General features: G+C 35.7%; 1 long non-coding RNA gene across 1 annotated transcript; it reads right to left on the bottom strand.

Annotated features, from left to right (window-relative positions):
- Positions 1-29,073: 29,073 nt before the first annotated feature.
- On the bottom strand, positions 29,074-127,907 carry LOC109254673 (uncharacterized). The gene is made up of 3 exons (XR_008423801.1): positions 127,726-127,907; positions 99,491-99,554; positions 29,074-32,021 (listed from the first exon to the last, which is right to left on the bottom strand). It is a non-coding gene; the product is annotated as an uncharacterized LOC109254673 (long non-coding RNA).
- Positions 127,908-144,179: the final 16,272 nt, after the last annotated feature.

Genomic DNA, 144,179 nt, shown 5'->3' with positions numbered 1-144,179 from the left:
GGTGAACCAGCTGATAAGGGGATGTGAACAAAACAGTAAAATCCATGTTAAGAGAAGTTTTTCCCTACTTGAAGTCTTTCCAAAGCACCCAGATAAAGATCCGGAGCTATATATTACCTGTGTCCTAGAAAAGATCTCTGATTTTGAGTATTATCAGGATGTTTGAAGTAAATGTATCTCTAGAAGGCATCAAAACAAATCCAATTCTGATGTTTCTATCAATTACGGAGGGACACGGAATCTTCCTGAGGACTTCTTCACATGCAGGCAGAAGGGCCAAAATGAACCAATAGGGCTTTGAAGTGTCACCTAGCAGATTTCATCTTCTTATAACCTGAATTTTACTGTTAGGTATGTAGCCAAATGGCAAATGGGACTACTTTACCTCATTTTCAGGTGAGACAATGAAGATCAAGAACAACAGTGAAGGGAAAAAACAAACAAACAAACAGTGCTATTTCCCCTATATTCTAAAGACGTTTGCCTGTGGTGGGGTGAACCCTTCATCTAACATTCACAGGCAAATAATGAAAAATTGGTATCAAAGAACAATAAGTAAGAGAAATAGTTGTTGTTTTTTTTTTTTTTTTTTTTTTTTCAGAATAAAATGACAAAGTTGTAGTTTTCCGACCCCGTCTTTGAAATTGTTAGCGAAGCCCTCCCCTGGGGAAATGGGTAGAGGCTGTATCCTCCACAATTCAGCACCACAGAGAAGGCTTTCAGGGGATTACTCAGAGTGCCGATAATGTGACCACTAGAACAGGGGCCATGGTGGACTAGTATCTGAATCGTATTTCAGAAATCTAAATGTGGGGTGCAGTGTGGCTCTGAGTCACAAGAGCAGAGAAAGGGACTGGAAGCAAACTGTCCCAGCACTGCTTGCACAGAAAATCTAGGTGGTTCCGGAAACTTAAATGTGAACCAAAGAGAAAAGCCTAAAGCTATCTGAAATGAAACTCAAGACAGCCATGAACCATGGAGGGCCAATGGCCTCAAACAAAACAAGACCGTGTAGAGACCATGCAAGAACTGAGTAGTGGTGTCCTAAAAGAAGAAGACATCCAATTTCCCTCCATTTTGAAACCTGTAGTTAGAATTTTTCAAAAGGGATTATTTACGTATTTATAATAATAAATATATGTATGTATATATTATATATTAAATATATACATGTATTAAATATACAAAAGTAGCCCAGGAGATCAAATGCCAGCTTTAAATATTTCCCTAGCCTGTTACATAGTTTTGTCTTCTTGTAAGTCCCTTTGCCCTAAATCACTCTTCTTACCTGGGTAAAACACTCAAGAAATCCCAAAGCAGCCCCTCGAATGGGGCACATAGGAAATGCAGCTAGGGGAGAAAGAGTACTCTGCCCATACCTTCTCCCTATAGGTGTCCTCACTTAAAGACATAATAAAAAGGAAGAATCTTTACACTGCATATATTAAAGAGTTATATATATATATATAACTGTGCTACCAGACTGGACATTTTACTTTTTGAAATAATGCTATTCTTGACACTAAAATTAAAAAAAAAAAAAAAAAAAAGGAAAGAAAACATAGGTGAAAATTTCATCTGAAAGGTAAGGAAGAAATTTTTACACAGTGGATTTAAAGGATGGTTAAGACAGGAAATTTTTTTTTTTCTATTTGTATCTTAACAGTTCCAACTTGTTAACAACATATTGTTATGAACTGAATTGTGTGTCCCTCAAACTCATGTATGGAAGCCCTAATCCTCAGTGTCTCAGTATTTTATCTGGAAACAGAGTTGCTGCAGATGTAATTAGTTAAAATGAGGACATTCTGGAGCGGATTGAGTCCCTAAACCAGTATGACTGGTGCTCTTATAAAAATGGGGGTTTGGGACACAGGCACACATTCAAGGTGAACACTGCATGAAAACAAACACGTCGTCTACAAACCAAGGACAAAGACCTGAGCCAGATGTTCCCTCGCAGCCCTCACAAGGAACCACCCCTGCCCCCACCTCACTTTCAGACATCTACTCCCTGAACTGTGAGATAATAAATTTCTGTTGTGACGCCATCCAGTTTGTAGTACTTTGCTATGGGGGCCCTGGTAAACTAACACAGCTGTTCATTACTACAGGTGGTTCTTTGAGTTTTAATTATTACTTCGGTGGTTTTGGTCATTTTTGATTTAAGGACTGGAAGCTTTCCGTCTGTAATTTTCATCATTTTGCTCAACATTAAAAGGCGTATGTATTACTTAACCATTATGAGCTTCAGGTTTTCATCTAAAAGTAAATTCACATTGTTTTACTCCCATGTTTCAAATCCTATAGTAGCTTGCTTTTGCAACAACAACATTAAGAGTTCAAGCTCCTTACCATGGTCCCCGTGTCCCATATGATCTGGAGATTGCTTATGTCTCTAATAACTCAAATCCTCCCTTTTGTTCCTTTCTTTACCCCATTTAGCCACACTGCCCAAATAATCCAAATTTATTCTGTTCACAGGACCTTGGGACATAACTTTCTTCCATCTTTTGGTTGCAACCACTGTAGTTCATGAAATTCCAATTTCCACCTTTGGTGGTTCTCCCTCATTACCTTGTTTCATCTTTTTTTTTTTCACATTTATTTATTCCTGATATAATCTTACTTATTGATGTGTTTATTGTCTCTTCTCTCTCCCCTAGAATTTAATCTCCATGAGGAGAGAGACTGTCATTATTATTTATCCCTGCATGCCAGTGGTGAGAGACAGAAAAAGTGCCCAATCAATATTTTTTGACTGACTGACTCTAAAATGAGCAGGATGGCCTAATTTCTCCCTACTTATAGGACTAATTATCTATAATGTTCATGTTTTGCCTATTAATGTAAGTATAGTGGCTAGACCTTCCTTCAAAGCAACATTATCATTCCTTTTCCTCCCTCCCCCCACCCTCCACTACACTGACTAATAGGTCAGGCTGGGCTAGATGAAAGTCTACAACAATGAAGTCATCATAACATGTATTATCCAGGCAATTTCTAGCATGCAGTCTCTTCTGAGATTAAAATTATAGAATTTAGAAAAATTGAATTCTGAATATTTCATGATTTTCTTGCATCATTCCCAAGAAAGTCTAGAAATGTTTGATTAGTTCACATATTTCTTAACCTTGGATATTGTTTAAAATTTGCTCACAATAGCATTACTATTGCCTCCAAAGTTTTTTTTTTTTTATTACTGTGGGTACCAGTGTCTTAGTAATGCTTTCTTTCTTATATTCACATGTTCATAACCACCCTATCTTCATGTTTGTCTTTCCTCAAGTTACTTTAATTTTCACTATTGCAAGTATTTTTCCCCTAATCTATCCTGCTTTCAGCCTCTATGGTGAACACAAAGCTATAGCCTATGTTATTATTGTATGTTATTTCAACATATGTTTAGGCGCATGAATATTATGTGAAGACATAAAAGTAAAGGGGCAAGAGTGTGGGAAATAATTTTATTACTAACAGTGTCCTTCATGCTTATAAATAGGGCAAAAGAAGAAAATGAGTGGTGCCATTATAATGGTATATCAAACTTCAAAAATTTAGACGAAGAGTCACATTAATATTTAAAGCTTGAAAAAAGTAAATTTATTTCTTCCTTTCACTCTCGTGTTCTCATGGAACCCAGATAAATTCACTTGCAAATTATTAATCAAAACGGTGTGGTACAAATTTCTGGACCACAGTGTACAAGATCATTTATTGAGCTCTTGCTGTATTCATAGCACAGAATCCATAGTTCTGAAATTGTATTCAAATTTAATAATAGTATACTTATTCTGCAATGTTCTCTGTGTTAAATACTTTACAAGTCACAAGTGCTTGGGCCAAAGTCCTAACCTAGTTGTGAAGACAAAGCTAGTATTGATAAAATACTTAAGATATCATATATATTAATGTAGAATACTATACATAAATAAATTCAAAAGAAATAAAATAAGAGACAGCAGACTTAAGTATAAATAGTTGGAAAAGTCATCTTTTCTAATATTTTAAGGTTTTAAAATTTTCATAACCAACTCTCCACTTATTGCAAAAAGATTTCTAATCACCAACCTTGAAGAAATGCTGTTGGCTACAGTTTTATTTAGCAACATTTATTTACCAACAAAGACAAATAATCAGAATGCTAATGTGTGTTGTGTTGATGAAGGTATGTGCAAAATACATGATGATACAGAAAAGGAGCACAGATTTCTTCAATTATAAACCACCATAAACAAATGTTAGTTCTGCAAAGATTGAACGCAGTGCTACCGGAAAGACATCTTGTGCAAAGGATTCCACCCCATACTTGAATGATCAAGGCTCTCTGAGAAGTCCTCACTGCCCTTCCTGGCACCTTGATGACCTGATGCCTTTGTGAGCATAGGTGTTATATAGACCGCATTCCCTTCCACCTGCTGGGAAAAATAACTGGGTATCTCAGATCATCCCACTTGAAACAGGGATTCTCAAATTTGATCCATTAGCATTCCAAAGCTAGGGCCTGAACCGGAAGTTCCCAAACACCACATTCTTGGGCTATGGTTCTGAATTAAATTCCATGCCTAACTTCCTGTTGCAATCTGTTTTCCAAAGTAAAGTTATTACAAATAGCCAAGGGGCTCTAGTTAAGCACATGGTGACTTGGAAAATGTATCTGTGTCTGTACTGTATCTGTGCTGGTTTTCATGAATATTTGAACAGAAAGCAGGAAACAGTAAAGGAATCCATCCTAAGATCAGGCTTAATGTCCAACTTTACATTGCCAGTCTCAAGGTGGCATTTTGGCATGAAACTCAATTTTCTCTTAGAATAATTTGCATTGGGATTATGGGCTAAATGTTCTAAAAGTGTCTAAGCTATAATTCTTTATGAGACTGCACTTTGGCATTTAACTACAGCATATGCAAGCCTAACTTGCAGGCTTAGTCTTTACATTTGTCCAAATTCTCCACACAATGCCAGCCAACTTTTAATGAAAAGCATTGCTTCGTGACATGATTTACTTGCTCTGTGCATTTTTTTTTTTCTAGAGGATTTTGGCTTTACGTTAAATATAAACTGAACTTATTACTAAGACTTCTGCCTTTGAGTAAAACCTCTTTTTAAATCTCCCATCTTCCAAACACCCAACCCTATGCAAAGATAAAATGGTAATAAACCTAACGTGTGGTGTTTCCATGCTATAATAATTGTTTAGACTATACAGAATTACCTTCTGTTGTATGAAGCTTATATTTCAAAATCCACTGGATTTGTGCTCCTTATGGTGAACCACACGATACTGAAACAAAGCACAAGACAAAGAGAAAAGGAAAAAAAATGAGAAAAAAAGAGAAATGTTAAAAAGAAACAAGAATAATTGGAGAAAACGAGTAGAGGAAGGGAGAAAAGTAAAGTTACTAGAAACTGCAGAAGCTGCATTATCTGTATATAATGTGGCTATAATACTCCATTGGTCAGCAACTATAATGTAAAAGGTAATGTGTAAGAGTTTTATATGCTTTTCAGAACTATAAAGGGAGTGTGAGTGGATTTTAAACATTTTGATTAGCACCACAAAGATTTTAATGCTTTATTTAAACAGTTTGCTATAGGGCAAACACATTTGGTAGACAAGTAAAATGAAAGCCCGGGCATCAGTTTCTCTGTTTTCTATTAAGTAATGTTGCGAAGTAAGCAGAAGTTGGATTCAGATATCAGATAATTATCTCCACACTGTGTGTCACAGTAAATAATTTTAATTGGTTTAACTTCAGGGACCATTACTGGCCTAATTAGAAACATGAAAAGGCTACAAGTATTAGGAAATATCCTGAAGGAATGAGAACATTAGCAATTCTGTCAAGCCATTTTTAAAATAAGTACACAGTAGCAGCCACATTTCAGTGAAAGGCAGGGTACTTGAAAGGTGCTTTTAGGAAAACAGTGCTTGTGAGTGTGTAATAAGAGATCTGTGATAGGAAGCATAGAAATTGGGTAACAGGCTGACACGTATGCCATTACTGTGTTAAAAACATACTAATCTTGTTCTGATTGCTGTTTTTAAGAGATGCAGGTTAATGTTTTCAAAGTAAAGGAATAGTAATTGAGGTTGGGTAAATCCTTATCGAGAATATGTTGACTTACTGAAAGAGAAACGGAGCTTTGAGTAAAATAGCTGTACGCAAACACCTTCAGCTTGCAGGGAGTAGTACTGAGTGAAAGGTTGCTTGCTCTGTGTGTTTCCTATCCTCTCTTCTTCACCTCGCTTTCCCAAGACTCATGACAAACAAATAGGTATTATTCTTTGAAGCATTCATATACGTTATACATACCACAATGTGTGTAGACACAGTTCCCATTTACAGAATGGCTGCATTCTGAATGAAAAATGAGATACTGTGTCCATTCGGTCAGAATTATCCTTAACAAATATTCCTCAGTTGGGGCACGGGGGTGGCTCAGTCAGTTAAGCATCCGACTGGTTTCTTTTCTTTTTTAATGTTTACTTGTTTTTGACAGAGAGAGAGAGAGACAGAGCATGAGCAGGGGAGGGGCAGAGAGAGAGGGAGACACAGAATCCAAAGCAGGCTCCAGGCTCTGAGTGGTCAGCGTAGAGCCTGGCGCGGGGCTTGAACTCTCACAAGACCCCGAGATCATGACCTGAGCTGAAGTCGGACACTCAACCAACTGAGCCACCCAGGCGCCCCAGCATCAGACTCTTGATTTCAGTTCACATCATAATCTCCCAGTTTACCAGATCAGGCTCAACACTGGGCTCTGCAGTGACAGTGTGGAACCTGCTTACGATTCTCTATCTCCCTCTCTCTCTGCCCCTCCACCGCAAGCGCGTGCAGGCTCTCTCTGTCTCTGTCTCTCTCTCTGAAAGTAAATGAATAAACTTTGAAAAAAAATAATTCCTTGGAACTTTCAACTGACCAGAAGTAAGATTATTACATCAGATGAAATAACTAGAATACCATATTATGTTTAAATGCACAAACAGCATCAAGAGCTTCTAATCAGTAATTATTTGGTACAATTTTCTTTTTTATTTGTAATCTTGGTTTTAGCTTTCCGTTTTCTGAAACTGATGATGGTAATATTTGACCAACTATCCTGTTTGGGATATGCAGATTTTAATGGACTATCCGAGCCTAAAGTTAGCATAAATCAACCATATTTTTAGTCATTTTTCTTTAGTTGTTTTAGATGGAAAGGATAGAGAAACTAAACAGAAAAAGGAAGGCATGGTGAATCATGGATCATTATAAGAAAGAATACATTACTAGGGAAGACTGTACAATTTTATACCTTTGGTATTTGGCACACTGTCAAATATAACATATTATTAATATAATTGAGCACTTAAAAGATTTTTAAAAAATCAGTGTTCCACCAAAATTTGTCAAACAGAAAGTACAAGCATGAGTAAGGACCCAGATCACAGATCCTCCCCATGCGTATGCTCACAGAACCATTTATCTCATGGACACACGTTTATTCACGCATGCACAAAGCCCCATTTCTATAGGCTGTGCTTTTATACCGAATGCCCTAAAATAATGCCACAAGCCATTATCTGTTTAAGATTTGTGTGTTTTAAAATTTTAGCAAATTCCTATTTGACTGGTGTGTATACAATAATTCAGGATAAAATTTTCTCTCACAAGATTAGAACAAATTATCTGTGCCTTCATGAAGAGTATACATTGTATGCACCCAAAAAATGGGAATCATTCCTATAGAATAATTTTTAGCGACAGAATAGATTAATTGCTTGTAGGTTTGTTAAGGAAGATACATGTACGCAAACAACACACACACACACACACACACACACACACACGATAGTTTGATCATTATAAAATAATACTGCCTGCTCACCAAGCACATGTTCCATATTTCAAATATCTTCCAAATGTAGAAGAGGGTGGGAGAATGAGGGGGAGAATAAAAACGTGGTTGCTTATACAAATATACATGCTCATATACGTACACAAACATACATACATATGTTCATATATTTCAGCTTTGCCCATATGTTCCGAAAATAGCAGCCTGGAAAGTTTGTACCCACACATCCCGCTCTCAGAGTAAGGATACAAATGAAGACAAATTTTGTTAGTACCCAAGTAACTCAAGAAGACAAAGTACTTCAGGACACTGCATTCTTTTAGGCCACTAAACATTGCAAAGCAGCCTTGACATACAAATCTTCTCAAAATACCAGATTTATCCCTGAAAGAAGTCTCTGATTACTTACTCTTGTATCCTCTTCCACAAAATAAACTATCTTCCCTTACACTCAGGGAACTAGCTAAAGGAGTAAATGTGCAGATTGTGGTATGGGCCTTAGTTTAAGTTTTCCTCCGAAACATTGAGAGGATTTCTGGATAATGACAATGATGATGCCATCCTGGTTCACCCTATTCTCTGATCATCCTTCTTTTAGGTATAGTGGCCAATAATGTTCATTATTAAAATAATGTTATAATTATTCAGAATATGTCCTTGCCTCCAGAAAATATGAATTATGTAGTGAAATCAGCATGGCTTTTTAGTTTTGACAGACCTGGTTTAGATATCTGGATTAATATTTTACTACTTGTTAGTGGACAACAGGTTTTTTAATCTGTAAAATGGAAGTAATGATTGAGTTGCAGGGGAAAAAAAGAAATAATGTACATAAAGCCCCTGGCTTATAGCAGTTTGAACAAAAGATTCCTTTTAATACTGTACTGCTTTGTTACCCCTTTAAGGATCAGTTTCGGTAATTTAGACACAATAGCTACTTTCAAGTCACTAGGATTTTCTATAAAAAATCAAGTCTGTGATAGGAAGCTTCCAGTAATTCCATCTCTTTGGTCATTGCCCTCCTTGCAATCTGCATGAGATCCTGTAATCATATTCATACAATGTGTTCCCCATTCCCCTTTTCCATCCTCTTTCAGTGTCCTGCCTATACCCCCAATCACAGATATGGAAGTGGATACTAGGTCCAAGAGTGACAAATCAGAGTCCCTTTCCCAAACCCTAATACCTGGACAAAGTTAACTAGCCCAGGGGCAGAGCTGTCACTTACGAAGATGGTAGGACTCAGAAAAAAAAAGTGATCAATTTCTCTCAGAAGCTGTTAGTAACTAAATTCTCTATGACATAAATTGGGATGAGTAAAAGAAGCCAGTGTGCAAAAGAAGAGAAGTAGATGTCCATAGAGGAGCAAAAATATCAGAGTGCTGGCTTAGGTTCTCTTAAGTCTTCCTGTTCAACTATGTTCTTGCATGTGTCCCCTTACTGCAAGCTCCAAGCACCTGCCACCCTGACCCACTTTTTTTTTTTTTTTGCTTCTATTTGGTTCTTGCAAACAAAAGAATTTCTGCTTATATAGTACTATACTAAATGATAGCATTAGTATGGATGCAATGATTGTATAAGATAAAATTAATCTACAAATAACTTCTTACTTGTAGACATTATCTGTACTACTTTTACGTACAGTTGTTTGTTTTCTAATTTGCAGACAAGAACATATTGAATTAGAATTCTTGGGCTAAAGCAATAAACCAATTGCCTTTGAAAGGAATCTGAAGTTATCACTGGCTCTTGCCCATCACTTAAGGTTTGAAAACTCAGGGATCCCAGCAGGCCCTTTAGACTTAGGCTGCTAATAATCTGGTAAATCTTTAGGGCAGAGGTAACTAGTAGCAAAGTTTACTGTATTAAGCAACAAACCTTAATTAAAAATTGTACTTGAATAACTTTATAAATGCATTGATGTGGGAGTCCACAAACTGTTCTGCTTCCACTATTCCCTGGAACAAAATGAAGGCAAGAAGTAATGAGGGGACTACCTGTTGGAAGCCTATGTCTTGTAAGTTATTTTATTCAGGAACAGAATTTTTCCTCTAAACTCTCCTTTTTTTTTAAACTCATAATTATCTATTCCAGATTTTACAACTAGCCTCTGAGTTTCTGATTAGATATCCTGTTAGAACATTTTCTTAGAGTACTGACTCTCAGATTTAATTGTAGATCAAAGGTTATTTGGGAAGCTTATGCAGCAGAGAGAGAAATTAAGGAATCAATCCCATTTATAACTGTACCAAAAACATTAAGATACCTAGGAATAAACCTAACCAAAGAGGTGAAAGACACGTATTCTGTAAATTATAAACTACTGATGAAAGAAATTGAAGAGGACACAAAGAAATAGAAAGACATTTCATTCTCATAGGTTGGAAGAACAATTATTATCAAAATGTCTAAACTACCCAAAGCAATTTACACCTTCAGTTCAATCCCTATCAAAATACCAACAGCATTTTTCACAGAGCTAGAACAAACAATCCTAAAATATGTATGGAACCACAACAGACCCTGAGTAGCCAAAGCAATCTTGGAATGGGAGATGGTATTTGTAAATGACATATCTGATAAAGGGTTAGTATTCAAAATATATAAAGAACTTATGAAACTCAACACCCACAATAAGAACAGTCCAATTAAAAAAATGGCAGAAAACATGAATAGATATTTTCCCAAAGAAGACATCCACATGGCCAAAAAATACATGAAAAAAAGGCTCAGCATCATTGAGCATCAGAGAAATACAAATCAAAACCACAATGAGATATCACCTCAAACCTGTCAGAATGGCTAAAATCAACACAAGAAACAAGAGGTGTTGGCATGGATGTGGAGAGAAAGCGGAACCCTTTTGCACGGTTGGAGGAAATGTAAATTGATGCAACCACTATAGAAAAGACTATGGAGGTTTTTCAAAGGTTACAAATAGAACTACCCTACAATCCAGCAATCACCTTACTAGGTATTTCTTCAATGACTACAAAAACACTAATTCAAAGGGATACATGCACCTCCATGTTTATAGCAGCATTATATACAATAGCCAAATTACAGAAACAACTCAAGTGTCCATCAACTGATGAACGGACAAAGAAAAAGTGAGATATATATTTAATGGAATATTACTCAGACATAAAAAATTGAAATCTTGCCATTTGTAATCATGTGGATGTAGCTAGAAAGTATATGCTAAGCGGAATAAGCCAGTCACAGAAAGACAAATACCATATGATTTCAATCATATGTGGAATTTAAGAAACAAAACAAATGAGCCTAGGGAGAGAGAGAGAGAGAGAGAGAGAGAGAGAGAGAGAGAGAGAAACAAAGAAACAGTCTCTTAACTATGGAAAACAAACTGATGATTACCAGGAGGGAGGTGAGGGGGGGGATGGGTGATATAGATGATGGGGATTAAGGAGTACATTTGTGATGAGCACAGACTGTTGTATGGAAATGTTGAATCACTATGTTGTACACCCGAAAATAATATTACACTGCATCTTAACTAACTGGAAGTTAAATAAAAACTTCAGGGGCACCTGGGTGGCTCAGACGGTTAAGCATCCAACTTTGGCTCAGGTCATGATCTCCTGGTTCGTGGGTTCGAGTCCCATGTTGGGCTCTGTGCTGACAGTTCAGAGCCTGGAGCCTGCTTCAGATTCTGTGTCTCCCTCTCTTTCTGCCCCACCCCTGTTCGTGTTCTGTGTGTCTTTCTCTCAAAAATAAATAAACATTAAAAAAAAACAACCTTTAATAAAATGTAGCACCTGGGCTTTACAACATAGATCATCTTCCAAAACTTAGAATGTCACCAAAGAATCTACAAATATTTAACAAATACCTAGGTGATTGTGATGCAGTTGATTCATGAACAAATCTTTGCACAAAAATTCTATTTTTTTTTTTGCTTTTTCTTATCAGATTTTTAAATGTAAAGAACCTAACATAATGTGGCAAATGCTTGAAAACATTTTTAACATTAACTTGCCCAAATTACAGCTGACCGTATCTAAAATCTTCAGTAGTAAAAAGAATAAAATTGTTTGGTTACAAAAAAAACATTTCAAGCCTTATAAATATTTTTATTTGACAACAATCACAAACCTGGACAGAAACAATTTGAAGATTGCGCTTTGGTTTTTAATTTAATTTTTAAGATTGTGTATAAAAAATTATAAAATGATTGTATTGCAGATAACTATATAAAGGCACTACTTATCTATGTTACCTTCAACTGAGTTCATCATAAATTATATTAATTTTTAAAATGAGATATTTCTATTTGGTCTAAAACTTTGAAAGATAATAGTTCCACTGTAGTAAGTGCAAGATACGGTTGCTACTATTACCATAACCATGATAAGAAGTAACAATTATATTTGTGTATATAACTTACAAAATTAATTATTATGAAATAATACTTTTTATTTGTTTTATCAACGGATGATTCCTATTCAAAAGTAGTTTATTTAAATCACCTTTTTGGTAGAGTCTGTCTTGTTATAATGAATTGATCTGGGTTATACACAATAAAATTATTTAAACCCTAATCCCATGATCCCTAAATGAGATTTAATATAGAAGTCAATGTGGTACACCTGTATTATGTTCTCTAAGGAGAAATAGAATTCTAATTGAAAACATTTATGTTGTCTTTTATACATTAACCTGATTTTTAGAACTTCATGGCTATTCAGCAAAGTATAAGTTCATAAATTTATTTAATAGTTTATATAGATAATAAATAAAATTAATCCTGATATGTGGGTCAATATTAAAATAAAAATGATAAAAAATTGTTACTTCTTTTCTTCACTTACACCTGCAACCTCCAAAGTATGACATGACATAAATCATTTTCCTTATCTCAATAGTACATGGAGTTGATATTTTAAATTGTACAAGTAATACATGATCAAAATAGAATATCTTAGAAATTTAATATGTTCTGTGACCACATTTCATTACATCTAATATCTACATGTACCTTAATTTATTTAATCCATTTTCTATCATCACGTTAGGGCATTTCTTGTTTTGAGTCATTATAAATAGGTTTGTAGTGAACATCCTTATACATACACTCATGCAAAAATTACCTCATTATTTCTTTATTTTATACTAAGATAATCACTGCTTTAAAATATACCTGTATTTTAAAAGCTTTTGATTGATAATAAAAAAAAAAGCTTTTGATTGATAATTTAAAAGTTTTTTATTGATTTTCATCTTCCTGGGCAATGTTTTAACTGAGACTAATGTATTCCTTAACAATGTATATTTTGGGGATGCCTGAGTGGCCCAGTTGGTTAAATGTCCAACTTCAGTTAAGGTCATGATCTCACAGTTCATGAGTTTGAGCCCCACGTGGGGCTCTGTGGTGACAGCTCAAAGCCTGGGGCCTGCTGCGGATTCTGCGTCTCCTTCTCTCTCTCTGCCTCTCCCCTGCATGTGCTCTCTCTCTCCCTCAAAAATAAATACACATTTTAAAAAATAAATAAAAATGTATATTTTTGTCCTGTGTCTTTGCTAAAGTTCTGTTTTTTTTTTTTTTTTTTCTGTTCATAAGACTGGGGCATTTTTCTTCATGAAACTGAAATTCACTTTGTTAGTATAGAAATTTGTTGGATGGTAACTATAGAAGAGATGAGGAAATATGAACCCCACATCAGCCCGGAGTTTGTTCTCGAATGAGTACCCTAATAAACTGAATTACTATGTTATACATGGATTATCATGCTTCATACAATTATAATTTATTAAAATATCACTCATACTAAATAGTCCTGAATGACTTTTGTATTTGAAGTTTCAGAAGTCCTTTGTGATTTGGTTTAAGGGTCTTGGATGGTAAACATCATTTATTCATTTAAGTGGCCTTTATTTTATGCCTAACGTGCTAGAAGATTTGGTGAATACATAATAATAAAAAAGGTCTTATATACCCAAAGTAAAATGAAATAACCATACAAAGTCACATGTATTTAGGGTCACACCAGTGGTACAAGCCATGAGTATTTTAGAATTCAGAGGAACTAGAGTCGACTGTGGCCCAGAGAGGTCATAGAAGGTTTATGAAAAGTTTGAATCTCGGGCTGCATATTTAAGAAAGGAGAGGATTAGGCTATTGAGTGAGGGTAGTGAGGAGGAAAGGCATAGTAAGATAAAAATGAGCAAGGCAGACTTGAAGGACAGTAAATAAATGGAATTAGCTGAAAGGAAGCTTATGGGTTAAGGAACAATGAAGGGTACATTTGAAAACATGGGACAAACAAATAAGGGATTAGGCCAATTCACTATTAACCATCATCATAAAAGTACTTTCTGAGACATGATACTAAACAAACTCATCAAGACAAAGAGGGAGAAGAGTTCTAAGATTGGGCCCAGAACTGGGAAAAACACCCTGGTAGTAAATGGGGAGGAGTGAGGTACAAATGGGAGTATAGAAGATGCAAACATTGGCAGTTTCTGTCAGGTAGCCCCCAAACATCCAGGAGATGATTTTTTCTATAGCATGTGGGTGGAGTCACTAGCAAAAATAATTCTATCAGAATTATAGGTTAGCTGAAGTTCCCTTTGATTGCTTTCATTTCTGAGACAGATTTCTTTTACTCTCCAGGAGGCTAATTTTGTAGATACTGCTGACTACCCAAATCACTCTCTAGAACTTCACAGATTCCTGAGTTGCTTCTATCCTTCAGACTCTAAAATGTTACCTCTCTTTTTTTTTTTTTTCTCTTTCCTCATTCTAGTCCAAGAATTGAGGAAGGAAATAATCTGATTTTCAAATTAAATCACCAAAAAGTGAGAGAAATGGTAATGTAAATAATTTCAAGAAGGTAAGGGGGTACTTTTACTTAGGTAGATGGGTCTCTATCCATGAACTCTGATGGATCTATCTTTGAGTTGTATGTTTCTTCTCCAAAATCGTTACTTATTCAAGCAAACTATGGCCAACCCTAGAATATTTAAGTACCTAATGGTGTGCTCACTGCTGTGGAGTTACTATCTAGTAATACTTAGTTCAGTCATGTTAAAGTCGACCACTATCTGGAAGACTCTTTCAGTTTTTCTAGAACAAATTTGGGACAGAAGCAAAGAAATAAATGACAGATGAAAGAAGAGTTGGGTCAATGATTAGCCAGGAAAGATTAAGGAAACAATGGCATCCCTGAGAGAGCTTGGGCAGCCCTGAAATAACTAGTCATGAACCTCAAGGTGGGCAGCATAGAGCAGAAACACTGAAGGATTGGGCTAAATGAAAGGGGTAACATGACCAGAGTGTTTAAAGTAGCTAAAACTGAGAAGGGGTGCGTCAGACAAAGAAGTTGCAGTTGTGGATAGAAAGATTTAGAATTTAAAGTCCTGTTTTGAGGTAAAGAAATAAAGGGTATGGTCATGTTGAGAAGGTTGAGGTAGAATACAAAAAAGTTGAATAAGGGAAAATGGTGAACTATGAGGCTTGGTTTTAGATGGGCAATTTGAATATATTTGGAAATCACTGAGGATGATGCGATAACACAGAGTAAAGATAAAAGCATGATGTATTTCCTAAAGTTACTTCTTAAACAAAACATTGAGTATCCAAGACAGTAATATCAATAATTTTAAAATCTATTTCCCAAAATTTTCTGAAATATTATATGAAAGTAAAGATGGTTGTGTTCAAATGGATTGAAAAATACTCGGTTAAAAAAGAAACCCAAAATGGGTGATGGGCATTGAGGAGGGCACTTGTTGGGATGAGCACTGGGTGTTGTATGTAAGCCAATTTGAACAGTAAATTATATTCATAAAAAATAAATTAAAAAAAAATAAATTTAAAAACAGAAACCCAAGTTTCTTTTCTACTCTGTTTTCGGCATTTTTAATCAATTAACATTGGGAAACGCTAAGAGGAAAGGTATATCATGTTTTACAAAAGTAATCTCTTTTCTCCCCTCTCAGGACCTCTCAAGAAACTGGTAAATTGTTGCTTTTGTTGCCTTGGAGAGGTGGACTCCACCCTCTGTTAGAGGGAAGAGAGTTAATGACTTAGTGCCTTGGGCCACCAGGAGCTCAACACTCAGCCAAAGGGAGATACATAGAAAAGGGTGAAGGAACGGTGGAGATTTTGCACTGGAATCATGATTTTTTTTGTCACTAGGCAGATTAGAAAGAGGTAATGGAAGTCCTGCCTGTAGGAGGCACTGAGGGTTACAGAGGTGGAGGTGGGTTTGTAAAGGAGCAGGCAACAGACATGGACATTAGGTACAGTCCATCAATAGTGAAGCAGAGGGATGAGAAGATGCTATATGAAAATCAATAGGACTGAAAACGATTTCACTGAGAGTATGACTATTTGGTTAGACATATATAAGACACTATAGGAAATTGAGTCAGTAGAGTTAACTTCTCCTGTAAGAATTCAACAAACTGGCAGATACGTCTATTTCTAATCACCCAAAACTCACTGTTTGGAATAGTAGTCAGAAAACAGGGCTGCAACAATTATCATGGATGGAGATATAACATAACTTGGGTCAATCTTCTTCTACATATCTATGTTAAGAAAAAGATGTTTTCTACTTTTGCAATCCATTTTTAAATGGAAAAAAAGCAAACTCAAATATCTTCACTATTTTATTTTACTTGATTTTCCATTTAAACAGGAAAGAAAAAAAAAAAAAACCAAATTAACCTGGCTCCATTTGGGTTTCTATTGTTTGCCTCTGTAAAGTGACTCACATTTTCATGCAAGATCTTTCTAAATGCTCTAGCAGTGTGAATTGGGGTTTATATCTGTGACTATCTCCAAGTTTCTTTATCTGTTCTAGGCAGCAGCTTTCTTATCTGATAGCCTTATAATTACAGGAGAAACTGCATATTAATGATTCATTGCTTACATAAACAACTGGCCTTGGAGAAATCTAATGAACCAACTTTGTGAGATTTGATTTTACCTACTTAAATGTAAATAATGTTAAATGTTGTATATGCCAGGATTTCCACAGAATCTTATGAATTTTTTTATGTACACAAAGCATTATGAATTCAGAGGTTTTAACTGTTATCTTCTAATTCAGCTATTAAGATAATATGGTTTGACATCAGATATGCTCTATGAATGTGAGGTACCAGCACACATGTGCACACTAAGTGTTTATGTATGCAAGGTACAATTCTCAATTTTTTTTAATTTTTTTTTTTTTTTTTAGTTTTTAATGCTTCTCCTTTGAAGCCGGCAGCTTGTACATTTTTATCTGAAGGTTTGAATCAGCATCATGCTTTGAAGGAACAAATGGCTTCCATGTGGTATTTGGCTTTCTCTTGCCTGTCTCTATTACCCTCTATCAATATGAAATTCATTCTGACAAAGTTTTTTACTTAAGCATATGCACCTGATCCTTTCCATTGGTCCTATGCTAACACATGCCTCCATTTAGGGATATGTACAATGATTGCCATTTGTAAAAAGAGGGTAATGTCATTCGGGGGGGGGAAAGTAATTAAGTTTCCATATTAGAAGAAGATGGTAATTCCACATTTGTGGGGATGGAGGGATGGGAAGATTATTCCATTTTTTTAGTGTGTGCTAATTTTGAAAACAACATAAACAAAAAAGTGCCTACCTTCCAAAGTGGTACTCAGCACATAGACTTTAAAAGCATTTTGCAATAAATGAAGGTAATAACCTGTCTTAAAAATAAGTATCTCTGGGACATCCACCATTTCTTACCCAATGTATATTTTTTTGAGCATTGCCTGTATTGATGACATGGTTATATAAATAAAGCAGGCCCTAAGTGAAACTGAGGAAATGTGCTGTGTAAAGTAATAATAAATGAGAAATTTTGCTTTTCTTATAACTGGAGTCTCTAATCTACACAGTCATCCTGGTCTTTGTGGTCCCTTATTGGTTCTACTTTTTAAAAATGTGAACCAGTGAGAAATCTCATCAAATGATTTAATAAAAATTTGTATTGGCCTTTAGAGGGTACCTCTTTATTTCTTGGTGAATGAGTGAAAAAAGGGGAGAGAAACCAACCAGCGAAACAAAACAAAACAATAAAAATGTCATAAGAAGAGAAGACTGAGTAAAGACAACCTATCTCTAAGCATGTAGAGCAATATCCATCTAACATTTTGTCTCACCACAAAACCACATAGGTTTTGTGGATTAATAGAAATTTCCCAGGGAAAACTCAGGTCTGACCAACCCCAAACTGATCTAGGTATGCTTCTCTGTTTTAATTGGTAAGTTAACTTTCCTTACCAAGATTCAATTTCTTCATATGCACAATACAAAGGGAAATGCTCATAGTTGTCTTTTTGAGTAAATGGAATAGCATATGTAAGGCAACTAGCATGTACACCCATGTCTACACCCAGGATAGAGTTATTCTGACTGAAAGTACATCTGGAGCCCACTATTCCTATCCCACCATTGCCGTCAAACAACCAGGGAGAATTACAATGCCATCACATTATCTGATACCACAGAGGCAAGTCATAACTGTTTCCCTGTATTCCAGAAAATTAATTATTTTTAGAAAAGTTTCAAGACAGGAGGCAAAAGCTCTTTAAAAACAAACTAATACTTTAAAACAGCTCACGTTTAAGTATGCTACCCACTAATATAAAATAGATAACTTGTGGATTCATTTCATAGCAATCAATACATGTCTGTTATATGTTAAGTGTTTACTATCTCTAAAACACTGTTCTAGATGATAAATACAAACAAGATAGTGACGTCTCTCTTCTCATGAAACTCGCCATCTAACAGGAGGGCCAAAAATAAACAAATGAGTAGACAGTGACAGAGCTCTGAAGAAAATAATATAGTGAGAGGATATGAAGTGATTGGGGTGGTTGTAGTGGAGTTTTTCATTTTGTTATTAATTGGAGTGTGGTTCGCACATAATATTACATTAGTTTCAGGTGAACAGCATAGTGATTCAACAAGTTTATTCATTTCATTAAGCTCACAGTGTAGCTACCATATGTCACCATACAAAGCTATTACAATACCATTAACTATAGTCCCTACAGTCTGTACTCTCGTGACTTATCCATCCCACAACTGAAGGCTTGCATTTCCCACTCCTCTTCACCATTTTGCTCATCTTCCCACCCTCCTTCCCTCTGGCAACCATCAGTCTGTTCTCCGTGTTTATGGGTCTGTTTCTGCTTTTTGTTTGTTTGTTTTTTTTTAGGTTCTACATATGAGTAAAACCTTATGGCATTTGTCTTTCTCTGTGTGACTTATTTCACTTGGCATAATTCCCTCTAGTTTCATCATATTGTTTCAAATGTCAAGATCTTATTTTTTTATAACTGAGTAATATTCCATTGTGTGGGGTGTGTGTGTGGGGGGGGGGTGTGCTGTATCTTCTTTATCCATTCATCTACCAATGGGCACTTGGTTTGCTTCCATATCTTAGCTATTTTAAATAAGGGTTTGGTAAACATATATCTTTTTGGGGGGTACATATATCTTTTTAAATTAGTTTTTTTTTTTTTTCATTTCCTTTGTGTAAATACAAGTAGTAGAATTACTGGATCATATGGTATTTCTATTTTTAATTTTTGAGGAACTCCATACTGTTTTCCACAGTGGCTGTACCAGTCTATATTCCCATCAACAGTGCTTGAAGGTTCCAAGGTGGTGGCTATTCAGATAGGATGGTCAGAGATGATTTGTCAGTGGAAGTGATATATCTTCAGAGATCTTGATACTTCGATGAGTTATCCATGAGCATAGGGAACAGAGAAGTGCTTCTGACAGAACAAAGAAAGTATACAATTTCTAAAGCCATCATAAACTTCGTATTTTGAGAAATAGGGAATAACTCAGTGTGGCTAGAGCACATTGAACGAGGTTTAGCATGAAGGATGAGGACTATTTAAAATGTATTTTCCTAATTTAAATTTTTGATTATTCATTGCTAGGATATATAAATGTAATTAATTTTGTATATTTATTTCCATATCCTGCAATCCTACCAAACTTTCTTATTAGTCCTTACAGCTTTTTTCCAGTTTTCACTGAATTTTCTACTTAGGTGTTCATGTCACTTAAAAATAAAGATAGTTATATTTCTTCTTTTCCTATCTGGATGCTTTTTATATTTGCCAGCTTTTACCATCTAGAACCATAGAACAATACTGAGTAGAAATGAGCATGTGAGATCCGTGTCTTGTTGTTCTTAGGGGGAAAACATTAAATGTTCACCATTAAATGTGTTATTTTCTGTAGGTGTTTTGTAGATGACCTATATAAGGTTGATGAAGTTCCCTTTGAAACCTAGTTTGCTGAGTTTTTATCATAAATGGATATCATATTTTGCCAAGTACTTGTCTTCACTTATTGAGATGATTTTTTTCTTTTTTGTTAATACAGTAGTGTGCAAATTTAATATTGTTAATTAAAATTAATCCCATATTACTAGGACAAAACCTATTTGATCATCATGTATTATTTTTCTATGTACTGTTGGACATATGTTAAAATTATGTTTAGAACTTTACATCTATGCTTATAAGAAATCTGATTTGCCACTAATCTCATCCAGTGTATTTTTCTTTTTTTAAAAGTTTATTTATTAATTTTTGAGAGAGAGAGTGGAGGTGGGGAAAAGAGAAAGGGAGAGAGAGGATCCCAAGCTTGAACTTGAGGGCTTGAACTCATGAACTGTGAAATCATGACCTGAGCTAAAATCAAGAGTTGGACCCTTATTTGACTAAGCCACCCAGGTGCCCTCAAGTGTATTTTTCATCTCAGATATTGCTTTTCTGTCTAGAAGTATGATAAAGGGGTTTGTTTTGTCACTTGTTATTCCATATCTTTCATGTCTCTTTTTAACTTTTTTTTACACATAGAATAAAATTATAATAACTTTTAATTCTGTCTGCTCATTCTAATATCTGTTTGATCGCTTATTAATTATGTATCTTTTCTTCCTGCTTCTTTGTATGTCTGGTACTCTTTGATTGGATGCCACACATTGTTGATTTTACCTTGTTGAAAACTGGGTATTTTGTATTCCTATAAATATTCTTGAGTTTTGCTTTGAAACGTAATTAAATTACTTAAAAACATTTTGATCCTTTTAGATATTTGATTATGATTTTTCAAAGTCAAATATGGAATAGTGCTTAGCCTAGAGCTAATTATTTCCCACTGCTGAGGCACAACCTTCTTTGAATATGCTACCTACCATACCATAAATTATGAAATTTTCCTATCTCGTTGGTGAGAATAAGCATTATTCTGGATCCTGTGCGAGCCTTAGCACTGTTGCCTTTAACTCTACTAAATTATTCTTTGTCTGGCCTTGGGTGGTTTCTTCATTCACATAGAGGCTCTGACTGCTCCTCTAGTATTTTCTGCAGGTCTCTGGGGCTCTCTTTTCATGCAGATGTCTTTTCTCTGCTAGTCCGCTCTGGGACATCTACCTAGCTTCATCTACCCAGACTTTCAGCTCTTGTCTCCTCCGTGCAGGAAGTGTGCTGGGTCCCCTCGTGTTTTCTCTCCCTATCCCACAACCTGGAATCTCTCTTAAGGCAGTAAACTGTGGCAGTAATAGAGCTTACCTGATTGATTTCCCATCTCTCAGGGGTCATTGTACTTAGCTGCTTGATTTCCATTGTCCTGAAAACTTTTATTTTTTATATTTTGTCTGCTGTTTGATGCCTTGGGTCTAGAGGGTAAACCTGATCCCTATTTTCCCATCTTGGCCAGAGGTAGAAGTCATTTATTTGTTTGTTTTTGTTTTGTTTTTGTCAGTGGAATAAAAGCAAATCATGAACTGAGAATGAGAATGAGTGTAGGGATTTGAGTTCTGAGAGAAGTAAAGGCATGAAATAGTTCTCTTAAAGAATAGTAATGCAAATCTCCTCTTGAAAGTGTGTAAAAATGATTAGGCATTATATGTAAAATGAGATAGTTCTAAACTAAGGAGTTATATGAAAACTGTTGAAACATAAATGTGCATAAATTAAAATATCGTTAATTGCTCATGTTAAACCTGTCTTTATTTTTTTTTAATTTTTTTTTTAACAGTTATTTATTTTTGAGACAGAGAGAGACAGAGCACGAACGGGGGAGGGGCAGAGAGAGAGGGAGACACAGAATCGGAAGCAGGCTCCGAGCCATCAGCCCAGAGCCCGAGGCGGGGCTCGAACTCACGGACCGTGAGATCGTGACCTGAGCCGAAGTCGGACGCTTAACCGACTGAGCCACCCAGGAGCCCCAAAACCTGTCTTTATTTTTAACGTGAAACCCAGTTACTAGGTCTTGGATGTCCAATTCTACTTGCAGTTTAATGACTTCAGTTAATTGAAAAGGAAATGCTTTCTGATGTCAAGCTTTAAAAAAAAAAAAAAGTAGAGTGGGCTGATAGTTTTAACAAATATTTAATTATAAAGACATAATCTTAGCAATCTGGGCTTAGTAAAGAAAATGTCAAATGTATATTTGGGTACCCTTAAATGACTGCTTGCTCAGTTGATTGAGGAAAACTGATACATTGTTTTCTATACAGATTATTTGCCTTTTCTGTAATATTGGCTGAATCCCAAAAGGAACATATTGGCTCTAAATGTTGCACATAATGTTAATTTTAATCTTTTTCCCCTAAGATTTATCTCTCTTTTACATTTTTTATATCTTTTGATAAATTTATTTTGTGATTTCCTCAAGAATGCTTACTTTTATTTTTTTTTTCTATTTTTCCAGATACTGAATATGTAGCACAGTGACCAGTGGTAGCTTTTTTTTTAATGTTTATTTAATTTTTTTGAGACAGAGAGAGAGCATGAATGGGGGACGGTCAGAGAGAGAGAGAGAGAGAGAGACAGAATCCGAAGCAGGCTCCAGGCTCCAAGCTGTCAGCACAGAGCCGGACGAGGGGCTCAAACTCACAGACTGACCGTGAGATCATGACCTGAGCCAAAGTCAGATGCTTAACCGACTGAGCCACCCAGGTGCCCCCTGGTAGCTTTGATTTACATCTTCCTGACTTGATGTCATTTTTTGTATTCGTAGACTGTTTTCACTGTGAGTTATTCATGTTACGCCACTGGATCAAATGAGAATAAGGTGATGCTTTTGAATCATGGATGGATTTAATACAAAAATTTGAAGAACTGTTTGGATCTAGGAATCTAGCATTTGACTTTTTCTTAATCATTTTCACCATATGTAAGTCATAGTTACTAATTTTATATAGATACTGATACCTTCATATCTTTCCCACATTTCCCTAATATTTTTAGCAAATTAATTTATTCAATAATTTAAAAAATTACTTATGTGCATATTATAGCACACCAGTGGTAAAAAAAAATGACAAGTAGTATGTGATCTCTGCCATTCATAAGAACTTATTTTTAATATTAAAACAAGATTGATGCAAATAAGAGGAGGGAAACTAAAAAACCCTCTAAAAACCATCTAATTGGTGGATTATTTCATCAGATGATAAAATTTTTAGATACTCAGAAGAGAAAGATACAATTGTGAAATGGACAAGGGGCAAAACATCATGGACATACTACTGAGATAGACAGCGTAATATCAATCTTATTTAGGGCAGTAATAGACAGCAGGGAAGGTGACACAGAGGTGGAGAAGCACCAAGGTGGAGAGACCTGTGGTTACATGGGTGGGGGTGGGGGTGTTGGAGGGTGAGTTTGCATTAGGAAAAGGTGAGAATAAGGGTGAGTTTGGGTAAACTGTCAAAGGCCTTATATTCTGGGCAACTGCAAGTTTTGACTATTTCAGAGGCCTTGTTAGCCTGCCAAGGGCTCTTCCAAGTATTATTAGGCGGGGAAAAAAAAAAATCACTCTCTCTCAAAGTGATAGCAAGTCATTAATTTATGCCATTCACGAGCAGCTGAAAGTTCCAGTTTGGTCAGTCATGCCAATTTAAAAGTGTTAGCCTAAGTAAGTCCTACCAAGCTCACCCTGTGAGATTTACTTCCCTGAATTCTACAAATTATCCATTAAATATATTAGCAGGCATCTTGATTTAATCTGGAACAAGATGAACTCAAAAAGCAATTTTTTTTCTCTTTCTTCCCAAATGTTCACATCTATTTAAAATCTTTTTCTGACCATTTTGCTTATTTTTTAAACATTCCTCTGGCCTTATTTTTTTTTTTTTTTTTACGTTGTGAAATGATCTGAGTTATAAATGACATTGAAGAGGAACAAAGCAACTCAGCAGTTGGGGAGAAAGCTCAGTATGTGCCATAATTTTCTGCTCTGAAGAGATAAACTGATCAGTGATACGCTACAGTGATTTTACCAGAAAGCCTGTTTATTGTTTTGGCTTTAGCACATTAAAACTAGCAATGGTTCAATAAGAAGGGGTTGTGTTAAGAATTTTCTTGCCAACTATAAAGTTCCTTGTTGGTTTCATAGATAGTTTTCCCCCCAGGAAATCTGTGCTCAAAAGGGAGAATTTTGAACTCAAGAGAACATGCTTTCATTTGAAAAAATATGAAGAAGCCCACAACACAGTGAATGAAACATCAAGAAAACGTAAACATCTTTATGGTGGTAGAATTCCCCAAATACAGTGTAAGGCTCTTCTGATACAAAACAGCTGTTTTTCATGTGTATCTACAACCAGGCACACGGAGAAATGCTGCTTAGACACCTTAAGTCATTTCAAATCAGCTTAAAGCATCCTTGGCACCCTTAAATATTAATGAAAGTCAACAAGCAGTGAAGTCTTTGCCCTACAGGGACTGTCACTGGTCAGCTCCTTGCTGTTTGTTTCTGAGTTAATCAAATTACTATATCATTGGTGCATTTGTACCTTCCGCCATTAATGGTGAGTGTCTTTGAAAAAAAGAGGATGTCTTGGCATAATGGCTCATTAATCCTGTGGGAGATGGGGGAGGGGGACTCGTTTACCTAGATTGCCCTTGTATGTGAGGTAGAGGGGTAGATGAAGATCATTGGCAGCAATCAACCTCTAATAAGTCCGTCTAAAAGCTACTCCCCTTCACATCATCCCAGCCAGATAGGAAGTACACAGGCAAAAAAGAGAGAGAAGCTATGAAAGGAAGCCTTAATGATGCTAATTTCTTAATTAGGTTCCTCTGATGTAGGATATAGACATAGATATTAGTACCGTTCTTAATATACGTGGAAGTCACTTCAGAAAAATCACTCCTGCAGGAGAACTAATTGTTACCAAAATGAAAAATACGCTCTGCACGGTACTGATATGACTTATTTGTACTAGGCAAAACATACCTTTCCTTCCAGCATCAAAATGGTTAAAATGAAGAAGCCAGGTTATTACACATTTCAATTCCAGAGTCAAATATAAAAATTTCTATTATAGGGACAATTAATTACATCTGAAAATGGCAAATGTGCATCCTTGTCAGGTAGAGTGTACTCTGATGGCCTTTCCTCAAACACTGAATGTGGAGATTTGATCTCTTCTAATGGTGCTGAGAAAAGGGTAATTACGCTATGGTCAAAGCTAATTTGCTTTCTGCCAGATGAACTGTTGTATTTTATTGTACGCTGACATTTTAAAGTAATTACGGCACTGTTGACCTTAGACAATTCCAGTTGTATCGCTGTCTACAGCTGCAGCGCTCGGTCTACCTTTGGCTGGCAGACAGTGGCTGTAACGAGGTAATGACACGGACAAAGAGCACCATATGGGGCTCCTTTGAGATACACAAAGCCCAGTGAAAGGAAACAAGAAAATTTTAACATCATCATTACAGTCACACATCTTTACAGCTATAAAGGATCCTGTCCACACATGCTTGTGCGCATGCACATACACACAGACACACAAATAATCTAAACACTTTGCCTGCTTGTATCTTAGGTGTGTGCCTGGGTGTGTATGAGCATGTGTGAGTGCGTGCATGCGCGCGCGCGTGAGTGCGTGCGTGCGTGTGTGTGTGTGTGTTTCTTTTGTAAATGGCAGCATGCATCAAGAAGAAAAAGAGATCAGGTAGAACTGAATGTGACGGACTGGTCTTCCACTGACAGGAGTTCAAAGGCTAAAGACTATTGATTGAGATAAAAGCCCAGGTTCTTATCTAATGTTAAAGACACTCCTTGTTGTCTGAAAACGGTGCACATAATTAGGCAGAAAGAAGAGCACTTCAGCCAGAAAATTACTATAAACTGAGCTTCATTAAACTTAGATATTAGTTAATTTAAAGGAAGAAGGTATTATTCATTGATATATTTTAATGAGCTATCTGGCTGTCTTTTCTATGGTAAGAAATAAAAACGTGTTCAGAGTTCGGCCTGGTTAATGTATCCCTGCTAAGACAGCAAAATAGATTAATATCATCCAAAAACAAAAATACTTCATCCTCTTCAGGCACAAATGTACAGGATACCGAGCTATGGAATTATCGTCAAGGGGAAGTGAAAGAAAACTGAGCTTTACCATCATGTTAAATATTTTATTCCGTTTATTAGGGTATGTGAAGCTGGACTATGGGAATGTGAGCTCTCTTACAATAAGCCGTGGGTGTTGCCTACATCATAGCTTATGGCCTACTTAAGTGACAGTTACATGGAGCAAAGGCAAATCAATTTATTTTGTTTTGAATTACACTTATATCATTCGGGGTTTTTTCCCCTAGTAATGATTGGAAGGATGCAGGTGTCATTATCTTACCAAGGAAAAAAATATATAATTTACAAATTATACAGAGATGTTAGAGATGGCTCCAGTGTCCTCAATTGAGGTTTAACTGTGAGGTTTATTTTTCCCCTAATGTGTGTTTGTTTGTTTTGTTTCTAATTTTCGTCACTTTCGTTACTATTTGGAGATCTCTATGCCAACAGAGGGTTTTTGTTTGTTTTTAGGACAGACTTCATCTGACAGAGTTACTAGAGAATTCCCGCTCAAAATTGGAATGAAATGGAATTAAATTATTACAATGGTTATTTGTGAGGTGCTTACTTTTGGTGGCATGTGATGGAAAATTGCCTCGTTTGTAACCCCGGCAAAAAAGAAGTTCTAGAATAGATGCAGTAATCTCTTTTTAGTGGCGTTTTTGTTTTGTCTTTAAACTTAGGCAAAACTGATTGATTATATACTATATTCATTGTGGTGGGCTTAGGGATGTATTAATGCTATTTAAAACTCGTGTAACTATCGAATTACATATGAAATTCCTGTTATTGTTAGAATGACTTAATTATTCTGGCTCTGTTATCGTGACATCAACACATCCACTTAAGATCATATGTTAAGAAGAATGCATGACCAGCCCATTTTAGAACATGAAGAAGTAACAACAGCAAAGCAATCTAAGTGAGTGAAGTGATACACTAAAAAATGTAAAATCCGAGTGTTTTTGGTCTTTGCAGATTCAGACCCTAGTCCAACATTAAGAGACACAACTGGAAATATGCACACGTCATCTATTTGTACCCTAATTCTTTGTTGTTATTAGAGACAATACCCCACACCTGAGAGCTAATTCTTTCATCTCCAAAAGTCCTTGATTGAAAACCTTCACTATATTTATTAATGAGTAATACTGCAGGAGTCTACCATTTCATATTTGTGGATACTTTCAGAAAATATTTATCCCTTCAGAAGTGCCCAGAGTGATGTGACCTTGAGATTTTACTGTCTAAATTTGTCTACCCTCCAAATCCTAAATGGTAGTAAAGACAAAGAAGGAAAATAAAAGTTTCTGAAAGCTGCATTTAAAAAAAAAGGTAAAGAAAGAATTTCGATCATATTTCTGGAAGAGGAACGGAGTGAGGGAGATACATGAGCCCAGAGTAGTCGGAATCAGGAAATGAGTTCTGATAGATTGAGAGTGAGTGGTAGAAAGAAAGAGAATGACAAGAAGTAAGAAATCACTTTCTTGAATTAAGAGTGAGTGATGCAGCCGGAGAAGCAGAGAGAAAGAGAGATGGAGTTGGAAGCAGAGATGAGAAGAGAGCTACATCACAGAAGCAGGGAGACTGTAAAAGGCCATTGCATAATAAAGCAGGTGCATTGCACGCACACTGGAACATTAGAGGTGATATCTGTAACCAGACGCTATAAAAATTCCACTTATTATTAGAAGCTGACAGAATGCAAATAAAAGTAAATGAATAAAAGAAACAAAGCACAGGCAAAATAGGACAGAAGACCTCCAATGGCTCTGAGTTCTAATCCTTCCTGGCTCTTTTTTGTTTTGTTTTGTTTTGTTTTGTTTTGTTGTTTTGTCTTACTGCTACTTTTACACTGATCTCTCAATATGACACGCCAGCATCAATTCTTCTACTCTGTCCTAAGAAATGCGCTAGGCAAGGAAGATCTGCAAAATTCCTAAATAACTGCAAGACCAGGGCTTTCATACAATACTTCAGTAATTCTGCTGATTATTTGAAAAACCCAAATTTTTCATACCTTTAAAATGTGGCAGAAGAGCACATCTTTTCTATGCAATGAAGGTTGTAAACAAAACCAAAATTGGCAAGGAGAAGGGTAGCTTTCTGGGAAGCAAAAATTTTAAAGCAAGCACTCAAAAGTCTTTGGAAAAGTTTCAGAGATTCGTTGGAAGCAAAATAATTCTCTCAACTCTACTTAAAATGAGCTAGTTTTCCATGCAAAGCTATTTGGAGCCATAAAAAGACAGTAACTCTAATCAAGTATATAGATTCATTAAGGACCATACTAGATCGAGGTCAAATATGTGACCCTCCAATCTGGGTGCACTTAGCTGAGGCAATACTATCTCATCATTACTATCTTGAATTTATTGTCCATGAAATAGGCTGTTGCCTGCTTTTCTATCAAAACAAATATAAAGACTAATCCAGCACGTAAAAGTGTAGTCAGACTATTGAATTTTTAGCTGGTGTGGATACACTGCAAAGCAAGAGAAGTCTGCATAACATTTAAAAAAAATATCTTCCATAAAATAATGCATTTTCTCTACTAAATATCCATTGCATACAGTGGCTTTCATTAATTTCAGGAAAGGAAAACCAATCTTTGTATCTGCCTTCTTTAAATGTCTTCTGTGCAGGAAAGTTTTAAGCAGCATCAGTATTTTACCTATCCAGATCAAAACTAGTCAGGGAAACAAGGACACAGGGTTCCGAGGAAAATGTAAGAGACTGAAACACCAATACTGTTAGGGGAACCGAGCGCAATGATAAATATTAAAGGTTTGTGAAGATTTCAGCGTACTTGAAAAGAAAAAACACATATGCAGATATTAATTTTCACATATTTATATGTTTTTCATCACTTTATACAGCCTTGAGATGAACAATCCTGTTATCACGAAGACTTCTCTCAACAAGTAATAGCTAGAAATTAGCTTGGCACTGATTTAATTAAAATACTAGGTTTACATATTATTTTAGCATTTTCATATTCAATGTCTTCACTGGGCATTTATATAAGGATAAAAAAGAGAAGTAATTTAAGATTATTACAAAGTTAATTAAATTAAATCAAATCTTCAATTACTCTTAATTTCCTTTATTACACAGTTTGGCCTTTGGTAAAAACTTTTTTCCCTTTTCTATCACAAGGTAAAATATTTCTTGCTTTAATTCAGACCAGCTGCAATTTGCAAATGTGCCAGAAAACTGTTCCTGTGCTGGTTGCTATTAGATAATGTATTTTACATAGATTAGCCTAAATTAAGAGTCAGGAGGAAAATCTTTCTTTCGTTTCATTTTTTTTTTCCTCTGGTTCTGAATGATGAGTAACTGTCAGTGTGTGGACGCCTCTTTTCAAGGAATGTGTGAAGCTGTCACCCTGCTACATGTGCAGGACCATCCAGATGTTACACAATATGAAATCTGGGTCTCAGCATTGTAATGATTGTCAAATGAGGGCCACCTAATTGTATGCCCGAGTCTCAGTAAAATGACGATTTCTGGAGAGTTGGAGAAGGCCAATATCTTTCCGTTATTTTAAGCCAGTATCTTTTCTCCGTTCAGTGTGCATTATCTTCTTGTGGGATAGAGCTAAAAATATTTAAAAATCTGTTTTGCAAGGTACTGCACCGTAGTTCGTGATCAGATTTCATTGGTATTTACAGAGGAAAAAAAAGAAAATATTCTTCCATTACGGAGGTTTTGTCTAATCACAGCTATCAAGGATGAGGAATTCTGATCTGAGGACAGTGAACGTGCCACGCTGGCATCAGAGCCTGTTTATGCAGGTAATGGCTGGTTTAGGACACCTCTGAACTGTCACGCACCATGTGAATTAATGAGGCCATACAGGTCTAAGGTCCCTAAAAAGGCCTCTCTAGATTAGGGTCTATTAAACCTGCCACAAGCTGCTTAGTGTTATAAAAGTAACAACAGAGGCTTAACATTTTGTTCTTTTCTCTTTTCCCTTGCTTTTTAAAATACTGAAAAAAAAATTCTCTCAATCCTTAGCAAATGCTCTAACTTATAATGAAGAAAGTCCTATAGATTTATGAGACACTCAATGATTATTTAAAGAACACTAATGCTCAACAAAAACCTCCAATACAAAAATATAAATTAGGTAGAAAAGTAGGTTTTAGGAACTGCATGGTGAGTTAATAAATGAAGCAGCTCTATTTCCTTGTTTTGTTTCAAGATTATTAAGGGCAGTTACATTTCAACAAAGTAAAATAACAGAAATTGCACACAAAAAAAGCGGCCAATATAATCAGGGATAAGTAGAAAATATTAGCTCTGTTTAGGCTTAATCCAATATTTAGTTGAGGGAATAAAATATCATGATAGGTTCCCATGAAAAGGACAAACATCAACAGATAAAGAAATGATAATTAGCGTTTTTTAAGGATCACAGTTAATATCGCTCAGAGAATAATTTTATCCTCACGATATTGGCTTCACATTTGGTTGCGTGTCCTTTGTTCGCGTCCTGTATTATTTCAAAACTCTCTCTCAAATGGCTATAGTTTTTCTGGGTTGTGAATATTATTGCATTAATGGACTTTCGTTTTTGCTTAGAAAGATTTGAGTGCAAAATCACTTTCACATCTTCAAATCTATTAGGTGCTTAGCCTTTAATTTTTTGCGCATTAACATGAAATGGTCGAAATATGAGGTTATTTTTGGAGTGATTATTATGATTGTAATAAGGCCTGACACTTGCGCGACTTCAAACACACAACCACCAACAGTTCCATTACAACAAAAGAGCTCCCAGGATAACACATTTTAATAGTCAGAAGAGTTGTGAATTCACAGCTTTGCACAGCAGGTGTGGCTGCACATCTTTGCACCCCTAAATACACTTGCTCATCTAATCTGACAGATTAGACAATGGCACAAAACCCTCATCACCGATGTCTAAACAAAGACTTCATTTCAGAAGAGACAAAGCTTCGTGCAGACCGTGTTGCCACTAATAACTTTTCCGAGCGGAAAACAATGTATATTTTATTAATGAAAAACAAATTGCGGCAGGGAAGATGAATGTCTTGGCTTTTCTGACATTTTAAATAATTTGCCTTCCCTTCCCTTTTGTGCCTTTAATATTTACCTTCATATCAATCTTTATGCAATTTTGTTAATTAGCTATGGTGCTGGCAGCAAAACACGGAAGGCGTCCCAGTGTAGGACCTTAAAACCCGTGTTGCCAGGGGAAAACAATCTTGCTATTTTTGCGAGAGTAAACTATATTGGAAAGTATCTCCTTAATTAGAGCCAGAGGTTAAGTTGGACTCTGGGGCGCCCACGTTCTGGTGACAAGGCACTTGGCAAAGGGTTTCGAACAGGAAAAGGCAACCTGATTTTCTATTCAACTTTGTCGCCGCTGAACATTCAAAAGTGAGGCTGGGGATGTGCGTATTTACCAGAAGGGAATGGACTGAGCATTAATGGGCTCGGGAGGCTTATTTGGAGGCAGCTGCACTTATCATGAATCAGGAAAGGGAAATAGCAGCCCTGGTGTGCTGTAGGTCAGTCACAAATGTCGACTTGAGAGAGCCATAAATCTCTCGCAGGACTCCAGCCAGTGACTTGCAGAACACCCTTCTAGCGTTTCCCTATAATTTAAAGATTATGTAAGGTGTATCGTGAGCGTGTTCGATGAAAATATTAATTTAGAGGTAAATCCCGTAAGCGCTTGGAGGCAGCGGCTTCTGCCGCAGTAGCTCTTCAAACAGGACACAGGCTGCTAGTTTGGTCAACAGTAGGAGGTCATGGAAGGCTGCCAAAGAAAACAAACCTTTTTCAATAAAATGCTTTCAGATCTAAGTAGTCACAGAATATCTCCTGTACTGTTTTATTACTGATATTTAAACTTTGATATATCGTCTTTTGCTCGAGTCAGAAATCTTCATCATAAAATGAACTGTGGCGCACACACACACACACACACACACACACACACACCAAGAAAGGCAATTAATCACAGCCAACTCTTTCCAGCGAGTTCAAATAATTTTCTGTTGTTTTTGCTGGGGGGGGGGGGGGGGGGAGGGGCGGGGGCAGGGAAGAGAGGAGGGAGGAAATGGTAAAAGTTGAAGTGTCAACTGTTTCGCTTTTTAAATGTATTTGTTGTTTCCGGAAAGACAGATGATATATATTGGTAAGAAAAATCTTGAGACTTTGAGAGAAATGATACAAGTTTCCCAATGAATGGTTTATTAATGATAATGCTAAGGGACGATGTCATTTTCATTTAGCAATATGGCATAATTGATCCTAAAATAAAAGTATTCTACCTCTGTCTCTTTGGGTAATTGGATAATGTTAAAATATGAGGTACAGTGTACAATGGATATTCAAATTTGTCATATACTTAATAACCTAAATTAGAAATTAATGCAGTTGAAAATATTGCCAAGGTAAGGATGCGAAAGTTGATATAAATGATTTCCAAAAAATCACCTTTCGCTTGTAAGGTAAGCATTGCGCTGGAGAACTGTTTACCGCAATTTGCATTTGCATTTTCTAAGACGCCCCTTTAGAGACCAGGAATCCATTAACGGCCTTCTCTCTTGTGGTTGGAAAGTAAAACACTTGGTGACCACAGTAAGCACCAGATTCTACTAAATGGGTACCAAGTACTACCAAGGCCATATTCGTGTTCATCACTGTGGTTCACAAGGAGATTTCCAACGTTTTGAGTTTTTACCTCCCATAATTATTTAAGCCCTAAAGATATATAAGAATAAATGCAAATTGAAAACAATATAAATGAGGATTTTACATATTGTTAATGATATTCTGGAGTTGTAAGATGTAATTAACATTATAGTGTGCCTGGACAATCCAGGCAGAAACCAAATGAGAATTTGCGTCTCAATATCGGAAGTGTTGATGCAAAACTCACAGGTATCTCTCGCCCACTCCCTATGTTCTCAGAGGATGGTTCAAGTGTTTTAATACTTCTCTTCGTATCTTGACTGGTTTTAAAAGTAACGTGTGCGTGGAGAACTCTGACACTTTCGGTGCAGGCATTATCAGCACAGCGATATCTGTAAGCTATGCATGGCCACCTTTATTGTTTTACTGTTTTAAAAGCTATGTTCCACTCTGAAATTACATTAAGAATATAAATTTCAACCTCAAATTATGATTCTGTACAACAGAGGCAGAATGTGTGCTTTGTAGCCCAAGATCCCTTTCATTTAATATTAAGCATTCATCCTCTCACATTTTTCTATTTTTGAAAACTATTTGAAATGAATAGACATACACCATAGGATTCTAGACCCTGTAGAATCCCAGGGCCTGTGGCAGACTGAAGCCTAGCAGCCTCTTGTGCGGACACTGCCAGCAGAATATTTGAAGTTGATGCAGCTTAGGAAGAGGCTGATCTTCACAGAAAAGCCAGAATTTCTATAAAAAAAAAATTTAAAGCCATTTTGCCCCTAATCGTAGACAAGCGTTAAAGATCTTAAAACATGGCTATGATCAGGCAATTTTTTTGGTACACTTTTTAAATGAAGAGTAGCGTCTGCACAATTTAGAATGATGGACAGATATTCTTATACATTCCATACAGTCTGAATTTGAAAGCTACTAGCTATATGATCTTCTTGAGTCCCAGTCTGTCCCCTTCTTTGATATAGCTAAAATGAGTTGGAAAGCACAGAGATTATTTTGAATTGATGTGAAATATGCCCTGTCCCCGCTGTCCTATGACATGCCTGACATTGGCCATCATGCGTTCAAGTTGATTCCTTCGTATTAGTCTATACAGAATACAAGCCCAGGCTCTTCCCTTTTTCTGTTTTATAGTCTTCATTGCTTACTTCTACCCACACACGGAGGGAAAAAAAGTCATCACAAGGCACTAAGCAAACAGAAAATGAGAGACAATATTCTTAATCACTTCACTAAACTAGCTTAGAGTTTTTTGTTTTTGTTTTGTTTTCCTCTTTTCATATTAAAGCGGGGGTGTGGCAAGAGGTAGAGAGAGAGAATCTTAAGCAAGCTCCATGCTCAGCCCAGAGCCTGATGCAGGGCTTAATCCCAGACCCTGGGATCACAACCTGAACTGAAATCAAGAGTTGGACACTCAAGTGACTGAGCCACCCAGACACCCCACCAATTTAGAGTTTTAACTCAAGTTTCAGTGGTGAATTAACTGTCAAGCGTTTCATGGATCAAAACAAACAGGATGCTTTTCTATTTGTTTAGCATGAGATATAGAGTTTTAAACTATTTATCTAGCACTAAAGGTTGATTTTATGAATTGAAACTGAATCTAATTGCTTCCCAATAACAAATAGTATATTGCTGTGATGGAAAGTAGAGTCGATAACTGAGGATCAAGAAAAGGGTCTATTATACAAATGGACTGTGGTCTTTTTTGGGGTATTTCCCTAATATAGCTATAATATCAAGAATCTGCACTGAAAAGATTCTGCCCTTGCTAAATTCGAAAGATGATTAAGAATCTGTAATTATCATCAGTTGACTGGGGGGAGAAAATGGGCCACAGAGAAAGAAAGAATTAGAAGGGAGAACTATTGTTGGAGTGTGAGGACATGGTTGGCATAGTCAGATAACAAGGAAGTTTCTGTATCTGATCATGCTCATGAATAAGAGTCAATAATTGCTGTTGTCATCTTATGACAGGTCAGCATTTTGTTATACAGTAAATAATTGTAGATAATTACAGACATACCTTGTTTATTGCATTTTGCTTTACTGCACTTCACAGATACTGTGTGTTTGTTGTTGATGTTGTTGTTTTATATAAAGTCATAGCAACTCTGCATAGAAAAAGCCTGTTGGCATCATTTTTCCAACAACAGTTGTTCAGTTCTTGTCTCTGTGTCACATTTTGGTAATTCTTGCAATATTTCCAATCTTTTCACTATTGCTACAATTGTCATGGTGACCTGTGGTCAGTAATTACATCCCACTGAAATCTCAGATGATGGAGAGCATTTTTTTTTAGCATTGAAGTACTTTAAAAAAAATTTAACGTTTATTTATTTTTGAGAAAGAGAGAGAGAGAGAGAGAGAGAGAGAGAGAGAGCGGGGAAGTGGCAGAGAAAGAGGGAGACACAGAATCGAAACAGGCTCCAGGCTCTGAGCTGTCAGCACAGAGGTGGGGCTCGAACGCGGAACTGTGAGATCATGACCTGAGCCGAAGTCAGATGCTCAGTCGACTGAGCCACCCAGGTGCCCAGCAATTAAGTACTTTTAATTAAGGTATGTACATTGTGTTTTGGAGCATAATGTTAGCGCATTTTGCTTACCTTACTATAATATTCACTTTATTGTGGTGGCCCAGAACTGAATCCGCAATATTTCTGAGGTACGCCCGCATGCAGAGTTCAGGCATTATGTTATCTGCTGAGGTTAGAGAGCTACGATATAGTCCTCATCTTCAAGAGAAACCCAGAGTTTAAGAGGACAATTCATGGCAATTCCTGGATCCTCACTAAAACATCTGTGACCCTCTACAGTCATGGTCTGCAGCCCCAGCGAGGTCCATAGGGCTGCCTGGTCAGCTCCCTCACCTATTTTTCACAGAAACTATTTCACCTCAGTCCCATCTTTCCAAAACATGTACCATAACCCCAATCTATCACTCCTAGAGAATCACCTTACCTCCCATTCAGCAAGGAACATAGAAATCTTTGAGAGTCAACCCAACTTGCTGACATCCAACAGACACCTATCCTGAGTTCTTTTTCCCCTCTCTCCTCGTGTTTGTATCATTCTACCAAAATTGTTGCCGAAAGTGCTGCACGTGGGTAGGCTTCAGTCATTCTCTTACTTAACCTCAGTGTAAGTTGACACTAGAAAGAACTTCATCATCCTTAGAAAGTATTTCTCACTACTGCCTTCTCCTTACCCCACCCCTTGGCTTGTTTCAACACTACCGTTTTCTCAAACTTTGGTCATTCCTTCTCTCAGAACTTTGCCTGGTTATTTTCCCTTGTCTATCTCTTAAGTACAGATGTTTGATGTGGTTCCATCTTTAAAAAATATGAAAACATTATTACAAAGTCTAGTATAACGAGACCGATGAAGATTTTTGTTTGTTAGTGGCTAAAGAGATAAAAAAGGAAATCTCATTATTTTGTCTCATGTTATTCTTCATTATACTTCAATTTCTTTTGTAGTCAAACACAATATTCAGTTAATGTTCACTGTGTACAAAGCATCATACTATGTACTTAAGAAAGTTATGGAGGCTTTCTGCCATGTCTACAGAATTGGCTCTCTTATGTTCATTATATCAGGCTCACACTAAGCCTTTGCAATCATTACTAGCATGTGGGAGTCCCTACGTGTTGTGCAGCCCATCGACTTTTGATTTAGTACAGTTAATGGGGCAGAATTTGTGCTCTCTCTGTGAACTTTTTAATAACCCCTCCCAAGTCTTATGACGTGGGTATATCCACACCCATGAGTACCAAGGTTCCTACTTCAAGAATTTGTGTGAACTCTGGAAACTATTGACCCCCAAGGTTTCCTATAAAAACTGAAATACAACTTTACTCCATTTAATCAGTTAATTTCATCTATAAAGTAACTTAGCCTAAAAAATATACTAAGTATATGTTAAGAATGGCACTTTTCACATGCCTGACCCCTTTCCTTAGGGTGGATATTGAAGATGTCACTTCAGTGTTTCATGCTAGAGGCATACTGCAGGGTCGGTTAGACCTGAGCTTGGAATCTTGTAGCAAAGAAACTATAATAAAAGTTTTAATAAAAATATTAGCATCATGGATTGTGAGGTGTCCTAGGTTGCTGTTGGTTTTTTACTTCACTCATGGAGACAGGAATTTCTTTAAAATACACACATATACACACACACAGACACATCTCACCTATACTCAAATTTTAGGACAGGAAAGTACAGATTCTGAATAATTTGCTAACTATATGCTCAGGGCATGTGTGGCACCCACACTGGTTTGCTGAATTAGTTAGGTTTTACTCTTGCACTCTGGAACTTTTATTTTTTAATTTTTTAAATGTTTTTATTTATTTTTGAGACAGAGAGAAACAGAGCATGAACAGAGGAGGGGCAGAAAGAGAGGGAGACACAGAATCTGAAGCAGGCTCCAGGCTCTGAGCTGTCAGCACAGAGCCTGACGCGTAGCTCAAACTCACGGACTGAGAGATCATGAACTGAGCTGAAGTCGGTTGCTTAACCGACTGAGCCACCCAGGCGTCCCTGGAACTTTTCAAAAGACTCATCATCAGGGTTATTTATGCTGCTTTGTGACAGAAAAATATTGAACCATCAGTATTAGTGGAAAGAACATACGTTGAAGAGACCATAGAATTGATGGCTCGTTCCTTTGTAGAACTGATGTTCTTTGAATTGTTTTTCCTAAGAAAAATAAGGGAGGAGCTAACTTTCCATTTCCATATTAAAGGATGAAACAATAAAAGATAATTTAAAAATAAATTTGGAATTTTATCTTTTGAAAACCTTTAGAAATGGGACATAATTTCTTTTTATGGTCTGCACTAGTTAATGATGGAGGGTTTTACAATCACATGCAATGATGAAGAAGAGAAAGGAAGACTCAATCAGAATCCTTCTCTTCAATCACTCTACCTTTTTACAGCCAGTACCTATGTTGTATTCTCTTCATCTACCAGGGCCTGATAGCAGAAGATGCAGATGGGGAAGTGGGGAAAAACAGATCAGTAAAGATGCTTGAATGGAGGTACAGACAGTAGAGGATGTATTTTCTTGCCTGTAATGACACTGGCAGAGAAAATAGAGCAGGCACCACCTTCATTTTTATCTGTCCCTCAAATAACTTTTGTCAATCTATCTTCACAGGACAGAGGGACGAATTAAAGAGAATGCAGGATGGTAGTAATGGAGGTTGGACAAGATTTTGCTGGGGGTCAAGATATCAGCTTCAAAGAGCTTGCTCCTTTGCCCCCTTTTAAGATCTCTATTGTTCAAGACTAGTCAGTATCCCTGATAACAACTAGGTTAGTCATTTAAACCTTACCATTTAAGAGATATCTTCCTTCACTGCTGAATCACCACCGTGAACAAAAACAAAGCATGCTATATCCAGTAAAACCTTGGACTGTGAGCATAATTTGCTCTGGAAATATGCTTGCAATCCAAAGCACTTGTATACATAACAAAGTGAATTTCAGGAACCATTGGCTCTGTCATGATCGTATGACATTCGGCATCATGTACTACCCATATTGCAAGACATTGCTCATTTATCAAGTTAAAATTAATTATAAATGTTTGCTCCTCCTGTGGAACACTCAAAGAACAAGTCACTCACAGTCCAAGGTTTTACTGTACATAGGGAGACATAGTAAACATGTTTAGAGGGAAACTCATATAGAATAGGCAGTTTTAATTGATCATCAGAGTTAGAAATAAGGACATGAAAGAAAAAATACCAGGAATATGAGGACTTTATTTTAATAACTACAAATTGGAGATGTGGTTAGCTATTTAACAAGTTCTATTGTAAACAGAAAAACCTAACAGAAACAGATTGTGAAGCATAATGTGACAAATAGACAGCACTCTGGAAAATTTAGGGATTTGTGGATTTAAATTATAGAATGTTACAAATGATCCAACTGGGTCCATTACTCAAACAAAGAAATTGAGCCCAAGGAAACACAGTCCTGTAATGAGGCAGTACCAGAGTTGAAAATACTTACTGCACCACCTATCCTATTTTTAATTTTTTTAACGTTTATTTACTTTTGGGACAGAAAGACACACACAGAGTGTGAGCAGGGGAGGGGCAGAGAGAGGGGGCAGACACAGAATCTGAAGCAGTCTCCAGGCTCTGAGCTGTCAGCACAGAGCCCAGCGTGGGGCTCAAAATCACCAACTGCGAGATCATGACCTGAGCCAAAGTGGGTCACTTAACAGACTGAGCCGCCCCAACAAACTGCACTACCTATCCTAAAGCTTAGTCCACCACATCATAGTATCTATTTGTATACTTTACTCTGTATTGCCTGGATTGGGTCAAAATAATGACCTTTGTTTTGGAATGAAAATTTAACCATGTTAGATGTTAAATAAAATATCAATAATAATGCATTCCACATTAATACATTTAATTTTTTTGAACCTGTTAATGAGTTATTTTTCTAAAGTTTAATGCTTTCAGAAATTAGTTACTTAGAGTCTTAAATCCCCTAAACATTACCAAGCGACTTTTGAAAGCAAAACAGAAACCAGAAATAATTTACTTTGTTATATAGGGTACTTCTGTGTTAATTAGAAAGAGTTTTGAATTTGGAAAAAAATTAATTTTTTACTTCGAAGGTACTCTATATGTATAGTAAGTGTACCATAAGTAATTCAGGAACAAAACAAAACAAAACAAAACAAAAACAAAAAAATGGGGCTCTCTCATTCCTAGAATTGCCAAATAATATTGAAAATGTCCAGTTTTCAACAACAACAACAATAAAATTAAGAGACATGCAAAGAAAACAGGAAAGTGTGGCTCATAAGAGGAAAAGACAATCAATGGAAATTGTCCTAAAGAAGCTGAAACATTAGATTCCCGAGACAAAAAGATTTTACATAGGGTATTTTAAATATGTTCAAAACCTAAAGGAAATCATGTCTAAAGAGTTAGGGGCACCTGGGTGGCTCAATTAGTTAAGTGTCCAACTTCGGCTCAGGGCATGATCTTACAGTTTATGAGTTTGAGCCCTATGTCAGGCTCTGTGCTGACAGCTCAGAGCCTGGAGCCTGCTTTGGATTGATTATCTCTGTCCCTCTGCCCCTCCACCACTTGTACTCTGTCTCTGTCTCTCTTTCAAAAATAAAATAAAACACTAAAAAATAAAAAAAAAACAAAGTATGAGATGCCATCTCAGCAATTAGAGATATTAAAAATGAATACACACACACACACACACACACACACACACACACACACACACAGAGGGAGAAAGAGAGAGAGAATTTTCTTTATAGAGTTAAAAAGTACAAGTGAAATGAAAAATTCACGAGAGTATCTGAATACAGACTGAAGCCTGATGAAAAATTAATCAGTGAAATTGAAGACAGGTCAGTTGAAATTATGCCAGTTGAAATTACACCATTTCAGGAACTGAGGAAAGAATTTTTAAAAAGAATTGAGTCAGAGCACCTGGGTGGCTCAGTTGGTTAAGTATCTGACGTAGGCTCAGGTCATGATCTCGTGGTTTGTGCATTTAAGCCCTGTGCCAGGCTCTGTGCTGACAGCTCAGAGCCTGGAGCCTGCTTCAGATTCTGTGTCTCCCTCTCTCTGCCCCTCCCTGGCTTGCACTTTCTCTCTCTCTCTCTCTCTCTCTCTCTCTCTCTCTCTCTCTCTCTCTCCCCCCCCCTCTCTCTCTCTCAAGAAAAAATAAACATTAAAAATGAATTGGGTCTAAGATATCTGTGGGACACCATCAAGCATAACAATAAACACATAATTCAAATCTCAAAAACGGAGGGAGAGAAAAGGGAATACACAGAATATTTGAAAAAATAATGTCTGAAAACTCAAATCTGATGAAAACATTAATCTACACATCCAAAAGTTTCAACAAACTGCAAGTAGGAGAAATTCAAAGAAAGCCAAATCTATATACAGCACAAGCAAACTGATAAAAGACAAAAACAAAAAGAGAATCTTGATATCTTGATAGTAAGATAAAAGTGATATCACATAGAAGGATCCTCAGTAAGATTAAAAGCTGATTTCTCACCTGAGACTATAGAGTCTAGAAAAAAATGGAATGACATAGCAAAGTGCTAAAAGAAACATAAATTCAAACATCCTGATGATAAATAATTCTATACCCAGCAAAACTCTTTTTCAAAAATGATATAGGAATTTAGACACTCTCAGATAAACTAAAATTGAATTCATTGCTAACATATCTATGCTACAAGGAAGTCTTCAGACTGAAATGAAAGGACAATAGACAGTAACTTGAATCCAGAAATAAATTAAAAAAAAGAAAAGAAATTTTATAAACTGATAAAGGAAATAACTCAGGTAAATATAAAAGACATAATGATATTTTTTGTTTGTAAATCTTTCTTTTACCTATGTGACTTAAAACAGAACTGCATAGATCATAATTTTACATCTGTCTTCTTTGGCACAAAAATATATAAAGGGATAATTTGTAACAATAACAACTTAAAGGGGACAGGAGAACAGAGTCATATAGGAGCAAATTGTATACTAATGAAATTAATGTAGTATTAATATGAACTGATTATTACAAATTAAAATGTTTATTGTAATCACTAGGGCAACAAAAAGAAAATAACTAAAATACATATTAAAGATATGACAAAGGAATTAAAATGGTACAATAAAATATGTTGAAAAGTAAAAGATGAAAAATATTCCACGCATACAGTAACCAAAAAAAAAAATAAAATAAAATAAAAAAAAAAATAAATAAATAAATAAAGCAAGCTGGAGTGGCTAAACAAATAAAAGAAAAAACGGACTGTAAGATAAAATTTGTCAGTAGAGGAGTGCCTGGGTGGCTCAGTCGGTTGAGCATCCGGCTTCAGCTCAGGTCATGATCTCATGGTTTGTGATTTTGAACCCCACGTCAGGCTCTGTGCTGACAGCTCAGAGCCTGAGGCCTGTTTCAGATTCTGTGTCTCCCTCTCTCTCTGCTCCTCCCCTGCTCGTGTTCTGTCTCTCTCTCTGTCTCAGAAATAAATAAACATTAAAAAATTTTTTAAAAATGTCAATAGAAACAAAGAAGGGTATCATATAATGATATAAAGGTCAATCCATTGAGAAGATATAACAATAATAAATATATATGCACCTAACAACCAAACCCCAAAATATACAAAACAAAAAAATGACTTGGAGGAGCACCTAGATGGCTCAGTCAGTTAAGCTTCTGACTTCATCTCAGATCATGATCTCACGGTTTGTGAGATCACGGTTTGAGCCCCACAGTGGGCTCTGTGTGGACAGCTCAGAGCCTGGAACCTGCTTCAGCTTCTGTGTCTCCCCCTGTCTCTGACCCACCTTTACTTGCAAAAACAAATAAATGTTAAAAAAAATAATAATAGTAATAGTTCGAGATGTTCACATTTAACTTTCAAAGAAAGCTAGAACTAGACATACGATCAATAAGTAAATAAAGGACTTTAACAATAGTGTAAGCTTAATAGACCTATTGGTGAAAACCAAACAGATCCAACCTAATAGACAAGTAGACATCTATAGAACATTCTACCCAACATAGGCAGAATTCACATTCTTCTCAAGAGCACATGGAGCATTTTCCATGAATGACGATAAGGTAGGGCACAAAACAAAATTCAATAAATGTAATATGATTGAAATTGTAGAAGTATGTTCTACAATCACAATGAAATTAAACCAAAAATCAGTAACAAAATGGAAAATGAAAAATTCATAATTATGTGGAAATTAAACAACATGTTCTCAAATAACAAATGAGTCCAAGAAGAAATCACAAGAGAAATCAGAAAATACTTGAGATTAATGACAATAAAAATACAAAACTTATGGGATGCAGAACAGTCCTTCAAGAAAAATAAGTAACTTTACATACCTACATTAATAAAAAAGAAAGATTTCAAATCAATCTTCCATCTTAGGAAACTGGGAAAAAAAGGAGAAAAACTAGACTCAAAACAAGCAGGAAGGAAATAATAAAGACTAGAGTGGAAATAACCGAAATAAGAAATTTAAAACTTAGAAATCAATGAAAACAAACAGACAAACCTATGAATATGCTTACTGATGAAGAATAGAGAAGATTTCTAATATCAGAAATGACAGTGGTAACATTACTTCTTACTTCACAGAAATAGAAACAGTTACAAGAAACTACTATGAATGAATGTATTTCAACCAATTAGGTAACTTGGATGAAATGCACAAATTCTTAGAAACACAGAACCTACCAAAACTGATTCGAGAAGAAATAGAGAACCTGGGTAGAACTACTACAAACAAAAAGATTTAGTAATCAAAAATTTACTAACAACAACAACCACAAAAACCCAGAGCCAAATAATTTCACTGGTGTATTATACCAAAGACTTTAAAAATAATTGACATCAATTCTTTTCAAACTCCTCCAAAAAATAAAAGAAAAAAATGTTACTGAACTGATTCTGTGAGGGCAGTGTTACACTAATTCTAAAGTCAGACAAAGGTATCACAAGAGAACTACCAACCAATAGTTTTATGAATATAGGTAAAATACTAATAAGTAGAATTCAGCAGTATATAAAAAGGATGATATAACATTACTAAGTGGGATATATCCCAGGAATGCAAGATTTTTTGAACATATTAAAATTAAGCAATGTCATATACCATACTAAAAGAATAAACACACACACACACACACACTCACACACACACACACAATCATCTCAATAGACACAGAAAGAAAAAGCATTTGACAAAACCCAACACAAATTCAGAATAAAATACTCAACAAATTAGGAATACAAAGATATATCCTTAACCTGATAAAACATATCTATGGAAAACCCACAGCTAACATCATACTTAATGATAAAGGACTGTAAACTTTCCCTCTAAGGTAAGGACACAGACAAGGATATGTATTTTCATCACTTTTTTCAATACTGTACAGAATTTCTGTCTAGGGCATTTAGGTAAGGGAAAAAAATGAAATCATCCAGGTTGGAAAGAAAGAAGTAAAACCATTTATTTGCACATGGAATAATCTCATATATAAAAGGCACTAAAAGGGGTTATTATCCAAAATATATGAAGAACTTATATACCTCAACACCCAAAAAGCAAATAATCCAATTAAAACATGGGCAGAAGACATGAACAAACATTTCTCCAAGGAAATGACCAACAGACACATGAAACGATGCTCAACATCACTCATCATCAGAGAAATGAAAATCAGAACCATAATGAGATGGCATCTCATTTGTCACAATGGCTAAAATCAAAAACATAAGAAATAAATTTTGACAAGAATGTAAAGAAAAAGGAACCCTAGTGCACTGTTGGTGGTAATGCCAAATGCTGTAGTCACTATAGGAAACAATATGGAGTTTTCTAAAAAACAAAATAACTAGAATTATCATATGATCCAGTAATTCCACTACTGGGTGTTAACCCAAAGAATATTAAAACTCTAATTCAAAAAAGATACGTGCACTACTATGTTTATCACAGCATTATTTACAATAGCCAAAATATGGAAACAACCCAAGGGTCCATCTATAGATAAATGGATAGGAAAATGTGGCTATGTGCACAATAGAATATTACTCAGCCATAAAAAAGAATGAAGTCTTGCCATTTACAACAACATGGATGGATGTAGAGAGTATAATGCTAAGAGAAGTAAGTTAGAGAAAGACAAATACTACATGATGTCACTCACATGTGGAATCTAAGAAACAAATGAACTGTCAAAGGAAAAAAGAGTCAAGCCAAAAAAAACAGGATTGTTAAATATAGAGAACTGATGATTATCAGAGGGGAGGTGAGTGGGGGATGGGTAAAATAGGTAAAGGGGATTAAGAGTACAGGTACGGTGATGAGCAATGAGTAATGGATAGAATTGTTGAATCACTATATTGTACACCTGAAACTATATAACTATATAACTCTGTATGTTAGTTATACTGGAATTTAAAAAAAAATTTTTAAACTTTAAAAAACACTAAATAATACACACACACACACACACACACACACACACACTCAGAGCTGGCAAATGAGTTCAGCAAAGTTACAAGTTATCAAATTAACATACAAAATTTCAACTACATTTCTATATATTAGTCGTAAACAATTTGCAAATGAAATTAAAAACAATTCTAATCTTAATAGTATCACAAAATAATATACTTAGTAAAAAAAATTAACCAATGAAGTGTAAGATTTGTATGCTAAAAACTATGAAACAAAGGATGAAATAAATCAAAGAGGATTTAAAGGAATGGAAATATATCCTTGGTTAATGGGTTAGAAGACTTAATATCAATAAGATGGCAATACTCCTCAAATTGATGTACAGCTTCAGTGTTATCCCTATCAGAATTCCAGGTTGATTTTTTTTTAAGAAAAGGATATGCTGACCCTAAAATTTATAATGAAATGAAAGGGACTTCAGAGAGCAACAACCATCTTGAATAATAAGTATAAGGTTGGAGGACTTACATTCTTCCATTTTAAAAGTTACTACAAAACTACAGTGATTGATACAATGTGGTACTGGCAAAAGCTAAATATATAGATCAAGGGGATAAAATTGAGAGCTGAGAAATAAACCCATTCATCTATGGTCAATCCATTTTTTTACAGTCAATTTTTTTACAGATATACCAAGAGTATTCAATGGAAAAATACAGTATTTTCTACAAATAGTAATGGATATTCACATGCAAAAGAATGAATTTGGACTGCTCACACAAGGTACACAAATTAACTCAGAAAGAATCATAAACAAACGTAAGAGCTAATGCTATAAAAGTCTTAGAAGGATTCATAGGTATAAATCTGCATGAAGTTGGATTTATCAGGTGTTTCTTAAATATGACACCAAAAGCAAAGGAAACAAAAAATAGATAATATGAACTTTATCTAAATATAAAAATGTTGTGCTTCAGAGGACACTATCAATAAAATAGAAAGACAGCTACATAATTGATAAAAAATACTTGCAAATCATGTATCTGATAAGGATCTAGTTACCTAGAATATAAAGATAATTCTTTATATTATAAAGAATATTATAGATTAATATAATTAACTAATTAATATAATATAATTAAAGAATTATAAAGAGAAATACAAAACTGGCAAAAGACTTGAACAGACCATTACCCCATTGAAGGTATACAAATGGCCAAAAAACAGGTAAGAAGATTCCCAAAATTATTCATCATTAGGCAAATGCAAATCAAAACCACAGTGAAATGCCACTTCATGCCCAGAAGGATGTCCATTTAAAATATATATATATATATATACAGAGAGAGAGAAGGTAAAATAACAAGACTTGGTGAGGATGTGGAGAAATTGGAACCACATATAATGCTGGTAGAAATATAAAATGGTGCAGCTGTGGAAACAGTTTGGCAATTCCTCGAAAAGCTAAATATAGGGTTACGGCAAGCCACAGCTATTCCACCTTTAGGTCTACAACTAAGAGAATTGAAAACATATTTACACAAGAACTTGTACACAAATTTTCATAGCGGTATTATTCATAATATCCCCAAACTGGAAACAATTCCAATGTGCATCAACTAATGAATTGATAAACAAACGTGTTATATCCTTACAGTGGAATATTATTTGGCAGTAGAAAGATGCTACAAAATGGATGAACCTTAAAAATATTATGCTAATGAAAGAAGCCAGACTCAAAAGATTGACTACTGTATGATTCTTCTTATACGAAATTTCCAGATTGGGCAAATCCATAAAGATAGAATGTAGATTAATGTTTGCCCAGGGGTGAAAAGGAAATATGAGTCAGGGGTCACTGTTAACAGATACAGTATCTTTTAAGGGTAGTGGCAATGTTCTGGAATGAGATAGTGGTGATGGTTGTACGTCACTACATATATACTAAAAACCACTCAAGTGTATACTTTACACAGTGAATTCCACATTATGTGATTTTTTTTCTCAAAAAGATTGAAAAAGAAAAAAAATATTAAAAAAAGAATCATGACACCTCCTTCAACCTGGATTGCCAAGTGACCATGAAAATCAAAACTTTCCTGTAAACCACACAGAGCATAAGGGAGAAATGAATTTTGTTGTTCTGATCCACTGAAATTTGTGATTGTTATCACAGCATACACTAGCCTGTCTTAATGATACGGCCAATAAAGAATTCCTGTATTTAACTACCAATTAAGTCAGAAAATCCATACCCTCTCAGAATCTCAAGACAAAGTTCAATCATCCCAAATTTATTGGATTACATATTTCTGTAGCAAGACAATCTTGGTTTGATATAAATTTCTGTATGTCACTGAACATATATAGCTATTTGAAAGTGCCATGAAAACTAGTGATGACCTTAAAACATGAAAATACATAGCAATATCTGGAAAATAAATCTATCTGCAAATATTTGTTAAACATTTTCAAACATTTAGGGTTTTTTTTCTTTGAATTTACTTTTATCATTATCTTAGAAAGGAAAAGAGGAAAGATTAGACGTTGGGTAATTATGTTCTCATATGTCAAAAAAATTCCTTTTGCTATTTTGAAAATTAAACTTCTTTTAAAGAATTCTAATATCCTTAATATTGATGTATAAATGTCACTTTATCACATTTAAAGTGAATAAAAATTGGTCCAAATTGAAATTGCACAGGGGTGATGAAGAGTTACTGTATCTGCATCTGCCAAACTTCAATTTTGGAAATCACTTTATGATTTCTAAATATATCCATTGTTTCCTATTTTCAAAAATCTTTATCAGTCAAAAGGAAGTCTATCTTTACAATACTTTTCCTTCCAATTTTCCTAAAATTATCATAGATGTAAGTGTGTTTATGTTAATTATATGATGTTCACATGTTGACCATTCCATGTCTTAAATTTCTCCCCTAAAACTCACAGGAAGATGTCTTCTCAGATTGTATGAAGGTAGACAAGGACTCTATGCCTAAAGACACCATATCCCAGAAAATCAAAATTATGTTCAAGATGTCTTGATATGCGCTTGCCAGGGTCACAATTTTCATCCCCATCAAATAGTGGTATTTTCTATACCTTCCATTACTATCCTAATGATTATCATTGTGGTCATTCATGGGGCAAAGCAGTTGTAATGGTATATTTCAATATAAATGTATAAATAAATGAGCTTGCTTCACTCTCTTGCTTAAAACACTGCATTGTGGTTAGACTAATATCCACAAAACTTACTATGGTCTATCCGAACCTGCATGATCTGGTCTGCCTATACAATCCCACCTCTCTCCAGAACCATCAGATAGATTGTTCAAGCCTTAGGGGCTTCCTCTTGTGTAGTAAATTCTTACTTCCACTTGTGATTTCACATGGGTGGCTCCTTCTCACCATTGTGGCCTCATGTCAAATATCACTTCTAGACAGAGAGGACTTTCTCTAACTACCCTAGCAAAAAAATTCCTATCTCTCTAAATAATATTATCCTGTTTTATCACCTTCATTACACTTATATACATTTCCTGGTTTATTTACTAGTTTATCTGTTTATTGTCCGTATGGCATCTAGAATGGGAGCTCTATGAGAGCAGATAATGTATACTCAGCACTTAGATGCATGCTGACTTGTGGAGTGAATGAAATAAGTAAATAATGCCTTGGATATCTCTGCATGCCACACCCCAAGTGATTTTTAATGCTCCCCATTCCCCTACCCAATGCATATATACCTTCACACTTAACTTTCCCCAAGTCTTTCAATAACTCCGTGAAACAGCTAATCTCAGACATTCTCAGAACAAAAGAGCTTCTGCAATCAAAGTCACTTCTAAAATGTATTAATAATCATTCATTTGCTATTCATTGTTGTACAAATAGTGATGGAAATCTGGTTTATCTGCCATAGGTTGCTGCAAGAAGTGTGCTTGCTTTCCTCGACCCCAGTGAACATTCTCCACACTCATCTAAGGGCAGAATTTGGCCATGTGTGGTTAGTTGATTACAACAAACATATGGGGAAAATGGCTGAGAATGCTCAAATATTGAAACCATATGTTACTGCATGGGAAACTATGCCTTATTAAAAAACAAAACAAAAACTGAGAATCCAGCTAGAAACATACAGCTCAGAGCTCTTGCTTTCTGAGCTTAACCACTACTCAATTTATTAGACTGAAGACTTTTACACTGAACTCAATCTTAACATCACAGAGTAGCTTAAAATTTTAACTTAGTTAAAATATTTTTTTTGACTACAGAAGATTACAAAAATCACACAGCTTGGAAAATTTGAAAATTCCTTAAAAAGTAAAAATATCTTTAGTCCTAAGAGATTTTTTAAATTCTATTTTAAATGCCATGAAGACTTCATAGCTTTTCTATACACTGCTTATATAAATGGAGTTTTAACTCCTTTTCTCAATTGACATCACTCCATCTTCATAGAGGAATCCATCAGACAGGGAACATGAATGGCACACTTATGAGACATTAGTCTTATCATTACAGATTAAGAGAATTAACACAAGAAGAGAATTAGCATCAGAAGTGATGTTGAGCATCACTAGAGGACCTCAGAATAGACTCATATACATTAGCTTTTAAATTTCAGATGAACCTCACTCACTGTCCTTCATCAAATCTAAGGTGTCATCATCAATTGTAAGATACACCATTACTAAGAAATAAAAATGCTGCCAACTTAACAATGATCTAATACTCTCTTGATTTTCAGAGTTTAAAATATGAAAATCTATCCATGTTCAAATCAATGAAGCATGCTAGTTATACCAACTTGAATTTTGGCATGATGTCCTACTATTCAGCACTGAATCCAAGGCATAGTAAGAAATTTGTTTTTCACACTTCCTTTCCCATTTGGTGCCTGTTCCCTTAGCTAAGGAGCTCGGTGCTCATTTTGTCCCCTTCTAAACCCTTCTCCACCCACATAAATGTCCCTGCCAGCAGTGAGTCCTTTCCCTGAGTTTTGCTTTCCAGAGAGAGCCAATACTCCACATTCTTCCTTCCAATTCCCTGTCTTCTTCTTGTCACTGTCATAAATTGGTCTTACAGATTACTTTGAGCTAGGGAATTTGATAATCAAAGATAACTACATGATACCATTTTAATAATATTTGCATTTTAATGGTGAACTCCTTGACTCACAAATTTTAGCCCAAATAACTCAATCACCTACAGTAGATTTTGAAGCATAATTTCAGGTTATATTCTGAGATATAAAGACAGTTAATTCATGTAAATTATAGCCACATTTTGATTCACATGTGGAGGGAGGAAATATACTGTGGTAGAAAAAGCATGAAGTCTGGGGTTTACTAAGACACTGTTTTAATAGCTCCTATGTAATCCAGAAGTTGCTTAATATTTCTTACTCTCATTTTCTCATCAATGAATTAAAAATAATGATAAATACATTTCATAAATTTTATTAAAATTAATAAGATAAATATAAATTGTGTAAGAAAATTTCTAGCAATATGATATAATATGTAGTCATATAGTTATATATTATTTGATAGAAACAGACTACATATAATAGTATACTGCTGACACCTTAATCAAATTATCAAATTGGGGGGCACCTGGGGGCTCAGTTGGTTAAGCATCCAACTTCGGCTCAGATCATGATCTCTAGGTTTGTGAATTCGTGTCATGCGTCAGGCTCTGTGCTGACAGCTCAGAGCCTGGAGCCTGCTCCAGATTCTGTGTTGCCCTCTCTCTCTAAAATAAATAAACATTAAAAAAAGTTTGTTTGTTTTTTAATTATCAAATTGGGCCTAAGTAGCATTAAACGTTCAAGCTCTACTAACTCTACCATAAATTTCTAGGTGTTATTCTTGACAATTTGCTTCCTAACTTTGTATGTATTGTTTAGATATTCTTATGTACATAACAAAATTACTTACCTAAAGGTCCAGGCAGTTATGTAACTGCTCTTTCACTTAATGCCAATTATTTGAAATTCTTTTATTTATTTCTCACATGACTGAAATTAATATTGTAACCATCGATATATTTTTAAAGATTTGATCATGGTGCTTTTTTAATAAGTTAAAATCTGTGTTGCTTTGGTAATAGTACACTCCTACAAAGAGACCAACAGACCTTTTGTGTCTGTTGATTTATACATTTCTCTGATTTTTCTTGCCTTTTCTAAATTGCTATTTTCCTTTCCTTCTTTATTCTCCCTAGCTTGTCTTTATCTTTTTTTTTAATTAAATTAGAAGCTCCTTCTCACCTTTTCATCATCCCTCTTCCAATTCCCAATTTTTCTCTTGTTCTGATCAGACTGTAAAGTCAACAGGTATATATTTATATCTAACCTTGTTTTCTTTAAATAGTTAAGAACCAAAACATATGTAATGGTTAAAAGATTAATTAGGGGCGCCTGGGTGGCGCAGTCGGTTAAGCCTCCGACTTCAGCCAGGTCACGATCTCGCGGTCCGTGAGTTCGAGCCCCGCGTCGGGCTCTGGGCTGATGGCTCAGAGCCTGGAGCCTGTTTCCGATTCTGTGTCTCCCTCTCTCTCTGCCCCTCCCCCTTTCATGCTCTGTCTCTCTCTGTCCCAAAAAAAAATAAATAAAAAACATTGAAAAAAAAAAAAAAAAAAGATTAATTATGTCCATATCCAGGCTTACTTTATCTTTGTTGATTCTTTACTAAGTTCTGTAAATAAAAGTTTTTCAGTACAATTCTCTCAAGTTCAAAATTTTTTTTTCTAATTCAAAAAATTTTAAGTACAAACTCTAAATATCTTTAAAGAGATAGAATGTCAATTCTAGCAAAATCCTCTTGCATGGCAATCCCACTACCCACTGAGCAGCTTATTAGACACTGAGACACAAAGGGGGTTCACTAGAAATGAGGGAGGTTGGTTTCAACCAGAGATCATGATCAGAGTTCTCCCAACAGAGCTGACTGCTTAATCACTGACTTTGGAGTTGAACGGAATCAGAAGAAAGCACTGAACACAGGTCTAGAGCAGGACTTATTGGCTATAGTTGGTATAAATGAAGATGATATGAAGTTTAACATGATTAAAGGCAACAGAAAGATGTGAGTAGGAACATAAACGTGCATGCATCTACAATTTTTCCCATCCTGCTCTCCTAAGTACCACTGATACTTTAAGACCCGAACTGGTTAAGAGTAAGATAATGGAAAACAGAAAACACTTGGTACACAGTTATGTATGGTCCTTAATCTGTATAAATAAATACAACTTTTCATTTTCCTTTTCATCTAAAACAATATTTCTTCAGTTATCATATATATATAAAAACAATTTTTGGAAAGAAGTATATGCCAGGGCTTATTCTGCTAAATAATATAAAAATCTATTTGGGACAACAGGACATATCAATCATTAAGTTATATTGCAACATGTTGCAATGTATATATCTTTAGTATGTTAAAATTAATACACAAAACAAATAGCGATACATTACCAGAGATGGAGCAATAAGAAACCAGGAAGTTTTGGAGACATATATCTAGTGTTGAAATTCAAAGTCATAAGGCTACACATAGCTTCCACAGTCAAGAGACTATAGAAGGAACAACAGAGAGTTGATAACAGAATGTTGAGGATTATTTACTCCTGAGGGCAAAAACATAAAGAAAGAAGACTTTGTTGAGTAATAGTGGAAAAACCAAAGCAAGCATATACATAATATATATTATGTATATATTTATATATATATATATTCATGTATTTTATATATATACATATATTATGTAATATATATATGAATGAATGTGTGTGTGTGTGTGTGTGTGTGTGTGTGTGTGTGTGTGTGTGTGTTTATGGCCAATAGTCTCAGATTCCCCTGACAAGTCCAGGAGAATGAAGATTGGAAAAATAAAAATGGATTAGGGATTGGTGACTTTGAAGGATTCAATTTCAATTCAATGGTTGAAGTGAGATAATGAGGAAGTAGAGAAATGAAGGAAAGGAGAAATAAGATGGAGCAAGGTTCGAAAGTAAAGCAAAAGCATCCTGAGAATAGAAAATCCTGGAGAACTGGGGAGGCAATGGTGAATGTGCCAATGGACAGGGAAGACTTCAACGTTTTAAAAGGAAGAAAGTAATTGATGGAAGACAGAGGACAAAATCATGGACTTGACAGTCAGTTTAAATGTTAATGGAGAGTTCTCAAGTGCATAGGAACAGCTGCTGACAGGAACTCAGGATACGTCAGTTTTAACTATCACCCCAGGCAGATGAGTCCCAAATACTGTCTCTCGATTTAACCTTTCCCCTGAACTCCAGTTGGGTGGGTGGGCTTGTCACTCAGGAATACAAGTGCAGTGACCATGCTACCATCCAACTTATCGTGCTATCATTAGCCTACAGACACATATCTATTTCTGCCTGTCAATTTGTCCCTGTTAGCTTCACCACACTCTTGCTTCTCTTTTTCCACTTGCTTTCTAAAAATACACTACTTGAGACATTGACAGTAGCACTACATGCGATTTGACACCTAGAACGTAGAAAAGGAAAAAAATGTTGAATGGATGAATAGATCTATCAATGGGTGGATGGATGAGTGTGTGACTGAATTTACTGATCACTTATTATTTGCCAAATATTATTCTAGTCCTTTTATATACAGAAGTGTCCAGAGGCAAGTTTTCTACCTCTACTTCATATTAGAGATTGACAAAACAAATGTATTATATGCCCATTTTGTGATAAGTGCTAAGAAAATAAGGAAAGCCACATGAAAGAAATGAGAAAGTGCACGGCAAGAGCTGTTATTGACTGGTTGATCAGGGAGGCCTCTATGTAGATCTGTCATTTAGACATAAAGGTAAGTAAAACGGGAAAACAAACCAGGCAGATATTGGGAGAAAAATGTTTCTAGATACAGGGAAGAACAAATTCAAAGTCACTATGGTTAGAACACTCGTAACTTGCTTGAAAGTGGTGAAAAGGCCTCAGTAATTTGAGCAAAAAGGATGAGGAAGAAGGTGACATGAGAGAGAGAGAGTGAGAGCCCAGGTCATCGGGCACTTTTTGATGTGGCGTTGCTAGATTTAGCAAATAAAGATACAGAATGCTAAGTTTGAGTTTTAGATAAACAACAAATGGTTCGAATATATGTATGTCCTAAATATTGTATAGGACATATGTAATTTAAATTTAAATAGGACATATGTCCTAAATATTGTATAGGACATTTGCTGTTCATTTCTAATTCATGTTGAACAGGGTGTCCTGTATTTTCTCTGGAAACCCTACAGTGATGACATCTTTGGATTTTACTCTGAGCAAGTCAAAAATGATTCCAAGGTTTCTCACTTAAGGAGCTGGTAAAACAGAGCTGATGTGTCCAAAAATGGGAAAGAAAGAAGAAAGTTCAAGGCAGAAGATCAAAATTCAGGTTATTTTTAACATTTCTGAAGTATACATGCCATTCCATAAATTTCACCCATTGAGGGTATAGAATTTAGTAAGTTTTGGTGAATTTAGAGTTATGCAGCCATCAATCTGACCTCATTTCAGAATATTTTTATCAACCTCAAAAAGATGCTTGGTACCCATTTGTAGTAACTCCTCATATACATCTCAAGCCCCTGGCAATCACTAACCTATTTTCCGTATTGGCAGATTTCCCTATTCTGACATTTCATAGAAACAGAATCATACATGTGTTGGTTTTGGTATCTGGCTTCTTTCTCTTAATGCTATGCTTTCAGATTCATTTATATTATAGCAAGAGTCAGTACTTCTTTCCTTTTTATTGCTGAATAATATTTCACTGAATGGATATGTTATCAGTTATTTTGTTTTTGTTTTTGTTTTTCCCCAGCTTGGGGCTATTACAAATAATGTAGCATTGACTATTCACATCCAAGTCATGTTTTTATTTCTCATGGGTAGAGTATGTGGAGGAAAATTGCTGGTTTGGATGGTAAAATTATGTGAAGAGTTTGGTTTTGAGTTAGTATCCAAGGAGAGACATTGTGTAGGTACCTGATGTCTTGGTCTAGAATTTAGGAAAGAGGTAGGTACAAAATTGGAATTTAACATTATAAACATTATTTCAACGTGATTGGATCGCATAAGGTCAGGTAAGTAGTCAATGTAGTTAGAAAAGAAAAAGGCCAAAGATTAACTCCTGGGGCATGCCAGTTTAAAGGTTACAAACGTGAGGAGGTTTTGTAAAAAGAGAATAAGATGAACCAAACACGGAAAAGTTCAAAGCAGACATTTGTTTGTGTCCTGTGCATCACATCCCTTTGGTCAGTCTCCAAGCTCAGCCGAAACTGTGGTAGACAGTTTCAGTTCATGCTAAGAACCTCCAAGATTTTCTGCTTAACTTCTCAAGGTTTTTTCCAAAGTGAAAACCAGTCACTCAGTCCCTGTGGTCATGTATGCAATTAAGGACCCCACAGGCAATTCACACTAATGAGAAGATGGGACTCAGGGTTATAAATGCCCCCATCTTCTCTCCTTCGGCGAAGTAATTCTGAGTTTCAGAATAACAAAAAACCTGACTAGTGTTGAATCAACAGAAAATCAAAGCAAAGAAAAGGGAGGAAATTGAGATGTATATAAGATCTATTCCAAGAGTTTTGCTGCAAGGCAGAGTAGAGAAGAGTAGTGGTAAGTAGACAGAGATAAGCAGTCAGAGAGTTTATTCTTCCTCAAGGGAGGAATTTGTTTTAAAGATGGAGAGTATTACATTGTGTTTGTCTAGTGGAAACAATGAAGACGCAGAAGACAGAGGTAGAATTGCTGGGGTGATGTTTTTGAGTAGATGAGGAGGGATTTGATTAGGGACAAGTACAGGATTTTACCTTAGAAGCACAGACTTTTATCTGTTTTAATAGGGGAAGGCAGAGCTTTTGGACACAGATATGAATTTACTAGTGCATTTAATAGTGTGGACACATGTTTAGTCCATGACTTGACAAATAAATTCACTCCTGAACATCTAGAAAACCGAGAGTCCGTCTTCTACTTGAACCCAGCAACGACATTGAATATTTATATTTTATTATAACCCCTTCCATTTCAGACAGTCCTAAAGTAGCAAAATTTCTTCCCATGAGACTGAGCCAATGAGTATGTAGTGAAACTGTAAAGTCCTGGGTATGGGTAGGAGAAACATACCTGCTGCAAAATGAGAAGCAGCCAGAAGTATTCATGCAGTGAAAAAAAAATAGTTTTGGGAGCCACAAGTGTTAACAGAAAAATTTAGCTACCAAAAAATATATAATGTAACTTCTTTAGCATAGGTATATCAGTAGTATTTTATTTTATATCTGAAATTCTCATACTTAATTGTTTTGAGTTGAGAGCCTGGATAAAGGTCTTACTATATAGCCTTATTAGAAAAGAATCTAAAACAAAAGTCACGCAGTAGATAAAGCATTGTAATAAAGATTGGAAAACTGGCTAGTTTCGGTTTAGTTTGGTTTTTCCTGCCAGCGTCAAGCTGTACATAACTCTTGTCAACTCTAAAGACAGTACTGATATATGTTAACATTTAATGAGTACCTGCTATGGTCAGACCCTGGTAGAAGCCATGGATGAAAATGAGTCAAACAGTCTCTGTCCCCATAAAGTATACAAACAATTGCAGCAGAGTATTATCCAAAAACTGCAAGAAAAAGCATGTAACCACAAAATCGTATAAAATGACTTTTCTAGGAGAAGTCAGGTTATGACAGAATAGGAGTCCTATGAAAAGGGGTTTTAGAAATGAAGACAGAGTAAGGAAGAACATTTCTGACACAGGGCCAAAGTCACTTCACTTCTGGACTTAGTTACCTGTCTGTAGAGTTGAGCTACATAAAGCTTTTTAAACTCTATCCATGGAGTCTGTCATACGCCATAGCAACTGGAGAGAAGCTCCAGGAGGCAGAAGTCAAGATTAGCAATGAGGGCCCTTGGCTTCTAAGTTCCACGTCAAATACAGATATCTTCAGAAAAAGTAAAAGGAATCCCATTAATGAAAAAAATATATTTATGAAAAACCTCTGGGTCTTATGATTTATAAGGTTTTAGTGCTAACGTTCCATGGAAAAATTTGGTGAGTGCTTCTGTGTTCATTGTTACTATTTTGTTACTTTCAAGAAAAGAACACATGCCCTGGGGACTGCAACATAGCTGCTAATTTTGAGGGGGAAAAGGAAGTGTTTGTCCACGTAGGGGCAAAAAGGACAAAGAAAGGCACTGGATGAAGGAGAAAGAATCTGCTGAAATGCAAAGGCACAAAGGAACTGGAAATATATTACAAACTTTGCTTAACTAGATTTTACTCCTGAAGTGTCAATTTAAATATTAAAATAAAAAATGATAAAATTATAATTATAAAATGTATATACATATATGCAAACATATTCATACATTTGTGGGCATATTTTATACAGGCACCGACAATTTATAAAATTCTAATAGGAGAGAAAGTGTAATATCTAAATCTGTGACCCATGCCCTCTAAAAGTAGTCCAGAGGTGGGGAACCTGGGTGGTTGAGTTGGTTGAGCATCCAACTTCGGCTCAGGTCATGATCTCACGGTTGGTGAGTTCGAGCCCCACGTCGAGCTCTGTGCTGACAGCTTGGAGCCTGGAGCCTGCTTCGGATTCTGTGCCCCACCCCCGGCCCCACTCCTGTTTGTGCTCTGTCTCTCTCTGTCTTACAAAAATGAATAAACATAAAGTTTTTTTTAATTAAATAAAAGTAGTCCAGATGTGCCTGGATGGCTCAGTCAGTTAAGTGTCAGATTCTTGATTTCAGCTCAGGTCATGATCTCACGATTTGTGACATATAACCCCCAGTTGAACTCTGTGCTTTCAATGCAGAGCCTGCTTGAGATTCTCTCTCCTCCCCTCTCTGCCTGTCTCCTGCTCACGTGTACACACTCTCTGTCTTTCTTTCTTTCTCAAAATAAATAAACATTAAACAAATTAAATAAAACAAAAGTAGTCCAGAAAAAAGCTAAGGAAATAATTGCCTGATAGAGTTTATAAAACCCACAAAGAAGAAACATGATGATGGGGTATTTCTAGAATTCTTTTTGTCTATTATTTAATCCAATTTTGAAATTCAAACCTGTTCAATGAACACCTCACATCCCCTCACACAAAGAATTTAGCTTCATTTAAAGCTGGTTTTGCAGGGGTCATAAATTCTCCTTTGGACCAGTTAGAATCTTGTCTATCTAAAGTAATTCTTGAAACTGCAGATAAGGGGCACCTGGGTGGCTCAGTCGGTTGAGCATCTGACTTTGGCTCAGGTCATGATCTCACAGTCCGTGAGTTGGAGCCCCCGCATCGGGCTCTGTGCTGACAGCTCAGAGCCTGGAGCCTGCTTCCAATTCTGTGTCTCCCTCTCTCTCTCTGCCTCTGCCCTGCTCATGCTCTGTCTCTCTCCCTGTCTCAAAAATAAATAAAACATTAAAAGAAAAAAGAAACTGCAGATAATAGTTCCAACAAAGCAAAGTTATGAAAACTTTGTAATTTCTTTGAAAATGTATAGGTAAACTCCTTTTTAGGTAAGCATGGAGATACAATGTAAGTTTTTGCATTGTTTCAGTACATGCCTTAGTGCTCTATGGTCCCCTGGCTCGGTTGTTTTTATTTTTTTTTTATTTTTATTTTTTGTCATGCCAAAGACCGCATAATCTATTTTACATTGATCAGTCAAGAAAACATAGGTGAGAAATTGGACGCTTGGGAGCTCCAATTTTCCTAAAGGTTTTGCTTAAGAAATGTCTTACTATTTCACAGTATGTCAACATTTTTGTGTCATCCCATCATGTGGAGTTATATGCATTTCTTTTATATGGCTTGCCTCATAAGCTTATCAATTACAATGTTAACTTATTTGAAGATTCTGGTCTTCAGACCATTACCTTGTGTCACGAAATCATAAATTAAAAATACCTCACGTTGTTTTTGTGTGAAGAAGTTGCATTGTATAAATTTATTTTGTGTATATTATTTTCACCATTTTTCATGACAATAGTAATAACATAACTATTGCTTACAAAAATATACCACTAGATTTTTATAATAAAAACTATCTAACCTTGTTTATCCCATATATGTAAAATGAGTATGTATCTTCGGAAATGGAATCAAAAAGTAAAGTTGTTTTTTATGTATTTTTAAAAACCATTTACACAATATAGTCTACTCTGTCTAAATCCAACTGACACAACTGTATTTTGCAGCTAGACTAACTTTGTGACTTTGAAAAGTGCTCTTCACATTGTTTTTTATATGACATCAATTTCACTGTGCACCGGAGGTGACTGAGAAACATTTTGTTGGTTAAAAATATTGCAGTAAGCGACTGTCCTCCCCGCAATTTTCAAATAAGAATCAATCAAGTCCTGGGTGGTGATGTGCAAATTTTCAGTCAATTTTAACTGGTTTGGCTCTTCGGAAGGTTAAGGTTGTTTAATGGTTGAAAGCACATTGCAGTGAAGCTAGCTACAAAAGTCAAAGGGTAGAGGATTAGGATTTCATTTCCTTTTAGCTGTCGCCATGTCTGTTTTCTGTCCAGGCTGCCTCTTGCTGCCGTTTAACCCATGCTTTTAAAGACAAGAGGGGTTGGGAACTTGAGAGCCTCTGGCTTCATTTTAACAAGGCGTCACTAGCACTTTGGTACATAATTTGTCATAAATGTCAGAGGTCACTGAATGTTCGAAACCTACAGCCAGCAGATGGTCATTATGACAGCAGTTATGTTTCAAAGGCAAAGGATGTTTTGTGGTATTTACTTTAGTGTGTTAGTGTTACACCTCTGAGTGTATCTGAGAAGATTTGAGGTTAAATCAAAACATCCTGTGGTTGACTACTTAGGCGGCAGTAACAAAAGATGGATCAGTTTTCAAAAGATATTCCATTTGGATATTCTGGTAAAATTTACACAACATTATTTTTTTTCTCCTCGTGTTCAAACACATGGATTTCCCAGTTCTCACTTCTGTGAATTAGTAAAAACAAAATAAGGTGAAAAAGCAAATTATTAAAATGTGCTAATGTGAATTTCTACATCTAGCCAGATCACTGAAATTGTAGAAAATAAGATCTATAGATGAATTTCTATACTACAGCTATTACCTAATAGCAGCATCAAATAAAACAAATAGAAACTATTAGATTCAACTATGCTTCTAAATTTGTTAGCTTAAATGTTAATAATTTGCTCACCATATTGTCTTGCTTTTTAACTTCTGCCATTGTATACTAAACAATTTTAATAATTCCTAAGAGCCAAAATTAGACAGCAAGACTTTTTTTAGACACCATATTTCCATTAAACACTATATTTCCATATTTCCATTCGACATGCCCAGCAGAAACAACAAAATAAGTGTTTGTGTTAAACAAAGAGGTCCACTATTTCTCAATACTTTCTTGTTCTTAAAATCATGAATTTAGCTATAATAAGTCTTGGAGATAAATTCGTCAGATATGTATTTCTATTAAAATCCATGGCCATGAAGATAAAAGCATGCTTGATACTGGATGAAAATTTAAAAAGAGAGAGATTCTAGTATTTTGCTGGTGGAAGTGTATTATTGGATGCCCAAACATACAGGGGATATGAATGACGATCTCCTAATACATGAAATAAATGATACAGGCCAGGGAGAAGATGCTGACAGAGCTCTGGGGCCTACATCTATCCACATATCTATGGGAACATCAACTCCATTAACTTGAATTTCCTATTTAAAATGCTTCACTAATGTTGCTGATAACTTTATCTCACAGACGATACAAAGGGAACAAGAACTGTTATTCTGAACTTCACTTTGATCAAAAAGAAAGAATTGTGTAATGATCTGAAAGTGGCAATGACCTTGGGAGGAATTAAGACACTATACAGTTAGAATTCAGTTTAGCTGCATGCAACAGAAAATCCAAATTAACTGGCCTAGTGCATAAGATTTCATTCTCTGTTGAAAAAGTCCCGAGGTCAGCTCTCTAGGGTTAGGGTAGCAACATAACAAATTAGTGCAGATTCCAGTTGCCTCTCCGCCTTTCATTCAAAATGGAACAGGTTAAGAACATTGACACAGAATCCAACTTCACCACTTCCTAGTTGTTCAATCTTTGGCAAGTCAATTCATCTCTCTGTGCCTCCGTATCTACATCTGTAAATAGATTTATAATTACTAACTATAAATTACTTTAATGGAAATTTCTAATTGAAACTGTGGGTAATAATTTGTAATAAGTACTCAAACATAACAGTAGCTAACATTTAATGAGTGCTTCTCACGTCCAGGTACTGTTTTTAACTCTTTACCTGCTAAGTAAGATGCAGATGATAAAAGGCCATATCAAACATAACCCAGGCAATGTAGAACCCTGTGCTTAAGCTCTATGAAGAAACTGAGATCTCCATCTCATATGACTGTTATGTGCATATGAGTTGCATATGAGTTAACATATGCAAATTGCAAAGAATAATTCCTGGGAGATGGCAAATGCTACATATACTGCCAGCCACTATCATTGCTACTGCTTTTCTGATGTGGCCCTCTTAATCAGTCCAAGATGGCGGCTAGAATTCCAATAATTTCATCCTTACCAAAAGAAAGTTATGTCACCTTCCTTTAAGGACACTTCCTGTATACACATAATCTCTACTTACATCCAACTGGCCATAATTTAGGCCCATGAACATGAGATGTGTGGTCTTTATTCTGTACCCCAGTAAAGCTTGTGGAATTCACTCAGAAAATAAAGAAAAACTAAATATTGGGAGGAACAACTAATAGTTAATTGCCATATGTCAACTATGAGTTCATAAAAATGTAAAAATTGTCTATTGGAGATTCCTAAACATATGCCTTAGGTTTTTAAGAAAGCCATATATAAAATAAAGCAAAAGTGTAGGCATCTGGTTTCTAGAACTCTCTCTCAGCTCCCCAAAGAAGATTCTTAAGGGCAGAACAGTTAAGCGAAACAAAAATGAAAGCAAAACCCATGAAGAAATAAAGAAGGACTATCCTAAGAAACCACAGAGTTTTGATGACCTAAGATTTAGAAGTAAAAAATGTCATGGACCTTTGTGACCATCACCAAGAAGAGAAAGTCAAAGATGAGATAAAGTTTTAGGGATAAGACTGGGACAGGAAAGTCCACTTTATCTATGCTTGGTGTACAAAAATGAACAAAAAGGGAACATCACTTGTTCTTAGAAGATGAAAGTGAAACACAAAACTACTCATCTCTTGGTCTTCATCTTCAGCCTTCAGGGTAAAGACTCTTTATACTGAGAAGCGTGTAACAAATCATTAACACAATCACCTCAGTCTGCTGTGCCTTTCTTGCATTGTGCTTTGCACATACTGTTTCCACCATCTGGAATTTCTTTCTTCTCCTATTCACTCATGAAACTCTCCCTCAAACTTCAAAAGCTAGTTCAAACTATAAACGTAGAAAGCCCAGAGAGAGTAGGACAGTTTCAAGACATATCTGGCAGAGGATATCGAAGTTCCTTTCCTCAGAGGTAGGGGATATGGCCAGCTAAGGGTAGCCAGATGGATGAGACTCACAATCGTAGTTTGGGGTGTTAGAGCTCCTCCTAAGCAAGGTCAGGATCAGACAGATTCAGCCTATGAGTAAGTGCCAAAATGGTGACAAAATGGGAAACAGAGGTACATATCAAGTTCACTGAGATGAACATGGTTTAAATAATAGTTTATATTAGGCAGAAATATTACCAAAAGAAAGCAATTTCACTTAATATGAGCTTTAATAATGAATTTAATATGAGCTTTCGTGATTTCCACAGATGTCTTTGGATGTCTTAAAAAATGTCTCTGGGTATCTTAAGTTGTCTTTTCTAGTTGCCAGGTTCAACTTTCTCAGCTGTAAATGGATTTCCAAGGCAAGTTAAGGCAACTAAGTAAGAAGATGCATATAAAGCACTCTGCTTTGTTGCTGGCACAACGTATGTACGTTCAATACTATACAGCTTTAAAACTTATGAATAGGTTGAATACCTTGCCTAAAATAAATGAGATGAATCAACAGTGTCCTAATTAAAAAAAAAAAAAAAAATGACTTTACGTCCACTTGAATAACTTGCATGCCCAAAGCTGAAATCACTGCTCTTCTCATTCTGCTCCCCATCTGGGTCCCTCTTCTGACCTCACTGTCTCTGCCAATGTCTTCACCTTTTCTGGGTTATTCACGGTCAACTATTTAAAGTCCCATTTGAATCTTTCTCCCTCACGCTTGCATCCATTCACTTGTCAAGGTATATGGACTTGAAATGCTCCGTGTCACTCACATCCATTCCCGTTAACAGAGTTCAGGTCCTCGTTTCTTCTCTCCTGGACTGTTTAAAACCCTCCTAACTTCTCTTTCACCTTTTGTGCCCCCCCGCGGCTAATGCGTCCTCCAGAATCCTTCCTGGTTGAATTTCAACTCATTCGCTTTAACCCATCATTTCAACCCTGTCAGTATCATTCAAAATCCAAATTCTGTCCTCTACAACTTATTATCCTTCTATCCCCCACCCTCACTTTCGATATCATCACCCATGCTGTACAATTAAAATAACACGCAAAAAAGACCAGGCAAGGAGCTCTACCAACACAACTGAAAGCCATTTCCAAGGCCCATATCAAATCAAACCAATTTTATTAAATGAATATTTATTGGTGTCTTTCCATTGGCAGTGTGGTACAATGTGGTAAAACATTTCAGTCTTGTTAGGCACGCAGTCCTAGTCTGAAGCTCCAATTTTCCACAGAACAGTAATGTAGAAAGGAACATTTGTTCCACTGAATAGGGAAAATGGGACTATGATACCCAATTTATGAGTTTCAATGTTAACTAAAAGCATTATCAGGAAAGGCAATGTATTTCAATTTTCACAATATGGTGTTTAATGCATTAAAATAAAAAAATAAGCATCATGCTAAATCTGTAGAGATACAAAGAGTAAGACTCAGTTCCTGCTCTCAGAAAACTTACAGTCCAGTCAAGAGGCATTACAGATGTGATAAGACAGTACACAAATACTAATCAAAAGGCTGAGTGTAGCCAAGTCCCAGAGAAACGCAATGGGATTCAAAGCAGAGGTCACACTGGTCCTGAGGTCTGGTTGATTGGTTCTTGATTATGATTTCGAGAACCATGAGGAATCATCGAAAGTTTTTAAAGGGGAAGTTAAATGATGAGAACTAGACTTTAGCAAGGCTCCACAGAGAACAGTACCTAGGTTGTAGTATTAGGTTAGGGAGAAAAAGCTGATTAAAAGATATTAACATTACTTTTTTTTTTTTTTAATCTTAACTTGATTCTTATCCTGAATCTGTTGACTGCTGCTTCTTTCTTGATCCCTCTACTCCTTTGTATTCAAATTACCTCTCTCAAGATCTTGTCCAAAATCTTTGGGTATTTCTCTATCTCATTTCTGATTCTTTTTTCTCTAATTCTATAGTAACTACTGATGCCTCCAAATTCTGTTATACCCCTCATTTCATATCATTCCATTACATTCTCTTTAAATGATTTTATTTAGACTCAAGAGCTGAAATCCTGCCCATATCTTGGCAATTCCCAAACTAAATTTCTTTGTAGAATTCTGCCTTGAGCTGGTGATTTATATCCACCTGGCTCCTCAGCTTCTACAACTGAATAATCAATTACTTCTAACTCAGGTCAAATTAGATACCATCTTGACAATGAACTATAATTCACTCATTCATTCATCTATTCTGCAAATGGTGTTTGAGCCTATGCTGTGTACTGGGTACAGAGGCATGTGAACTTCACCAGCAAATACAGATATCAACCCTTGCAGAACTTTTATCAAGTTCACTCTGGCAACAGATATTCAGTGTTGTGATTCTGAACCTCCCCCTGCCCTTAACCAACTATTTCTAATCCTTAGGTTAGTCTCTGATGTAAAACATTTAAAAATTAAAAAAACAGAAAAATTTATGATCTAGCCCATGCTGACAGATTAGGGTCACTTTTTTCCCATAGTTTACAATTTACATAATTTATGATTTATCATATAAACAATGCTCCAGCTCACCTGCAGCCTTTGCCCTTGCTCTTTCCTCTATCTGGAAAATTTCCTCCTCTTCACCCATGCCCCATCCAGCTAGTGCCCGTTGACTTTTTGAAACTCACCCAAGACGTCAGCTCTTCCATAATCATCTCCCATTTCCCAGTATGGATTCAGTCAGCTTCTCTATATTCCTATCAACATTTTATATACCCCTACCATAGCACTTATTCAAATCTATCGCAAATACTTCTGAATCATGGTCCAAGTAGTTTCTGAGCTAATAGAATGTGGGGACTTTGTTGTTATTCTCTGATTCCCTGTGCTAATTATTACATTAATATTTCTCAGCTCAAAATCCATTTTCTATGCTCTAATCTTAATACTATAAATGGACCCAGCAAACATTTCTCCTTCACCAGTTGACTTGATGTGAGGCTTTGTTAAGAGAGGGAACTGGAGGAACACAAGTAAAAGTAAAAACAAGTCCATTTTTAGGGACCAGTCCACCCAGACCTTCTAGCAGTTTACGTGGCCACTTGACAAACCTTTTGTAGGTTTTCTAGGGACCAGCTCTGGCCTGACTGCACCCTCCAACAGGTTTCTCAGACATTCAGTGGGACATTCCTAAGAATGAAGTACAACTACACCATCCTTGAACAGATTTCTCAGCTTCTCCGCGGGTAATTCTTAGGGGCCAGTTGGTGCCCTTTTTACTTCTGCAAATTTCTTATGTGTCAAAACATTGTTTCTTTGGGAGTGCTAATTTCTCCCATAAGAATCTCTGCATTTTAGGGGCAGGGAATAATTCCTGTTCTAAATTCTTAGTTCCTTCTTGTTCACTCTCCCTTGGCCTTAGATACGAGTAGCTGCTTTTTGCATTTTCTACTTCTTTAGCCTTACAGTCCTTTTTTTACGCTTTATGCTAGTTAATTCTTTATACTGAATTTTCCTGATTCAAATTACTGTATGGTTTCTGTCTCCTTGCTGGACTCTGACTGATAACTCCCTAGCACAATGCTCGGCGCATATTGACAAGCAAATATATTGTGGATGAATTACGAAAATAATAATCAAGGAAAGAAGCCAAAGATATAAACTGCTATTTTAGCTAAAGGAAGACTAGATGTAAGAATCACTGAAGATTCAAACTTTACCAAAGATGGCAACCAATAATGTATGAGGAATGAAACAGAGCCAATGATAACACCAAGATTTTGAAATGGAGAGCCTGGGAACATGATGGTACTATTAGGAGAAACAGACAATTAAAGCAGAGAAAAAATTGGGAATTTTAAGTGATTTTTAAAAAACATGTTTATATCTTAAGAGAATGGCATTTTCTGGAGTATCTCAGTATTTAATCAAGTTACCCCAATAGCTAAAACAGAAAATCCAAAGATCTCAACAAATGGCTTACTGGGAAAAATGCCTGTTTCTCGCTCACACAGCAGTTCAAGCCCAGGGTTTGGTTGGAGAACACTCACGTGGTGACTTAGGGACTCAAGCTCCCTCCATCTCATGGATGTACCTTTCCCCTGGGAGTCCTCTGCAGGAGCATCTGCATCTAGATGCAGACGGGGAGACACAGAGAAAGAAAACTGGTTCGGGGGGGTGGGGTAATGACCACATTCTTACACCTGTGGCATGTTCAAGTGACAAAGAAAAAGGAAGTAGTGTCTATACCTCCTTGGTCTTAGGTCACATCAACTATCCAAATTTGGGTGACATGATCCTAAATGACCTCAGTGTATTGTGAGATATGCAAGAAAGGAGTGAAAACTTCCCTTTGAAGCAACTGAACTTCTGTCTGGACTTATGTATGAAATTAGTCAATTCACTTGTCCTTAAAGTAATGACTCTATTCAGTGATAGGTTGGTATGTTGCATGTAACTTATGGCAGAAAAGCTAGCCTCTATAAATGAGAACTACTGAAAAGAAATATTGAGTTTCTGAATGCTTATTATACATTGAATATAACAATAATAATGAATGCTTACTGAAACACCAATATGTGGCACATCATATCCTGAGTGAAATATATGGATTATTTTATTTAAGCCTCACAAGTACCCTAAGTCCTATTTTGGCCCTCACTATGGCCATTGGGAAAGGGTTTTTTTTGTTTTTTGTTTTTTTCAATGTTGACATAGGATGGAACTTCAATTCTCTAGTCCCCCTGGGCCCTTTTTCTTTGTTTGTTAATTCCTGTGCTACTGTAAGTAGCTTTAAGAAGCTGCCTAGCACTTACCATGTGGGGACAAATTATAGGAAGAAATGGCATTATTTTTTTCTGCAGAGAGCATGCTTTTGGCTTGAGAGGACTTCAAATTTCTACAAAGAAAAATATTAAAAGTTCAATGCTATGTTAGTATTATGAATATAATGTTTTATTAGAAAGAGAGCTGGCGAATACTTTACAACATAAGTAGAAATAATAGTAGCTAACACTTATAAAGAATTTACATGGCTTCCCTTGAATCTGGGATTAAATCCAGGCTCTTTAAAAGTTTTCCTCAGGGCACTTGGGTGGCTCAGTCAGTTGAGCATTGGACCCTTGACTTCAGCTCAGTTCATGATATGGTGGTTTGTGACACTGAGCCACACATTGGGATCTGTCCTGAAGCCCAGAGCCTTCCTGAAATTCTCTCTCCCTCTCTCTCTGACCTTCCCCTGCTGGCTCTCTCTCTTTCTCTCTCAAAGTAAATAAACATGTTTTTAAAGGAGTTTGCCTCTAAAATCCGGCTCTTGAGCCACATCCCCCAAATCATTTTGAACTGTTCTCCTCTTTGCTTTTTATGGTTCAGTTATAGTGCTTATTTCTTTTTTACTTCAGTTTCCAGAATATTCCAAGCTCTTTCCTATTTTGTGGACTTGCCACATAGCTGCTCTTTCTTCTTAGAACATTCACTATTTTCATTTTCTCCCACCTACTCCTTCCCATTCTTCATCTCACTTCTCCAGAGTAATTTTCCTGAGCACCTAATATGAAGTAGATTCCCCTCATAGCTGCCCTTCACAACACTGTCTTAATTTTCTTTATACCATTGATCACAACTTATCATAATATATTTATGTGTTTGTTTACTTAGTGTTAAAGCCCCTAATGTTTTTTTGAAATGTTATTTATCTTGAGAGAATGCACAAGTGTGCATGAGTGGGGAAGGCACAGGCTCTGTGCTGTCACCATGGAGCCTGCTTGGGATTCTCACCCTCCCTCTCTCTCTCTGCCCCTGCCCCACTCAGGCGCTCTCACTCTCTCTCTCTCTCTCTTAAATAATAAATATATAAACTTAAAAAAAGTCTTCCCCAAATCCATTAGCCCGAACAAATCTACCTTCTGTTGTATTCCTAAAATACTATGAAAGTATATTTACTATAGGATTTATCACAATGCATTCAATAATTCCATGTTTCTTCTGTTAGAATATGTGGGCCTAATAATCATAGTTCAATGTTTTGATGTGGTACAGAGTCCATAATGAATATCTATTAAGCAATGAGTACTTCATAAAACTTACAATGCAGCAATTTCATCCATAAGATTAGCACAAAAAATCGTAACCAGGAAGGAATTAACCAGATATTCATAAACTGGGGAATATATTTATAATAGCATTTCTGTGCGTAAATCCACTTTAGCATCTAAATTAATAAGTTGGAAAACAAATATTTCGAATTCTGTCATTGTCTAATTCATACTGAATATGCATTTCATCTGAAGAAGTCAGGAAATCGACATTTACTTGCTCCCTCTTGGGACCTTGAGGAGACCTAAGAAGTATATTAGTCTCAAATAGTAGAAGAGAAGAACATAGATTGCAGAGTCAGACTTCCTTCACTGAAATTCATTCTTCAACACTTACTAACACTATGTTTTTGATGTTTTTAAAGTTGTAGTTTCTCCATCTGTAGAGGGGAAATACTAGTAACCATTTCACAGGGCTCTTGTGAAAGATAAACAGTATTCAGGTAAAACCCTTAGAGCCATAACTGGCACATTGTCAGCATTTATCAAAGATACTCCAGGGGCATCTGGATGGCTCAGTCAGTGAAGTAACTGACTTCAGCTCAGGTCATGATCTCGTGGTTCATGGGTTCGAGCCCCGTGTCTGGCTCTGTGCTGACAGCTCAGAGCCTGGAGCCTGCTTCGGATTCTGTGTCTCCCTCTCTCTCTGTTCCTCCCCTGCTCGTTCTCTGTCTCTCTCTGTCTCTCAAAAATAAATAAAGGTTAAAAAAAAATACTCCATAACGCTTTGTATTTCAATCAGAAGAACTGTCACACTTGGGGCGCCTGGGTGGCTCAGTCAGTTAAGCGTCCGACTTCAGCTCAGGTCATGAGCTCACAGTTTGTGAGTTTGGGCCCCGCATAGGGCTCTGTGCTGACAGCTCGGAGCCTGGGGCCTGCTTTGGATTCTGTCTCCCTCTCTCTCTGCCCCTCCCCTGCTCCCTGCCCCTCCCCTGTGTCTCTCTCTGTCTCAAAAATAAATATTAAAAATTAAAAAAAAAATAAAGAAGAACTGTCACACTTATGAATATGTCTAACTTCCTCCTTTCTATATTTTGAATTCTTGGAGGTAAGCAAACTTGTCTCATGCAACTTGCTATCCCTTAGAAACTTTAACAATACTTTGTAATTAAGAATTTGTATTTTGGTTTGCATAATTCTGTCATGTTTATTATTTATACCCTTTTTAAACATGCCATAAATATGTGGTCAGGGACTTCTGCTCTGTCAAGACAGTCTGGGTATAAAACTGTCCATTCAAAAAAGAAAGACCTGTTGGGGAATCTATATTAGACAATTTGTAAGGTAACTCCTGAAGTTCTATGATTCTGGAAATCATTTAGAATTTTAAATCATTTAGAATTTAGAATTTAAAATACACATACTATAAGGATAATAAACAGCAGCCTAATTAATTTTCACAATTTGAACACAGCCATGTAACCAGAACCCATACATAAGTACTGATAAAGTTATAATTTTTTATAATTAAAATATTTGTTTATATTATCACATCTTCTCAAATATAACATTATCTTTGTTTCGGCATTTATATGTTAAAATCAAAGACAAATGTTCTCCAAAGATAAAAAGAATTATATTACCAAAACGGTAATTATGCCCACACCTTCAAATTTTGCATCATACATAACTGGGGAAGGTATTTTAAGTCAGGAATATTTGCTTCAAAGGTCAATAATTAAAATCTTTTATAGTTTTATGACTGGTTATTCCAGAAGAAAAATTTACCTTTTTCATAAAGCCCTATCAAATAAGCTATCAGCTATAGAATACATGTATGTATATATGCTCGTAGCTTCTATACTTGGACTTTTGGTAATTAAATGAAGTGATTTTACTGGTGGGAAATCCCTAGGAGGCTAATCACTAGTCAAAATACTGAAAAAGTTAATAATGGAATTTAGATGGCACTTGGAAACTGTGGTTGAGTCCTTCATGGACATTAAAGTTCTATTTCCCATCAAGACACCTACCTGGAGAATCTTCAGAAATATAAATCACAAACACCTTGATATTTAGCAAAAGGATAAAAAAAAAACACCTTTGTTTCTTTTTTTGTTTTTTCTTTTTGCAACCTGTACTTAGTCAACTTCCCTCTGGGGTGTATAGATTCTGAAAGATAATTCTTCAGACATGGGTTTTCTTTTCCCACTTACAAGCAAAGAAACTAAAATTGTGCTCAAAAAGCCTTTCTGCCCAGAAATTAAAACTGGAAAATAGGAATAAATTATGTTTTAGTTTGCATCTCATGTGAAATACAGGTTCTCTCTATAGCACAGAAATCTTACAAAATAAATGATTTTTCTTCAGGCTCAATGAAACAACACCAGTCCTAGGCATAACTTTTAGCCAGGGATTTCAGCATGTGCCTTGTGGAAAGTATCAGGGAAAGAGCGTACAGAAAATTGAGGAGTGGTAGGTAGGTAGCCACTAATTAATGAAAAAAAGAGCCCCAAATAACTCTAAATATTTAGGCTACATGATTTAAATGCGCTTGCAAGGGGTGACTATTAGCCTGTTTGAGAGATGGTCCGTTCATTCATGGCACAATGCAGGTCCCTCAGAGGCACCACTGTGAAGGGAAACAAAGGGTTTGGGGCAGCCCCCCCTCACCCATTCTCCTCTGCTGCAACACCCCTTGTTCAAAAAGCTCCTTTCAACTGCTCCTTTATTCTGGATGTTTACTTTTACTCATTCAGATCTCTTTTTGCTATCTCATGCACAGCATACCCCACCCTCCAGCAAGCTGCACACAACCAAAGCACAAGCTTGCCATTGAAGAAAACGAATCTCAAGCCCAAGATTTGATAATTTGTAGAAATGCATGGTGAGTTTTCAGTATTTACAAAACAGTAACTATAGGTACCTTAATGCAAGCTAAAATAGATTTCTGGGAAGAAACATTGCGCAGCAACACAGGGAAGTTACAGTACAAGCATTTTGGAGGGTTGGTTTCCTTGATATTTCAAACAACAAAGCATGTGAAAACATTATCACCTGAGTAATATAAAAATGGCAGAATAAAATATCTGTTGTATTCTGAATTAATATGCTTAGTTTTGAGTTTGCTTTGATTTTTTAGGTTATTTTTGTAATTCAGAAAATTTTAAATCCTGGAGTATGAGATAAATAAGTATGTATATGATATGACCATATGAAGTTATATATATACATATATATGTATATATATGTATATATATATATGTATATACATATATATATACATATATATATATATATAGAATAGCTCCCTATGATATGTGATTATATATAAATAAACTTTGCAAGAAATTATACCTGTAGAGAGGAGGGATAAGGCCCCTTCTAAGTTATTAAGAGAATGAACAAAATTTTTCAAAAAATATCTACATTAAAAAAATATCATAATCTGGTCAAGGGAATATTTACAATGGTATCGCCATTTACACTTGGACATGTTAACCACTGTGAAAGTTTATTAGCCAATTCTCTAAGTCATATGTGTAAAATAGAATAAAAGTCTTATTCAATCTTTTTTTTGAGCAGGAATTACAGTATAATTTAAAAGGTATTTTAAATAAAAATTTAAATATGGTAAAATCTATGAGAAAACTTTACTTTTAATTTGAATAAAATCAATCAAGTTCAGGTTATTAAATCAAATGAAAACTACTAATTTACTACTCCATATTTTTACTTTATAAAAAAACATTTGAAGTCAGCTTTGAGTTTTAAAAAATGAAATGCATATTTCATGTTCTATATGAAATAATAGCACAATAATCAAGATTTATAATAGCATAACAAAACTATAATATTGCGGGATTTTATTCAGTATCTTTAATGTAAAAGTTAAGTTTTTTATAACAAAGAAAAAAATGTTACTATTTACCAATAGTAACATTTTACTTCCACTTTCACATTTAACATTTAATTTCCACCTTACCTTGGAAATACACCCATGTTCAATCTAGTATTTACAACTTTATTTTTAAATTATTAAAAGTTATGAAGTGTTTACCTCCTTAGGAATAAAAGAGTTATATATGCAGATTTGAATATTTCACTCATCCCTTTAAACATGTAGCTCATGTATGTGTTTTTAATTGGGACTATCCCACTCTTCTAAACTCAAATACTTTCATTAAAGCACATGTGCATGCAAGCGATGATGACCCTTTAGAGCAGTCATAAATTTAGTCGCTGGGAAATGAGAAGGCTTCACAGATGACTTAATTTGCTGTGGGAACCTGCGCTTCCTCCGTGTGTAACCTCTGCATTTGGCTGCCTGTGACCTTCAGCACCATCCACCTGCTGGAAGCCATGTTTGATTCTCTGACCAGGGAAACGCCTGCTTGACAACAGAATGGTATCATAGGACAGTGTGATGGAATTTTTCTTTCTCTGTCATCATTAAGGGGGTTCCCCCTATGGTGAGGGGAATGAAAAGTACGATTTAATGTTCTCTGGAGAGTGGCAGGGGGAAAAAAAAGGCTCAAAGCTTCACATGCTGCTTTCGGAGTGGGTCATTTCAGTCCTTGTGGCGAATGGGATGTCCCAATGGAATTTGCCATAGACTGGCCTGAAAAGAAAGGGATTAAGACCCTTTTCAGGATGGAAATGTAACAAAAGGACCACTTTTATGATGTAGCAGCATAAAATAGGGGGCTCTATTGTGTAACTGATTGCTAAAGATCTTTGAATTGGGTAGCCGAGCCTGGTAGGCCCTGTTCCCGGCGGGTTTAGAGGCTTGTACAGAATATGTCTACACTAGACGCAGAGTTCTGCTCTCATTTAGGCGCAAGTCAGAGATTATCAGTTTGTTCCTACATGATTTTTTTTTCCACACCTACCGAAAAGTGGCCTGTAGGGAGATTATACTCTAGTGAAAGTTGCTGCTAATTAAAACAAGTAATTAGTGTTCCTCCAGGCTTTGCGGTTTCACTCACTTTTGCCCGCCAGACAGCATTAGTTTAAAAGCAATCCAATTTCTAGCAATAACAGACTGTAAAAAAGTCATTTAACAAGTATATAAGTGTAAGGTTACAGTTCAGGCGTTGATTTATCTCTTCTGGGCTATTTAGAAATACTGTAGCAAAGTTGAAGAGAAAGAAAGTTAAATAGCTTTAAAAAAAAATTAACATTAAGAAAAAAGGCCACATGCCTCAGTCCATTTACAAAAAAAAAAAAAAATGACAAGCAAAAACTGGGAGAATATGAGATTTCCTAAATTGCATTAGGAGAGGAAAATTGGATTTAATGCTGTTTTCTCATAGAACCCTCACTTAGCATTTTGTAAACAGATCATTTCATTAAGTCCTTTTGTTTCTCCTCCCGCCTTTGCTGAAACAGAGACTTTTTATTGACTGATTCTCATTGAAATGAATTGGAACAGTAGAGTTTAACACAACACATTATTACCCTTTTTTTTTTTTCACAATTCCAAAATGACTAGCCTGGCTCTAGTTTGCATATCTGGTGGGAGGATTTTGTTAAACAGAGAGATCTTGAGAGAGATTAAAAATATTTTATTATTAAAGAGATATAACAGAAATCAATATGAAAAAAAACATATCTACAGTGCATCATGCCCTGATAAAATTCATGTCTAATCGCTGAATTTTTGTAATCTGACAACCTTCTATAATTGCTGCCTTTGCTGTTTAAAATGATCTATTTCTGAGGTTGATATCATCAAAGACATGCATACTATTGTGCAAGAAATTCAATGTAACTCATCATTAAAATCACCCATAAGTCTGCTTTCCACCCCTAACAAATTAATTCATAATACTTCAATTAATGCACAGTTCTCAGATTTGTGGGTTTTCCAATGCTATATATACATTTTTTTAAAAAAAGAATGTCAGCTATTCCTCCAGAAGACACATAACTTCCCTTTGCTATTCATTTTGTACAGTGCTAATCATATCAATAATATTCCATATGTGAAAAGACAATTATTATAAACTGTTAATACCACAAAATGTCAGCTATTATCACATATTCAACTGGTGGATTCTGAATTTAGTCATCTTCTTTAATGGATTATAATTAACGAAGTATTAAGTAGCCTGATTTTGATCATTTCAGGTTAAAACAAGACTATAGACCTATCACATTTTAACTACCAATTTGGAATATGAAGATGTCTTTCATAAAGTCTGGCAGCTTGTTTAAATTAATGAAATAAATTTTCATCACGTGATTTATGAACTCTAAACCATATTTTAGAGTTTCAGAACATGCTTTTCCTCTCCTAGAATTTATTTCCTATGTTTATTTAAAGGATAAGAGTTTTGGCACCAAGCTTAAAAGAAGAAATCTTACAAGTAGCATATGATTAGTAAGTACATTTATTTGAATCTCTGCTTAATTTTTCAAAATATCTCTAAGAAGATAAATTGTTAACTTTTTCTGGCTATAATTTTTTTTTTCTCAAGAAGGAATCTTTGAAATAATGAAGGCTGAATTCATAGCTAGGCATATTACTGTATGGATGATTTTTCTAATAGAAATGCTCTTCTAGAAATTCTAAAATTAATTTATAATCCTTGAAGAAAGTCAAATGTGGCATATTGAAAGTTTCTGCTGTATCATGCCTTTTTCCTTGATTAGAAACTACACTCAGCTGGCATTTTAAGATCTATTATTTTTTGTTTTGTTTTGTTTTTTAATGGTGGAAAGCCTTCTTTCAAAATCAGCCTTTGATAGTATTTGATTTTCTTAAATTGCATTCAGGCTACATCTGTCCAGTCTCTTTTTGAGGTCAGAATTTGCTTTTTATTTCAGAGCTGATAAGCTGGAGAATGTGACTGTGGCAGCACAGACCTAGGGCACCAGAGGGCAGACTCTACAGAGACCTGGGAGGACGCTTTATGGATTGTGATGGAACCATAAGGGAGACCATAATAGCTCTCATTTTATGTATTAAGCCATATTTGCACAACAATTCCATTATAATACAAAGATAATCTTAAGAAGTAATTTTAAAACAGCAAATGTATAAATGCTGAGTCTCAAGTAAAAGAAATAATTTTCCTAAGCCAAATGTCTTTTGTAAGAGATTTCAATGGTCATTTGATTCTGTTTTAAAGATAATTTGACCTTATGATTCACCCATTTCTTAAATGCATGTCTCCAATATAATTGTTTTCATTTGGAGTTGAAGTTAAAAAAAATAGCTAAATAATCCTTTATAATTTGTTTTACTGCTTCGCAGTGCTTTTGTCTAACCAGAGGAAACTCTACGTATACAATTATTAGTATTAAAGTTGATATCTCCAAGAGTTCAATACCAACTTTATAAAACCAAAAAAAAAAAAAAAATATATATATATATATATATATATATATATATATCATATACTGAAAATAATGGTGGCTTGGTTCCTCTTTACAATTTTAAAAATATATTTCTTTTTTTTTTAATTTTAATATTCATTTATTTTTGAGAGAGAGAGAGAGAGACAGAGCACCAGTGAGAGAAGGGTAGAGACAGAGGAAGACACAGAATCCGAAGCAGGCTCCAGGCTCTGAGCTGTCAGCACAGAGCTTGATGCAGGACTCAAACCCATGAACCATGAGATCATGACCTGAGCTAAAGTCAGATGCTTAACCGACTGAACCACCCAGGTGCCCCTAAAAATATAATTTTTGAAATACAGCTATTTAATCTAAGTCCACCCACCTGGGCCATATGCAGTCTTTGAAAACAGGGGTGGTATTATCTCTATGTAGTGTAATAAAAATCAATAAATGTTTACTAAACTTAATGTACATGAATTTCTTTGATATTTTGACCAACATTGTACTAAAGATATAGTGTAAATAGCAACTTTCATTGTAAAATAATTTAGGAGTTTCTAGAAAAGATAAAATACCTAAAATGTTATGTACTTTGTGAGGCATGGCATTTAAAGAACACCTCTACAAAGCACAGAATTTATCTCCTATACAGCAGCCCTATGCAGGAAGAATCAAATTAGCATTTATGAGAAGCTGCCGTGGGCCAGACATCAGGCCAAGTGCTTTACGTATATTATCTCATTTATTACAACAATTTTGGAGATAAAGATTCGGGAACTTAGGTTAAGTAACACCCCCCCCCCCCCCCAAGATAAGATGAAAGCAGTGCCTTTGTTGAAAAGTACTTCTGGAGTGCGTGCCCTGTGCTCGTCCCTGTACTAAACGCATCGTAGGTTTCTGTGGACAAGATGTATGAGCTCCCTGCTATCTGGAAACATATGTTCTAGTAAGTACACATGTAGCTGGGCGTGTAAAAAAAAATACGTGATATTAGTGAGAAGTATTATAAAGATATGATTCAATAATCAAAAAACAAATTTGTCTCCAAGGTAATGCTGATTTTTCCACATAATTTTTGAACTTTTGACCTAAATGCAGATCTTTATATTTATTTCTCATTGTTTTAATCGTGTAAATTTTAGTCCCTCTTCCCCAGGTTTTAACTTCTTTTTGATTCCTGGTATTTTTATTCTCTGCAATGCTGATGGCCACGCAGACCACACCGCTCCTGGTGCCCAGAGCCATGGCAAATCGTTTTCAATTTTGCCAGATTCACTTTATTCTTCAGAAATGCAGACTGCTATTGCAACCCTTTCCCTAAAGAGACTTGACTTTTCAGTCCCAGTGGTTCCGCTGACCTTTGTTCCATACTGTCTTTACTTACTCCCTTCTCTCTGTTGCCCCTTGTTTGATCCTGTATCTTTTATCATAGAACCAATTTGATACTTGGGTGTCTCCATCTTCAGTATAATAGCTAACATCCATTAAGTGTCTACTATGTGCCAATCATTTATTCTGAATTTTCTTTACAATTACATCTCATGGAACTCTCCAATTTCTTTGTAAGGAAAAGTATTACTGTTACCACCATTTTGTAAATTAGGAAAATGAGGCGCAGACAAGCCATGTCCCCAGAATTATACACTAGTAAGTGACAAAGCCAGGATTTAGAAGAATGGAGGTCAATGATGTTACTGATAATTTCATGTTTCAGAGTCTTCTATAACACTGGAGCCATATTCCATTTTAAAATGGATGGTCTTGGGGGGCACCTGGGTGGCTCAGTCAGTTAAGCCTCCGACTTTGGCTCAGGTCATGATCTCCTGGTTTACAGGTTCGAGCCCTGCATCGGGCTCTGTGCTGACAGCTCAGAGCCTGGAGCCTACTTCGGATTCTGTGTCTCCCTCTCTCTCTGCCCCTCCCCCCTCACATTTTCTCTCTCTCTCCTTCAAAAATAAACATAAAAAAATTAAAAAGTAAATAAAAAATAATAAACAAATAAATAAATAAAATGGATGGTCTTGGAATCAAGTCTCTTTTCTTTCAACATTTTAGAAATGTTTTTAATGTTTTTTATTTTTGAGAGAGAAAGAGAGAGAGAGAGAGCACGAGAAGGGTAGGGACAGAGAGAAAGGGAGACACAGAATCTGAAGCAGGCTCCAGGCCCCAAACTGACAGCACAGAGCCCAACATGGGGCTCAAACTCCCAAACCTTGAAATTTTGACCTGAAATCATGACCTGAGCCAAAGTCAGATGCTTAACCCGCTGAGCCACCCAGGTGCCCCTCTCTCAACATTTTTTAAATCTATTTCCCTAAAGTCTAGGGGCTAGGTTACATTATATTCCATGCTTTCATAAATTCTAAGTTAATAATATCACACCCTCACAGGTTTTTAAACACCACTTTTCCAAAACCCGTTTCAATAGAAGGGAGCTTGGAAGCACAGAAGGGCATCAGGCATTGGCTGTACAGCCAGCCAATTGGATTCAAATCTATGCTATTCGCAAAGATAGATGTTTTTTGGGGTGATTTGCTTAATTTCTCTTAGACTTCAGTTTCTCTACCTTCTCACTGCCGAGAGTATATGTCTTAGGGGGTTGTGGCGTGAATCAAAACAAGCAAAGTGGTTTGGCACACACTTCACACTCCCTAATTTTGATTTTATTTTTATTAGGATGAAGATTGAAGAGGCAATTCTTTTCAGTATTTCTTAAAAGTTTGAGAGAAAATTTTCCAAACGTTAAGTCAAGTTTTGTCAGATGGTATGGTGCTGACTTTCTGACTTATCACAGTCTGCACAGTTGGCCATATATTTATTCATCCTTCATTCACTCATTTATTCAGCAAGCAATGCAGTAATTGAGCATTTATAACAACTATTTATAAAGATGTATAGAACTATCATACCACGCTCTGTGCTCACTAGCAGGATTTCAGTGGTATGGGAGAGAAAGTTCCTACACTCTAGAAATTTACATTCATATTATTGATATGATAAAAGGTACGAGAGAAGGAAGCAAAGGAAATAAGCTTATGTTATAACATTTTTATTATGACATCAATATCCACATCTTCTCTTTTGCAAGGTGGTCTGTACTCAACAGTGCTCTTCAATTTAGTTTCATCTATGAAGTTAAAAATTTTATCTAAACATCCCTCTAAGATCTCTTTTATCTCTGAAATGTTATGCTTCTAAAATCGTGTCATGTGGGTCTTCTCTCTTTTAATTCCTACTTAAATTCCACCAACTATATTTCCAGTCTAAGGTTCATGGAATTTACTGAAGGTAGAATGACTAATTTGTAATCTGTATCACTTTTTGCTCCTTCTATTAGGTCCAATTTGTACAAATGTGTACACAGTATCTGTTTTAAATCCTGTCCAATTTACCTGCAAGTTTAAGTTTTGTAAGAGATCGTCGGCTCTGTTTTTCTTAATGATTTCTGGGGACCTACTATTGCCCCTTTTCTTCTCTCTTTATTATTGCTATTGTTTTTTTTTTTTTCTGGGCATTTCCCCCGTATCTCTCAAATATTATTAAAGTAATAATTTCTGCCACAAATTACATTGGCCTGAATATGTCTGGAGAATAACCAAGAGCCGAATGTTCAAGCTGTTGCAATGTGAGGAGCATTCAATATACACTTGAAACCACACTGGAGCCTCAGCCGTGATATTCTTGGATAGAATCTCTAGAAAAAGTTAAGGAAGAACAACCTGACACACTGTTGTCTGTATAGAATAATATTTATACGAACAAAGGCAGACTCTTGGGGACCTGCCACCACAATACAGCATACATATGACATACAGCAACTTCAAGTATGGACCTTTTTTTAGCTTCCCATAACTCCAATATTCTGCTATTCTTTCCATCCATTGTATGTTGTCACATTTATTTATCATCTGCCTCTTGCCGTGGTATGTAAATTCATGAAGAAAAAAAATTAATTACTACTGTGCTTCCAGCACATTCCTTAAACACTCACTGAATGAATGCCATGAAATGGTTAATATGTCACTGAAGATATAAGGAGATTAAAATGCTTGCATAGGTATATAATATATAAAGAGATACTTGTTAAAAGTGACATAATTTTGATATTTTTACAGCAAAGCAGTTTTACAATTATTGTACAATTTTTTAGAGTTAAAGTCATGATTTCCAAGTATGGCTCCAATTTTGAATACATCATTTTACCTTGCAAAAAGAACTGTTGAGTATCATGGAAACTTTCTTGCTGTTTCTACAAAATAAGGAGTCAAGTGTAGAATGAACACTGGGAAATCAAAGTTTTCTTTCATTCTAATCTTACAGCAAAGATATCATTCATGAAACAATTTTCTATGAGTGTCTACTATTTGCCAGACAGTGAGAAGGGGGCACTGTAAATGCAGAAAAGCAAGATATAACCATCACGCTTGAACATTTTCTGGCTACCCAGGATGAGGAAATCTACAGTACAGTCAGTGTAGGAAGAGCTAGTATCTAAATAAAGCAAAGAATTAGGCTCCTAACAGAGAGAGGAGGAAAGGAGCAAGGGAGGACAAGGGTAACAAAGCAGCCCTCCAAATGGAGACAATTAATGATGTGAGTTCTTGTAAATGAAGACAAGTTACATAGGATGATCAAAATAATCACATTCCAACATGTCCACAATAACTTGTTTACTGTGTGGACTAGCAATTTCCACTAATTAAAATTGATTCTCAGCAATCTGATTCACGTTTAATGAATGTGTTCTTTGCTCTTACACTAAAGAACAATCTGCAATTCGTGAGTTTTGTCTTAAATGTAAATGCCAACAACACTCTTGTTTCTTATTCAGTTCAAATATTTCAGTAGCCCAATAAGAACAGTGAAGCATATTTTGAAGTCGCTGGCCCCTGCAAATAAACGTCCCTTTTTATTTCCTTACTGAAGTCAAACTCTGAAAGGTGCCGTCTATACTCCCTTGTGACCATTTTAACTGTATCTAGACTTTTTCCTACTTAAACTACTTTCAAAACCACCACCTTTTTTTTCTTTCTTTTGTTAAAGAGACCTGTGACAGTTTTCTCTCTTCACCATCCCCCCCGATGACTGCTGGTTAATCAAAGAATACACAATTTCTTCCGAAAATAAATGAGCACAATTGATCAAAGTTTTCACCATAACTCATAAGAACCATTTTTATGCCTCTGCCAGGGCCCAGGACTGTGGATTCATTACAGAGACCTAACCAGTAAGTACTTAAGTTGATAAACTTTTCTAATGTATTTGTTAAAAAGAATACACTCCAATCAACCATCATTTATTCTTTAATACCTAATCTCAATAACAAATTGTATCTTACTTGTTGTTACGTTAATGAGGGTAAATTCCAAGATGAAGAGTTTCAAGAGCTTAACAAGTACCTTTTTACTCCCAACAAACATTTAACTTAACCTGTCTCTAAATATTTACTAACTCCTTGACTAAATCACATCTATTCTAAACTTTCCAAAACTATGACTTTCTATTTCTATGAAACCACCCCTGCCTACCTTCAGGGCATGACCGAAGCTTACTTGGTAAAAGGTGCAGTGCCACTGAGACCCAACGACCGAGATCCAATGCTTTTTCCTCCATTTTGTAGCCACATGGTATTAAGTAAGGAACTTATTTTTCTACATTTCCTGGGTCTGAGATTTGGCAAATGAGAAAAGTAGATGTGATCATCCATAAGGTCCCTTATAGTTTGTATATTGTATAATCTTATTGTAAGTCACTCCAAATTACCAGGACCCTCAGGGTTCTGTGTAGTTAACTTTATTTCATGCTTTTATTTTTGTGATTTTCCGCAGTTTTTCTGTGTGTATTTGTTATTCTATAACCACTTTGATACATAGGGGCCCCTTCATCTGTTCTTCACGATGCTATACAATCTTAGCAATTAAAAGTTATTCAAGCCAACTCATGACCTCCACCATGCTAGAAATTTTGATGTGACTTTTGTACAACTAAATTTGAAGTATAAAAATTGCATAAAAGTCAGCTTTCCCGGGGCACCTGGGTGGCTCGGTCAGTTAAGCATCCAACTTCAGCCCAGGCCATGATCCCTTGGTTCGTGAGTTTGGGCCCCGAGTCAGGCTCTGTGCTGACAGCTTGGAGCCTGGAGTCTGCTTTGGATTCTGTGTCTTCCTCTCTCTCTGCCCCCACCCTTGGGGCTCTCTCTCTCTCTCTCTCTCTCTCAAAAATAAATCAACACTTAAAAAAATTTTTTTAAGTCAGCTTTCCTGTTATATAGTATTATATTTACTTTGTAATTCTACTTACTTTAGAATTTTACTGATGGTTTGAACTTTACCTAAACCAGTGACTTGGAGCACCAACTAAACAACAACGAGAGCAAAAATAAAGGTGGTAATATATTTGTACTGGCTTCCAGTTAATCCTGTGTGTCTTATAATGCAATCTAGTATGAGACATGTGATAGATGGATATTCCTGTCAAACAACTACTCAGAGACAAATGTGTGTGATCTCAGTCCAGTTCAGAGCAGACTGTCCACCTGGAAAACCTGGTGGAAATGGTCATCCTATGAGTTGTCAGTCTGATCTAAGAAGTTCAAAACTAAACGGACTATGGAACATATTAGGACTTTAAACCTTCAAAGGGACTCCTGTGGACCAAAGATAGGCCCTAGTCACCTGATCCTATCAGTTTACGAAAGGGTGATTTTTTAAGAAGGCCCTTTAGTCAACTTTAAAAGAGAGCACTAAAATGAAATTTAGTAAAACACAGAAGCAAAAAAAATGAAAATAGCCAAAATTTAGGACGGTCTAACATTTCAGGCCCTGCAGACATTATTCTTTTGCTATATTAAATAATCTACTTAAAATGATCCAGTAAAGAGAAAAACAACAAAGTAAGGAATACTATTAAGGAGTACTTTATTTTACTTTAGAAAATATCTTAATGTACTTCTTACACCAAAATATAATAATTCAACACCAAAACAAAATGTAAGTTGGGGTCTCACAGGATATATGTTTTATATGATTTGTAGGTACTTGATACATGCTTAGTGATAATGAGGATAATAGTGATCATTTGATCATGAATATTAAAATGGAACACTTTAAAAGAAAATTCCTCTCTCGACTTTGGGAGGTCATCTTTATTTATCACCACTTTTTAAGGTCTTAGTACTTTCATTAAAAAATGTATGTTAACTTATAACACAAGAATAAAATTAACCACACATGTTTTTGAAATCACTTATATTAAGAAAAATACTGCTTGAGGACTTACATTATTCCCCAAAATTCAGACAATTAGTGCCAAAGCTAATTTGATGTTTTCATGTTATTTCCAACCTGAATTTTAAATGAATTATATGATCTATTCCAATTTATATCCTATCCTCTGAAACATACTTCGAAGCAATTACTTAAATAATAGAATTCTTTAGGCCTTCTTTAAAAACGTTGGTGTATATTTGCTGACTAATTTTGTTCTGTTTAATTGAAAATTATGTACCACGATTAAAAACAAATAAACCTACTAAGTTTTAGTTTGGTAACCAACTGTGGAATTTTAACCTCATGGGACTATTTCAGATTTTTTACTTTTTCCCTTCTTTTGTTTGATCTTTCCTTCTTTGTTTTCTCTTTCTCTTACTTTCAACTTCATGATAAATTCTGGATTATGTCTCACTGAAGTTTCAACACTAGATTTAATGAAGTGGCTGAACTTTTAACCTCTGAGACCAACATACTTTAAAACTATCACCAATATCCATTGTACTTCCCCCCCCCCCACCCCCGCCCTGCCACCCAGTGGTTCTGTTCCAGATAGAGGAAGAATAAGCCGTGTAGAGTACAGGAGCTTGTTTACCCAAGCTCTTTTTCACAGCAAATAGAGGGGTTTTAATTCTTTAACTGGCCCTTCTCAAAATTCTTATATAAAAGAAAAAAAAAAACATGCTGGAGGCTCCAACCCTCCATACTCCCCAATCTTGGTCCTCTATTGGTAGTTGGTCTGCAAATAAAGAGCTCCTGGGTTGTCAGCTTTCAGTAAGAAGTCCCTTATTTGTAACAAGGCTTCAAATTTCTCAACAGAAAGGATCACTTTTACTAGGTCATCTTATAGTTTCCAAAATCATCCTATCTCTTCAGCCTACATTCTGCCTGCAAGGCGCACAAAACAGCACTTCCTAGAGTTCCAGAAGCAAACAGTTGGGACGCTTTAAAAAGGAAAGAACATATTTCAAAATGTAGAATTCACGCATACCTTTTCCTCTTTGTGCTATTAAACACTTATAAATGTCACTCCAAGCTATGTCTGTCTAGAGGGAGCCCCAAACCGGGCAGTTCCCTTATTTGTTGGAGGAATAATCTGATGAGCACTGAACACTAGAGGGGGAGCTTACCCGTTCAGGAGAGAGAAAGCTTCGGACCCTTTGGGAAAGGATCTAAGAGATACTAGAGCTACTGACTTAAACAAGTCAGCAAAGATTTGGTCAGCCATGGTTCAGAAGTCACAAGGTCAAGAATAGTAGATAGCCAATTTATTGTCATTTTCCAAAAAGGCAGGGAATCATAAGTGGAACTGAGAAGTTGAGCGGCTCCACATGCTATAATATGGAATATTTTTAAAACCTCTCTGGAGGCAGTTTTAACATGAGGAGTAGGATTACAGAGGCTTTTTCCCCCTTTACCATGACTGTCTGTCATTTAAATGTCTAAGGAATGATGGGATGAATTATCATAAAATTTTGACAAATTTGATAGCTCAAGCAAAAGGGGGAAATAGGCATTCTGATCATTAGGTTCTAATAAGACATGACATTTAAAATGAGTTTACATGGCAGTTAGACCTTTGCTTTTTTTTCCTCCTTGATTTAAAAACATTGAGATTCTTTTCTTTGGAAAGGAAATGGCTTTTTTCAGTTTGACTTCTTGGTAGTTGAATGATTAGAAGTTCTATTTTACCTCTTCTATATTTTTATATCTTGTAACCATAATCTAAATCCGTTCCACAATTTGCCTGAAATTGAGAGAACTTAAAATGTATCTTAAAAGCCAGCATAATATTTAAGTAGGAATATTTAGAATTTTAGAAGAAAAAAAACAAAAGCAGCTCTTTCATTTGTTATTAGCTTGTTTTTTCTGTATCACCTTACGTGCAACACGGTAGATAAGGCATACTGATTTTAAGAACAAATTGTATTTTACAAAAAGAAAACATTAAGAAGACATGAACCAAAGTACTGAAAACCAAAATTGATTTCCTCTGATTCCAATCTCTACTCCTTTACCAACCAAATATCAAGTTCTCTTTGTAATAAACTATTCTCAACCCACATGAGCAACTTCTATCATGATGATGACATTATTTACTGAAGAGTGCCACTTTTTTAAAAGGGAGGGTCTAGGGGAGGGAGGGAGATGATTCAGTCACAATTAGTCTGACCTCTGGAAACATCTTGAACTTTTAGTTGAAAACTAAACCAGTTTGGGACATTTTTAAATTACATGTCTATTAGTGCTACTAGAAAGCTGATATTTTGGGGGCCCTAGGTGGCTCAGTCGGTTAAGCTTGACTTCCACTCAGGTCATGATCTTGCAGCTGGTGGGTTCAAGCCCCATAGTCACTGTGCTGACAGCTCAAAGCCTGGAGCCTGCTTTGGATTCTGTGTCTCCCTCTCTTTCTGCTCCTTCTCAACTGGTGCTCTGTTTCTATCTCTCTCTCAAAAATAAATAAACATTAAAAAATGTAAATAAAAAAAGAAAGCTGATAATTCTTTATAAAAAGTACAAAGAAACATAAAACGCTTTTAAAACCATTAGTTAAAATGAGTTTCATTTTGTCAGATTTCCACAAGTTAAAGTGAAGTGGAAAGATGCACTTGTTCTCAGCAAGTAAACTCCGTGTAGATGTTGTAGTAAGTAATCAACACCTGACTTTTCCCAAGTTTGTATGATTTCATTCATACAAACAGAGGCAGTAGTGAAACATTTTGTATTTATATAATTAAATAATAGAGCGGAGGGAGCTTGAGTTGAGTTGAGTATATTAACTCTGTTTCTTTGTTTCCTGTGATAGAAACCAACTGTTGGGCTACTCAGTAAAATCTATCTTAAAGTTATTAGTCTGGCCCTCTAATGGATCCTTGAGATTCTACCTGCGGGTAATAGTGCAAACTGTGTAAGTGCCAATGCAGTAGACACATTTACCTGGAACTCAGAGGGCACAGTCGTGCAGTTATGCAATTTTGAGGGGAATATGAGCTGGTCGAGTAAATGTAGCTTCCCCCTTGTACTGTGGGAACCAGCACCATTTTGTTCACTCAAGATACATGTTTCACTTATCATCTGTGCCCATCACAGAAAAAAGGATGTCATGTGTTAGAAAATGACAAGTCGTATGTGAATATTAATTAAACTTTACTGAAACATTCCCATTCATCAAATCCATAAAAAATTAAGAGAAAGGGAACTGGGTCTGTGAGTAAACATAAAACGCTCGGAAATTACAGTCCACCCTTGAACAACACAGATGTGAATTGCGCGGATGCACCTACATGTGGATTTTTTTTCAATAAATATACAGAGTACTGCAAATGTATTTTCTCTTCTTTATGATTTTCTCAGTAACACTGTCTTTTCTCTAGCTTACTTTATTGCAAGAATATAGACCGCATATAACGTACTAAATATGTGTTAACCAACTGCTTATGTTATCATAAGGCTTCCAGTCAACAGTAAGCTACTGATATTTAAGTTTTAGGGAGTCAAAAGGTATACATAACTTCTGACTATCTTGTGGGGGGCGGGGGCGGCGTTGCCGCACCTCCTGTGTTTGTTCAGCGTCAACTGTATGTCCAACATGAACCAGACTAGTCTCAAGGCTCTGGACATGTTTGGTACTTGATCTTTCTGATTAAATATATTAGCCAATTTATTCATGTATATTTCAATTAACTTATTTAATCCTTAGGATTTTTTCTCTTAATTCTTAAACTGACCTGAATTTAGAGATTTTCTTTACTTCTAACTTCGTCCTTTTTAAGATAAGTAGATTTATTCCTGTTTCATTTCTTCCATTTCCACTTTATTTTAGGAATTTGAAAATAATTCAAATAAAAAGGAAGAAATTTATTTATTATATATTAAGTATTTTCCTATTATAAACTTTATCACGTCACAGTTGCAGAGAGGAAAACATTACAATCAAATCACTAACGTTAAATGTTAACAACGTTAAATGTCTAACTATTGTTCAGACACATAAGATTCAGACCCAGAAGTGTGAGAGGGAGAAGAAAAAGAATGCTGTCTGGTCTTAAAAATGGTGTAAAAGAAAATTAATAGCTAGGTGAGTATACATTCACTTCACAGTGAAGTAGCAATAAACTTACATGAAGTATGTTTTTTTTCTTTACGGAGAAGTCTGCATTAATGAAAATGTACCTGTTAATGACTACCAACATGGGGTGAGAATCCATGTCAACATTCTTCTTTCAAAGACTTTGGAATTTATTCTCAACATTTCATGGAAAAAGCCTACTGTTTGTTCTGTGACTCACTGGTGACTCGTTTTACTGTGAAACACAGCCAGGACCAGAGAGACAGAGACAGAGACAAAGAGAGAAAGAGACAGAGAGAGAAAGTGAGAAAGAGGTAAGAATATATTTATAAAGGAGACAAATAACAAGAATGGGTGGCTCAACACTCAAAATCAAATAATGAATTTGTTTATAAATCACTTCATGTATTTGAAGCCAGATCTCTACCTAGAAGTGTGTAAGGAAGTGTGGTTAACAAAATGGAAATGTATATGTCTTCAATATCAATTTGCTCTCATAGAGGCTGATGCCTCACATATTAAATAAACAAACAAATGCTGAACACCTACTATGTACCAGATACTACGCTTAAACCTGGTTTATTATTGTGAACAAGAAAAGAAAGGTGAATAACATTATGAAACTTACAATGCAGCAGGAGTTCAAATAAATAAATGGATGAGTATCATAAATCAAGGGTAGGTTACTACTGGCACACAAAAGAGGAACACCTTACCCAGACTTCAAAAATCATGGAAAGTTTTCAGGAGGAGTGGCAAAACAAGCCTCAAAGATGGAAATAATTAAATTAATGTAGAAGGAAAAGGGAAGGCATTAAAAAGAAAGAGTATTGGGGGAAAATGAGCAGGGGTGCGCACTGGAGGAACGACAGAATGGTGTGAGTGATAGGTCAGCAAGGACCATGGTGGAGAGGAAGTTGTCAGTAACTTTAAGAGTTTAGCTTTATCTCCGAGTAGCGGAGAGCTTTCAAAGAGCTGTAAGCAGGGAATGGTCAAAAATTTGAATTTTAGAAAGCTTATCCTCACAATGTGGAGAATGGATTGAAAAGTGACAAAGCTGGAGGCAAGCGGTTCATGTAGGAGACTATGGAAATCAGTGACAGGCATTCAGAGAGAAGCAGCTCTATCTGACAGCTATTTAGAAAGTAGAGTGGACAGAAATTAGTCTTAGATTAGAGGTAGAGAAAAGAAAAAAGGAGTAGTTAAGGATATAAACAATATTATAATATTATACCAAAAATAATCGTACCAGATTATTGCCTGCTACTTTTAAAGCATTTATGTCACATGACAACAACCCCAAATATACTGAAATTATACCATAAAAAAGCACATGACAGAAACAAGTCTACCCATCTATATACCTTCTATAATCTTAAACACCATGATATCTCAACACGTAATCAAATTTTCCTCATTTTACTGAGAGCATGATTCTTTGGTAACCATTTTCATTTTACTAACTCTTTCCAAGTTACAAGGAAATTACATACACTTTACATAAAATTATTTAAAACAAAAAAGTCCAAAAATAAGAACAACTGTGGCATATGTAGAATCATAGATACTTGCCAACTAGTGAACTGCAGCGAGTGTACTTAATAACTTATAATCTTTTTTCCAACTTTAGAATAAATGACAATTTGAATTTAAAAAGTTATTTATGGGGCGCCTGGGTGCTTCAGTAAGTTAAGCATCCGACTTCGGCTCATGATCCCTTGGTTTGTGGGTTTGAGCCCCACATTGGACTCTGTGTTGACGGCTCAGAGCCTGGAGCCTGCTTTAGATTCTCTCTCTCTCTCTCTGTCTCTCTGTCTCTCTGTCTCTCTGTCTCTCTCTCTCAAAAATAAATAAAAAAGTTTTAAACGTTCTTTAGGAAGAAATAGTAAAATATTTAAAAACGTGTTTGTATAATTATTCATTTAGGTATATATAGAAATGTTTGCATTAACCTTTTAATTTAGTTCTATTTATTTACTCATTCAACAAACTATTTTATCATATGCATGCAAATATTTACGCAAATTGTACAATAAGAAAGCCAAAGGGATTAGATGGTTTACAAGATTCTCTTGTTTCAGGTTTATTATTTTTAAACACCGCTGGAGAGAGAGAGAGAGAGAGAGAGAGAGAGCGAGCGCAGTTTAGTCTAAGCCAAGGAATTCATTTGCATTCTGAAAAACAGATCCAGGGAGTAGGTGAGGGTATCTAGGCAGTAGTGAAAGTAAAGATTTTCCTAGAATATTTGATGCCAGAATTTACAATTGTGACATCAGTACATCCTTGGCTCCTTTATGGGGGGTAGAATCCTTTGATCTGGCAATTTCTTTGGGTTCATAATAGACACCCCCAGTGGTTAAGGAAAAAGGTAGATTGAGGTTAGAACATAAGTCAGGATGTGTGGGGCTCCTCAGGAGCTCAGTCAATTAAGCATCCAACTCTTGATTTCAGCTCAGGTTGTGATCTTGCTGTTAGTGTGTTCAAGCCTCACATTGGGCTCTGTACTGACGGTTTGGAGCCTTCTTGAGATTCTCTCTCCCCCTCTCTCTCTGCCCTTCTCCCATTTGTGCTCTCTGTCTCTCAAAATAATAAATAAACTTGAAAAAAAACAAGTCAGGTTGTGTTCTATGGAATTAGGTTAATTTCCCACTCTTCATTTGGATGTCTAATGCCCACTTCTATGATGAAGATGATGTTTTCATTGCCCTGAAGTCAGAGAAAAAATATCCCTTTAACCACTTATATCACTCTGGTCCTTCCAGGAGTTAGACTGAATAGTAATTAAAAGTAATGTAGCATGTATTTTCCACTTGCTAACATTTCCTTAGAATTTTCAAACAAGACTATATCTAAAATCTTAAGTGCTAACGAATCTATAAAATGTGGAATCAAGTATCTTTAGAGTGCTGTTGGAAACCCAATTGACTCAAGACTAGGTACACAAAGAAAAATGAAACGTAAAATTTTCATTACGGAAAAATTATTCTTCTAAGATTTACCAAGAAGAATTTAACATCACTCAAACAAAGTTTCCTGTAGGAGTTGGCCTATAGGTAAGAAGTTTCCTGGAGGTAAGGTGCCATACATCCTGGTTTTCCCAGTATGGTCCGTTGTATACTTGTTCCCTTGGCCTCATTAATAATAGAGCTCTTTCATTTTAGAAGTGTCTAACTTCGGATAATAAAACACATGACTACTTTTCTGGTAGAACTTTAGCACCATCAATGCTTGGGCAACATTGGTAATTAGAATGTTGATTGAGATCAACATTATCTAAGAAAGATCTCATATATCAGACATGATTTCAAAGGCACATAAGGTTCAATATTAAACGTTGATATAAGTTCTGCTATATCACTGCTTCCAAGAAATGACATTAACAAAGATAAGAAAATCACAAAATAATGAGAATTTGTATCAAAATTGTGTAAACAAGGCATCGAGTATGCACCCTTTGTGGTTATTTTCATGATTGCATTATTTTTAAACAATTATAAGTTCTATAACTGAGTTCTAAAAGCACCTCTGACCCTGGTGACTTTGAATGGTGACTGTCAGGGATTTCTAGTATCTCTCATGACACATGAGGATAATTTCTGCCCCTCAGTGAATGACACTCTCTTTTGGCATCTAGCACAACATTTTAAACGTCAGATTATCACTAAGCACCAGTAACTCATTAGGAGGTACTACTTGCATTATTCCTTGCTCATCCAAACTATCGCTGTGCAAATTAGGAAAGAAGTTTTACGAGAGTTGAAAATCCTAAGTGAAATTGATAAACAATTGATTAAACAAAAGAAGGAGAATTAAAAGTGCCCAGCTAGAGCCAGTGGTTTCAGTGGCTTGCAATGTGTTAAATGTGTTTATTTGTACTTTCAAAGTTCAGATTTCCTCATACATTTTCATACTGATGGAGATAAAATGCTAAAGTCTTAAATCCCTCTATGCCATGCTGAGTTGCTAAGGGCTGTTGAGTTTTTGTTATTTCTCCTCTCGAGTTAGCTCTGATTACGCCTGCTGAGTGAAAAATTTGTATTTGCCGACAGAAATAGGAACCACCCCACGTGCACTTGCACTCAGCAAATGCTCCAATACATCACAAAGATTTGCTCAACCCACCTTCAGAGGCCAAATCGAGCATGTTATTTTCTGTTTAGATCTGATTCTGGAGCCTATCAGTCAGGAGTGTTTTCCAATCTCTGATTAAAGCAAGGCCCACAAAGCTGGAAGTGTTCACACACAGTCTCATTAGAGTGCTGGATAGAGTGACCCAGGCCTTCTAGCACAAAGCTCTGAGTGAACTTCAAATATGAGAGTGCATCAATCAAATCCAAGCAAGGCTTTTATGTCATTTTTCTACTTTGCCTTTAAAGTCCTATAGGAATGCCCTTTCCAGCTGTACAGCCGAAAAGCATTCAATAGAAACAAAAAAGCAAAGACCCCCCAACCCCCTGCCCCTTCCAAATGGGTATGGTTTTACCTCCCCCACCAAGCATTAGAGAGTCTTCTGTGCGTTTTAAATTATTTAGCATGTTCGACAATGCAACAGAGAATATATTCGTATCACTCAGTGGCTCTGTATTAATTATTAGTGCCCATGCGAAAGAGAAACCAATAAGGTCAAAGGCAATGAGATTGCATATTGTATGTTTTATAATAGAGGTAGCAGAGAGATTGGGGGGAAAAGAAAACAATGCTTACAGAGGCTTTCGTGCCCTGCCCCCAACCTTAACCCAAAACTTCACTTCTCGCATTTTATGTGTTGGCTTACACCATTGTGAAAATAAAAAAGCAAAACGAGAAAATCATAAAGGACTATCAAGAATCTTCGTAGAAAAGATAAGGCATAAGTCAGAGAAACAAGAGTCAGGCACTTAGTTAATGTTTGGTCCACACACCGCTCAGGGCACTAGAGTCATTTTCAAAAATACACCCTTAAAAGATAAGCATAAAGCAAAACAATATAAATTTGCTCACTAATATCATTAGAGGAAAATGCACGGGTGCACTTAGCAGTGATTATTAAATTTAGGTGCTTTCGCTTTGAACATCAGTCCAAAAGGCATTATAACACAAGGAACATCCATATGAATTAAATAAAATGGGCTTTTGAAGCCTGAAAAACAATATCATTTAAAAGGAGAAAATAAATCTCTCCTACAGCATAGATAAAATTTCCTGAATTTTACACCTGTCTTCGAACAAGTGAATGGCTCAACTCCTCAAGATATCCTATAATGATTCAACCAGGTAGAGCACGACTGCTGAAAACACAGTGTGTGTTGTGGTACCGGGCAGATATATTGCTTATTCCAGGGAATTCCCTGTATCTGTACATTTGTTTCCATCTCCAAACTTTACTGCATGTGAGGCAAATACTACCCACAAATAGAACTTCACCCACTCAAATATATTGCAGTATGTAAAAGAGTGTTTGAATTTAGAGCAATATATATTTTTTTTAAATTTAGCATGTGTTTCTTTACAGGGCTTCAGATGTTTGGAAGAATTATGCAGATTTTATAAATGAGTACTGGAGCATTATGCTACTTGATAGTGCCCCATCTGTGCTTCCCCTGTAGTGTTTGACGGGGCATCTGTGTAAATTGCTTTTTTTTTTTTTTTTTTAGTTAATTAGTTTATTGCATGAAACTTAATGCACTACCTGATAAAAAACTTCTGTTTATTTCAGCACTTTTCCCCTCTACAGCTGATGTTCATCTTCAGCTCCCATCAAGCCCAACTTCTTCCTTTGTAGATTTCGAAACGGAAATAATGAAACAATGCTTTTTTTTTTCCTTTTGATCTTATAGTGTGTGTCACACTATGCGTCTGTGACAGTGACTATTAAGAATCTAAGTAATAATTTGATAACCCCAAATTTTCATGTTTTAACATAGCTTTTCAACTGAAATGTCTTATAATGTTTTTAAGAGATATCTTAAGATTTGGGATTTTCATTTCTTTAAACCAACTTTTTAGGGAACAGATACATGTAGTCATGAGGTGTGTACAATCAATCTTTCTCTCCTCTCTTGGGTATGCTTGCCTCCATTTAAGTTGTTAAGTTAGGTCAGTGTAGGACCAAAAATCTCGATGCAATTAAATAAACCACAAAAAACAACAAGAAAATTATGAAATGACTTTACATTTTCCTGTATCTTGTAATAAGAAAATAATAGAAATCCCAAATGATAAACTAAATTTTCGGTTTCATCTTAATGTTTGTCCTCTGGAAAAGCAACGCCAACTAAAGCCATACAGATCAGGACAGAGATGAGAAGTCCTGCAAATATTTTATAGGTAATATAAATCATTGATTAAGGGCATTGGTTTTGAATCCAACCTATAGGAGCTGTGTAACCGTGGGAATTTTCTCTACAACTTTATACCTCAACTTCCTTAGGTTCAAAATGATCTTATGATGGTATTTACCCCACAGAACTGTTGTAAGTATTAAATAAGTTTATACCTGTGGATGCATAAAGCAGTATCTAACACGTAACATTTGCTCAAAAAATGTTGGCTATTACCACGCTAATTTTAGTGAAGACAGCTCTTTTGCTAGAAACATAAGTTTGCATTAGTTCACTCAATATATCTGAAAAAAGTAACTATTACTTTTTCAAAACTTAAAATACACATACAATGTAAAATATTTAAGAAGATTATTAGATGGTATGTCGGTATATTCCCTTTTAGAAAAACCAAGAGGACAACATTATAAGAATACATCTAATTTTATGACTCTTTCAAATTGAGGACTTAGCAAACAGTCTGCCAGTTAGGAATTATATAAGTTTATGTGACAGCTATTTCTATCTTCCTCTGACATTATGGTCATCATACAAGTCACCTCTAAGTTTTAAATAGCATACTAGATAAGCATTCCTTTTGCATTTATAAGCCTTTTAAATTATTTGTCCAATGATGTTAACTATTTATTTAATGGGCACCGATTTATAATTGGTCTACAATATGATATACTAATGCTTGTGCTCCATTGTGCTCTCTCCCGATAGATTTTAAAAAATTAAGAATATAGATTTAAGTTTGATTTTGAATTTACCTTATCTCAAAATGTGGAAAATCTGTCAATGATGTGCACTCCTGTTCACTTAAAAAAAGTAGTGCAAATGAACAAGCTAGAAAGTAGAATTTGTAACAACACTTGTAAAATCTGAAATCAAAATGTCAAATGCTCTGACTTGGAGCAAATCGAATCATAAACTAAACCCTCGTACTATATCAATGTATGAGAACTTAGTAAGTTCCAAGAGTGTTCTTAGATTCACATGTAGTATCTCTTCCATCCAAAAGTACAAAAAGTTTGAAAGTTATTCTTCAGGATATAAATACTTATATGCAATTTGCCTCAAGGTTTAAGATATAAAGGGTTCTAGCAGTTGCTTAAAACCCAAGGGGGAAGAAAAAGAAATATCAATTTGATGCCAGTAATAAAAACTACCGAAGAAAGAATATTTTGTAGTTAATAGTTTGCTTTTCCCATGTGGAGGACAATACGTAAAATCTTAGTTGAGGGGAAATCATACTTTGTAGCGATTTTTCACATTAAATGTACCAGGTACTTCAAAATTTGGTTTCTAGACCTCCTCCTCTTAGTAGGTTCACTTTACAAAGATAAGAAAATGAAGATCACACATACACACACACACATACACACCATTTGCAAAAATTAAAATCAAATAAATGTTCCTAAAATTCTCATGCCTAGTTTGGGAAATTTAAGTCATAAGAAACACTCTATGGAAGTCAAACCTATATGTGACTTCCCAGCCCTTTATGATTTTTTTTTTCTTATTCAAGCATTCAGCAAATATTTATTGAGCACCTATAATCATAGTCCTAATTCTAGACACCAAACATATGGTTTCATATATATGCTCATGGATCCCACATGACAACACAGATCAAACATCTGATTTCCTATCATTTATTTACAAAAACAAACATTTTCTCACATTCCATGCATTTCTACATGAAATTCCTTTACAGAAGCTATCAACTGAGTTTATGTAGATGTAATATCTGATGGATTTCTGATATAAAATATAAGCCCAAAGAGTATAAGACAGTTGCACTCTTCAAAAAGCTTCTAATATTACTCACTGGGTAGATCAAGAATTCATCTAACACTTTATTTGGAGAGTCAGTCCCAGTGTCTAGTGTAGCAACCTCGGACTACAGCAATCAAATTGCAGAGAAAAGTAATGTCAGGTGCACTCTATCCAATTTAGTTCAGCAAAAATTTTTCCCAGTTTTATTGAGCTACAACTGACATACATTACTGAATAAGTTTCAAGTATATAGCATACACATTTCACTTATATATATTATAAACCGATTAGCACAGGAAGTTAACATCTATCATCTTATATAGATACAAGAAATTGGGCAGGGGCGGGATTTTCTCCTTGGAATGAAAACTCCTAGGATTTACTCTCTTACCAACTTTCAGGTATATCAAAGAGCAGTGGTAACCAGAATCATCATGTTGCTCATTCCATCCTTGGTACTAATTTATCTTATTAGTGGAAGTTTGTGCCTTTCATGACCTTCCTTCCCTTCCTCCTTCCTCCACTCCCTGCTTCTGGTGGTCGCAGGTGTGATCTCTTTTTCTACAAGGTGTCCCTTTGTTGGTTTGCTTTGTTTATTTTAGATTCCACATATAAATGGACAATTCTTACTGGTATGTGAGACTGAGAATTATTGTTTTTCCCTTGACATAATAAAAACGATTGTTAATCTCGTACCTTTGCTTGGTATTTCACGCTGTGCCATAAGATCTAGTTAAAGCCTTATAGATTCCACTTTTACATATAAGTATTTAAAAAAAAACGATTTTGGAAAGATTGCACCAGCTTAATTTTTCTGAGCTTTGCTCTATCTACTCGGCAAGATGTTCAGTCCTCTTGGTAATATGTTCAAGTTAATATCTTCTTCTTTGAGAGCAAAGTAAGTTATAACAACTATTAGATCATTTCCATGTTCTGGCCAAGCTGATTAACCTGACTCCCACTCTTCGATAAAATCTCACCATCATGTAATTTTTAGTTTTCTTAACATTTTTCAAGATGGTATAACTGTTATAAATTAATACTCTTAATTTTACATTTACAAAAAAAGAATTCTGTGTCTACCTTTAGTATTACCATGACTTCTTTTGTTGGAGACAAAAAAACAACAAAAGAAATCAGTTTTTCAAAAACAGAAACTCTTATAAAGTAATTGGACCTGGTCAAATGAAGGGTGAAATGCACGCACTGACAGTTCTGACAAAGCAAAAAGTATCCAGCCAAACTTAAAGAATTTCCTAAATTTGCTAATCATTATTTTTTAGACCAAGTTTCCACCCACCGACCCCCACCATTATATCAGGTGGAAGTGTCTAAAAGAAGATAGACCCCAAAGAGCAGTTTAAAATGCTTTAAAAAATTTTTAATGTGATACTGTTCTTTTTAAGGGTTCTTTCATAGGTGATCAGTCAGAGATACTGACTTTTGTGAGTTAACACAAAAGTGAAATAGCACTTTTAAGTGCTGTCTCTCTTTGGAGATTTAATGTGCTTTGTAATATCTCTGAGATCAGTCAGGGAGAGACGAGAAAAAAGAAATTTGATTTTGAGTCTGGACCAAAGCTCGGTGACTTGAGAGGCACCTAAACATAATGAAAAGGAAGAAGTTTCAAAGAGAAAGTTGGCAGCTATGACCAGAATCCACAGGGCTAGCAGGACTGACATCAACCAGAGGCAGATTTAGAGGGGTATCCTATGATCTCTCTTGATACCATTGACACTTCAAGACCCAGTTTCATTGGGGAGCAGTCCAGTAAAAGAACATCTCCAAAGGACACAGCATGGTTGCGGTATTGAGAAAGACATGAAAATGCCAGCACCAAGAGCCTAAAGCTGTCCTTTTCTCCTCCAAAGATCACATATATCAGGGGAAAGCAAAAGTCAACATCTGAAACCTGCTTTTTCAAGCTTGACTTGAATGATATAAAGTTGGCTGTGTAATAGCTAGATGCTTACCTTTTTGACCTAGGTTCAGTCTAATGTAAGAATAAGTTATTAGCCGATTCCTGGTGGTCTTCACTTACCTCCCGGTGAATAACTTTCTACTCTAGCTTTTTTTTTTTTTTAATTAAAGTAACTGCCAGCTAAATTTGTGGCAAATACTAAAATATCAGCCCAGAATGTCCCCATTGCTTTAATGCTTCCCATGTTTTCAAAGACCTATGTATTTCTGCTAACAGTTCTAAAGGTTGAAATTGATGCCCAAGTAGCTATGTATGGAATATTAAGTCTAAATGTGATAAAAACAATCTCCAAACAAATAATAATAATAATGATCAGGGAATTAAAGATCTCATACAGATATTTTAAGCTAGAACGTGTGTGTTGACAAAAGGGGTGTAAGCTTGAGTTCCATAGATGTCCAGTTCACTTATAAAGGACAAGAAGAAAAATAATCTAGAACAAGGATATTAGCCATGTGGGGGATTGAAAAGTTATGAATAAATGGATGCAACATGAGAATGTCTATTCTAAAATGACATCTCTCTCCAGTAAATTACAATTGAATTATGGCTCCGAAAGTTTTAGAAATTTGCTTATGTAAAAATTATGTTCAAAATGAATAAAAGAATTGAGTTATTTGTCAAAATAACTATGGTAAAAATGTCACTTTTAGTCTAGATGCTCAGGCAATTGAAGGAAAGAGCTAATAATTACCACTTCAATTTTTAATGCTAAATATCATTATAAAACACAGAATTCCATGTCTACTTCCAGGATTATCATTACCTCCAATGTATAATTCTGGAAATATTTCATGACACAAAAATATCTGATTAATCCTGATTAATTCAATGTAAAGAATTAGGTAAATTTAGTGGAAAAAAATAGCGTAATGTCTTTTCCATAGAACATTAATTAAAACTTTATGTTTTATAAAACTGTGTTGTTTCATTTTGTGGGTACTTTCAAAGTTCTTTAACTGGAGCATAATTCTAAGAAACTGAAAACTCTCATACAATAAAATCAATATGACCCACTATTTGTTACCTAAGTTATCTATTTTGTGAAACCAATTCTTGAGGAATTCTTAAGGAACCCATATGTTCTGAGGAGCAGAAGTTTGTTTTTAATTATTAAATGAAGTGAGATTAGAATATGTGATTTTAGTCTCATCCATAAAACAAATTCACAAGGTTTAAAAAAATTATCTTATGGCATCTGAAATACTCGCAAATAATACATGATTATACCAAAAGGTAAAAGAAATTCATCTATCAGAAATATATTTATTAGTATGTAGTCTTTGGTTGTTTATAAATAAGTGTTAAATATCAATGATGCAGTAGTGAGCTAAAATCATGAAAATGTTTTTTGTGTAAGTTTTTAAATCAAAGTAAATTTTATCACCTAGTGTCCCAAACCTGCCTGTCTCTTTAACCATTTCTCTTTCCTCTTCAAAACTAAAGAATTATTTTATTCTTCATTGAAATACCTAGACTAAAGGTAATCCTTGACTGCATATTGAAAAGAAAGTCATTCTGCTGCTCTTTATAGAACCACCACACCCAGGAACCGCATACCCTAGAGATGAGTCTATAATTTTGTTCATAAATTATTATTAGCTAACTAAAATTCAGTGGAAAATAAAACACATTCCTTTTAGCTTGGGATATCTTTTCTTGTTCCCTACTCTAGTCTTTAAATAGCTAGTTATAAATTTAATGTTCTGTGAGTTTCCTAATATCTATGTTTTCTTTGAAAAGATCTAAGACAGATACCATATGTTTTCACTCTTATGTGGATCCTGAGAAACTTAACAGAAGTCCATGGGGGAGGGGAAGAAGGAAAAAAAAAAAAAAAAAGGTTAGAGAGCGAGAGAGCCAAAGCATAAGAGACTCTTAAAAACTGAGAACAAACTGAGGGTTGATGGGGGGGGTGGGAGGGAGGGGAGGGTGGGTGATGGGTATTGAGGAGGGCACCTTTTGGGATGAGCACTGGGTGTTGTATGGAAACCAATTTGACAATAAATTTCATATTAAAAAAAAGAAAGATTAAAGTATTTTATAAATGCAAAAAAAAAGAAAACAACAACAAAAAATGAAAAGATCTATGAAGTCATCCACATATACCAATAAATATAAACTAACAAGAGGAACCATAAGGGAGAAATACTATGGCAAACATTGGAAGTAATATGTGTCACTATCTTTTCTATTTATGTAAGACCATAGATGTTTTGATAAATGCATCTATATAAATTTTAATGTCAATTATTTCATTCCACAAATATTTTTCAAATCCTACTACATACCAGGTTCTGAGGATCCAGAAATGAACAAACAAGATGGGGTTCTTATTTTCACAAAGTACACGGTCTAGTGAGAGGAAAGAGAATATGTTATGTAGTAACAGATGCTACAGATAAAACGAAGTCAAGGCACAAAAATAACAAGACACTGAGATGTATCCATGTGTACCCATTTATTTTATAATCCAGCTGATATTAATAGTATGATCTTTCCCCTATCATGACACCTCCAGCTCAATAACTTTTGTTTATCCTGAAAAAAATATTTATATTTATATTTATATTTATATTTTTTATATTTAACAAGGGAAATTATATATAGGAAATCTAGCTGATGTTCTATCAGTTTTATAAGACTTGAAATGGTCTAAAATATTCCCTAAAGTTAAAACATTCAACATCCAATTCAACTAACATGCAGTAGGCAGAATTATATTGACTTCATTCACATATATATAACCCTTTATTTAAGATTTGTCTAGTCATTTTGATGCTTAATATACTTACTTACATAAGCATTGTAGTTTATACTCTACAAAACATGGGATCTGACAAGTTAATATTCTAGCCCTTGAATCTCTTCTATTGCTGTATTGTAGAATACATCATTATAAGGCAACACATTATTAGACTGGTATTTATCCAGGTCCTCTCTTTAGTAATATCTAAACTTGTAAATATTTATATATGATTCTTCTTTTAAAAATGCCCAGTCAGGAAGTTGTTTCTGACTTTTAATTAAATATTATTAATTTTGTCTCACATTTATATCTTTTAAATTATTTATTGTTTCAAGTTAAACATGATTCTCAAAATATTCCCCACCTTGATTTCACAAAATAATTAAATGGTTTTTAAAATTTTCATTTAAATTCCAGCTAGTTAACATACATATAATATTTAAGATGGATTAAACACCTAAATGTGAGACATGAAATCATAAAAATCCTGGAAGAGAACACAGGCAGGAACCTCTTTGACAATGGCCATGATAATTTCTTACTAGATACATACATCTCCTGAGGCACAGGAAACAAAAGCAAAAATAAACTACTGATACTACATCAAAATAAAAAAGCTTCTGCACAGTGAAGGAAACAATTAATGAAACTAAAAGACAACCTAAGGAGTGAGAGAAGTTATTTGCAAATGAGATAGCTGATAAAGGGTTAGTATCCAAAATCTATAAAGAATTTAGCAAGCTCACCACCCATAATAACCAAATAATCCAGTTAAAAAATGGGTAGAAGACATGAATCAACATTTTTCCAAAGAAGACATCCATATCATCAACAGACACAGGAAAAGACGCTCAACATCACTCATCACCAGGGAATACAAATCAAAACTACAATCAGATATCACCTCACACCTGTCATAATGGCTAAAATCAACAACACAAGAAACAGCAGGTATTGGCGAGGATATGGAGAAAGAGGAACCCTCTTGCACTGTTGGTGGAATGCAAACTGGTGCAGCCACTCTGGAACACATTACGGAGGTTCCTCAAAAAGTTAAAAATAATGTTTTGTTTCGTTTTGTTTTTTTAAGTAATACATGACGTGAAGGGTGATAAAAATTCTAGTAATTTACTTATTTTAAATTGTTTTCAATATTATCCACCAATAACAATAAACAAGGAATCACTATCATCAGTTTCTTTTAAATTCATACTTGTTAAGTAGTCTACATAGTTAAATAAAAAGTATGATTTCACGAAAAGTGCGTTTAGAGTACACGAATATATTCTCAAGACCTAAGTTAGCAAGCTCCTAACTTCTCATAAAGCTCTTAAAACAATGCAGTGAGGACTTCTGAAAAAATTCAAAATGGCAAGAATAACTACTCCATAAATATAGGGCCAGTCTTCCTAGGTTAGTATTTAAGTTAAAGTGAAAACACTTCCTCAAGTCTTTATCTCCAATCAAATAACTGTGTGAGCTCCACATCCTATAAGTGATGTTTGCTATGAAACTTGTTTGAAGTTTTAACACTTCTAGTTAGTACAGGATTCTATGAATGCATAGAAAATTCCATACACACGGTCTCATCAATCCTCTCTATAATCTTAAACATTTAAAACATTTTTTTGAAGATTCTAATTTGGCTCTGAATTTTGAGCTGCTTCAGAGGACACTTGAGAAAGCATGGAAGGAGCTTTATATCAACTTGTTATGCTGCAATATTCCTTTTGTGCCATGTAGGAAAGAAAGAGATACAATTTCTCACATGATGGTTCTAAAAATATGAGCTATTGGCCCAATTTAATTCTAATTTTATTGATAGCTTAAACACCAGCTTTTATTATGAGAAAACATGTTTATAATTATGTTCCAACTGATGCCTTTCTGTGTTTTTCACTGTCCTAGGGGAGAAAAAGCACAGCCCACAACCTTATCTAAAGGACAGTATGAACGAAGGCTCACATATCAGAAATGATGCATATATCAACCACACTGAATGTAGGAATTTCTAAACTATTTATTTTGTTTTCCAAAAATATTTACATTGAATAAAATGAGCCATAGATGGTGACAGATTTTGTGTCACCCTTCAGAGATGTATCATCTACTGCTTGAGGCCAAGAAATGAGAAGTTTCCATAATTAGTAAGCAAAATTGAATAATTGGACTGTGGTTTATGAGGGGTTTTTCCTCTAAAAATAAAAATCATGTAATCTTTAAGGCCTAGTTATGTGGGCTTACTTGCTTTATTTTAACATAATTTAACAGAGCTACAAATAAATAATCAAGCACAGATTTCTTCACTCTTTTACTAAAATATCCACACAATAGCTTTCTACTCAAGAGTTTTTTTCAATAAAAGTATACTATTTAATTTCAATATAAATTTACAGCAAGATTAAGAAAAATAAAGAGGGCTCCCTTAATAGAATGAAACACTTGAGAGTCAACATCTGAATTATAACACTGTGAAAAGATAAAACTAATTTGACTCATATTTGCCTCTCAGGCAAAGATTTGTTTTGAATGAGCATCTCTTAACAAATATCCCATTTATTATATCTTTACCCATTCTATTCTCACATTATGTTCTATAGTAGAACGTGCTTTGCTAGGCAGAACTGTAAAGTACTTATAATTTGATGACGTGCTGAAAAAGTATTTCAATTGCTTTCTTCAATCATTCACTCATTCACTCATTCATCAATTCAGTTGATATGAATCGAATGTCTGTGTCTTAGACGCCAGGGATGTAATCATTAAGAAAATAAAATGCCTGCTATAAAGGAACGTGTAGTCTAAATCCATGATGGAAAGGGACAGTTACTGTTACCTAACTTAAGCCTGAAGGATTTGTTATAATCCAAATGTTTCAGTGAAATCTCAACTAATCTTGGGTCCTTTATTGGCATTGGTTTCTTCTATCACTGATTGACACGCTGAAGAATGACTCAAATAGCTATTGTGTTTGCTTTTTCAAATTTTTGACTTAAGGCTGGTTATGGAAAATGTTGAGTAGATGAACATTCTTCACCAGGTTCTCTCTAGTTGACTCACCAACTTTTAAGATATTTTCAACCATTCAGTTTATCCATAAACTTTAAGAAAGAATTCAGAAGCATTTATGGTGCCCTTCAGAAATCATGCACTGAAAAAAAAATTATAATGCAGATATCCCAAAATATCAATATTGGTGGATTATTGGTCTTAAATTTCCAGAGAAACTTCTGGGTTCTGAGTACCTGAGGCACATACAAGGCATAGAGAACTTTTTACATCATTCAACAAATTGTACTGTCATATATATAATACAAACTTGACCTCTGGAAGTTAGTTTTTTTGAAGTCATGTATGTGACTGTGTGTACGTTTTTTGGGGGGGTAAAACTTCAGAGACTCTAAATTTTAACATTTTCTGGTAGTTTTGCCTTGTCTCTACAATAAAGTCCTAGACCTTTCTGTGCCCACTATTATCAAAGTTGGCAGCAGTATTTCTGATAGTATTATAAGGTCATTTCCAGAAATACCATCTCAGAGAAGCAGTAGCCTTGGGCACACTGTTTGATCATGGCAGAACACAAGATTATAAGTGTGAAAGTGAAAAAAGGCAAAGTTGGGTGTTAAGTATGATACCACTTCTAGAAATATCCTAGTGGTTATATGTCACAACTATAACATTTTTTTAAGTTTAGCTTGTTTTTTTAAGTTGATTTTTAATAGCATGCATGTTTTCATCAATTTCACTAAGAAGTCTTCATGTAACATTGTCACAAAATATATCATTATAATATTATACATAACATCTTTATTTCTGCTATATTAAAAAAGCATTGATACATTGGAAAAACATCTACATTTGCTTTGTATTTGCATTGAAAAATAATTTGCATTTCTGAATAGAGCTTATTTTAACAATTATATAAGTAAAGAAAAGGGTACTATTATCAATGCCTAGATTTTTCATGGCTACAATTAATGATTCAGTAACTATTCTTTTGCTATTGAAGTCAGTATTATGTTGATTTATATATAAATTTCCCTACAATAGCATAAGTCAGATATTTATTTTCACAGGATGAACATTTAGGTTTTAAGTAGATGATAGGAGCTACTGTGTAGCCTCTAAATGGGAACAGTAAAAACTGGGAACCCCAAAATGAAGAAGTAAATACTTCCTTTGATGTCATCAGACTGCATTTTCAAAAATTTTTTTCGTCTCTGTGGCAGCACCTTTATTTTCAGATGCTTAGAAGCTTCCTGATCTCATTACACACTTTCTTGTTTCTATTCATGTAACTTTCAGACAAACTAATGTTTAACTATTTATGTAGCTCTCTGCCAGATATTTGCAGATTACATAATTTTATTTATCATATTACTACATTGACATGTTTTAAACCAATAAATTCTATTGTTAAGGATAGTATGTCCTCACAGACTCATCTAAAATCCTTCAGGAAGAAATAATTTGTGGGCACTTACGGATATGAGGAGAGATGGTTTTCTAAAGTGATTCAAGCATTTATTTAGCATTTACTGTATGCAAAATAATTTTTTAAAAAAAGGCTAGATGTTTGGTGTATTCATTCCAAACCATACAGAAAGAGTTCTTTGGCAATGTGATTTAATTTTATATTCTAAATTATCCTGATTCTCCTTTCATAGAAACGGAATTGATTTAAATGTGAACATAAATTTTAATAGTGTGATAATACTATACACCTCAACTTCTTTTCAAGTTTTTATTTATATTCTAGTTAGTTAACAAATATAGTAAAATTGGTTTTGGGTGTAGAATTTAGTGATTCATGATTTACATATAACACCCAGTGCTCATCCCAACAAGTGTCCTTCTTAATATCCATCACCCATTTAGTCCATCCTCCACCCACCTCCCTCCACCAAGCCTCAGTATGTTCTCTATAGTTGAGTCTCTTGCTTCCCTCTCTTTTTATTTTCCCTTGCCCTGTGTTCATCTATCTTGTATCTTAGCCAACTTAAATTTTGACAAAGACATTGCAATTTTTCACCCCTTTGAGTCCATTTACAAGACTTACCTGATTGAATAGGATCATTCAGATTTTTGTTGTTTTTGTTTTTAATGTTTATTTATTTGGAGAGAGAGAGAAGGAGAGAGAGAAAGAGACATAGCACATGTCTGAGCAGGATAGGGGCAGAGAGATGGAGAGAGAGAAATCCCAAGCAGGCTTCATGCTGTCAGCACAGAGCTCAATGTGGGGCTCAGTCCTCGAACTGTAAGATCATGACCTGAGCCAAACTCAAGAGTCAGATGCTTAACTGGATGAGCCACCCAGGATTATTCAGTTTGAATTCACTATGAAGTTATTTCAACAGTATTATTGAATCTTTTGCTTATGGAATGTCACTAAATTGCAGGTTTTCCTATAACTCTTTGTTTTCTCTGTTTTGCTCTTAAATTTTAAAGGAAAGTAAACTGCTAGCCCCTCAGCACTATATTCATATATTTTGGGTCTAGGGAATAAAAGTGATGAACGTGAATAACTAGGACATGCGTTCACTAATCCTGTTCCTTCCCTGAAGAGGATAAAATTATGAGAATGTAAACATTCATGTTTCAAAAGAAGATATCTGCCTGCTAAATCTTAGTCTGGCTACTATTAGAAATGGTGCCCTGAAGAAAACAGGGAATTAAGGAAACTACTTTCCTCTACACTAAGGGATACCTGACTCCTCATCAGTTACAACTCAGAACCCTACTGAGTTGGTTTTCTCACTTTGAAATCAACTGACACTACTCGGTACTCTTCAAGATTACTCTGGGATAAGTCACAGAGAAGTCTGCTTTTTCCCATGCTATCAAGACTTCCTATAGAACAAGAATGTGCTCTGTTCTCCTCTGCTCCAAACAGAAGTAACTGCCCCAATACCACCTATCTCATTGCAGGGTAACACAGTTTCAATAGTAATGACCCTTAACTTGATAGCTGATTAGATATGTAAACATGCCTATTCTGTAATAGTCTTTTCTAAAAATTTGGATGGCATCATGAAGTATAATTACAAGTACTCAAAGTAATTCCACCCTAAATATCTGTTTTACACTTAGGATCCATTGTCCTGCTCCTTAAAGGATTAATAAGAGAAGAGGAGAACATAATTCGTTTTGTAAAAATGTGTTTGGGAAAACCAAAGGACAAAGAGGACTGGTGCTTAACCCTCACCATTTAACGTAGTGGTCAGAAAAGCTCTATCACCCTAGTGCTACCCTCTCAACCAGCATGGATGGTCCAGGAGATGGAGCAGAAGGATGGCTCAGTGAGGTGTCTAGCCATATAGTTCTGACACAAAACATGATCCAGTAAGTCAGGGGGAAAGCTTCAAGTTTCCTGTGACCCAAGAGAGAGGCAAAACAATTGCAATGTCTTGTGCATTAATGAGGCCATTCAAAGAGCTGGAAGAAAAGGAGAGGCCCTGTAGGTCCAGAAGAATACAGGAGGGATGTGCTTGGTCCCAAAGCCTAATTCTTTAGGTAAATAGATGCCCTCTGCAAATGCCAGTTTAGGTAATGGCAAAGGCAGGGAGCAAGATAACAATTGTGACCCCAATGGGGGGGTCAACCACTGCACAACCCCAGAGGCATAGATTTCCATCCATAGGAATGGATAGGAAACACCCTGAATGGCTAATATTATCTTCCAAGTTTAGACCTGAAGTAGAACCTATAGAAAATTAAAATGTTATACTCCTCACGAAGCTATAATCAAGTAATGAGATTCATTCCTGCCACAATACAGTCTTTAGAGCAGACTAAATGATGAGCACTCCTGCTCAACACATGAAAGACCGGGTTACAAAAGAGGTTGTGTCTCAAAACACATATTCAAACAACACAGTCACTACCTGCTATAAAAAAGCTGCGATTTACTTACGTATTGGGTCCTTGCTTTCATAATCCCACATTAATGTTGGAATAACAGTTTAATTAGACAGTATAGCTTCACCAGTGGTTAGTTCATAAAAATTGAATTTTAAAAGAATTCATATTTTGTTTTTTATGAATTATTTCCTAATCATTATTTTACACCAATATCATTGATGTCAAAATGATAGGATAAAATTTATAACTCAGTCCTAAAAAAAACAGCCAACACTCTCCTGGGGTAAAATTGGGGACGGATGGCCTGAGTGTTTGAGGTAAAGTTCTTTCTTTGATTTTCTTCACATCTACAAATACCATTTCCAAAATAAAATCTAAATCCAGGTATAATGTAATTTCAAAGAACTCTTTGACCTTTAGGGAAAAAATGTCTGCTTTTTAAAAAGAAACTACAATTTGTTACAAAGAATTTAAAATACAAAGAATTAGTTACTTGCCTCCCATGAAAAAGTATATGTGTGTGTGTGTGTGTGTCTATGTGTGTGTGTGCGCGCGCACACCAATGAATGAGCCAACTGTTGACCACACCTCAGGCACTAGTACTAAGGCTATTTCTGGTTAATTTAAATGAACCATATGCAGAATTGTGGTGAAAAAGATGGAAATTTACATAACATGAATTGAAGACCTAAAATCAAGATTGCAACAAACCAAAAGGAAAACCAAAGTATTTTGCCTAACTTAATTGTCTCTATTGGAAATTTCTTTCATAGAAAACAAATCCTTTGACTGTATGAGATAAGGCCTAAAGTGCAAATGCATTCTATGGAACAAAATTAACATGTACAGTGCAATTTGTCAATGAATGATAACGGACTTTTAGTGAGAACAAGTTTTAATTTCAATAAAAGCAGTTGCAGGGAGAGTCCAAGGGCAATGCCTGCCCAAAGGGAAGGTTTTGTGCAAGTTGTGGGAGATGCCCAAGAAATAAGGCAGTGTTGCCTTAAATTCATATCACGATTTGCCCCATTAGTCAGCCATGCTGGGACTAGAGTGATTTTCAAATAGTTCTTGACACCTCAAATTTACTACCATGTTTCATTTCTTTAGCGTATTTATTTATTTATTTATTTATTTATTTTAAATTTTTTTTTTTCAACGTTTTTTTATTTATTTTTGGGACAGAGAGAGACAGAGCATGAACGGGGGAGGGGCAGAGAGAGAGGGAGACACAGAATCGGAAACAGGCTCCAGGCTCCGAGCCGTCAGCACAGAGCCTGACGCGGGGCTCGAACCCACGGACCGCGAGATCGTGACCTGGCTGAAGTCGGACGCTTAACCGACTGCGCCACCCAGGCGCCCCTCTTTAGCGTATTTAATGAGCTCCTACTATCTCTTAGGCATTCAGGATACAGCAAAGAACAAAATCAACAAAACTTCCTGTCCTCAAAAATTTTCCAGCATTATGTCAGAGTTACAGGAGTTGCAGAGATAAAGCAAGGAAAGGAAACTAAGAGACATCTTGGATATTAGTGGGTTTTATTTTGTTTCATTTTTTAAATTTATTTATTTTGAGAGAGAGAGACAGTGCGGAGGGCCAGAGAGAGAGGGAGAGGGAGAATCCCAAGCTCTCAGCACAGAGCCCGACTCAGGGCTCCATCCCAAGAACCCTGAGATCATGACCTGAGCCAAAATCAGGAGTCAGGCACTTAACTGACTGAGCCACCCAGGGACCCCTGGTAGATTTGTAATTTTAAACTAGGCACTGACAGAAGGTACAGAGAGGTAATTAAAGATCTTAACAAGATGGAGGAGTAAGTCATGCAACTATGCTGGGGAAGGGCATGTTGAAATCTCTGAAAAGCCTGATGCACAAACAATTTTGTTGAATTTCACTCCAGCTGTGTCTGTAGACAACCTTCATATGATGTATAGTTCAGTTAAACGTAGAGATTTATAATAGGGTTCATATCAGTTCATCTACATACATGTCTAATACATGCATGTTTGTCTATATTTATATATATCCTTACAAATATTTATATTTATTTTATAAATGTTACTTCTCATAATTTTTTAGGATAAGCATTTCGATTTATCTTATCTAATAGACAGGAATGAGCATAATGAATTAGACTAGAAAGAATCTTTTCTTTACTCTGTCATTCAAAATAAGAGTTCTAAAGCTAATCAGGATATTTTTACCTGGGAGGGTAATTTAGAGACAAAAATAAGAATACCCACAATTATATCTCATTAAGTCTTAAAAAAAATAAACTCCCTAATTTAACAGTTAAATTTTGTAATTTAATTGATTTTATAATTAGGAACTATCATACCTCTCTTTTTTACTTTATTTTCATCTTTAGATGAAAATTGTGACAACTGTTCAATATATTTTTAGTTAAAAATAAAAGTATGATATATATTTGTGAAATTTGAAGGACACTATCAACCACAGTGGAGTCAGATTTGTCCAGATTTGCAAGCCCATTTATTTTTATAAAGACAGCCTGACTGATACACCTCACCTTGCATTCTACAGAAAGGCTACCTCTGATATTGAGGGGTTTTTACAAAACAAAAAATATTCAGCTTAAAAAAAACTCCTTTCTATAACAAATCAATGTATTCCAATACATCCACTCAGTAGCTGTGGCTTAACTACGGTTTGGGAGATTTCGTGAGAGAACGAAATGAAGGCAAGAGGAGTGGGAAGGAAAATTAAAAAAATGATACTGCCTAGCTACAAGCTGCAGAGGGAAATTAATATTCAAAAGGTTAAGGTGTCTGTGAAATGTATGTAATGAGTAACACTCATAGTTTGTTACTATAGGTTCATTGCCTCTAATGTTGAGGACGGCACATGGATAATTTACGATTCCCATTGTCCCCTCTGCAGGGATTAATTCTGAATTATTTATGTACCTATATACGCAGAGAACTGAAACATTTTAGTTAAAGTCAGCCACTCACTCATAGTCTTGAAATTATGCAGCCCTTGTTGCTAAAAATGATGTTAGCCTCTTGTGATTTAAGTCATAACATTTTATTTTCAGTCCCACTGAGAGAGAAGGCATACAGGAGGGGGAAAAAGATATATTTTTCTAGAATAAATCTCAGAATGCATTTTTTAAAGATGTAAATAGATAATGGTAATTTTGTTGAGTCAAATTATTGTTGGAGAGAGCATGTAAATAAACCTTTATTTTATTCATGATTTGTGATTTTGTGCTGGAACACTCTACAACTTGTTTTCATATTGGTATCTTTAAATACAAAGCCTCTGTGTTTCAATAAAGGGACTTCCACCTACGTGTTAATTAATCAAAGAATGAAATTTCATTTTTGGAAAATTGTACTAATCCATTCAGATTTCACACCAAACCGTTTCATTTAGTCAACTGAATTCATTAAAAGTACTGTTTCCTCTTAAACTCCAGTGATTACTCACCACTATTAAAGGCTCCTTTGACTCCATCAGAATTGGGGGAGGGGGGAATGCAGGTATGACGCACTTCTCTGGAAAAATAATAGATTATATTCTGGGTTGACAATGTGTTTGATAGGTGCTACCCTTGTCAACATAAGACTATCACACTTTTTGATAAAATGAATTATTTTGAAACACTGTGTACATTTAACACGTATTTTTTACATGTTTTGGTGGAAATTACAAGTTCCCATATATTTAACCAGGTTTTTTTTTTTTTGACTGAAAAACATCAAAAGGTCTCATATACAATTCGTTTAAGAAAAAATATCTGAATAAAAATGGTCTCCAAACAACCAACCCTGGGCCTTTGGAATTCAGATTACCCAGTCTCTTATGATCTTAGGAATTATGTTTCCCTAATAATTAGGGCACATCTCAAGTAGACACCATGCTGTACAGGGTATTGAGTATTAAAACAGGGAATTGGAATATTCAAAAGCAAAATATATATGCGTATATAAAGATATGCCACATATAAGACATTAATTTCTCCTTTAGCCCCTACCCCACACAATTCAACAATTGCTAATAAATTAAGAGGAGGGGCATATTGATGTACTGCTTGACTATAACACAAAGAAGTGTAGTTAGCAAAAAGCTGCAGTGGGTAATGAACAGTATTTTAACTCGGCAGTTTAACCTCCGTGTCTGTCAGCTGTGACCTTTTACCAACCCCAATGAGAGTCTGATTTCTCACTTTTGCTACTCACTGCTGGATGAGTGAATGTAGAATTTGACAGCGAGAGGTTTTACATGAAAAGGAAAGGTACTTAAAAAGCATGTTTTGTGATGATAGGCTACATTTATTCACTGTTCATTACACTGGGTGCAGCCGCAGCGCTGGTGGATTGATTGGGTGTGAGCGCTTGTCTGCTGTGGAAGTGAAGAGGTGTTATTGACCTGCATGGGAGCTCAAGTGACCTTTAGATGACCCCCCTTTCACCTGAAATTGACCTTGAAAACAACCTAGGGTTCACTCCCATTTAAATAGGGGGGAAATGCTTCTAACAGCATGTGAATTATTAGAATTGATATATTGAGCATTTCCTTTTCTCCCCCCCTCCCTTTTTTTTTTTTTTTTTTTTTTTTTTACTTTTACAGAGGTAAATGCATGTAGGGGGTAAGGCGAGTGTTGGCTTTTAAATTTCCAGACCCTGCAGCTGCTCTGCTTAGTGTTTGTACAGATTTATGGAGGAGGCCAACCAGACTTTGGACCGCTTGATGTAAAATTTTACCATTCATCATTATTGATTAGAGTCCACACTCTGTGACAGAGCCCAAACCTTACTATGACAATTGCTATTTCAGTTGTTATGGGCCATAATGGGCCATAGGGATGATTTAAAGGAGCACAATAGCTATCTGTAATTACACATGAATAATCCATGAATTCTACACCACAACGCTTGTGATCAGACCCTAACAACCAAGGCTTGAGACATTTATTCTTGTTCTCTCTTTGGCATCTGTGCCAAAAGTTGCCAAATTATGAAAATTTAAGCACAACAAGCTTACCCTCTCCCATGTTCAAAGTTTTTTCTTTCTTAGTTAAAAACAAATCACACACTTGGAAACTTATAGCAAATTGCCTTTTTACAGATGATGGGATCAATAATTGAACTCGCTTCTTAATAGAAAAGAATGACATTATTTCATCAATTAGCAACAAGTAAATATACTAGAAATTTGGTATGATTGCTGCTGGAACCAGAGGAGAAAAAGCAGAACATTTACTACTATTGTTTTCACCTTTTAAACAAATGTTTTCCTTGGAGCCTTTAATGTCATGCTTGGTCAGAAAGTTCGGGGAGGGGGTGGAAATCAAGACCATAAATTAGTTACAATGGTACAATGGAAATGTGATTGGTCTTATGCAAGCTTTAATAACTGCTGAAACTAATATGCTAACCTAGGGATTCATATGTTGGACTTCAACACTAAATTACTCTTTAATTTTATGTGAAATGGAGAGAGGGAGAAAATGCCCACCAAAATGTTTGCCTATGTGCAACCCCTAACATCCAAAGGGCTGGCACAAACACACCTAATAAAAAATCACATTTGTTAGTGGGTCTTCAAATTATTCTCACATCCAGAATCTGTCTTGGAGGGGAGACCACTGCATGGATATGGCAATTTCAAAGATAGTTTTATGCGTGGCCAATTTTTTTCAGAAGACTCCAACACTTCTAGATCCAAGAATGGGAAATCTACACAAAGTTTGTAAGCTTGTTTCTTCTAGCTCTTAGAATTTGTGTAACCAACTACTAGATTTACTTATTTTGAGATTTTGATTTCCTGACAATTTAGGAAACCACTTTGGCAATGTTTTTGGTCTATCTACCACGTATTCCAGAAAAGTCTCCCTTCTGCCTGGTTTACAACATTACAGTAGTTCAACCTATTTGGGGCATAGTCGTGTTGTTTAACTCAGATGCATTTTTCATACTGTTCAAATATTTACATGCTGGGCTACAAGCTTATTAGCAATCTGGTGAAGTATTTGTAAATCTGGATCAAAATTCTGACAGGATATTTATTGCATTGACTTGACCTATTTTCTATCTAAAGCCCTACTCCATAATTCTTGTTTCATTTGATGTTAATCCTATGCATAAAAGGCAGTAACCACAACATTTGTACACAATAACACTCTAACATCCACACAGGAGGATTCTCCTAATCTGACTGCCCCCTACCTCCCTCAGCGTGTGAGGTGTGTGTGTGAGGGGCTTACACCTGTGATTGCTTTAAAGCTCCATGAGCTCCTGACTTAACCAGCACACGTTATGTAGGGCATTTTACTTTCCTCATCTCTCCCTACAGTGATGATCCAGTGCAAGAGTCCTCGGCAAGGAGAGGACCAGCAAACTGCCAATATTCTAATTTAAGATTAGATCATACTTAGTCATCCTTGGGAACCTTTTCTTCCCTTCAAATTGTTGTAATATTGCTATGCGCTTTGGATATTCCATTAAATGGGTTTCACTGCAAAACTGAAATGTAACCTCAAGTTTTGAAAAGCAACTGATTTAAAATTAAACAAAAGGCAGTTTTTTCACCAAGTCGTATAAATGATTTTTTTTTCAAATATTATTTCTTTCTAACTGTTCTCATTTGTCTGTACATCAAATAAACCCAAAGCAGGGGCATGTCTTCTTGAATAGCAAATTCTTTACAAAATACAACAAGAACGAGGGCTTGTAATTGGTGTAACATTAAAAATCCATGTATTTATCTAGTCAGCCTCCATCTCATCTTTGTTCCTACCTCTCTATAAAGGGTAAGGCAGTTTTGCCCAAAGGAAGAAATAAAAGGGAATCCTCGTTAAAAGGTACATTAACGAAAAAAGAAAAGCTTTATTGAGGACATGTGCAGAAAGGGATGTTTGAGTAGTAAATGATAATTTACTTTTGAGGTATATTAAAAAGGTTTAATCTTACTGATCATGAGTTAAATTGGATGTTTTAATCAGTTAGCGAGTGCCAAAAATAATTATGCCAGAGCGCTTAGTCTGCGGAACATGTACACAAAGCATATAAATCCTCTGCTTCCCTAGGGATTTCTCAGAATAACACATAACTAAAAGACAAAAGCGATATCAAACTCATGTAAATTAACATTGCAAATGATCTGAAAAATATAATAAATAACATGATCCCATCACTTTGAATATGCAGCACAGGCAAGGGTGTCCAACACAAATATATGCATTAATCTCCTGTATCCTTACTAAACTTCTTCAGTAAACTTTTCTTCCATGTACTTTCTACAGTTCAATTCAAGGTCATTCCTTTCACTGAAAGAGCTGGGCTGGGTGACAGAGCAGAGAAATCTGTGTTCCTTTTAGAAATGATTGTGAAAAATAGGATTATTTTCCTAATGAGTTTTTTATTGAGGAAGTATAATAAAGGAGTTGGACCTAAGAACCTTGACAATCCTTTGAAGTTCTAAAAATGCTGTGATTTTTAAGATTAATATTTACCACAATTTTGATACTACCCAAACAAAAGAGAATAAATAACAGATTATAAAGATGAACTAAAAAGCGATAGGTAAAATTATTTCAGCTCTTGCACACTGAGATTTGAGATGAATTACTTCAAAATACTGCTAGCCACAAAGACGAAGGTAGGCCATATGTTTTATTGATTCCATTGGTGTGAAAAATATAATGTGTATACTTTTGTGTGCTAAATTTTCCACACCCCCAAAATCCTAATTAAGATTTCTTTTTGACGTATCTTAAGTGTGCCGAGTACATATTGACAGTTTGATTCAATTACAATATAATTTCAGAATAATAAATACCTCCACCATTTCTTCCACAGATAATTGACAACTTTGTAAGTACAAACAGTATTTCTTAACATAAATAATAACCTTTTGGACCACAGATTACTTCTAGTCACTGATTTAAATTATTTTTTTCAGTGGACAAAAATAATTCCAGTTCAGGTAGCCACCAAATATTTAGAAGATTTCTAAAATATGTTTCTCTGTACACAGTAGAATCGACTCTGGAATATTTACTCAAGATTGATGTGAAATTTATCATTTTCTGGAGGTTGAGGATTATTGAAATCTAAAAGAAGAGTAGGCTGAGGCTAAGTGAAGCATCAGTTACACATCTGATGCTTTTCCCATTGTGTAACTTAATTGGTTTACACTGATTTTGTACTGGAGTATTTAGGGACAACATGGGGGCTTTTCTGCAGATCTGAACAGCTGCTTGATTTGTTAATGAACAAGGTTATCAGTAGCCAATTGCTCACAGCTGAAAAACTGCATGCTCCTGGTTAGTCCATTGGAGAGGGAATTTTTTAATGTGGCTTTTGTGTTGGACACTGTTGCCTTTTGGGTGATTTGGGTACATACATTTGTCCCTTTAGTAATCCAGCTTCATTACATGCAAATTAAAACTACTACATACACATTTTTACTCTGTGTAATGGACGTAAGGATGCAACAGAATTACTCATCTTTAGAACATAGGGAAAAAGCCCTTTATCATGGAATTGTCAGTTATATCACTTATTTTTTTGGGGGGGGAGGTCAAAGATCCCTTTGAAAGGTTTATGAAAGGTAGCAATCTCTACCCACAAGTGTATGTTTAAGTGTACACACACACATTTTGCCAACAATATGTCATGTAAACAATAATTCCTATGCATTAGGTTAAGAGCCCTTTCAATAGAATTGTTTTGAAATAGACTTCCTTTAGTGCCAAGGAGAATGCTGTTTTACAGATTAAAAGGTTTCTACTTAATCTTATAGGAAAGAAGCAATTAAGTACCAGGTTATAAAGATCAGTTACATGTTCCTGTCAAAAACTGGGCCATACTGCATAGACAACAAAAAAAAAACATTCATTGGCATAAAGAATATACACATTCATTTGCATTGCCTCTTATAGAATCAGGATCATTGAAAGACGGAAGATGTCTCACTTCAATAAATATGCGGTTTTCATTTTTTTCTAGATTTTCAGCATAATTTCAATGGTCAACTAAATAATGGATACACAGTTGACCCTTGAACAATGCAGGGGTTAGGGGTGCTGATATTAAGAAAATCATAAGGAAGTGAAAATACGTTTACAGTACTGTGCTATATTTATTGAAAAAAAAATCCACATAAGTGGGCTCATGCAGTTCAAAGTCATGTTGTCTGAGGGTCAAATGTACAGATATATAGTCCTAATAACAATTCTGAAAATGAGATTTGAAAGTAAATCCAATGCTCTTCAGTGTGGTACCCATTATTCTCTCCTATTCCAACATTTCCTTAATTATCCGCTCCAGAAGAGATGCTTCAAATGACTGGACAGTCACAGTCCTTGTTTTTAAACATCATTACTTTACTAGCCATGGTAGTTAATAATGCTTCCACTTAGAGAATAGACACAAAATAATCAATTGTTGAAATATCAATACTGATATCTCATTGAAGATCTAAAAAGAGATGAAGAAACTTCAAGGATGTATTTAAACTTTAAATATTAAAATTGGGTTTTTGTTTGGATCCATTATTATTATCATTCCATTTCCAGGGAATATTGTCTTGGTTTACAAAAAGAAGAATTTTGTATGATTTCTCTAAATTTAACTTGGAATCCAAACAAAACAAACATAAAAAATCTCCATGGTCAAGCATTAAAAGCATTTCCTTACATATACCCTTAATGATTTTGCCCCTCTCTTGATTTTGGTTAAATCCCACAACTACGCAGCTGAATCTGTCTGTCTAGAGAGTCACATTCCATCATGCTGACTGGTCTCATATTCCTGTTTACTGCCTACAGTGGGCCCTTAATAATATCATGTAGTCAGTAAATATGTCTCCAGTATGTTTATACTTCTATTCTCCTACACATGTATTTCATGGCTTCTCACTCTTCAAACCTCAACACCCCCTTTCTTGTCCGTACTCTCAGCTGATGACATTTTTGTTTTCCTTTACTGAAAAAAACTGAAGCAATCAGAAAAGAACCTCCGAAGAGTCTACTCCCCACATTACCATTACATGTGCTCACATACTCTGCCTTCCTGCCTGGCGGGACTCATGCCACTCCCAGGCTCCTTTCTCAATTCAAGTCTGACTTTCACACTAGTTCCCATCTTTCCCCCTTCCTCATGGACAGAGCCCCAGGAATGTGCTCCTCACTTTCTCCTGTCATATCAATTGTTCACTCTTTGCTAGACTTTCCCCATCAGCACACAGGAAATCATATTCTGATTATTACACCACTATGACTTACATCTTTAGACAAACTTCTTTTTTGTTGTTTTTTTTTTGTTCCCTTTTCAGGAAAACTTCTCAACACACTTTTCTTTTTTTAATGTTTATTTATTTATTTTGAGAAGGAGAGAGAGAGAGAGAGAGAGAGAGAGCGAGCATGAGTGGGAGAGGGGGAGAGAGAAAGGGAGAGAGAATCCCAAGTAGGCTCCTCACTGTCAGTGCAGAGTCCGACATGGGGCTCGATCCCAGCAACTGTGAGATCATGACCTGAGCTGAAATCAAGAGTGGGTTTCTTAAACCACTGAGCCACCCAAGTGCCCTAGATTTTCTATTCTATGTCCAATTTATCTCTTTCCATTTTCTACTAAACTCACCCTAGTCTAGATCATCACCACAGCATGACCGCTTCCACCAAATTCTGCTTTTCAATCACAATTCCCTAATTGTAAATCCATTGATCAATTCCAAGTTCCTTCCCTATGTGACTTACCAACAATTGACAGAGTTGATTAGTCCTTCTTCCTTGAGACACTTCCTGTCTGTACCTGGTTCCTAGGTGACAGTCTGTTGGTTTTCCTCCTACCTAATGAATGCCTCTTCCTCTGTTTCCTTTATTGGTTCTTCCTTTTCTCCCAGGCCTATTAATCTGAATGTTCCCCAGAGTGCACTCCTCTATCTTCTCTTTTCCAACTATGTCCCATTCCTTGGTGATCTCATGTAGTCCTATGGCTTTGAAGAGCATCTGGGTGCTTAAACTCTCCAATATGTTTCCAATTTAAATATCTGTCCTGACTTGATGACCTGACATACCCATGTAAATGTTTAAGAGCCAAATCCAATATGTGTTCAAATCTGATCTTCTCCCCACCCCATATCTGTTTTACTTACAGCCTTTTTGTGCCCCAGATGATGACAGTTTTATCTTTCAGTTATTTGGGCCAAAAGCCATGTTGAATCCATCTGCAAACCTCATCAGATCCACCTTCAAATATCGAAGATCTAACCATTTCTCACTTCTACATTACCATCCTGGTTAGAATGACCATGTTGTCTCATTTTTATTGCAGTACCTTTCTACCAGGTCACCCTGTGTCCACCCTTCCCTGCTATAGTCCACTCTTACCATAGCAAACAGAGTCTTCCTATAAAATGTACTTGTGATCATGAAACATCACTGTCAATATTCAGCAATGACTCACCATTTCCCTTAGAATAAAAGCCAAGATCCTTGTGATGGCCTAAAAATCCCAGCATGAACTGGGTCCTGCTCCTCTGTTACCACATTTTCCATCACTCTCCCTCTTTCTTGCTCATTCCACTCCAGCCACACTAACCTTTTCTCCTTTGGGGCCAATGCTCTATTTATTTTCTTTATCTGGACTATTCTTCCTACAGATATTCTCTTAGCTAATACTTTTCTTCCAAGCTTTGCTCTAATTTCATCAACATTGCCTAAGGAACAACTTTAATACCACAAACTAAACTTCCTCTTCCAACACTCTCAGTCCTTCTCAACTTGCACTAGTAGGTCTTTTTCATAGCACTTATCAAATTCTATCTATTCATCATATAACTTAAATATTTATTACATTTCTTTTCTTTTTTTTCTCTTATCCCTAGACTCCAAGTTTCATAAGGCACTGTTTTGTCGACTGATCAATCACCACTCCTTAAAACCATGTGGGACACTTACTAATAAACATTTGGTGAAGGAGTATGGTTTAAAAATATATCAGGAATTAAATAAATATAATCAAGTAGTAATAAATAAATGATATAATATAAATATATCTCTAATCATTTCATTTCTTTAAATATTTATTAAATACTGTCCATTTGATAATAGTCTAGTTTTAAGGAATCCATACTCAGAAAACAGAAGGGGAAACTAATGTTTAGCATAGTATAGTATACTATGACAGCTGTAATAGAGTTATACATGGGGTATTATGGGAACATGAAAAACCTGCTGAGGACTTCACCAACTAGCAAGGCCACTTAGTTGTCTCTCCATGTGACAGAGGCTGGAGATTTAGTCTCTGGAGAAATTTAAACAACCTGTAGATTTAGGGACATTAGGAACAGCAAAGGGTGAGACTGACTTATGATACTGTTAACTAAAAGTTTATATGGTGAGCTCACCCCCATCCCTAACACACACACACACACACACACACACACACACACACACACACACACGGAGAGAGAGAGACAGAGAGAGACAGAGAGAAAATCACTCCCAGAATATATTCCATCAAGTCTATGGGTTTATAGGTCACAGAAAGGAGCCCTGAGGATTCATTTCTGATGAAACTGAATGACCAGTAAAGACGGGCTGCTATATGAGGGTTTCTGCAATATAAATGACAGGTCTCTGCTCCCAAATCCTGGTATGAAATCACTCACTCATTAATCCCTGACAACAGATACAGAGCTTCCAGTCAGATTTTTTGCTTTATTCTTAATACATATGGAAAGACCAGTAGTTTCAGATATTTGAGAACACCTCTCATGGAAAAGACAGAAATTAGAACAAAGAAACAGAAAAAAGGAGAGATATTTTTCATCTTAAATGAGTAACAGAAAGTGGTATGTGGAACCTGGGCTAATTACAAGGGGTGATTGGTTTTCCTGTGTTTGCCAAAGGAAGGAATAAAGAAGAGGATTCTAGATTGGAGAAGGATGGGTGTGTCATTCATTCATTCAATCGGTCAACAGAGTATGTGCGCTTACCGCACATTAGGTACCATGAGAGTCAGGGTAGAAATAAAGTTTCAGCAACTGGAGTCTGACATACCCAGGTGACATTTAAGTCACAGTAACTTGGTGACTTTTTATGTACAAATTTGGAGCCCCAAAGAGTTACATGGGTTGAGAATCATCACTCCTGTATAACTGGTGCTTCAAGTAATAGGCCTAGAGGAGATTTCTCAAAGAGAAAAAGCTACAGATAGAATTCAAAATTTTAGATCTGTCGATTTCCAAAAACCTATTTTATTATACAGGTGTAAAAGTTGGATGTTAACCAGATAAACTTTTTAAAAATAAGGTAACATTAGATTTCAGGGGAGAGCAAAGCACACAAAGTGTACCTTCTTCCTCTCTCCCAATTCTGCCAGAGAAACATTTCAAATAGTAAATTTTTATGAATGCATGAATATGCTTTTTAGATTGAAGTACTCATTTTAAAGACTTCATATCACGCACAGATTTAACAAAGCTTAAGAATTTTGAAAGAATTTTATTAAGACTATATATTTTGTGACAATATTTTTTTATGCTTCCATTCATGAAGTAATATACCTCCCTATATGTAAGTGTACATTCAAGGGTGCCTGGGTGGCTCAGTCAGTTAAGCATCCCATTTTTGATTTCAGCTCAGGATCTCATGGTTCATGGGTTTGAGCCCTGTGTCAGACTCCACGCTGACAGTGCAAAGCCTGCTTGGGATTCTCTCTCCCTCTCTCTCTGCTCCCCAATCTCAAAATAAATAAATAAACTTAAAAAAAAAGTATACATTCAGACCATTGATTGATATTTTGTGTATCAATAATACACTACAAAGGTAGGTATATTTCCAAGATGTCCATATGTATACTGTTTAAAATAAAATGAACAAACAGTACAAAAACATAGATCATACCAGATGGAATTGAGTAGATTTGGGCAGAGTAAAGCTCTCTCAGAGAACAATTGGAGGAAAAAAATGATACAACATGCAAATCATCTGTTTGAAGATGCTGGAAAACTGATGAGGCACCAAGGACTGGAAGGTCTAAAACTCTAGAGTGAAAATCATGAGTGAGTAAGCTGACCTTTGCAGCTGCCTTTACCATGAGGCCTGTGCCTATCCTGGGCTTAAGCAGGAGCCTGAGAATTGGATTTTAAACTAATAGAGTGTTACTCCTGGGAAAAGAAAAACCAACAGAGCTTTTGATAAATATTTGGAAAGGAGTTTCAAGAATATGAATGGGTTTAACCCAAATTCTGGGACTATGCAGAGTAGATGGTTAAAAGCTAACGCATAGGGGCACCTGAGTGGCTCAGTAGGCTGAACACCCAACTCTTGATTTCAGCTTAGGTCATGATCCCGGGGTCATGGGACTGAGCCCCACATCAGACTACATGTCAGGCTCTGTGCTGCGTGTGGAGCCTGCTTAAGATTCTCTCTCTCCCTCTTCCTTCCCCCCCCCCCATTCACTTGCTCTCTATCTGTAAAATAAAAACAATAAAAAATAAATAATTTTTTTAAAAAGCTAAAAAATAAAATACCTGAAAAGTAGCTGGAGGTCTATATTGCCTCAGAACATAAAAATCAGAATATGAGACCTGTCAAGAGAATAGGGCCCCTAAAGGGGAAGCCCATCCACTGGAGATTCTAGGAGTCCAGGGTGAACCCAGGATCAGCCAAGCCACATCACGATTGCCACACCTCATCAAAGCAGCTTTCTCCTTCATTTATTTGGATGATTATCTTTGATTCCTTCTACCTATCAAAAATAAAGGGTGTACTCTCTCTGAAGATAATATCTGCAGCCCCCGTGATTTTTATATATAATATCTGACATTCCATCAAAAGTCACTTGGCACAACAAAGACAGAACCACATGCCTAAAAACCAAAAAGTGTAAAAAAAAACAGATAGGTCCACAAATCACCAAATTATTAGAGTTAACAGGTTATGAAATAATTGTGATAAATATATTTATGAGAATGAAGGAAATGAACAAAACATTTAATACTAAATTAAACCTTTCAAGAGAATGAAATGGAAATTTTAGAAATGAAAAATAAAATATCTGAAATAAAGAACATATTCAATGATGTCAATAGCATATTAGCCACAGAAGACTGTGAAGGGCATTTTGTTTAAGGAAAAGAAAAACAATTTAAACATCTTGTAATTCTGATTTCAGGATATTGATAATATTTTAACTACAGGGGGTGTAGAACAAAATTTTGAGTATATACAAATTTTAAGCTTTAATGTTATGAGAAACCAAAAGAAAGGAAACAAAACAATCATCTCTTGTGTGTAAAATAATACACATATACAGTTTGATCATTTTTACACAGTGCTGCCAACTCAGTAATTTTCTAGTTGATTTCCTTCTTTTCAGTCTTTCTTGGCTGTTTGACAATTTTTAAATAATGGTATTAGAATTTAAGTGAAAATAGCAGACAATGTGAAATGCACAAGTCAGAGGGAGTATATATGTTTAGACACAGAATTAAGATATATATTTTTATAAAAGGGTAGAATTCTAGCTTATTTATAAGGATTATAGATATGCTACATGATAAGAGATGTGACAGAAAAGCTGGTTTCGTAGCAATAATAGTCAGTGACATATTAGCAATATAACTAAGTGCCAACCAAAATCTTTCCCAGTTACTATGCCAAGACTAAAATAGAAATCAGACACATGTTTCTATCAGATGGGGGTTCATTGGTAAGATGCAGCTGTTGCCTTCAGCACAGAAATTGAAGATAAACAGATTCATACTTTAAGAGGTTACAGCAACTTCTGGTAATCTAAATTCAGGTTACACGTTCAACAACATGAACACCAAATAATGAGAATGATTTCAAACACCTCGTCAGGTAGTGATTCTTTTTTTTTTTTTTTTTTAAACAACTTATGGATTTTTAGGTCTAATGAATTCTTTTTTTTTTTTTTAAACGTTTATTTATTTTTGAGACAGAGAGAGACAGAGCATGAATGGGGGAGGGTCAGAGAGAGAGGGAAACACAGAATCTGGAACGGGCTCCAGGCTCCAAGCTGTCAGCACAGAGCCCAATGTGGGGCTCGAACTCACGGACCGCGAGATCATGACCTGAGCCGAAGTCAGCCGCTTAACCAACTGAGCCACCCAGGCGCCCCAGGTAGTGATTCTTAAAGCACATATCAGAAATCTCTGATTTCTATTCAATTTAATTCCATTAATTCTTACTAAGTACCATGGAAAAAATTGATGGTTGCTTCTCAATATCCATTCTCCTCTTCTTTTTTAACAGAAGTCATGCATCCAGCTAAAAGACTGCCTTTCCCAGCTTTCTTGGCAGATGTATATATATGACTAAGATTGAGTCAGTAAGATTAAAATAAAGTATCATATACTTAAGGAGGGAGTTATCTTTTATCGCTTTTCCCTTTCTCCTGCTTTCTAGAACATGCATGTGACAATCGGAGTTCCACTAACCACATGGGTTCCGTGGGCTCAGTCTAGGAATGATAGAAAGATGATCTAAAAGAAACTTATAACCTGAAGTAGCATTTGGGACTGCCAGACCACCCTGTTCTGCCTACCTAACTTTAAACGCTGGAGAAAAATTAACATTTTAGCCTACTATTATAGGGGAAATGTAATATGCAGTCACACCTAAACCTGATATAAGTGCATACGTGCGTGCTAAATATAGGAAGCGGTGTGTCCTTGTTTTTCCAAGAAATGCAAAAAAAAAAAAAAAAGCTTACCTTTGCACAATGGTGGGAAACTGAGAATTTAACACGAGTGGAAGTATAGACATCATTGATGCTGTTTCTTAAGTGAAAAATGATACTTTAGGGGCGCCTGGGTGGCGCAGTCGGTTAAGCGTCCGACTTCAGCCAGGTCACGATCTCACGGTCCGTGAGTTCGAGCCCCGCGTCGGGCTCTGGGCTGATGGCTCGGAGCCTGGAGCCTGTTTCCGATTCTGTGTCTCCCTCTCTCTCTGTCCCTCCCCCGTTCATGCTCTGTCTCTCTCTGTCCCAAAAATAAAATAAACGTTGAAAAATGATACTTTGGGCACAAGTGCAATTTAATCCTATCTTTCTCATCTAATTTAAGGAAGGTAATTTAGACCTATTATCTGCCATGATTAGGAAGTCAAATGAAGAATAAAACTAAAATAAGTTAAGATCTCATTGGGATAAATAACTAGACCACTCTAAGAATACACTAGACATTTGAAGAGTGAACTTAGATTATCGTTGTCATTCATAAAATATATTCAGGGCTCTGTGTAGCTGGGGATGTTTGATCATTATATCATAATATAATGATTAATGTATGGATAAACCTAGTAAGTTGTAGACAACACAAAATACCAAACCAGGCATTCCTCAATTCATGTGGTTATACAAAGCTGTACTTAAGACTAACTTAAAATAAGAAAGGCTTAGAGCTGAGATTATTTTATTGAAATCACCACCAGAGTAATGTTGGGTCCTCTGCGTTCAGTACCACTGAGTAGCAACTAGAAAACAGAAATCATATAATCACACAACTCCAAGATATAAGAAAAAAATTCCTGGCGTTCTGAGATCCATGTATAATTGTCTTCTGATCCTGAGGAAACAATCCTCCCGAGTTTTTCTCTTTCTTTCTTTCTTTCTTTCTTTCTTTCTTTCCAGCAGTTGACACAATGTTACATTAGTTGAGGGTATACAGCATAGTGACTCAACTTCTCTATATGTGATGCTATGCTCACCACAAATGTAGCTACCATCTGCTCCAAAGAATGCTATTACAGTATCATTTTTCAATGAAAAGCATGTAACTGTGTGGTAGGAAACACCCATTCAGATAGCTTTGGTATGAATGAAAAGTTATTTTGTAGCCAAAACACTTGAAACTTTGTTATACTGTTAGAGTGAAAGACATGAAGACATTACTTCATGAAGATGGTACATATCCCAACCAAATATTTAAGTATATAATTAAGTTACCGTGTTACCCCAGAAAAATCCCTGCTTAGACCACATTCTGCAGGTATTCACGCCCTCTAAACATCTTCAAGTATACCCAAAACACTAGTAAGTAAGCACAGGAATAACACTTCAGTATTTGCTATGAGCACTCACACTTTGCCTTTAAGATTGCTCTAGACTTCTTGTCTTCTAACTCATAAAAATTTTCTTGGGTCCCTGGTTTTTAAGCCTACTATTGATTCAAGGTCTCTATTCCATGTCCAGATTCTTTTTAGCTCCTCCCAGAAGGAGATGGCATTTATTTCCCCACCCAGTGAATTTGAGCCAATCTTAGGATTTGTTTTAATAAATAAATATGACTGAATTAAAGTTTTTCAAGTACCAGACTCTGGGTCTCAGGACACTTTGCCCCTTCAGTCTTCAACCTCTGGCTAGGTTGCCCTAAGACTAGGTTGCCCTAAGACTGCTAGGTAAGTAGTCAATTTAGACCCCTGAAGGGTAGCAGTCCGTGGAGAGATGAGATTCACCAGCCAACAATGTGCAACACCTGCCATCTTGGATATTCTAGCCCAGCAGATTCTCCAGTAAAATGTAATCACATGAGAAACCAAGAGTCAAGATCATCCAAAGATTGCCCAAACTCATGATAGACAGTAAATTGTTATGGTTTCAAGCCTCAGAATTTGGGGTTGGCTTGTTGTGCAGCAATAGATAACTGATGTAGTGCCTAATCTTCCTCTCTCCCAGGAGGCCTTAGATTGATGACTTGGGTTTGAACCATCTAACTTAGGTCTGACTTTTTTCAAATATCGACTATTAAAATACAACCTGAGGAATATTTTTTCACCATCATCATGTTGCCATGGCAAAGATATAAGGTCTCCAAACAACTATTCTCTCCATTCTGCCCAGGCCGTGGAACTCTACCTAGTCAGTCATATTTTTGGTCTAACCTCCTTATCTGGGATGCCACTGACCTGGTCTGCTCTGTCTTTGCACAAGAATAGAGTCTCTAGATACCAGGCAGATTAACCCAGTATGGTTTCTCTTTGATTCTTCAAAAAAAAAAAAAAAAAAAAAAAACCCAAAAAACAAAAAAACCTTTTAATTCTGTACTTTAAAATGGCCATAGGAAGATGAATAAACAAGAACAAAATTCACACTTTAAGATATAGAGAATTTATGAAACAGAATTCTTAAATGAATATATTTAAGAATATATAATTGCTGACTTATCACCAAGTATAAAATCTTTAATTATAAATGTCCTGCAAATTGGAAGCTAATGACCAAGCTTTCTTCATTTGAGTATTGATGATGTCTTTAACCAGAAGTCTGCAAATACTTTCTCCTCATTCATTCTGCTTTGGCTCATCTTCCCTTATTGCACACATTGATTTTAATCTCTAAATATATTTTAATCTCTAGTTCTCAAATTGATCTGCTTCTGGCAGAATAGGCCTGGCTTACCTATAATTTCTCAATGCCTCATCTTGCTTCATAAATATCATTAATAAAAATACTATGGTATAAACTATTTCTTTTTTTACTTTTTTAATGTTTATTTAATTTTGAGATGGAGAGAGAGACAGAGCATAAGTGGAGGAGGGGCAGACAGAGAGGGAGACACAGAACCTGAAGCGGGCTCCAGGCCCTGAGCTGTCAGCACAGAGCTGGGTGTGGGGCTTGAAATCATGAACCGCAAGATCATGACCTGAGCCAAAATCTGATGCTCAACCGAGTGAGCCACCCAGGCACCCCTGGTATAAACTATTTCTAAAGCTGAGTACCTGTGAGTACACCCATGCAATTACAACAACTTCTTCTGTAAGGCATTAAAGTTCCTGCAAAACGTTTCCTTGAAAATGGGATCCATGAAGCGACTGACACAACTATGATACTAAAGGTCTCTCAGTTTCTGGTTTGCTAGGGAGACAATGCTAACAGGCTGATTGTGGCATTAGAGATTCTTTCCTTCACTCACAAGTCCTTTCTTTCTTAACTCTCACTTTTTATCTATAATCAAGTACCCTTGGATTCAGGTTTAAAGCCTTCCACTGACCGCTCTACTAAGATTTTGTCACATAAATACTTCCGCCCACTTGCAGACTCTTTACGGTCTCCCAGCTATCAGCTTCTTCCCTTAACTGTCCATCATTCAATAGTAAACCAATTAACCACTGTTAAGTTTTGTGAAATTCCAGGGTCTAGCTAAGTGAAGTCAAAGACATTTTTAATAGCCTTCTCCTCTCCTCTTTAGTAAATTCTTATGTATGTTCTCCTTTCATGGAATTCAGAGAAAAAGCGCTAATATATGTTTCCAGAGAATCACATAGAACTTACATTCTTATAGAATTCTTTGACAAAAATGAAGCCCAGGTAATATACAAAGGCAAGGAATACAGTGATAATTACATCTAAATAGTGGACATTTTGCATGTTCAATAGTGGAAAGATAAAATTAAAGCCGTCTGCAAATCTCCCTTGCACATCTGGTCCAACTTAACAATCACTGCTGCCCCACTAGCTAATTTAGTTCCTATTTCTTATCAAGGGGAGAATATGGTGCCTACATAAGGTAATGGCATGGTAAATTTTACATGGTCAGACTTACCGGTTTTCCTATTTAATAGGGTTCTGGGACCCAATTTCCACAGGCAGGGCTAGGGATTTCCTGCACCAACAAACAATGCTCAACACCAGCTTAGAGTCTTAAAATTTGACTCAATTCAGACACTGTCCAGCGACAGCATCCTATTCCACAGGGTGAGGACTTAGTCCCACAAAACTGTTCTCATCTACAACCTTCCGAGACCCCTCCCAACTCTCCCCCACCTCCACCCACTTCAGATGCCAGTCTCAAACCAACGTTGTTATCTGCACTTCCAGCCAAAGGGCTATAAATCACAAGTTCCCACAGCCTCTTCCTTGGGTTGATTAATTTGCTAGAAAGGTTCACAGAACTTAGGAAACTCAATTACTTACTTGATCACTGGTTTGTTATAAAAGGATAAAGCTCAGGAACCACCAGATGGAAGAGAAGAAGAGCTGTGAAGTATAAGGAAAGCACAGGGAGCTTCCATGCCCTCTCCAGGACCTCCACCAACTTGAAAGCACTCAGAACTCTCTCCTCGTGGGTTGTTATGGAGACTTCATTACACAAGCACGATTGATTAAATCATTGACCATTGGTGATGATTCAGCATTTAGCCCTCTTTCTTTCCTGTAAATCAGGGGGTTGGGACGGAAAGTCCCACCCCTTTGTTAGTGGTTAGTCCCACTGGCAACCAGCCCAGGTGCTTTCCAAAAGTTACTTCGTTAACATAAAGCCTGTTGTGGTGGAAAGGGGCTTGTTACTCATAACAAGCTACCGATTTCACCCTTTGGCTCTGAAGCATTTTCAGGAACTAAATACTATGACATAAGATGTCTCTGTTACCCTTATCAATCAGGAGATCCCAAGGGTTTGGGGAGCTGAGAGCCAGGACCTATGGACAAAGATTGAATATATAAGAAGTATATTTGGGTCATGTGAATAACCAAATATATATTTTTACAAACCATGTTAAAAGCAAGACAACAGGCCCAAAATGGAGTCATTAATGCTAACCCCCACATCACCAAACTGAGACTTAATTGCACTTTCAGCTCTCCCGGAAATGGAATCTTAAACTAGTCAAATCAGGAATTACTTGATCAGCATTAGTGAAGTAATCTTCCTGGTAGAACCCTAAAGCAAGGTGACCTTGCCACAACCAAGTTTACTAGCACAACTTCCTTGTTCTTGCTCCCTTGTGCCTGTAGAAGTCTTTCATTATGCACAGCCCCTTGGAGCTCCTTTTGATCTGCTAGATTGGATGCTGCCCAATTCAGGAATTATTGAATAAAGCCAGTAAGATTTTTACTTTTTATTCAGTTGAATTCAGGGTTTTCTTAATAATCACAATATTGTAATTTGTAACCCAGATGTAATCATTGAGCTCTGAACATTTTTCTGAGCCTAATATCTCATCTTATTCTCAAGTTCTAGAAATGATACCTCCCAGGAGTCCTATGTCCTCTGAGAACTAAGATGTCTTGCTTCTTTTTGGTTTTTCCAGCGACTAGATCAGCGGTCTTAAAGTTCCACAGAAACCATCAAGAAACATCATGAGCGTGACTAACTAGCAAGATACAAGTGCTGGGGCTTACAGGTCCTATATAAAAAGGACAGCTGCTTAGCTGTGACAGATTGTTGCCATATAGGAAAACTAAATCTGTTATTTTCTTATCTTCTAATTATTTCAAGGAAAACCCAATATCCATATTTTTCTGAGAAATTTCCCAAAGCTTTAAATGTTGGCAAATAATGTAATTATAACAACTTTGTTTGGTCCAAAACACACACACACACACACACACATCTCCATTTGCAAATTTAGGATTCGAGCTTCATCTCAAAAACCTCAGTTATCTGCTAAATGGGAATCTTTATATTAATAAAAGTATGAATAATAGCAAATCTTTCTTTGCAGAAATGTAGAGGTGTTTTCAAGTTAAAAAAGAAATGGACTCCCTTAAAAAATGATTCAGAATGTTCTGGAGGGTGGCCAAGAGCCAAGTGTGCCTGTTCTGGAACCACACCACCTAGGTCTAAATCCTGGTTCTGCTACTTATTAGCCAAGGATGTTGGGCAAGTTATTTAAGCCTTCTGTCCCACAGTTTCTTTGTTTTTGAAGTTGAGACCATTTTAGAAATAGTGCCTACCTCATAGTACTGTGAGAGTTAAATTAGCTCATTCTTTTGACTCTCCTAGACCAGTGACTGGCAAATAACAAATTTTATATGTATGTTTTTTTCAAATAAATAAATGTCACATAAATGTATTGTCTCAGAAACATTTTTGTACAGAAAAGGAAGAATAAACCAGTTTAACATTGGTTAAGCTGCCTGAGAAGTCCCACAGGGACCAGGTAAGAAATGTAAGTCTATAATCTGAAATCACTAGGTGAACATCTACGGTGTGAGGAAAACACCATGTCACAAAGAACTTCTGCAAGAGGAGTAGAATTATTCTGCTTTTTTCCCCCTTTCTAAAATAGTGGCTAGGATTGTTCAGAGAAAATTGGCCTATCAGCCAATAATTCCTTACTGCCAACCCAAGAAAAGTTTCTATAGCATGAGAGTGAATGGAATTATTTTGTTAAGGTGACCATTAAAAGAAACTAGAACTTTATTTAAATTAAAACAGGAATATGGGGCGCCTGGGTGGCTCAGTCTGTTGGGCGTCCGACTTCAGCTCAGGTCACGATCTCGCGGTCCGTGAGTTCGAGCCCCGCGTCGGGCTCTGGGCTGATGGCTCAGAGCCTGGAGCCTGCTTCTGATTCTGTGTCTCCCTCTCTCTCTGCCCCTCCCCTGTTCATGCTCTGTCTCTCTCTGTCTCAAAAATAAATAAACGTTAAAAAAAAATTTTTAAATTAAAATAAATTAAGACAGGAATACATTCATAAACAACGTTTTAACTTACTGATTCAGAAATAGTTGGTCTTTGGATCAATAAGACACTTGTGTCAATGATTTAGGAGGAATAGAAATGATCTCCTTCCAATGTCTATTTGTATAGTCAATACAGTCACAGTGAAATACAAGCTATGTCAGAGATTAGAATCCATAGAAGACAGGAAGACCACTCATCACTGGTAACATCATGAGAAGTTGTTACATGGAAATGACTAATTCTTGTTATCAATGTTCATTTTCCAGACTCATTCTTGATAGTATCAAGATGTGACATTTCCTAGGTAGCTTGAGGATAGAGATAATATCTGACTTTTATTAAGTGTTCTATGTTATTGAAAAGCATTTATTAAAAATTCATTTTACCATATGCAGTTGTTAGGATGTGGCTAAGATTTAATGGTTCTCAACTGGGGGTGATTTAGCCCCCAGGGGACATTTTGGTTGTCACAACTAAGTGGGGAGCTGCTACCAGCATCTAATGGGAAGAAATCAGGGACATGTCATGCATCCTATAACACACAGGACAACCTTCCAAACAAACTACTGTGTGACTCCCAAGTGTCAATAGGGCTGAAAACCAGGCACACTTAAGCAGAGTGCAGTGATGTGTAATAATCTAGCTTGGCCTAAATTAAGAAGCTAAAATTGTATTTTACTAGTGTTCTACTGCATAACACCAATAATTCGGTGTTTGCACCATAGTATGAAACAACGAACATGATTTTCATTTCAGGAAAAACAGGTTTAAATCCTACCTCCTCCACTTATTAACTGTATGAGCTTAGAAAGCCCCTGTGCCTCAGGTTTCTCATCTGTAAAATGGAGATATTGGTAGTACCTACTGCACAGAGTGATTGTGAGAAATAATAAGTTCTTATGTACAAACTAGAACAGGTCCTGGCCCTTAGGGAGCATTATATAAACATTAGCTAAAAATAAGTGATTGATGAATGAATAAAACAGATGTAAAATACCAACCCTCCTATAGACAATCCCAATCCCGCCTCCTTTAACCTCATTAGTGAAATCGGAAATAAGGCATTGAATTGAGTCTTAGCGAGGAGTATAATAGTTTTACAGTCTTGCCACTGTTCTTCAGTTTTCATTGTATTTCAGTAGGACTCTTCTGTATCTATGTGTGTTTATCAAGTACACACTATTTACACAGCACTAAGAACACAAAGATTTGTAGCATGATTCCTAGGTCTTCCCCCTGATTCAGAAATTCATAATTATTGACACTTAAAATCTCTCTTATTTGGAATATTTCAAGCATCTGTTTCTTACAACTGTGGTTGTAATTCAAGATAGGGTCAGACAACAAAATAACTATGTACAATTTTCTGATGTATTTGCAAAACCATCTGTTTTTATTGGAAAGACTCTGAAGTCTATAATGTACAGAAATATGTGTATGTTTTCCAAATTGGATTTTATAAATCACTGGTTGTAGATATTTCCGAATACTGTCCCTTTTCTGAAGACTGAAATAAGAATCAATAAGTGTAGTGAAACATTCAACCATCATGATATTTTGGTAGAGTTGTGTTCTCTTTCATTGGAGGCTTTACATTCATTGGGAATAAAAAATCTGTTTACTCTGCTGGAGAAATTAGGCTCTAAAGAGATTGTTTCAGTTCTCTTTGTTTATGATGATTTGTTAGCTCTCGACTACAGAAATAATTTTGTTGTTTACATTAATCTATGGTGGCAGTATTAACTTCCCATCATACATAAATATAATTATTGATCATTACCAGCTGTAATTCAGTGTTAGAATTACAGATTTACATAATTGTGCTATTAAGTATAAACTTGAACTTCATATCTGGGGTCACAAATAACTGGAGGCAGTAGAAACAGAAAATTCTGATTATATGTCATTCATATTTTAATATACGCCGTTGCAATTTTGATCAGTGTTAATGTAAATATTTTTATGTACTTTACAGCAATGAGATGCTAATGGGTGGAAATTACAGCAATATTGATCTAGCTAATAAAATGTAATACATTAGTAAGAAAGGATATTTATTATAGCCTTCAACTATTACTATACATTATCTGCCTAAGGAACATGAGCTCCATGACAGGCAAAGAAAGATTTTTGAACCAAACACTCTAAGCTTCTTCCCATTTTACAATCATGGTTTTTCTGCTCTGCATCTTTTAAACTGATGTGGATCCAAAAAGGGCAAGTCGACTTCTATAACATTCAAATTATCTCCCTTGATATATTTAGTACATGGAAAACACTCTAGGATAATCAACAAAGTTGACTTGTCTAGAAATATTCTTTAAGATGCTACATATGTCTGTATTGTTTAAGTCTCAATAAATGTGCTGTAAATAAACTACGCAGTAAAGCCTAAATTCTAATCTTAGAAATTCTATGAGCTAAAATGCTCCACAAAAACCAATACTTGCAACCAGAATTGCAAATGAAGCAATTTGGGATATAACATCAAAAACTGAATAGACTTCTAACTTTTTAACACTAAATTGAGACTTATATTTTGAAGCTATCTTTTTTGGATTCATAAAATCAAAATTGGAAACGATTTTAAATATTAACTAAGCTACTTTTGTTTTCATCTGCTAATTCCTGTATTTCATTGAATTGTATGAGAGTGCCTTCTTTGCGCGTCAAAATTGATCAAATAGCAATTTCATATGGTCCGTCCCAATTACATATCCATCTACCCATCTATTTCTCTGTCTCCTGTCAGTCCATCTATCTACATACCTACATCAATCTATATTTCTAAGTGTTTTTATCGAAGTAGAGATAATACATGCTCAGGTACAAAATTCCAAAACACACCAAAGGTGAAAATAAAACACAAAATTGTGAGATGCCTCGGTGGCTCAGTCAGTTAAGTGTCAGACTCTTGATTTCAGCTCAGGTCATGATATCAGGGTTCGTGGGACTGACCCCCGCATCGGGCTCCGTGCTGACAATGTGGAGCCTGCTTGGGATCCTCTCTCCCTCTCTCTCTGCCCTTCCCCTGCTCAAGCTCCTTCTCTCTCAAAATAAATAAACTTAAAAAATAAAGCAAGATTAATTTTTTTCCATTTTTCTCTTACTCTTAGTTCTTTTGCCCTAATTCAATTTTTTAATTATAATTTATTTGTATAAATGGTGCATACAAATGACTGTTATTCTGCACTTTGCTTTTTTTTATCACCTTTTAAATACTTTTTAAGTTGTGGTTACATAACATAAAATTGCCATCTTAACCATTTTTAAGTGTACAGTGTGATAATGTTGAGTATATTCACATTGTTGTGCAACCTCCAGAATTCTTTTCATCTTGAAAAACTGAAACTCTATACTTATTAAACAATTTCCTATTCCTCCCTACCTACAGTCTCTGGAAACCACCATTCTACTTTCTCTCTCTATGAATTTGACTATTCTAGGTACCTCATATATGTGGAATCATAGAGCATTTGTCTCTTTGTGGTTGTCTTTTTTTGCTTAGCATAACATCCTCAGGGTTCATCTATAGTGTAGCATATGTCAGAATTTCCTTCCTTTTTATGGTTGAATAATATTCTATTGCATGCATATATCACATTTTGTTGGTCCATTATCCATCCATGAACACTTGGGTTGCTTCCACCTTTTGGTTATTTTGAATGATGCTGCCATGAGCAGTACAAATATCTCTTTGACACCTGCTTTCAATTCTTTGGCTATATACCTAAAAGTGGAGTTGCTGGATCATATGATAAATTCTATTTTTCAATTTTTCGAGGAAGAGCCACATTGTTTCCCACAGTGGTTGCATCATTTAACATTAACACCAACAGTGCACAATCATTCCACATGCTCCACCAACCTCACCAAAACTTGGTACTTTCTGTTTTGTTTTGTTTTGTTTTATTTTGCTTTGGTTTGGTTTTTGATAATCATCATCCTACCGGGTATGAGATGGTATCTCATTATGGTTTTGGTTTGCATTTCTGTAATGATTAGTACTATTGACTGTATTTTCATATGTTTTTTAGCTATTTGTATATCTTCTTTGGAGAAATATCTGCTCAAGCCCTTTGCCCATTTTTAATTGAGGTTTTTGTTTGTTTTGTTTTTTGCTATTGTTGAGCCTTATTAGTTCTCTATATACTTTGAATATTAATTCTTTATCAAGTATATGAGTTGCAAATATTTTCTCCCATCCCATAGGTTACCTTTTGCTGTGTTGGTTATGTCTTTTGAGGTATAACATTTTTAATTTTGATAGACAATTTATCTATTTTTACTTTTGTAACTTGTGCTTTGGTATAATATCCAGGAAATCCAATATCATGGAGCTTTTCCCCATGTTTTATTCTGAGTTTTATAGTTTTAGTTCTTACATTTAAGTCTTTGATTCATTTGAGTTAATTCTTGCATGTAGTATAAGGTAAAAATCCAACTTCATTCTTTTGCATGTGGATATCCAGTTTTCCCAATATCATTTGTTAAAAAGATTGTCCTCTCTCCTTTGAATGCCTTGGCCCTTCTTTAAAAAGTCACTTGACCATATATGCAAAGGTTTATTTCTGGGCTTGAAATTTTATTCCATTGGTCTGTATGTCTATCTTTATGCCCATACCATACTGTTTTTTATTATCATAGCTTAGCAATAAGTTTTGGAATCAGGAAGTTTGAGACTTCCAAATTTGTTCTTTTCAAGATTATTTTGGCTATTCAGGACCCTTTGAGATTCCATATACATATGAGAATGGATTTTTCTATTTCTGCAAAAAATGCCTTTGGGATTTTTATAGAGATTTCATGAGGTCTGTATATCATTTTGGATAATGTTGAAATTTTAATAATATTAAATCTCCTGAAACATGAATATGGAATGTCTTCTCATTTATTTGTTTATTTCAGCAGTATATTTTATAATATTCAATAAACAAATGTTGGTGTCCTGGCTAAGTTTATTCCTAAGTATTTTATTCTTTTTGATACTCTTAAAGGTAAAATTATTTTCTTTTCAAATTGTTTATTGTTAGTGTATACAAATGCAACTGCTGGGGCGCCTGGGTGGCTCAGTCGGTTGAGCGTCCGACTTCAGCTCAGGTCATGATCTCACGGTCTGTGAGTTCGAGCCCTGCGTCAGGCTCTGGGCTGACCGCTCAGAGCCTGGAGCCTGGTTCCGATTCTGTGTCTCCCTCTCTCTCTGCCCCTCCCCCGTTCATGCTCTCTCTGTCTCAAAAATAAATAAACGTTAAAAAAAAAAATTAAAAAAAAAAAAAAAAGGAAATGCAACTGCTTTTCAACTGCTGCAGCCACTCTGGAAAACAGTATGGAAGTTCCTCAAAACATTAAAAATAGAAATACCCTACAACCCAGAAATTGCACTACTAGGTATTTACCCAAGGGATACAGGGGTGCTGTTTTGAAGGGGCACATGCACCCCAATGTTTATAGCGGCACTGTCAACAACAGCCAAAGTGTGGAAAGAGCCCAAATGTCCATCAATGGATGAATGGATAAAGAAGATGTGGTATATATATACAATGGAGTATTACTCCACAATGAAAAAGAATGAAATCTTGCCATTTGCAACTACATGGATGGAACTAGAGGGTATTAGGCTAAGCGAAATTAGTCAGTTAGAGAAAGACAAATATATGATTTCACTCATATGAGGACTTTAAGACACAGAACAGATGAACACAAGGGAAGGGAAACAAAAATAATATAAAAACAGGGAGGGGGGAAAAACATAAGAGATCCTCAAATATAGAAAACAACAGAGGGTTGCTGAAGGGGGTGTGGGAGGGGGATGGGCTAAATGGGTGAGGGGTATTAAAGAATCTACTCCTGAAATCATTGTTGCACCATATCCTAACTTGGATGTAAATTAAAAAATAATCAGTAAAAAAAAATTTAAAAAGTGCAACTGCTTTTTATGTGTTGATTTGTATCCAGTAACTTAACATTATTTTTTTTCTGATTTCTAACAGTTTTGTGTATTCATGTGTGGAATCTTTAGTGTTTTGTAAATATTAGATCTCTAACAAAGACAATTTTACTTCTTCCTTTCCAGTTTGGATAGCTTTTATTTTTTCTTGCCTAATTTCTCTAGCCCATATTTCTAGTATTACGTTGAAAGAAGTGGTGAAAGTGAGCATCCTTGCCTTGTTCCTGACCTTGGGAAAGTTTTGTCTTTTACCATTGAGTATGATGTTAGTTGTGGAATTTTGATATTGATTTTTACTAAATTGATGTAGTTTCCTTCTGTTTCTTGTTTGTTGGGTGTTTTTTCATACAAGAGCATTGTATTTTGTCAAATGCTTTTTCTCCATCAATAGAGATGATAATGTTACATTTTTGCCTTCATTCTGTTAATACAGTCTATTACATTGATTTCTATACGTCAAACCATTTTGCATTACAGGAATACATTCCACTTGGTATGTACTAAAAGTATGCATAATACTTTTAGTATACTGCTGAATATTGATTGATAAGATTTTGTTGAACATTTTTGCATATTAATAAAAAATACTGGTCTTCAGTTTTGTTTTCCAGTAGTTTCTTTGTCTGGCTTAGTATCAATCAGAGTAATGCTGACCTCACTGAATAAGTTTGTGTTTCCCTCTCTTCAATTTTTTGGAAGAGTTTGAGGAGGATTGATGTTAACTCTTCTTCAAGTGTTTGCTAGAGAAATTAATTAATTAATTAATATTTGATAGACTCCATCAGTGAAACCATCTAGTCTTGGGCTTTCTTTGTTAGGTTTCTGATACCTGATTCAGTCTTTTATCAGTTTTTAGGTCCATTCAGATTTTCTATTTCTTCATAATACACTCTTGGTATGCACCTTTTTTTTCCATTAACTTAATGATATGCTTAAGTAAATTCATCAAAAATGTACACACAAATCACTTTGTTCTTTTTGATAGCTACACAGAATGCCACATTTTTAACTATAATTTACTACTCTAAACCAATTCCTTAAGTCCTCTTTCATTGGCCTTTAAATTCATTTTTTTAGTAAGGTTGATCAAGATAATAATTTGCATGCAATAAAATTCACTCTTCTTAAGCATAAAGTTTAATAAAATTCACAGATAATATACAATTGTGTGATCATGTCCACAATCAAGATATAGAACATTTCCAATGCCCCCAAAAGTTCCCTTGTGCCCTTTTTTAGTTGTTTTCTTCCCCTAGGGAACCACCGATAATGTTTTCTGTTCCTATTGTATTACCTTTTCCATAGAGCCACATAAATAGATCCCAGACTTTTATGTTTTTTTCTTTACATTTAGCAAAAAGTGTTTTTACAAGATTCTGTTACGACGTTGCATGCATTTCACTCCTTTTCACTGATGAGTCGTTCCATTTCATGAATGTGCCACAGTTTGTTTTTCCTGATAGGCATTCAGCTTGTTTCCAATTTTGGTCAATGATAAATAAAGGTCTTATGAAAATTCACATATAGTTTCTTGTGTGGACAAGAGTTTTCATTTTTTTCTGGAACTGGGTTGCAGGATCATAGTTAACTGCATGTTTAACCATATTAGAAATTAATTTTTCTCCAAACTACTGGCATTCCCATTAGCAACATGTGAGATATCCTGTTCCTCTACATGCTCACCAGTTTCGGGCATGTCTTTAAAAAAATTTTTTGAGGGGCGCCTGGGTGGACCAGTCGGTTAAGCGGCCGACTTCAGCTCAGGTCATGATCTCGCGGTTCATGAGTTCAAGCCCCGCGTCAGGCATCTATGCTGATGGCTCAGAGCCTGGAGCCTGTTTCAGATTCTGTGTCTCCCTCTCTCTCTGACCCTCCCCAGTTCATACTCTGTCTCTCTCTATCTCAAAAATAAATAAACCTTAAAAAAATTAAAAAAAAAATTTTTTTTGAGCCACTCATGAGTGTTAAATTATTGTGGTTTTAATTTGCATTTCCATAATTATTTTCCATTGGCATATCTTTTGTTATAAAAGTACCTGCTCAAATTTTTGCTCATTTTTAAATATAGCTTTTACTTTCTAAGTATTGAGTTGTAAAATTTTTCTGTATTAAACATGCTAATCCTTGTTCAGAAATGTTTTGTGGAAACACATTCATCATGTCAGTGACTTGCTTTATATTTTCTTAGTAGTGGCTTTCAAAAAGAAAAATTTATTTTATTTTGATAAAGGCCAACTTTTCATTTTTTTCTTTTATGGCTTGTGCCTTTTGTGCCCTGCATATGAGATCTTTGCCTAACTCAAGATGCAACCATTTTATTGCATGTTTTCTTCTGGAATGTTATAGTCTTATCTCTTATATTTAATCTAGGGTTCACTTTTAGTTACTTTTATATGGTATGAGGTAAGAATTAGGCAAAAAGAGATAAAAGGCATCCAAATGGGAAAGAAAAAAGCAAAATTTTCTCTGTTTGTAGACGACATGGTCTTATACATTAAAAAAAAGGGACAAAAACCTAAAACTTCACACACAAAAAGAAAAAAAAAGAAGCTATTAGCACTAACAAATAAATTGTACATTTGCAGGATTCAAAATCAACCTACAAAAAGTCAGTTGCATCTGTATGAGCTAACAACAAACTAGCCAAAAAAGAAATGTGGAAAACAACTCAGACTCCAGGACCAATGCAAGTTTATTTTGGGAGACAAAGTGCGCTGAAACTAAGGACCACCTTTTCTATTCTTAGTCTTTTAGCTTTCATAAAATGTGTATTTGGGATTAAGCAAAAAGGACATGACATCAAAACAAATTATTCTTAGTAAAATGGAACATCAGACCCGGACAAGTCACACCAAAGGTTTTTCAGTTTTAACCTTATTTACTTGCTATGTGAATTACTGTGTCCTTTGCATTTAAAGTTTCCTCATTTGTGAAAGGGAATAATGGTGTAGACCTCTTCACAAGATCACTGTGTCACTTAACTAATTAATACTGTAATTATAAAGTACTTAGAAAATATAATGTACTACACAAATGCCAAGTGTTGTTATTGGAATCATTTGAGTGCTCAGCTCATCTAGATTTACTACTTTAGCAAGGCAAATAATTCTAAACACTAGGAAGGCCTCAACCATACATACTAATTAATCTAATTCAAACATTTATTATGTACTGTAAATATGCCTTGTTAAAATATGCATTTTAGTGAAGGCTACCATTAAAATCATCCTTCAGAAATTGAGTTGCTTGAGGTCTGCATAAAACGAATGCTGTTTTGGCCTTTCTCAGTTACAGATTAGATCACATATATCTTAAAAATAATTTTGTTGTTGATTTATTTGTTTATTTGATTGAGTGCTGATTGTCAGGGATTCAGCTACTATTAACTTTTTTGAGTGAGAATAAAAGGAGGGAAATTAGCACACTCTCTTTGTCTCTGTAGGGCAACATTTGAAAAGAGACAATATATTTTTGACTGCCATGCTATTATTATTTTGGTCTAATATCCATTAGGGGACCTGTTGTGAAAAGGAAATGCCCAAGAGTGGAAGATGGGAACATGCTGTGTGCTTTGAGGGAAAACTTGATTTTGGCAGCGAGAGCCACATTATCTCTTTAGGTTTCATCCGTAGGTCCCAGAGTTGATAGAACATTAGCAAAGCTGAATAGAATCTATGTGAGGATCCTTAGTGCCACAGTACATCAAAAGGCGAAACACAATGACTAATTCTCCGTGTAGAACAAAGAGATTCTGTGAGGGTTGTTTTTTACTTAAATTAATCCACTGTTTAAAAAAATAATAATAACTTGTTCCAAGTAGCAGCATTTTACTCGTTATAGTCAAAAGTTGAATTCTGTATTCAGTTTTAGAGGGTTTTTTTTTGTTTTTTGTTACTGTTTTTTTTTTTTTATTAGTATTCTGAAAAATACAAGCTGGATCAATACCTGAACATTTTTCTCCATAGAACTTAAAATAGAATTGTTATTGCTGAGTGTCAAATAAACTCCCCTCTGTGGGATACTATCTCCCCATCCTTGTAAGGGTCCTCCTCCTGTCAGCGACCTGAAGATACATATCAACAACTGTAAGATGATAATACTAATAAATATAAGAAGATATAACTGGAGGCTTCCCTGGCTTCTTTCATACTCACAATTACCATCAATGAAAATTTTATTAAACCTCCAATGACTCTACATTTCCTAATGCAGATTATTAAACAGGTGCCCACAATTTTTTTCCACTGAAAACTATAAATAGACCAATACATGAAGCCGTCTCTCCACCTACTGACTTTTCTAGAAAATACTGTCCTGTCACAAAACAGTGTACTTTCACCAACGGCCACCCACTGGAAACAGCCACCCCTCTAGAGCCATAAAGTGGACTTAACAACTAGGAGCATCGGAGTACACATCAGGAAAGCAAACTTCAGAAAACGAAACTGTGATCTTATTCACCTCTTTGTCTCTTTGTTGCCAGACCCATCATCAGGTAATTTCCAGTCTCTGAATCGTCCCAGCAAAAGAAAAGCAAACTGTGTCACCATTTTGATTTACATGTAAAATGTATTTTTGAGATTAAAAGGCAATGTACTGGAAAATGTATTACAAAGAAAAATTACATTTTAGGGAAATTAATTGTGGTTCCTAAGTAATAGAATGAACATACTGATGTAATTCCCTTTGGAATATTTCATAGTCATAGTGAAAATAAAATATTCTGAAACAAACTTACATTTGTCTTCCTCTTTCCAGTTCCTCCCTATCACATTTATCTTCACGTTTAAAAAACCAAGCATATGTTAAAAGAAATTGCTCTTGAAACATTAAAATATGTATAAACTATGGTCACACATGCATTTTTAAATAAATTTTAAACCTTAATTGCAAGAGTAAGAACATTAATTATGAATGTAGTTATGTCCTGAAATCACCAGATTTTATTTTTACATTTTATTCACTTTTTAAACACAAACTTACATACTAGCCTCCCAGACAGCTTCATCTTGTTCAAAGGGTCCCTTATCTGACTTATCAGACAAGTTTTCAGTCTTATTCAAGGATACATTAAACTGTGTTTTTTAGCAACCTGACTTCTCCACTGATAACCTTGAAACTTTTAAAATAAGTAACATCTGAGTCATCCAAGGGAGCATTTATCATTAAAGTCAACTTCTAATTTGATGCAAATTTTTAAGTAAAGAGCAGCAATTACCATTCAATAATATGAATAGAATTGTATTACTCTCTCTCTGTTTTGCTCTATTTTATTTCTATTACAACGGCTTATTATTTCTGATAAGGATTTGAGTGTTGCTATATAATGATAGTTTAATTTAAAATTTACCTGTGAGAGGGGTGCCTTGGTGACTCAGTCAGCTAAGCGCCTGCCTTTTGGTTTTGGCTCAGGTCATGACCTCATTGTTTGTGGAATCAAGCCCCAGGCTCAGGCTCTGTGCTGACAGTTGCTGGGCCTGCTTGGGATCCTCTGTCTCCCTCTTTCTCTGCCCCTCCCACCACTTGCTTTCTATCTCTCTCTCACAATATAAATAAGTAAATATTTAAAAAATTGTCTATGAGCTGAGAAAATATATAAGAAATCCAGTGTTAAAAAAAAAAGCCAAAAACTCATGTCGCGTAAAATGTTGTTTGAAATTTTAGCTGTTTGACAAAACACACGTCTGAGCATAGATTGGTTGAGATAAATAGGTGGGTCCTGAGGAGGTCATGAGGTCTCATAATTTGCCTCCATTTGTCTTCAAGGCACAGTATTCTTTACCTGAAGTCTTTACTCACCTAGGGAAGACTTCTATTTTCTTATATTTTTAATCCTGTTTCCCAATTAAACAAGGACAAACTGGGTTACTTTTCAAAGAGTGTGTTGATTGAGCTCTTTAAAACATTCCTTCTACACTGACTCAGCTGAGACTTATTTGGTACCAGACTTGCGAATGCCACAGAATGATTACAGCAAGGACTTAACCGACACTGATGGGCAGGGTACCCTCAAGCAGAGGGACAGAAATGCTTGTGTTTGGTTGCTTACGTTGCTTGCCAGTGGTTCCATAGGATTTGGAAGGGAGCCTAAGGCAAGTCTAACTGAAGCTTTTCAGCATCTCCAGCTGGAGTGGAGACCTGATTTGCATCTTTCAAGGACTTCTCCCATTTACTCTACTGTTTCTCAAGCAACATATACCATTCACTCCCAACCCCACCCACTCTCCCTGGGCCAGCTAACCTCCAATTGCCCAAAATGGAGACACTTGTGCTGTCTCTGAAGCTGACAGCAAAGTATCCTTCCTCCCCTCTTCAGGAGTTCTGATATCTTGGCAGGCACACTCACATTTTGATTTCTGTTACGTTTCTCCCCCCCCCCCCACAAATTTTATCAGTGAGTCCTATTTATTAACAAAGGTATTACTATACAGACATTGCATTCTACTCTCCTACTCACACCCCTTGACAAATAAAATATATAGTAAAACTTTGTAGGAGTAAGATTTTATTCTCTGTACTGAAATTGAAACAATTAGAGAAGGCCAAACCTATGGGCAGATAGGTAGGTACTCAAAACATCGGCATGAAAAAGAACATTCTAGTGGTGCCTGGGTGGCTCAGTGAGTTAAGTGTCCAACTCTTGATCTCAGTTCAGGTCATGATCTCGCCTTTTGTGGATTCGAGCCCCGCATCTGACTCTGCAGCTGACAACGCAGAGCCTGCTTGGGATTCTGTCTCTTCCTCTCACTGTCCCTCCCCACCTCACTCGCTCTCTGTCTCTCTCTCTCTCTCTCTCAGAAATAAATAAATTAATTTAAAAAAAAAGAAAAGGAAAAGAGCATTCTATAGTGACAGTTATATAGTGACAGTTTGGACACTAAGATCCAATCCTGCTTTTGATTTCTGGCACATTGCCAGTGCAGCCAGAAACCAGCTGATGCTGGAGATTGATGCTTCATTTCTCTAGGCCATTTCTAGAGCTGGTCCACACTACTCCTAATTATCTCTACCTCTAAAAATTTCAGAACAGAGGGACACCTGGCTGGCTTAGTCACTAGCGCATGGGACTCTTGCTCTCAGGGTCGTGAGTTCAAGCCCCACATTGGATGTTGAGCCTGCTTTAAATACATAAATAAATTTCTCAAAAAATAAAATAATAAAAATTTCAGGAAGGAGCATGGCAGTTCCTGTCACAGAAGTAAAGACAACATGTGAAAGTGGGCTGGAAAGGGAGGATGGCTGAAGATGAAAGAGGTCTCAACCTTCTGGAAATTCACTTCTTGAAATTAAGGCAATAATATACTGTGCATAGCATTATCACTCTTCAAAAGCGAATGTTGTAAAACTATAAGGAAGGGCAGTCAGACGAATGGTTTCCCTTTATCTTTTATACAGAGTCAACTACAAACATTAAATACTGAACATAACTTTGATTTCTCAAGAGTACTTAGAAGCCTGTGCAAAGCATGGAAGGAATGCCAAAACGTCCTTGGGCAAACTACCTGTTAGACTACTAACACAATCTAATGCTACTTAAGATGCAACCAACTCTTAAATTTCAAGGGTATGTTTTTCCTCCAGGCACGTATTTTGTAAAGGGGAGATAGTGCTGCCTTTTGTACTGCCTTCGCTTTGACTGTGTAGCCCTGCCTTTCTGAATGAAAAGTTTTAAGATTTAAAAATGTCTTGCATGCGTTCCTGTAAAACCTACCAGATCTCATTTGTTACTCTTTCTCCAAAAATCAGTAGGAATGATTATAGTTACCCCTCACGCAAGTCAAGAGCTGTTAAGTTTTATAGGATCAGTCAGGTCCATTGTCATAACAAGTGAAATAAATTGTTTTTAGAGCTTTTCTCCAACTTTCTACTGGTGTGCTTTCTAGCCTATATAAAGCATCACGAGACCTCATGTGAATGATTTATACTGTTTAAATCAGGTTCTTCCAGAGTAATGAAAAATATCGGAATAATAATAACAACAGGAGTAATAATAAATAATGTCATTTTGCGTTTCTT

The sequence above is a fragment of the Panthera pardus genome, unplaced genomic scaffold (assembly GCF_024362965.1).
Source record: "Panthera pardus isolate Hobbes unplaced genomic scaffold, ASM2436296v1 HiC_scaffold_2, whole genome shotgun sequence".
Classification (NCBI taxonomy): Eukaryota; Metazoa; Chordata; class Mammalia; order Carnivora; family Felidae; genus Panthera; species Panthera pardus.
Note: the sequence above shows the minus strand (reverse complement) of the source record. Positions and strands in the feature narration are given on the sequence as shown.